The 101524-nt window shown below is 26.2% G+C and overlaps 8 protein-coding genes across 16 annotated transcripts; 6 read left to right on the plus strand and 2 right to left on the minus strand.

Annotated features, from left to right (window-relative positions):
* The first annotated feature begins 924 nt into the window (after nucleotides 1-924).
* On the plus strand, nucleotides 925-13254 carry LOC132932264 (neprilysin-1-like). Of its 8 annotated transcripts, none has more exons than XM_060998542.1 (18): nucleotides 925-1107; nucleotides 6048-6123; nucleotides 6693-6799; nucleotides 8145-8207; nucleotides 8299-8460; nucleotides 8876-8959; nucleotides 9045-9282; nucleotides 9354-9612; nucleotides 9685-9801; nucleotides 10142-10286; nucleotides 10453-10667; nucleotides 10727-10903; nucleotides 10965-11074; nucleotides 11135-11193; nucleotides 11267-11315; nucleotides 11370-11568; nucleotides 12276-12440; nucleotides 12563-13254. In XM_060998542.1, the coding sequence occupies exons 1-18, from the start codon at nucleotides 1104-1106 to the stop codon at nucleotides 12737-12739; spliced, it is 2406 nt and encodes an 801-aa protein (XP_060854525.1). In that variant the 5' UTR covers nucleotides 925-1103; the 3' UTR covers nucleotides 12740-13254. The 8 variants fall into 8 exon arrangements, with proteins under 8 accessions (XP_060854525.1, XP_060854527.1, XP_060854530.1 ...); XM_060998544.1 differs by having other exon boundaries at nucleotides 6764-6799; XM_060998546.1 differs by lacking the exon at nucleotides 925-1107 and adding an exon at nucleotides 1273-1382 and having other exon boundaries at nucleotides 6764-6799.
* Nucleotides 13255-19662: 6408 nt separating this feature from the next.
* LOC132917755 (uncharacterized) lies at nucleotides 19663-24005 on the plus strand. The gene is made up of 5 exons (XM_060978639.1): nucleotides 19663-19966; nucleotides 21589-21760; nucleotides 21880-21971; nucleotides 22054-22215; nucleotides 23208-24005. Exons 1-5 carry the CDS (start codon nucleotides 19898-19900, stop codon nucleotides 23448-23450), a joined length of 738 nt encoding a protein of 245 aa, XP_060834622.1. The 5' UTR covers nucleotides 19663-19897; the 3' UTR covers nucleotides 23451-24005.
* Nucleotides 24006-25743: 1738 nt separating this feature from the next.
* Nucleotides 25744-30815, plus strand: LOC132917727 (uncharacterized). Its single transcript, XM_060978607.1, has 5 exons — nucleotides 25744-26073; nucleotides 26766-26966; nucleotides 27954-28046; nucleotides 29663-29788; nucleotides 30052-30815. The coding sequence occupies exons 1-5, from the start codon at nucleotides 26005-26007 to the stop codon at nucleotides 30298-30300; spliced, it is 738 nt and encodes a 245-aa protein (XP_060834590.1). The 5' UTR covers nucleotides 25744-26004; the 3' UTR covers nucleotides 30301-30815.
* A 1940-nt stretch (nucleotides 30816-32755) lies between these two features.
* LOC132917814 (uncharacterized) lies at nucleotides 32756-38410 on the plus strand. 2 transcript variants are annotated; one of them, XM_060978745.1, is made up of 6 exons: nucleotides 32756-32931; nucleotides 33593-33707; nucleotides 35056-35147; nucleotides 36482-36632; nucleotides 37382-37569; nucleotides 37998-38410. In XM_060978745.1, exons 1-5 carry the CDS (start codon nucleotides 32866-32868, stop codon nucleotides 37528-37530), a joined length of 573 nt encoding a protein of 190 aa, XP_060834728.1. In that variant the 5' UTR covers nucleotides 32756-32865; the 3' UTR covers nucleotides 37531-37569; nucleotides 37998-38410. The 2 variants fall into 2 exon arrangements, with proteins under 2 accessions (XP_060834728.1, XP_060834727.1); XM_060978744.1 differs by having other exon boundaries at nucleotides 37382-38410.
* A 1435-nt stretch (nucleotides 38411-39845) lies between these two features.
* LOC132917971 (mitotic spindle assembly checkpoint protein MAD2A) lies at nucleotides 39846-41850 on the minus strand. Its single transcript, XM_060978996.1, has 3 exons — nucleotides 41356-41850; nucleotides 41116-41262; nucleotides 39846-40460 (listed from the first exon to the last, which is right to left on the minus strand). The coding sequence occupies exons 1-3, from the start codon at nucleotides 41426-41428 to the stop codon at nucleotides 40066-40068; spliced, it is 615 nt and encodes a 204-aa protein (XP_060834979.1). The 5' UTR covers nucleotides 41429-41850; the 3' UTR covers nucleotides 39846-40065.
* Nucleotides 41851-50414: 8564 nt separating this feature from the next.
* Nucleotides 50415-55693, plus strand: LOC132921275 (T-box transcription factor T-like). The gene is made up of 5 exons (XM_060984209.1): nucleotides 50415-50721; nucleotides 52478-52742; nucleotides 53302-53433; nucleotides 53982-54102; nucleotides 54189-55693. The coding sequence occupies exons 1-5, from the start codon at nucleotides 50570-50572 to the stop codon at nucleotides 54422-54424; spliced, it is 906 nt and encodes a 301-aa protein (XP_060840192.1). The 5' UTR covers nucleotides 50415-50569; the 3' UTR covers nucleotides 54425-55693.
* Nucleotides 55694-55970: 277 nt separating this feature from the next.
* LOC132921259 (CLK4-associating serine/arginine rich protein-like) lies at nucleotides 55971-64448 on the minus strand. Its single transcript, XM_060984183.1, has 16 exons — nucleotides 64063-64448; nucleotides 63906-64003; nucleotides 63650-63822; nucleotides 63352-63579; nucleotides 63104-63279; nucleotides 62838-62911; nucleotides 62606-62767; nucleotides 62317-62457; nucleotides 61388-61435; nucleotides 61223-61321; nucleotides 61125-61161; nucleotides 60866-60941; nucleotides 60615-60720; nucleotides 60442-60549; nucleotides 59829-60365; nucleotides 55971-56187 (listed from the first exon to the last, which is right to left on the minus strand). The coding sequence occupies exons 1-16, from the start codon at nucleotides 64159-64161 to the stop codon at nucleotides 56166-56168; spliced, it is 2184 nt and encodes a 727-aa protein (XP_060840166.1). The 5' UTR covers nucleotides 64162-64448; the 3' UTR covers nucleotides 55971-56165.
* Nucleotides 64449-64841: 393 nt separating this feature from the next.
* Nucleotides 64842-72199, plus strand: LOC132921264 (origin recognition complex subunit 3). Its single transcript, XM_060984196.1, has 15 exons — nucleotides 64842-65238; nucleotides 66134-66283; nucleotides 66358-66466; nucleotides 66535-66707; nucleotides 66780-66955; nucleotides 67262-67421; nucleotides 67849-67962; nucleotides 68029-68193; nucleotides 68277-68393; nucleotides 68465-68584; nucleotides 68659-68841; nucleotides 68905-69147; nucleotides 69210-69332; nucleotides 69721-69791; nucleotides 71992-72199. The coding sequence occupies exons 1-15, from the start codon at nucleotides 65212-65214 to the stop codon at nucleotides 72095-72097; spliced, it is 2037 nt and encodes a 678-aa protein (XP_060840179.1). The 5' UTR covers nucleotides 64842-65211; the 3' UTR covers nucleotides 72098-72199.
* The last annotated feature ends 29325 nt before the right edge of the window (nucleotides 72200-101524 follow it).

The raw sequence follows: 101524 nt of genomic DNA on the forward strand, positions 1-101524 counted from the left end.
ACAATTATAAAATACGTATCCCTAAAATTTATATAGTTCAGTGATACATTATTTTATATGAAAACCCGATTCTGCAGAGCTACATACTGCCGATACTACAAAATATATAGGTACCTTTAAAGTTTTTTATTTTACTATTGATTTCTCCATAAAAAATTGTGTTTAAAATGTTTTAAAGATTTTATGGTTAGGTAATTATGAACTGCTTAAACTAATTGTTCTATCCTCAGCTATAAAAATTTAACATTTTATAATTATTTTTTTTATTTTCCCGATTGTTTAGAAAAGTACTAAGAATTTATACCCCAAAGTACTCGCTCGATCAAATTTACTACCACTTTAATGTTGAAAATTGAAGCATTTTTACTACCCCGAGTTAATAAATACAAAAATGAAAAAGCACACTTGATCGTAATGAAATCAATATAATGTAAGAATGTAAAATACGTTGTATAATGCATACACGGTATTACTTCACAAAATGGATTATAAATTTATTGGTCGTAACAATACAGTATAATATAATAATATAATAGGTAAACTGTAAATATATAATAACCGTTTGATTATTATCGGTAGATGAACCAACGCATATTATGTGCATATATGACGCGTCTACCGCATTGTAATGGCACGCCCAAACCGAGACGTAGTGCAAGCATAAAAAACCAATTTCGCGCTCACCTACATGTACGGACAAGACTTTATATATTATTATTTTTACTATTATTATTATATGTTTCTGCCAGAATCAGCAGACCATGGGACAAATAAAAGACTGAACCTCATGTTATGTTCTCCTCTCATCCCACCGCGTATAGCGCCTGGCCGCGCCACATGTTTGTTGGCAGAACTGTCAACATGAAAGCAAAACATAAATCCATATGAAGCCGGCGTAAAAAAAGACCGCAACATGTATGTATGGTTGGGCGTTTCAGTTAGACGAAGGCCGACAAATAGTCAGCACGCGATCGCGACGACCTGTGCCGGCTAGCTGTACCGTAATCTGTATACATCGACGCGCGACGGTTCTACACAATAATATCGTATTCATGCACACGAAGGGGAGGGTCGTGCAGAAGGACAAATATAATTAAACCAAAATGAGTAAGTGCATTGTGTATATCCGTAATATGAAATAAAAAAAAAAATACATAATTAAAAAATATAATTAGATTCAACTAGTGGTCGGGTTTTTATACCGAATTGTGTTCATCGATAGGTACCTATTTATATTTTATCCTGCAGTATCCTCTGGACTACTTCGTGTACACCAGTGACTTTAATAGGTTAAAAATATATTTTTTTATAACACACAACTGATAATAAATCGTTAACAAATACAATTAAATATTATTTTAGGTATCTATACTAGAAATTAGGTAAGTCAAACTTTTAATAAATATACTGAATACAAGAAGTTTTTAACAAGCTATAAATATTTGGGAATCCCAAAAAATGTAACAAGTAAATACAACAAACAAATAATAAATAAATTGTATTTTATTCATTTACTAGCAAAAAAAAAAATAATAATATAATAGTAAGAAATAATTTCATAACAAGTATGTTGCAATGAAAATATTATTAGTGATATCAATGGTTTTTTTTTCGAAAAATATCATTGTAATTAACTACAAATTCCATAAACCTTCAACAATTTAAAAACACGCATATACATAATTCATTTTTATTAAATAAATGTTTGTAATTTAAATATTAGTATGAATTCAATAAAAATTGTACATTCAATTATCACAACTTCGTCTGTTGTATAATAATTCATTAAAATGTTAAAAGTTGATATATTAATAACAGTGCTTAGCTAATATTTGAAACTTAATAATATCAAACCAAAAATAAAATTTAAATGACTACCGAAAGTTTAATTTTAATTAAATGTCTTAAAATACTAAATATCGCAATGACTAATGAGTACTCTTGTCTCTCTCAACAATATATGATTAAATTACTATTAAGATTAAGTATAGAGTGCGTAATATCTATAACTTATGTATACTGCAGGCACCTATTATAATGCGTCAATTTATGATCACTTCATAATGTATACAACATATACAGTACAATTATAAATACGTTTAAAATGCAAAATACTGTTGCTGCGCACAGAGCAATTATAAGCTGCAGTTACCAATTAAAAGTTATTTTTATCAAAACTAGCCGATATAAATTATTAAATAATATTAAATTTATGAACATAGAACAACATAAAAATAATTAATAGAATGGAATACTAAAATTACAAATTAAATAAGTATAGCTCAAACGCTAAAACGCCAATATTCAAATTTTAGTAGCAAAAAATATCATAATTATATATTATTAATTTCGAAAAACAAACATACCTACTTGAAATTCCATATAAACTTAAAAAAAAATCAATACATAAGTAAATGATCGATACAATTGCTCATAATATTATATTTTAGGTTTCATTTTTCAAACACGGAAAGACTAAATTGAATTTGTTTCAGATCTTTTTGAGAAAACTTTTTGACATTCAAAAAATTATCTATGTTATCTATAATTTTTATAATTGTCATCTTTAATATATTTTGAATCTATAAATACTGTATATTTATAATATAGTTTTAAAAAACACTATTTTTATCGTTATTATTCCAATCTTATTATTATATAATCTATAACTTAAAACGTATTATAGCCTATAGGTCATATACTTATGAATTTATTATAACCAGTATTATCCCTTATTTATATAAAATAAGATTTAAGTATATATTTATTTATCTAAAATTATTATCTAGGTAATTTTTTGTGATAAGATTTACAATTTATTTTTATAAAAAAAAAATGTTTAATGAGGAGTTATTAATGTTTCTAAGGTAGTGCCTATACTAATAGTCTATTTGATTTTTTTTTCATGATCTCTTGTATTTATTTATTACGTGTGTTTTAATATTTGTATTTCGTAGTATACGTCCATTCTCTGTAAATACCAATGAATAATCGTATTTTAAATACGCTTATTTTCAAGTATAAAAAGGTAAGCAAATAGAAACGGTTCTGTTGTACCATAGGTACTATAAATGTCATTATGATGGACGTGTTAAATTTGAATTTTAAGATACATTATCATTGTATACAAAAAACAATTCTGAGCGGAAACAGTCTATCAGATTTATCTATATAATATTTCATGTTATATTTTTCGATATTACAATTAAATAAAAGAATTTATATTAATATTATTAATACAAGTAGGTTAAATAATTTTTTCCAAAAACATTGCACTTGTGAAGATATTATCGAATGAATAAAATATAATAATATAATATGAAAAGTCATATGCTCCAACGAATAATATTTTTGAACTATAAAAAAATAATAAATATCGTTATTCATACTTAAAATCTATAATTTCGTCCAAATTTAAACTTAAAATGTTTATAAAAAAAATTATTCTTAATATATTTTTTTTTATACATTTTTGATATTTTTTATCACGTTTATGGCCACGGCATATTTTGAAAAGTAATTTAATTGGTAAATAAAAAACTTATGATATAACTAAAACACTAAACAAGTGAAAAATTGTAAATATCTATAAATAGCTCAAAAAGACACATATCGTTCTAAAATCAATACATTTATCGCTCCACTTAAAATCTAAAATATAAATTATAGCTATTTCAATAAAAATGATATTTTATAAAAAGCAAATTTTAAATTATCCGTTTTTATTTAAATACGTTTGTTTATCTACGTATATTATCTAGATAAATATTTTAAGTGTTATGTATTATTACCTTATCTAAATTACCTAATCGGGTTATCTTTGTCTAACACAGGACTTATATAAACTTATATAATATATAGCACTATGTATTGTGATGAGATTTGCAAAACGAAATTGTTTTCAATTTAATTTTGGTATAGCTTAATATAGTTAATAGTTATTAAAACTTAGAATTTTAATAAAATATAACCAATGCGTAGAAAATAAATTTATTACCGAGTTATAGTCTTATAAATATATGCTGTAGTAGTACATTTAAGTTGATTTAAAAAAACAGTCTATAATTTTGCAATAGTTTAAACTGTTGTTTTCTAAGGAGATTATGCTATGCACTGATTTTCATCACCAAATGGGGGGGGGGGTTATTATCTCTCATCAACAACATACTTTGATCGAATTTAAACCGATGATGGTGATGTGCGTCAATTGCAGTTATCTGTAGAATTCCACTTGTCCAATTTCCCCCACCTAACCACACAATTTAAAATTTATAATATTATACATCTATTTCCTGCGCTGAGGTAGGTGAAATAAGACGAGTTCCCGGATACCAGTATCTGGATCCTGTCCGTCATTTTACACGATACGTTAGATATTATATTATAGCATGCTCTATGTAATATGTATATGTAACATAACACCAATAAACAGAACGCAGCTATAAACATTATGCAGAGGTCATCAACTCAAAAATGTAAACAGACTATAAATAATATATTATATACTAATGTCTAATGTAGGTACTCTACTTAATCAAAATGTATTGAATATAAATACATCAATGCATGCCACCTTTAAGATATGTGATATTATAGAAAAACACAATATATTATATTATTCATTGGAAATAATTAATTAATAACAATATTATATTTATACTTTATAGAATTATCTATAAAACCACAATAACAATACATTCATAAATAATAATGCATTAACTACTATTTTTTTTTTCATCAAAAAACATAGAATATACGATTAGACTAAAAAAAAACATTTATATTGCTTAACAAATCACAATTTAAACCGAATCCTTTCAATCTATACTAATATAATCAATAGTAGATTTAACGGATGATCTTCCCTCGTAAGAATTAGTTAATTAATTTTAATTTTTAAATTATAAAAATTTAAAAATCATAATTTAAAAAAATTATTAAAAATAAATATTATAAAAAATTTAAAATATTAACAAATATAAAATGAATGTAGATAAGTACACTTAGATAGTATTCAGCAAGATAATAAAAACAGTTGTTTTTGCATATTTTATAATGCCATGGTACTAAATTCACCCTCTCTAATGCCCTTGGTGTTATATCAAATCACTACTGTTAATCATTTTTATTTTGGAAATTTCATCGTTCTAACAAGTATTCAAATTTTTATGATACAAATCGATAAAATATGTTAAGTTTTAATCATCAACATCTAGCATTAATTAAACAAAATAACATTTTTTAAATCAAAGTGTTTTATGAAGTACACGAATATTAAAGTCAAATAAAACATTATAAAAATAATCAATTTACGAAAAAAAACCACGTATTTTATAAAAAATATTTTTCATTATTTATTGAATATACTTACTATTGTTTTTTTCAAGTAAAATTTATCTTAAAAATGAACTATTTAATGGTTATAACTAGCTAGATTGCATGTTTCACACATTAGTTACAGTATTTTGTGTTAAATCTTATTTAATTTTTAAATAAATTATCTTATACATTGCAATATAACGGTACATTTAGAAGATATTTAAATAATAACTTGTATACGTCTTTCATAATATATTTCTTACATTTTAATAAATAAGTGATTTGTATGCTAAAATATTATAGTGTTTATATTAAAAGTCCGTGCTATGTAGGTATATTTTTATTATCACGACTTGCATGATACTCTTATTATTTGATTTGTGACTGTGTACCGGTGTAGCCGTGTAGGTAAGTAATGTATTGCAAATATTTGTAAACTTCCCGATGTAATAATCTTAGGTATTATTAGGTACTATTTCAAGGTTACTCGAATGAAATAGTGTTTTCATCAATAAAAATAAATAGGTAAGACAATCGTCATTTACAGTTCTGTCGCGAAGGTTCAGTTCGGTCAAAATTAGGTACCTAGATATAAATATTTTTTTTCTTGAAATTAAAAATATTTAAAGAAATAACTATATTTTATTCTGAAACGATAACTAAAAATTATTTGAAAAACAATTTTTGGTGTAAACAATTAATCAAAGTTTATTTTTTAAATTCAACAGGTGACGACGAAGATTTACCGACAAGTAAACTAAAAAACGATGGACTTAGAGATCCCGAATCGGGCTATCCGAAATCGTAAGTGAACAATATTTAATTATTTTAGGTGTATCAATTATGGAATATAATTATGAAACGTTATTAAATGGATAACTAATAATATAAATTGAATCATCACAAAAAATAAAATAAAAATATTCTTTCCGAAGTTTCAAATATTTTTTACTAAATTCTATATTTCTATAATTAGACATTATTTTTTATCTTAGACCAATCCAATGAATCAATTATCTAATATGTCTATTAAATTAATATTGAATAGGTACGTTATTGGTTTTAAATTATTATATAAAGATTTCAGACAATGAATCGGAACAATAATCCAAGTATTCCAATGTAAAATGTTTCTTTATTCTTAAAGGGAATAACAACTCTTTATTGTTTCAAGATCAATGAATCGTAACTCACAATAGAATAAATAGTATAGGACATAAATATAACCTTGAAATGACATTACGTTGATATTTGTGTCAAGGTAACGTAAAAACCATCCTTGTACCCTCAAAAATATAGAAAAAAAATAGAAACAATTTATTTGAATAAGGGTTAGGGTATTTTATCTCAAATTAATCTGATACGCAAAACAGGTTCAAAAACAAAATGGAAAGCCGAAGAACCTTCTACATAGTTTTAACATTACTAATATTCATATTTGCAGTGCTCATAATAGCTGTTTTCGGATTATCATTTGCCTGTAAGTATTGAATTATTTATAAATAATGTAGCTAAAGAATATATACAAATACGTAGTTTTAAAATGACTGATTGACGTGCTTAGAGAGCCAAGACTGAAGTACTATTAATCTATGAACAAATTATGACACATATAAATTATGTTTAATGTATTCGGAATTTTTTTATTTTTCATTCTTTTAATCATAATATAAGTACATAATAAACATTTTTAAATACAGGTTAATAAGACAATAAGCTAAATGTATGAGTTAGAGATAATGAGTAATTAAATTAAATCAAAAAAGTAAAATACATTTATACATACGTAGAAAGGAAAATATAATAATAAGAAAATAAAAAAAAAAGAGAAGAAAAAACATATAGTTAATTATTTTGATATAAAGTAAAAAATTATATAATTTAAAAAACATTTAAAATATTCTGATTCTAAGAATAAATGATTATAAATAATATTTTAAGCTTTACTTTGATTAAAATGTATTTTTTTTAATTTTGCAAAAATTTAAAATACGTAGATCCTAAATAATCAACGAAAGCTGACCTCAGGATTTAAAAGCATACTTTATAGGAATGTCGTAAACTCTATTTAATCTTTTTTTTTTCAAATGATTTGCTATTATACTTTATATAACGTTTAAAGACAGATATATAAGAGCAATTTTTTTGATAAATATTTTACTGGTAATTCACTCAAATCCCGGCAATTTTTCTTTGTTGATCCTTTTAAGTTACATTTATTTAGACCGATTCGAACTATATTATGTTGTTTCATTTGAAGCGTTTTTGAGATATTTTTACTTATGCCCCTCCCCCCCCACACACACACACTAATGATTCATATTTATAGATTGACCGATATGGTACAAAATATATTATGCGTATTGTGTGTTTAAATAATACATTTTTAAGTTAAGTAAATTTATTATGAGGTATTAAAAGTAACTTCCTTATCAAACTAAGAGATTTGATAAATTCATGATTAATATTATTAAATAATTTCGGAATAAAAATAAAAATATATAAATATTTTTTTTTTGTTACGTAATGTATTTTTAACATTTTTTCTTTAATATATTAAACATAATATTGTGTAGTCATAAATTGTATCAACTGAAAAACTATAAATTACATTGTTGCTATACATGATAATCATAAAAAATGATGTTTAATTAGATATTCAAAAATTGATTTAAAATACAAAATTATCAATTCCCCAAAGAATAATTCTATTTATATTCATTTTTTTCGGTCCCTCTTTAAAGTAAACTTAGAATCCACGTCTTATAAATTGTATAATGAGTTTATATTAATAATGTAAAAACTTCACGTTGTTTTTTTGTTAGACCTAACGAAGACAGAAGATCAAAACAAAAGAATATGCACAACAGAAGACTGCTTAAGATCTGGTTAGTTTATATTATAACAAGTATATATAGTGGACGAATTTATACAGATCCGTAATATCTAACAAAATATGTTCTATCTGTTATAATATAGCTACATCATTAGTTGAGTCAATGAATAAATCTGTAGATCCATGTGAAGACTTTTATCAATTTGCCTGTGGAAACTTCGCCAAATCGCATAAAATACCAAAAACAGCTGTTTCAAATGATCGGTTTGCTGAAGTACACGCTGTAATGTTAGTACTTATAAGAGGTATGAGATTCGTCCCGTGCATTACATGTTTGCTTTTTTTTTCTTTATTGTAATAAATGATTATCTAGAAATAGTAGATAGTTCTGTGATATTGAAATAATGTTATATTAGTTTAAAACGTATTCGATTCTGGTATGTTCTATGAATGTTATTTTTATGTCGGTAAGATATTGCAGAATGACTCATTTATTACGTTTATATGAAGTACAAAAATGACGGACATTAACAAGAATATTTACATTGCTGTAACGTAAATCCGATCTAGCTCGTAACGTTACAATATTTTTAATTACATCGCATAGACAATAAAATTATTACAAACTATTGAACAGTGGGACTAGATTAGTTAACTAAGGTATACACCACTGGGGCTCATTGCACTACCTACTTTTAATGTTATGAATTTTGTTTCTAGATTTTATGGAAAAAGAAGATAATGACGATGATCCGTATTCTGTATCACAGTCCCGACTTTTGTATCGTTCTTGCATGGCAACAGGTGTGTTAGTTTATTATACGGTAATAACAAATACTATTTTATGAAATAGGTGACACTTTTAATTAAATATTACTTTTACGTTTAGATGAAATGAACGCAGTTGGTATCAAACAATTGATTCAAATTTTAGAAAAAATTGGATTGCCGTACATGGGGCATTCTACTAGAATGAAATCTTCAAGTTTATCGTCAATTTTAGCAAAATTAAAAAAACAAATTAACTTAGACTTTTTATTTGTAACAACTGTCGAGGCAGATACAAAAAATCGGACAATTAATCGAATTAGTTTGGGTAAACCAAGAGATATAAATATATTTCCAGTGTAAGAATTTAAATTGCTCATTATACTATACTTTTAATAATACTAACATTAATATGTTTCATATTTTCTAGTCACAAAATAACGAATAATATTAAAAAAATGAGTTCAAGAAAAATGCGTGAAACATTAGCATCTGAAGAAGAAGTAGGCAACACAAATGATAGTGAAGAATATTCAGATGAAATTGATTACATAAAATCATATGCAAAATATTTTAAAAGCGTTTGGATGGAAATTTATAAATCGAAATCCAATAATTTTAATCCTAATTTACACAATTTTGGAATTAAAGTATCACAAATATTAAATTTCATTAATGAACATTCAAAAGTAATTACCTAACACATTTACCATTATATTTCATTTTGTATTTTAACCATATGAAAAAATAATTAATTATAGATAAAAGATAAAATATATGACGGAGATGAAGAACTACCATCACTCATGACTGTTGAGGAATTACAAAATTTTACTGATGATATCACACATAATTTCACTAAAACAAACGAGCAAATTGTAAGTTATTTATTATTATATTATTACCAAACAACTCCATATATACCTATATTATAAAGCTACCTACACATTTTCTGTATCAGCCAATATTACAGTTATTGTTATGCATTTCAAAGAAAAAAAAATATTTTTTTTCTACATAAATACATATATACTGATAGGTGACGTCTATAAAATAAATTCATTTATCATTTACACAACACATAGGTATTACAAATATTGTAGAACTTCTATTTACCGATCAAATTGAACACGACATATTATAATTAATGTTGGTACCTACCTTTAAATTATGATTATTTTGAATAAATAATAATAACATACATTTTAAACTATATAGATTGATTGGAAGCAATTCTTTACAATTCTATTTATGGATGTGGAAAATTTAACACTGGATTTCGAAACTGACTTGATTCAAATATCTAATATTGAATATTTTAAAGCTCTATTCGAATTAATTAGTAATCATAAAAACCATGCTAGTAAGTATAAACAATTGATTAATATTATTAGTTTTTACGCATTTAACTATATACAATAATATACAGTGCTAACATTTTTTATGGTTAAATATCGTGAGCTTTAAGATGCCAATTACTATAACATAAATGTTTTTAATTGTATATTTTTATATATACGTAATTTTAGTCATAAATATATGGTGGGAAGTAGTTGTTACTCTTTTGCCATATACTACAAATGAGATGCGATTTATACAAGATAGATACTACTATGAAACAACCGGGTTAGAAAATAATCCTTCGAGATCAATTTATTGTGCAAATGCTGTAAACTCAATGATGGGATTGGCTGTTTCGCGTTTATTAGTAGATATGGAATCAATATATAATAACACCAGAATGGTATTAAACTTGAAAATATTAAAATCTTACATATAAAAATGATAGTGGTATATTTTTAGGCGGCTGAAATGATTGAAAATATTCATTGGGCATTTGAAAAAATAGTCAAAGAGTTAAATTGGATGGACGACACGACCAAAAAAAGAACACTTTACAAGGCAGAGCAGATGAGAACATTTATTGGCTTTCCTGATTTCATAGATATTCCACAACAACTTGATGACTATTATTATGATGTACTTATTTCATACAGTATTTACTATATTATTTGAATGATTATTTTGAATATTTGTTTAGTTTGAAATAATAGAAAATGACTATTTTGGGAACGTCATACGTTATGTTCAACGAGAATTAAACGAGTCTTTGGTAGGACTTAGACAATTAAACGATTACACTATAAACTCGTGAGTAAATACTAAAAGTATTTAATAAAATATATAACAATAAAATCAATATATTTTTAGTTGGGCATCAGATCCTTTAGAAGTAAATGCATACAATTGGATCCAAGCAAATGCAATAAGTAACTAACACAATTTTAAAATTTTTACTATTTTAAACTTAATGATTATGTAAAACAAAAAATTGTGTTCCAGCTGTTCCAGCCGGTATATTACAATTTCCTTTCTTTGGACATGATTTGCAGTATGTTAAATTTTAATTATACTAGGAAAAATGTACTAATTATATTAATTTTAGGATGCTCAACTATGGTTTTCTTGGCTCAATACTGGGACATGAATTAACACATGGTTTTGACAATACTGGCCGAAAATTTGATCACGATGGAAATCAAAATATGTGGTGGACTAATCAAACTATCGCTGAGTATGAAAAACGTTCTGATTGTTTCATTCATCATTATGAATCTTATTTAGTACCTGAAATCGGCGAAAAGGTATGTTTTCATTATTTTATCATTAGGCTGCTAAGTTAAAATTAGTTATTTAATTATATTTTTTTGTATACAGTCTTACATACAGTTATTTTTTTAAATAAATATACTTTTTAATAAATCGTTAAATACATATACCTACTAAAATCGATTTTTAATACGAAATGACAATATCCTGTAACTAATTTTTCTGATGCAAAAATTTAAAACTAGCAGTACCTATTGACTTATGTCTAATACTTTGACTTAGTACAATTATACAGTGACTTGTTCGTTTAAAATATATTATTCAAAAATTATAAGTGATACTACTTCCTATTAGTATAATATATATCTATAACCTAAAGGTAATATTATAGATAGTTATAACTCCAACAGTCTAACCATTAAATACATATTATAAATTTATAAATGTCGTATGCATAGTATAATAATGAGTTATGATATCAATTTCGAATCGTTCCCATCTGCCTTTTATGTAAGCACAAAAACTGTAAAATCGATTCAATCAACGCTAAAACTAAATAATATAATAATATTATTATTATTTTAAAATTATAAATTATTAACTATATAAAATTATAAACAATAATTAAAAAATTAAGTAAACGTAATTTTAAAATCTTAAGGTCTCTTTAAGTCAATTAAACATAAAAATAATTGGATATAATATTTTATATAACTATACTAACAACTAAATTAAATTTTAGATAAGTGGTAAATTAACATTGGATGAAAATATTGCTGATAATGGTGGATTGAGAGAAGCACTATTGGCTTATAGAAAATTTGTAAATGATAACGGCGAAGAACCTAAACTACCTGGATTTGAACAGTACAGTAATGAACAAATGTATTACTTAGCTTTTGCAAATGTAAGTAAATAAGTACATATTTATAAAACTTTTAAAAATATAGTTTCTGATTACTTTATTGTAATACGTAGTTATCCATCATGATGTAATTCATCAGCTAATTATATAACATTATTTATTAGAATTGGTGTGAAGCAACAACGCGTGAATCATTATCAAACAGTATATTAGATGAGCACAGTCCAAATAGTATACGAGTAACTGCAGGACTAACCAATTCAGATGAATTTAGTGAAGTATGGAAATGTGAAAAAGGTTCAAGAATGAATCCAAAAACTGAAAAATGTAAAATATGGTAATTGTTAAAAACATTCAATTGTCTTTATTTATTATTTTACTATAAACATTAATGTCTTAATAAAAATTAATTACCTATATATTATTATTATATAAATATAAGCTTTAATGCCATTAGGACACTGTTGTTACCAAATAATGTGATTTGTATGAAAGTATTTTGTTAAGTCATTATATTTTAAATATTTTTTTATTAATTGCTTAGCTTTAAAAGATACTTATGATTATCTACTTACTAATCTTTATTATGAATGCATATTGTGATAACTGATAACTAACAGAGATTTTAAAAACCAGATATTTTGTCATAATTGTTGTTTCAAATATATTTTAAGAATACAATTCTAACCGTGTTCAAAACATGACAAAATAAATTTAACATATTATCGAAAATTGTTTGCTTTTTATTATAGGATTATTCTATATTTCTATATAATATATATGGACAATTATACTTAAAATATATTGTTATACATTACTTATAAATAAAAAATTGTTTTTTAAACAAATACTTTAATACTTATACCTTTATATTTTTAAATGGACTATGTAAACCTATTCAAAGTACTATAATTAATAAGTTTTAATTTATCCTTACAATTTTTAGCTGCAATAATAGCTAACTGTCCACATTAATAAGTATAATCAAGTCACTCAAATTGAAGCTATGAGGTAATTAAATGCAACACATAAACATATTTCATTTATAAAAAGGTAGAAAAGTTATATTCATTATTTATCAATTGTATTGTTGTGATCATATTCATTGCGTTGTAATACGAATATTCTAGTCAAAGTAATCAGATATAATAATTGGTAAGAAATATAAATTGTGTGATTATCAACTCATACCATGTTCCATGTTTATCGTCATGGTCGTCTATAGTTAATAGTAATCAAATCTAATATTAGAATTTACACAATAATAGGTACTATATACTGTTCTCCATTCGCTTAGCCAAGAGATGTTTTGACTACAGTTGAATCACCTCCATCAGCCATCTTTAAGGTAAAAATATATGTACTATATATGCTTCAGATTTCTACAAAACCTAATATTGTCATAAGGTTCAGGAATTCTATTTCATATTTAATAATATTATTATAACGATTTATGACTATAATGGAGATGTTTAAAGTTCTCCACATGTTATATTTAATTATAAAATCAAAACAACCCTCTAAAAAGAATTCTGGCTACGCACCTGCTGATCGTTGTCATGGACTGTGGCCGTCAAATTTGGATATTATGATTCAGAAAGTTGAGTATTAACAATTTGTTTAATAGAAATTCCAAACTTTGGTATTTAATAAGTTTGGGGTACGCGTGGGAATGAACTGTATGTTTAGGTGCATCCTTGTTAAACTAAGCTAGGAAATTACAAAGTACGAATAGTACAGAAGATAATATATAACTGATATTAATAAAAAAATATACCTGAAATGACAATAATATACTTATTATTTTTTATTGAGTTATTATTGAAACCAAATTTTATAACTATAACTTAAAAAAAATAAACAGTTTTTTTATAACGAGCATGAGGTAACAACAAAAAGTTGTTAGCGATAAACACGATAAATGTAGTTAAAAAAAAATAAGTTACAATATATAAGTTTGTGTTTTAAATTCGAATAAATGCCATATTTTCCTGAATTCTAACGTGTGTATGAGAAATAAAAGGCACTAGTAATTTATATCATCAAAATACTTAACCAAACCAACCGGTTTTCTATAGTTCAGAATAAATTATTAACGTAATATCGACATCCACGCGTGACGACACGACGCGCGACGACTACGACAATGACGAGGTTACAAATTCACTCGGGAAAAAATACATAATATTATTAGTATTATACTCGTATAATACTTGATGGAACATTTAGAACCTGATTTGGTGAGTGGTATCTACATTATACGCTTTCGAATTATTCACTTATAGTATTAAAATATTAATTCTTGTACTTACGTGTGTAGTGTGTACCCATTATAAATTACACTTAACTAGGTAATGTTATTCATGACGAGTCTGAGTGTTACCAGAATAATTGTATATTTTTATAATATATTTGAATATGTATTATCCATATCATAATCTACTACATATTGCTAACTGCTGCACAATTTAACTGCGTATTATTTCCCTACTAAAACCAAAAAAAAAAAGCAGTGAATAGTTAGTAAAATTTATAAATTTAAACAATTTTTGATTAATTTTTGTGAGCTTTTCAATGTAATAAATCTATTGGTTATAAAACATCATAGCTTTCCAAATATAATAAGAAGGTAATTTTGTAATTAAATTTTAAAAAAAGTAGACAAATGAATACCACTCTTCTCCATGATAGGTATAGATAGAGTATAGACTTGAGCGAAGACAGTCTATAACCTATATAGCCAAATATTTCATGAAATATTTAGTGATATTTTTATTAAAGTAATTAATTTTATATTTAGTACCACTATACCAGTTACCTATATTAATTTTTGCAAACAACATCGTATTTAAAAATATCGTTGTGTGTATAAAAATATAAATACCACGACTAATGTTTTAGAACTATTATAGAATAATGAATGTCGTTATTCATAGTTCAAATACGTAATTTTATTCAAATTTGAACTTATAAAGTCTATAAAAACATAACGCAAATTTATTTTTTATTTCAGTATGAACTATTTATAAAAAAATTTTTATTAAATTTTCAAGACTTATTAGCTATAAAAATTGTATATTTTATACATTTTTAACTGTTAAACAATTTGCAAATTGTTTGTGATTTTAGCGAAGTTTGTCAAAATTTGAACTTCAAATGCCTATAAAAATTAATTTTGCCTAAGTATTTAAAATACTTGTTATATTTGTAATATTTGTATACACATCTATAAGAATACTTATGTAGAATCTTATATTAAATTTTCAAGCATTTCGACTGAGTGAAAAAAATTTTATCTGCATGTATAAAAATGATCATAAAAACGTTTGGTGAAAATTTCAAATTTCTATGGCTATTAATTTTTTAATTGAAACAAAATATAAAAAATTGTTCTTTTACGAGTAAATGTCGTAAAAATGTACCCTCATTAAAAATCAATTTGATATTCCAGTAGAAATTTTAACAAAAATTGAAATACTTCTAAAAACCGTTTATTAAATTTTTAAATTTCAGATTTAAAAAGAAAAACTTTACTTCTATGAATTTTTAACTACAAAATAATTTTAAGATGTTCTAGATCTTACAAAATTCTAAATACATTTACATTTTTATTAATTTTCAATTTATATAATTGTAATTTGTACTTTAATTGGTAATTGAATACATTATGAGAAACCTTCTATTAAATTTTCGAGTATTTTTACAAGCAACTGAACAAGTAATTTTATAGGTATATAAAAAAAATAAAAATGAAAAAATAAAAATTTCAAATATCTATAAATCTATTAATATAACTAAAAAAAAGTTAAAATATTTAGTAAAAACTTCAAGTATTTACGGTTACTCGTTGTCCAGTTACACAAAAAAACACAATTGATTTTCTTTAAAACTCTATTTACCTAAAGATGCCTTGTTTTCAATATTTTAATATTTTTTTCCTGTTATTTCAAAAAATAATTAAGAATTTTTAATTCTGACTTCTTCAAATTATAAACCAATTTCCAATTTTTTATTCAAAACCACCTTCAAAGTTGAAAACCGAAATATTTATATTGCCCAAAAAAATGATGTCAGACAAAAACAGCACATCGTTGTAAAATCAATATAATATTCATCGCTTCGCATGAATGGTCATGGCCTTAGGTATCTGTGTATTTATTGATAAATAATTAACAAGACTAATATAAATTTGTTCTATGCTATTTGACTTTAAAGTAATTTCTTACCAATGATCGATTAGCGTTACACAAGGTGATTATTAATTGCTTAAAATTATGATAAACGGTTGATATAATAATATAATATTATCGTACTTTTACTAAGTACAAAATTAGAACGGCGCACTGTGTATGCAACATAAGATGTTTCTTTTTAATCTTATAGCAATGATAGTACAACTTATATAATGATAAACATTGTATTACATTTTCAAGTCTCACTTAATCTGCCTTAAAAATTAAAATTAAAAATCGAACAAGTTTAAAACAACAAAATAATCTTTTTACGTCTTTGTAAATGTGAAGATAATTTGCAACAAGGAATTATCTAAAAATATTAAAAATCAGAGCTGAGATTTTGATTTGAAATTTTGGTAGTTCCTTAATTAGGAAATATGTATTAGATGATGCTAATCTTTTTAATATAATTTTTGATAAGCTAGTACTATATTTTACTTATTCATAATTTTAACGTATTTTTCACTTATTGAAGCATTATTTAAAAATATACGTTAAAATAATTTATTTATTTTTTAGATTCTAAGAAATGTGTTTTAAGCAAATTTAAAGTAAATTATACATTTTTTTCAAGGTTTTGAAATCTTTACCCGATTAGTAGTAACTATAAGAAAATAAATCCAAAAATCATAAAAATTGATTGCAATAATATGTTTTGTATGCTTTAACTTATGTCTACGTGTCAATTTTCAATTTGCGTGCTGAATATAATATTACGGATGAATAATTACAATTTCGCATCAAGCGCAATTTTACAACATTAGATTAGTCAAAATATTTTAAGTTAAATTTTTATTAAGTAATTTTAATATTTTAATGTATTTATTAATTATTTAATAATTTTAATTTACGTTTTATATAAATAACTGTAGTAACAGACGATAGGCATACATAAAAATTCAGCATTTTGTGAAATTGAATTAAAATAATTGTAGGTACAATAGTATGGTTATTATAAAAGAACTTTGCTACGTTGGTTAAAAAAAGCTTAGATTCAATATCCAAGACAACGTTATAGATATATACGCATACTTATACTCATATAGAACGAAATACGATCTCGGAAATCATCATATTAAGACATGCGTCGATTACTCTATCAAGTCAAATTACGCAGAATGTCGTATAATTATTTATTGAGTTATTTTTTTAAATATTGAAATTAATTATGGCTGAGCTAATATTATCGAATAAAAATAAATTAAGTATGTCTTGAATGTTACATAAATACAATTATTCAACAAAATTTCAAATTATAAATTTGTTAAAGTCGTACAAAACTATTTTATTTAATTGCGAGGCAATTTAAACTAGTATGGATTATTTAAATAATTTAATACTATTTTTGATGTACGATTTGAGTTAATTTAATATTACTTAGCTAATCACCTATTTATATAATATAGATTTATGCATACTATACATTTATAATACTATAGTACTGAGTGAGGTTCAGTATATTCCTAAGCGAAACCCAGTTAAATAAATAAATGTAATTTACTGCAACAACGTAATTTTGAGATGTACTACAAAACTCATACCATCATACTAAAATACTGTTTACTACATTTTTCTCTTGGGAAATGTGGATATTTTTTACCTAGCCAATTTATAACTTGGGCTCTATTTTAATATTTTCGCATGTTAACTCATTTAAAAAATAATATATTGTAAAAAAACTTATATACAAAGACATGTAATATGGTACCATTTTGACTACTGATTTTGATTATGGTTTAATTAATTATATTAAAGCTGCCGACACAAAATTGGTTCTGCTGAACGCAAATTTAGTATGATATACGTTTGCTCAATCATAATAAAATAAAATATTTCTGTACATTATTCAACTTTATTATTATCTACACTTTAGATTTATTTCATACACTATTTAGTATTTATTATACCTATTTTATAATTTGAATAATTATTTTAAATTTAAGTCAAAGTCAGAGAACATTATTATTTTAGTAACATTGTATATGGCATACATAATTTTCAATTTACATATCGATAACTTATTACAATACTTTGAAAAAAAAATAGCTGATTCAATAATTACAATATAGATCAAAGTAAATTAAACTATGACTAATATTATGATATATTAAACTAATATTAAACTAACAATTAGGTACACTCGTACAACAATTTATTAGAAAAATGTTTAGAATTAAGACTTACTCCTTTTTATAATAACGTAAAAACTCGAAATACAATAATAATGTATAAATCAATAAAATATCAAATTATTTAAAATATTGTGTTATAATAATATATAATATGTCTTTTATACTTTTATAACTATTCTAACTGGAATATTAAAATTTCTTTTTTTTGTCATTATTTGGAGTGCCAATGTTAAAATTTCATTAATTTATAAATAAAGGCAAAGAATTATATTTATTTAATGATGCTCAACCACAGTTATTTTGGATCTATCCAAGGAAATGGTTTTAACAATAAAGGCTTGACTTTTTTATGTTATTAGATCTGCAATCTGTATATTAATATGAAAAACTAATCGAATATTATATTCAACACTATGAAATTTTAGTGGAACATAGTGTTTATCATTATTAGTGCTTTGCTATTTTTAGATATCATACATTATCGGATTGCGATCATTAAATTATATTTTAAACCATAACAAGTTTAACAAATTAATATAATTTTTATTATTAATATTTTTTTTATGATTTGTAATATTTTATGTTATGATAATTGATAATTGAATAATTTATTCAAAATATTTAAATCTATAATAATTATATATTTGCCAAATCAAACAAAAAGCATTTCCTTTGATAACCCAAATGATGTACAAGTACCGTGCACTTTGTACACCATTGAAAAGTAAAACTCAATGAAACAGGACGTTTAGATCATATAAACTAACATTACCACCACTTATCATCTTTTGTATTTATAACTGTGCAATACTTTATCAGCTCTATTAAAATGTTATATATATATATATATATATATATAATATATATTTATAATATTTTTATCATAAACAAGTTTGCAGTACGACAGTACACAGCTACAAATGTTCTCTCAGTTATTTTTTTCATCATTAATAAATTAGTCGTTTTTCAATCGTGTTGGCGTGTGTACAAATAATAACTATATTTAACTTTTAAATTACCTATATAATAAATCTATATGTCTATAACATAATAATTATCTTAATAAATTATTAACTTCATCAATTATTTGTAATTAATAAACATTTTAAGTTGCATTTTTTTTTTATATATTATGTTAAAGACTTGCTTCGGATGTTGTCCACTAAAACACGGCGTCAGTACGATCGCCCTTATAAACATAGTAAGAACTTTGAATTATTGACTTAAATTTATAAACAATTTGTTTTACCAACTGCAAAATGTGAATATGAATTTTAATGTTGTAAATTCTATTCTATTAACTATTATTATACAAGTATAAAAATTGTTATTTTAATCACATATCATATTTAACATTTTACATATTATATTTTTATAGTTTTTATATTTTTGTTTATTATGTTATATTTCTATTGATAGCATAGAACAGTTCGTGGTTATATAATTAATAGTATCAATATTATATTATGATTAGTTAAAATAAAAAATAAAAATATTTTTATATTATTTTGATAAGGAAATTTGAAATTAAAATTTACCTAACATAACCTAGACCGGAATCAATGCAAAATAATAGTTACAATTTTGTATAATATATTATTAGTTATTACTGATATTTGTCCAGGATAAATCATTTGTATAGTTCTATCTTACACATAATAATATACCTATAAATTTAACTGCTATCTGCATTTACAAGTTTACGACACAATAAAAAAAAAATCTTGAACTTTGTACCTACATCTTGCTTATCCATATCTAATATAAACAATCCTGAAAATCTTCCACATTTTAATACACATATTGTTGTGCATCATATTATTGTTCATGTTTATGTTTAGAGATAAGAAATAAATAACAAAATAAAATTAAACAAATCTTTATTCATTGTTAACAATGTTATCATTTATACGGATGCCTAAATATCTATATCGGTATTTTATATAAATTGACACGTTACATTTAAATATTAGATCAACAGAGAATGATTTAATTTATCTATACTAAAATATACATTTGTTTTATATAGTATGTATGCGTATTGTATATAGCTTTTTCAAAATGTTATAATGTACCAACATGAAGTATGTAAGTTATGCTTATTACTAATTATGTTATAACTATGCATATTATTTACAATATTCAAAATCAATTAGCAATAGATTCAAATGATTATTTAATAAAAAAAAAAAAATCTTTAACTTTTCATTATTAAAATTATTGCCATATGAGTATTTAAACCAAATATCAATTAAAATATAATATTTTTTGTCATAAGGCCTAGGAAATAGATTTCAATGGGCTAAACAACTGAAAAACTAAGGAAATCGTCAACCTTCTACATATTTTGAATTTACTCCGTTATTGAAAACTAATTAAATTAGAAATTCAAATTTCTATAAAAATAAAATAAATAATAATAATTATAAACAAATAATGCCTAAAAAATTTCACATATAAATACTTTGTGAAAATTTAAAATTATTATGGTTATTATTTTATAAATTACAGTACAGAAACTAATATAATTATGTATAAAACTAGAGTTTCGTCAATATTCCAATTTTGGTTTTTCCTAATTATTTAAAGTAAAGAGTACTGGAAACTTATAATTTTTGACCTCTCAAAGTATCTACTAATTAAATCTAATTATCTATCAAAAACATTAGTCTATTCGAAATTAAAATATTTTTTGCTGCTCCAAAACGTGACGATAGATGTACAACTAAAAAATTATACCCCCGCGTAAATTGAAAAGTTACAGCTTTCGTTAAGTATACTAAATATTATTAGTATATTATTTTAGACTTTTCACTTTTATAGCTTTGGAATATTACGGAAGTGTTTAAACATATTAATCATCGCAGTGAACAATATGAACGATATGATTGGGTTTATAATTCAAATAACAATTCTTCAGTTTCTTCTGATGACAATAGCACTACAGAAGAACCAGATTACTGGTCAGATTTGGAAAGAATACCTGTCATGAGCGGTAAGTGTTTAGAACCTAACCAATAACATATTTCAAAATGTATTTCATACATTGTAATCATTGTGTATACTTAATAAAATTGTCATATCGATTAACTATGAACTTGAATTGGTCAACAGGGATATATATGGACTATATATTTATAATTTCAATCGGTTGGGTCGTTTTGGAATTCATTTCAAACTGCTGTCTCAAGCAATCCACCTTCAAAGTAATATATATTATACTATTATAGTACTTATAATAAATATTGAAACGTGTGCTCGTAATAATTTTGTGTCTATACATTGTAGCGTGCTCCTCAAAAAATCTACGCCTGGCTAGTGGTTTATTACGCAAATTTATTGTTTATGATATTGCATTCGGCCCATTACATAATATTGATGATACGATATCCAATTCTGATGTATACATTATTAACACTGCCGCACCAACATTTTAGTCATATTTTTCTGGTATGTATAATATAATAATTGGTCGTAACAATTAAGACTTCATTAATAACAATATAACTAATATCATAATAATATTATACTGGACAGTATTAAAATTAAAAACAATTAATACGTACCTATAGTATTGTAATGTGCCTATCATATTTGTTTTTATTTCCTAAGTTATTAAACGATATTGTAATTCATTTTCCCCCTGAAATATCTAAAAAAAAAAGATTGAACATTTTCAACAATAATGTACAATATTTATTTGTGAGTTTTTTAAAACTATTATTAAATAATAGCAATGTTGCTCTAGAAAAACATTTCAATTGTCATTGATTACTATTAGCAAAAATATATATAATATATATATTATTAAAAGAACTCCTATGTGTTGAAAATATGATTATAATTAAAAAAGCAATTAAATACATATCATATGGTATAAACATAAATTACCTTCTAATATGTATTATAATATATATAATATTGTATATGTTTAAATTAATTAAAAAATAGATAAGTTAATTTTAAATACTCTCTATACCTATATGTTTTGTAATATTTGACCAGAGGCTAAAAAATGTATCGCTGTATTCCTGTAATTATATCGATAACAACTAACGCACGAGAGATATGAATACAATATAAATACAATAAATTTAATGTCATAATAATATTTTAATATTTTCTGACATAACGAAATAAGCTAAAAAGTACAAATCTATAAATAATTGAAAAAAATAAGTATTTATGTTTATATATTCCTTTTACACGAATCTTTACACAATTATAAAGATTTAATTCACTAATTTCTTACACATTTTTAGACCAATTAATTAATTTTAAGTTGTTATTGTTATTGTTGTTTTTTTTGTGGGAGGATGGGGGTATTTTTTAATTTTTCGATACAACAACGATAAATGATTTGTTATAGTATAAAATTTATATCCATTTTATTAATTTTAACGAAATTTTAACATGGTTTTGTGTTATAATTATTGTTTTAGAAATTGATTTACATATTTATTATAAGCCTTGAGATCACTATAATCCACTCGTACTATATTTTTGAAGAAAAAAATATGCTTAATGACATCGTACAACTCAAATGGAAATACGTATCACGCGGACAAGTGGTGTCCAGAGGTGTCGATTATTCTTCATCATCAACTTTCAATGCAACAACATCAGGTCAAACCCAAGAAGGCTCTAGAATTCCACCGTACATAACCAACGTTATACAGAATTAATTGATAATGATATTTTAAATAATATATTTAAAATAGTTTTCCATACCCAATAGATAAAATTGACAAAAATGCATAGCATGGTGCACTTTAAAAATATTTATTTTTTATGGATTTTAAAAATTTGTCAATTTAATTTTTCTAAATCAAACATCACATTTAAAACTTTTGATTTATATTATTCCTAAACTAAATACAATTATAGTATGATAACTAGGTATTTAATTATAATAAATTAAGTATTCGAGTCCATCCAACTATTTAACATAACCTAAAATCCTTATTCTTTGTTGTAAATTTAATGAATTATGCATTATTATTAAAATATTTATAATTATTTAAAAAATAATTCAAAATCATCTTACTTAATGATACGTAGATACCTATTTGATTTTGACAACTGTCACCTAGTCAATATTGTGATAGTCACGTTGTTTGTACTTGCATGCATTATAATTAATTAAAATAAGTACCTATAATTTTATTAATATAATATAAATACCTAAATATTATAGGTACTATCAATATCAATATCTTATTAAATTATATTGTAACTATTATTGTTTTATTTTTATTTCAACGTTAAATCTTATAAAATAAGTAAAACCGAAATTGATTGGTAATATTATTAATAATTAATTAAAAATTAAAATATTATATTCTCTTGAAAAATATAGTCACATCAATTTTTTATGTCAATAAAAACAGAAAAATATTCACATAGTATTTTCTTAAATATAAGATATTATAATAATCATAATATATAAGTGTATTTTTATCATATTAGCAGGTGTATCACGTGCGAAATTTACCGCTTATAAATCCACATAGTGAAAAGAGTTTAAACTTTTTAAATGAATTCAATATAGGTTATTTTCTAAATGTGTGCGTGTGGTCGTGGAAATGTGTGCATAGTATGTGATCATATGAATCATAAATGATAAGTGTGTATGACTGACGACTGTGTACAAAAAAAAATTTTAAAAGATTAATTAACCTAAATATTAATTAGTCATAACATTTTATTAAAAACGATTTTCCTACATTTTTAAATTTATTTTATTATTTTAATATTATTATCATTTTAAAATTCTTAGTGTACAAAATTTAAAAAAATAATTTTTAATGGTTTAGGAGTGACAAAATTACTTTTAAGTAAACTTCATAACGAATTCAAATATATTTTCAAAAATTTTGTCTTGTGTTATTAAAAGGGTCTTACAGAATAATACAGTTGAGATAAGATAAGTCTATTTTGAAATTAAATACAGTTGAGACAAAATTCCCTTATTACACATAAAAATAAAATATGGGCTCAAGCACAAACTATTTAAATTGTAATATATAATATATTAAACATATCAGGTGATAAAATATTTTATCCATAAAATAACGCATACCCTAAGTTTGAACCTCATTAGCTAGATTAAGTAGTGGTTTTTTTCTTTGTACTCGTAATATTTCATATTATCAGTTAGTTGTAAAGTATTATGTTATATCCGAAAATTGTCTGCAATGAATTAAACATTCTTTTCTTTAAAAATATGTATTTATATGTACCTACTAAAAATGTAAAAAGTTAGATATGTTTGTTACTTGTTAAGAGTAAAAATTCCTCAATGTCTAAAAAAATCAAAATAATTTATAGAAAAAAAAATGAGAATATTTACGCAAAACTGATTTTGTTTTTCAAAAATAAATAACTGAAAAGACTTTGAAATAATTTTCAAAATATTTTACTTTGTTTTGATATATTTATTTCAAATGTTTGGCTTTTTAAAGTTTTATTTTAAATTTTTACGATAGTATTTTTGTTAGCAAGTAAAAAAACTTAATGTTTTGATACAAGGGTCTATATAATTATTTATGACAGTAGTTAAAAAATTACAAAGATACATAAAATTACTGTTTATTATTACCGCGAAAAAGTATAATTTATTTTTAGTTAATATCATCTAATGCATATTTTAACCTTAGCACCTTAATCTTGAAAATATAATACAGCATGTTTCCTCATAAGTTTTTTTTTTACTGGAATTTAAAAAAAAAATAGTTTAATGTAAAGTTCTTTCGCCGTACATAAAATTAGATACACAATACAGATGCGTTACCATTTATCATTTTACCGATGATAAATAATAATTAATATTAACTATATATTAATATTATAGTTATAGTAGGTACAATCTCAATTTTTTATCTACATTATTGATAACCAGACTAAGGTACAAAATGCATGTTTGTATTATATAGGTAGATTTAACAAATGAACCTTTTATTTATTTTGGAAACATTAGTCTAACATAACTATAAATTAAATTAGTATCTAGTAGTCAGTTGATAGGTACCCATAGTTTGTTAAATTATCATCATAAGTATAAAATAAAAAAAAATAATGTTTCTTTCGGTTTTATAACTATTGTTGATTTATATAGTGAAGAGTGAACGATTACATTTAAAAATATAATTAATTCATAGTATAATATGGTTTTAAACTGTAAATTAATACTTTCACTTCATTTTTAAAACTTTTAATAACATATACACGGTAATAATCATGCCAAACTCGTGTTTTGGGTGCTGTTCTATTCGTCACGGCGTTAGTTGTATTTACATTTTTAACATAGTAAGTAATATAGTACGCGTAGTAATATAATAATTAACTAATATTAATAATATACGCATACCTATAATACATGTACTATAGTACATATTATACTACATGATTATTTACCATTTATTTCCCTTACTCGTTTAAACCTTATTTAGTAATCATGATATATTATAATTATTATTAATACATTATATGAAACCAGTTCATTAGGTGTAAGTGTAAATTCGTAATACTTTATAGTTGATACACATCAATTTCAATAATTCCTTTAATAGTTGTAAAAAACGTATAGCTTTTGAATATTATATACGAATATGTGTAATGTATTTATTTTAAAAACATAGTTATTTTATTAAAATTTAAACCTAATTCGAAATTTACAACCCGTTTAAAACCATTTTTTTCTATTTTATTGATAAACATAGAAAACAATATAATAATAATTTCACGGAATAAGAAATTAATTTTTAACATATATTAATGCAAGAAAATATAGTAATTGTACCTATATTGAGTTTCGTAAAAACTAATCCGAAACCATTTATCTATCTGAAAGTAATATTTCTCTGCACTAATTTATTTCGTAGATGTTTTAAGTTGAATGATAACTACCAATTCGAAGTTAGAAGAGTTAAAACACTTGATAGTTTTACTTATACTTAAATATATATATTTAAATATTATATTGTTTGTTATTTATTTAGTTTTGGATCACATTAGTAATAATGAACGATTTCCTATACCGTTTATCAAATTATTTTCAACCACATGAGCATAACAGTTTTGAAAATACTACATCCCAAACATTAATTCCCGATCTTTATCCTGATGAAGATAGACTAGTAAACTTCAATTCCACGGACAAAGACTTTTACCAGTCAAAACAAATTAGGCTGGACCTGAGTGTTAAGTATTTATTTATTTTATTAATAATTGATAGCGTACAAATAATATAACTAGGTATTAACTACTGTATTTGAAAATTTAATAAAAACACCATCTTGTTTTATATTATTGTTTCATACTAAAATAAATTATAAGCGGGACTGTGAATTCAATGGTTTTATGAATTGATGAATTTTATAAAGAATTCAAAATAAGAGACATAATAAATATGATTCACGATAAATTCTATGTTGAATGTATTAAGCGTCAGTGTATATAATTTGTTTTATGTTGTTATGTTATAATTTTATTGATTGCATATTTAGGAAAATTAAGAATTTGAGAGAAATTGAAATATTATAAGACCTTTATTTTATACATTTTAATCCATATTTGTTACAAATAGAACAATAAGTGAAAGTGATGATCAATTATATGGCTTGAATATTGGATTTAAGAAGCCTTCCGTCGAAGGCGCATGGACTTAAAAAACCAAAATGTAGATATTTTAAAAACTAAAATATTAAAATCATCTTGCATGAATAAAAAATACTTTCAATCTAGTGTATTATCTATTTACTTTTTTTCATTTAAAAATATAAATATGTACAATTTCAATATTTCATGCATCATATTTATTAATTTCTATGATATATATTTATATAATATGTAATAATTATAAATATTTTGTATTAGCTTTTCTTGCAAATTTTCACATAATTTAAAATTGATGGTAAACATTCTATATTTTTTAATACATTAATTTATAGCCCAAATAATAATTATTAAGTCTAGCTTTTCCGTCCGATTATGATACAGTATTCAACAAATAAATTTATCGATACACTAACCGAGCCACCGAGGAATAGCGGTCAATTGAAATATTATAGCTAAAAGTTGATACAAGATTGCAACTAGATATTAATCTAAATTGTTTACTGATAACGTGTACAATGTATAGTATATAATGTATTAGTCATATTAATTAATTTTATTAAATAATTATAGAAATGTTCATGGATTGCGTATTTATAATAAAATTGGGATGGAGTGTGATGGAATTCTATTTAAACATTAGCCTCAAAGAATCAACTTACTCAGTAAGTACCTATATGTATAATACCTATCTTTATAATTTTGTACATCGCGCAAATCATAATAATTGAGATATATTAAAATAATCATAGAACATTATAGTATCTACATAATAATTAATTATATCAATATATAATAATTTGTTAATTCTGTCTTTTTGGCAATTAAAAAAATATATATAAGTATAACAAAATAAGTATACAGTATTTGTAGAAATCAATTAAAATATTTAAAAAACAAAATATAATTTCTTCAATAATTCTTCATATTATCATAATTAATTTCTGAATAAAACATATGAGAATATAAACTATTTAGGTATTAGCATTTTTTTAAAAAAATATCGATAGAATCAGTGGCGTAATTTGGAATTGGTTCTGGGGTGGGATTAGGATATAAGTTTATACTATCGTTCTAGTGTGGCTATGCCCCCCCCCCCAATTGAATATTAAATCTCATAGATCACAATATTATATTAATTCATTATTATAAATTAATTAAAGGAGGTAAATGGTATAATAATGGTTTTCAAAGACAATAAAGTAACAATTAAATTAAGCTAAATATATTTTTCATAAATTATAATATTATTTCAATGTTTCACGTTTTTGTGATATATTTCATGCTTTTAACACTAATCTAGAGTCGTAAATCGTAGATTTATCAGTGTTGTATTTTAACTATGAGTTGTACAATTCTCTTGTCATATATTGTAATTGATGTGCTAGGTATCGTAGTTTTATATTAGTAAAATCAAAAAAAAATCTCAACTATGATATTATATTAAGAGAACGCCATACCCGAATGTGTTGTCTCTGTCTTACTAACGTACATCATAACAAATTTTCGTTCAGTAGAATGCATTTTGTGACGTTACAAATTAAATATTAGAGTAAATTTACCTATAATAAAATTGAAAGGTAATATTATCTAGACAATGACATATGATTTTATTGATATTATCATTTTAAAGTGAATTATGAACATTTTAAAGTTGTAATATTTTACATAGCTATAACTCACTTTAAAATGATAATATCATTAAAAGCATATGTCATTGTCTAGATAATATTCTTACCTTTAAATTTTTTAATAGGTAAATTTACTCTAATATTAAAGCTAACGTCGTCACAAGATGTATTCTACTGAACGAAAATTTGTTATGATGTACGTTAGTAAGACAGAAACAACACATGCGGGTATGGTATGGCATCCATGAATTCTTATTTCTTATCTTAAAATCTTTTAAAACTTAGTGATTACGGGAATTTAATTATGGATATTCTAAAAAAAAGGGGTCTGGGGGGGGGATATATCCCCATATCCCCCCCATAATTACGCCACTGCGATAGAATAATAGACGAAATGTTCCAAAAATTGCATATAAACCAGACTTTTAACAAAATACTAATGAAACTTAATATTAGTAATATTGTCCTTTAATTTTCAACAACATATTTAATATAGTGAGTTGTCCCTTTTGCGGCATCCTCAGTTTAAATAAAATATAAAAATGATATAGTTATTAGACTTAAAGTTATAATCCTTGTTGATTATTTGATATTATACAATTTTATTTTCAATTAAAAATAATAGAAATTCTTTAAATTGTTTTTCATAGGTATCTCCAGAAAGGATTTATGCTTGGCTAGTGATTTATTATTTTAACTTAGTCTCAGGAACAATTCTTCAACTCTACCTGATCTTCTATCAGTTGTTTGATGACGAACTATTAGACTATTCTTTGGTTTGTACAATTTATTATCATTATTTAAATATGTATGTATTTTCAGTAAAAAAAAAAATTGTTACTATAAATACATCCATATTATATTTAAAAGTATTTCCTTATTAATGCACAAATCGGTATACATTATAATAATGTAAAAAATATGTAATAATATATAATTTTTAATAAATGTTTATAATTTATTAACTATATTCTATTTTACATGTACTTTACTTCTATAAATTATTAAATACATACCTCTACTTCCTTTTGCATTTCAGGGTTTCGTCGAAATAATAATTCTTGTGGTCGAAATCTACATTGTGCAATCGTATTACAAACAACAGAAGTTAGCTGCTGTTAACGATTTTGTTCAATTAAAATGGAAATATTTACCAAACTCCAAGATGCAGTCAGACCAAAATAAATCTGAAGTGATAATAATATCGGAAAATCCGCTTGATCAAACACAAGATCAATCCAATTACATCCCAATATTTGTAAAAGAATTGCGCAACGCAAATTCTTAAAATAATTACATACCTAGTAAAATTTGGTGTCATTTCGTTATAGAGACAGTTTACGATGTAGAACACAATAAAGCGTCCTCCATACTCTCTATATTATATAGGGTAGTATTAATTATTTAATTAAATCCGTAAATTGGGTTCGTATAAAGAAAAGTTTATTTGTGTACATAATAATTATTATTTATAAATAAACTGAAATCACTAAAATGTGCCTTTTTAACAAAAAATTATATTATGATAAAATCAATAATTTTTTAATTATTAATACGAAAATAATATTATATTAAATAAATCTACTAATACCTATGTACACGTGAAAAATCTTAATGATTTCTAATTGTATAACTAATACTCAGAATTGTAAAACACTATAGAGGAGCCTAGTCATCTCAATAAATTACACCTACGTGCGATTATCAACAAAATGTCAAAACCTACTCGTATATTAAACAATTAAGTGATTCAATTCGAACAGTTTTAAAATAAAATTACACTTTGTATCTGAACTATAATAATATTATGTTTACTAGTTTTCGTTCATGCAAACCATTGTCTAGAAGTATTAATTTAATTTAATTTAATGACACAACCGAATTACGGACAATTAGTGCATTTTCAAGTTTAGAAAAAAATAAACATATTTAACACAATATCACGTCATAACTAGTATGAGACTAGTAGTACTACTATAGTAGTAGAAACACTATAATAACAAAAAATATATCATAACACTTTTTCAATAAATACCTAGTACAATTTTAATAATATAAAAATATTTACGAGGGTATACGAAAATAAATGAGGGGTTAGAATTTCCTACAGACATATAACGGCGAAGTGGCATATTATTTAAAATATAATTTTTTGAGAAGATGGTAAGCAACAAAGGAACTATATACTCGTACATATTGCATAATTTAAACACTTGTCGATAAAAATAGAAAGGAATTTTAAAAGAGATTTTTCAAAATAGGTATAAGAAATCAAAAAGTTATGATTATCTGATATTGAGTTATTGCGGTTTTACAATAATTATTTTAAATAGTCATTTGGGTTAAAATGATATTGTTATAAATTATAAAAACAAAAAAATTAAATCGATGCAAATGAAATTTTTAAGCAGTAAAAAATATGTTAAATTTCAATATTATAATAAACCTACCTTTATAAATCTTTGAAAACGTTTGACCTATGTCCTATTAGATATTTTATTCAATTTTAAGTATAAAAATAATCTTATCAGTTTTTACTTAAAACGATGAGTTTTAAATCATGACGTGTATTGTGTATACGTATATGTAAATATAATCACCAATTAACATTGTATACTTATATTATAACACAAACACATTTGGATGTAAACTTAAGTTAAGTTATATACCATATGCTTACATATAATTATAATTAAGAGAACAGTACATCTGAATGTGTTGTCTCCTCTTACAAACATAGAACATGGCAAATTTGCGTTCAGTAGAATCACTTTGTTGGTTTAGAACCAATTGTGTGCTATTAGCTTTAATATTATTTTATTTTATTTAAATTGGCCTATTATCAAAGTTAACAACAGCAATATCAAAGCTAACAAGTTAGCACAATTGATTGTACTGAACGCAATTTGCTATGTTACATGTTTGTAAGACGGAGACACGCGTGTGTATAGCATACTCTTAATGTCTTTAGTATGTTAAATAGGTACTTGGCACTGTTATATTACTATATGAATAGTCTATAAAATGTGTGAATTACCATTAGTTATTTAAAATATATATATATATATATATATGTTACCTATGTAAGTACCAAACTAAACAATTTATATTATTTGATTGATTAATTTAAAACCGTTTTTGTTAACTATAACTGTAATATAGGTGATAAACTAATAACATTTACAACAAATATCAATACAAAAATAAAATTATAATGTGTATTTATTGAAACTACGGTATATTTTATTTTAATAATTATACCTACTCAAGTACTGAACATGAAAGACTCATATATTACAAAAATATATTACAATTTGTTTGCGAATTAAAATTTATATTTTATATTATATATATTAATATATTCTACATATTTTTATAATATATAATATAATAAGTAATTACTCATATCGTACACAAAATACCTAATTACTAATTGATGTCTATCGGATGGTTATTTACACATGTTTATATTTAGGTAAACAATATATTATTATTTAGATATATTTTATGTTATTAAATTGAGGTAGGTATATTATGTTATATTTGTTGCATATTTGATATAAGTAAAATGTGTTATTGTTTAGAGTCTCGTTATTATCTTATATAAACACGAAATATTTATTTATATTAAACAACAAAACGGATATTTTTATGTTTTGTATAGACGTATCAAGTTTTTATTTTCTATTCGACCCGATAAAACGCAAAGGTCAACTTATCAATCGTTTCCTTCCTGATAATTTCGAACTAACACTGTTTAGTTGTGTTTCTATACTCATCCAGTTTGAACAAATATTTTATAGAAAATAATTAATTTTTTAAACTCACGTTTGTGAATTATTTATAATAAAATATGCTTTCGTCGTGCTTTGGATTGCCTTTGCGAACAGGAACAAATATTATCGCGATTATTAATTTGGTAAGTTAAATTAATATTGCTGTTTTTATTTTACTATCTAAATAAATTCCTTTCAGTTATATATACATTTTACACATTAGTATACATTTTTACAGGGTGATAGAATATCTTACAATATTGTCAGCCTAAAGAAACTTATTTTTTCATTCAATCACATATGAAATAATGAACTATGACTTTGACCCAACAATGGGAAACGAAATTAAAACTAATCTTATAAAATATTTTACTTACCGTACCCACTCAACAAGAGTCTCGTACACGAGTATATTATAATTTTAATATTTTTCTATAATTAAATAAAAATAACGCATTCGGCTAAATTATAAATTCTGATACCTTTGACTAGTGTAAATTAATCAAGATTGAAACTACATCAAATGTGTGTACTTAAATTACTATATTTACTAAGTAATAATACGAATAGACAATTTATATTATGCAATAATGTTTGCCTAACCTACGTGTGACGTACACACTAGCGACTAGATAATACCTAGCGAATCACTTGTCCACCCAAAACTTGGGATATTGTCTTAAATAATTATTTTCAGTAGACTTTCAAACTGAATATTTTAGTTGTATTCCTACTACCTATTTAAAATTAAATAGTTATGACATGGACATGTAAATTTATTAAATATAATTTTTTTTATTTTAGATCGCATCGATTTGTTATATTTGTTATTACATTTGGGACTATACTTTTAGTCACTCAACGGTAAGCAAAAGTTTGGAATTCAATGAAATTGATCAGTTATTTGAAGCTACAGACAGTAAATAAATTAACTTATTAATTATTAGTTATAACTAATTCTTATATACATATATTAACACAGGCATATGCTGCAAGGTGGAAATTGTCCTCCATGGACTTTTTTTAATAAATGTTTTCACTGTTTAGTTTATCAGATCTATGACAATATATAAAAAATAATAGGTAGTAAAATATCACCTATTACATTTTTTTTTAATTTAGTATCTAATTCAATAGTCAATATATATATTATTTTCTTCAAAAGTATAAAATTAGGTGAAACGATTACAAACGACAGTGAAAACTGATAACATTCCTTTGACAACATGTTCTCGTATAGGCAAATAATAAGCAATCCAAGTGTATTTCAAATTATTATAGTTAATTTCTACTAACTTATTAATATGTTCACAACCCTCTTAAAAAATTTTCCGATGCCATTGCATGCATATTACTTCAATATTTTTCATTCATTTGTTATCAAAACAGTATATAATATTTTTATGAATATAGTATAATTGACATATTATACCTTGTTTTAATACACACATTGTATTACGCATATATCATAAAATTTATTAAATACATTAATAATCAATTTATTTAGTATTTTATATTAATTAAACCTGCTGTATTATTATATTTATTTTCAAAATAAAAAAATGTAGGCATCATAGGACATAAAAATGATAAACATAATAAGATATTTAGAAAAATATAAAATGATTTATACGAGAATGTAATACATAATTTATGTGGATAGTTCAACTCCTATACCCAACCACCCACAGAGAAATTTTATATTAAAATATTACTTATTTATACGTATTCCAGCTATTTATTTCTAATTTGTATTTTGTTAGAATATATAAAACCCTCATTCTTTTTCTGTCTACCTACATGAAAAGTCTATACAGAATATAGTTAAAACTTAAAACGTTTGGCGTTTAGAAATATATTTTAAAATAATATTTTAAGACGTTTGATATTGTATAATGTTTATAAATTTAATTTTTAAAACTAATTGTATTTCAGTTTTAAAATATATTTGATTAATAATTAATATTAATTTAAATTATAATATAGCAATTACACAAATTAACCTAAAATTCTCAAGTGATCAATTATTAAGAGATATAATAAAACAACTTTTTTTTTTAATTTAACTTTATTGTTGAAAAAGTGATCAGACAAAAAAATAGAAAAAAAATTAGAAAAATTATGAATTTAGTAACCTAATAATATTTCTATCACAGCTATTACTTTTTATATCCCATATACCATAATCGTTATTGTAACTGCTTATATCTACTAAAATATTTTAATTTTTAACATACCTAATACAATATGAATTTATCTGTTTTTAGAAATGGTTTTGAATTACATCACATTAGTTTTTATGCTCGTTGGATTTTCTTCACTGTTCGCAAGTTTTGGCTTGAAACAAGCAACATTGAATGTACGCTAAAAGTTCGACATATTAAGTATACATATACCTATCTGTATAATAAACGTGCATGAGCTCATTGACCATTGGCAACAAAAGTAGCTTTTTAAGACCCTATATATCAGCCGTCATCCTAGACCAAGTTAAAGACTAAGTGTTGAATATTAGATAATATATTTAATTAAATAATAATAATGCGTCTAATTTTAAATTATAATACAATTACAAAATTGAGGAATAAAATTTGTTGAGATAATATGTAATATTACACGACAATTCATATACGAGTACTTGCGTAATTTTCGTTACCAATAAGTACATTTAGGTACGTATGTATGTACCCTGGCCTAAATAAACCGAAACAACATTTTTGCCACATTTAAATATTAATTTTAGTATTCTTCGCCTTAACAGAAAACAAAATAGCATATATGTATAACCTGTGCCATACTTTCAATTTTGATAGTTGAAAATTTACCTGGCATCAGTTATATAGGTATATGCGCAGATTAAAACATACCATTTTATTTAGTTTTATGTGACGCTAATTACAATAACCTTAAAAATGATGCAAATTACCAAAATACATTTTTAGATTTTTTGGCTTTTAAAATTTTTGATTTCAAATTGGTGTAACATTTGTGTTACACATCGTAAATATCTATTGATTAAAAAAAAGTAAAAAATTGATTTTATTCAGATTAAAACGTTGTTAAAATTTGAAACTCTTTCTTTTATTCTTTACAATGTACATCATGCATATTAATTATTAGGAAAACGCCTATATATTTTATTTGTATGCATATAAATTCTATAATAATATATTATATTATTCCTCAATTACAAATTGTATATCTGTCAATCTGTGTAGGATACATTATACCAGGGATGGCCAACTTCAATCGATTGTGATCGACCTACGAGATTTTCATGTTCGCGATCGACCAAAAAAAAAAAAAAAGAGGTTGTCAATATAGCTGTGTATAACATCGTTTTTAATAGTTATTTATTACTTTTTTTCTAAATATAATTTTTTTATTCGTGGGATATACAAATATGTAAATATGTATATAGGTACAAATTTAAAAAATATTTTAATTGTTTTCTGAAAAAATTCAAAAATTTAAGAAAATGCGAAAAGGTGTCGCAAATTCATCTCGCGATCGACTGGTTGGCCACCCCTGCATTATACAACCGATTATAATATATATTAATAATTATACCTATTTATTAAGAATTTTCAATTAATCGAAAAAGGTACACAATTATATGATATTATAGATAATAAGATAATAGAAATTAAGTACAAATTACAATATTCAAGTTTATTTATTATTGTTTTTTAGAATGCTACACACAAGATTTATCTGTGGCTTTTGATTGGTTATGTCCAACTTGGTACAGTTTTCACCATTGAAATTGTTGTACTTATGAAACATTCAAATTTCGTCAAACATCATATATTTGGATTGATCGTATACTTTGCGCTTTTGGACGGTAAAAATATATTTTTTATTTGTACAACTCCAACATTTGATATAAGTCTTAAGCTGATAAAAATACTATAAGTAATAAGTACTACCTATACCAGTTATGCGTTGTACCAGAGATTTTCAAACTTTCAATGGTTTACACTTACACATTTTTAAATTTTGATGACCCATAACATAGGTACTATAGTACCTGTCAATGATATATTATAGAATTTGAATTTTATACACTTATTGCAGTGATCTACTCAATACCTAATAATATACAACAGAGCAATATTCATTTTTAATCTACACGGATAATAATCAATTATAAAACTAAATTCTAACATCGGTGTAGGTATATTATAATTGCATAGAAAATAGTAAATACAATAACATATATCATATATAGTACAAATATTGTAGGTATTAAATATTTTATATTATAAAAAATATATAAATATTTCAAAACTTAACGCAACCCACCAAAAATATTATTGTGATTTGTGAGCTTTAAAACCTTTGCTTATTTATACTATACTCACCAGTGGTTTCCTTATTATAGGTTAAGTAGACTGTAAACTTCCTCCAACTAATACTAATCTTTAGTAAACAAAAAAACCGTGTAATTTTTTTTTTTGTACAATTCTACCTTGATAGAAATATCTGTGTAAAACGAATATTACCCACTGATTTCATAACGATGAAAATGTCATGACAAATTAGACTAATTTGTCATGGAAAATGTAACGATATGATTTATTTTATTTTTAGCTATTTTAGTATACCAGCTGTTAGTAGTACAGTCATTCTATAAAGAAGAGAAATTAATTGAAGAGACCAATTACTCTAGACTGCGTTCGGACTTAACATCACAAATTGAAGAACAAGATGAAGAAGAGTTTCAAAATGTAGATCTTTAATATATCTTTAATCTTTGTATTATTCTTGTTTATTTTTACGTAAGTATACCTATCTAGTATGTACATTTATAATGGGCACATTATGTTATTATTATTAAATTGATGTTTTTGTAAAATATTTAATTGACTAATAAGGTATAGTCTACATACTAAGCTTTTAAATGTTGTTATATGTAAACAAATCATTTTTAACTTCTTCTAAAACCAATATAAGTAATACAAGATTTTACTGCTAAGCGTAGATGATGAGCAAATCCAATTTGATTCAATTTTAACTTTAGAAATTATGTTAATACATCACATGTATATAATAGTATTTAGTTGATACAGCCAATACACGCATAGTTATGTTAATTTCAATTTTAACCCTTCATTAAAAAAAAAAAACTATATTTTTTAAAGCTATACATAATTATAAGTTATAACCATTTAAAAATGAAATAATTTGTAAAACTATATGTTTGTAGGTAATTATTATACATTAAATTACATATTATGTAAAAAAAAACTCCATGGACGTACTCACAGGATGGAAGGTTAATCCTCCTCCATAGAAAATTCCTGAGAACGCCCCTGAACAACTCCCATTTTTATAATTTCAATGTATTACAAAAAGATTTTGTGTATGAAAAATTTAAAATTTTGTTTGTAATCAATAATTTACGAACTCGTTACTATTTTAATCAAAACTTAAAATTTAATTACCCTGTTCTTGTATCTATTAGTAATCCATTTATTTAATTAATTATGTTATTAATTAGTTTAATTCTTTATTTATTTTATTGTATCTTGTGACTTGTTTTATTACATTCATCAAATATTTATGTAAACTAACCAAAATTATATCGTATATGCAATAAAAAAACAACATTATTAAGAATTTATCATTTAATAACTTTTCATGATACTACAAATATTATTTCATTTTTTGAAATATAAGTATTAAACAAATTGTAGAAAGGGATAATAAAGCCTTGGGATATATATCGGTTTTATATTTTATTATTGTTTGACTTTAAAAATAAAAAATAAAAATACTATACTGTCTATACTGTGTTTGGAGACAATAATATTTAAACAAACTAATATGCCATATAGTCAAAAACATTATTCCCTATAATAATTTTATAATTGGGTGTTTTTACTCAAAGATCTGACAAAAACACTAAAAAAAAATATTTTGCATGAAATGTTTTTTCAAAAAAAAAAAAACCACACATTAAGCAGATGTGTGTGACCTCTTATTTATTAATATTTATACCTTCATACCTATCTACTTCGTTTATCATATTAATTAATATACATTTTCATAACATACTGTGTATAGGACATAGGTACTATACTACCATTGGTTATAAATATAATATATAATCAATTTATATGTATTTTTAATCAATGGTCATACATGTGTAAGACAGAGACAACATATGCGGATACTACATACTCTTAAGTATATAATTTTTCAGTGGTGTATACACTAAACACAGAGGGGGATGTCCTTTTTTTTTTCACTAAAAGTATATAATTACTAAAAATATCTAAAAATGAGTAAAATTAAAAAAAATGTATTATAATATTTAACATTTTTTAAAAAATCCAAGAAACTAGATTTTTCTATGATAAAAATAAATCTTTGTTGAGCAACATATTGGAATGTATTGATAAATAAGAGTTAAGTCTGAAATTACATAGTTTAGATTACTATGTTTAATATAATACTTTTATCATTTATTCATTAAATGTCATTTAATAATGTAGTGATAGTAAAAAACATACCTATTTAATTAATGATGTACATGACTTATTATAAGATTAGCTCGATTAGGAGCGTATTGCTTTAATTTTTTTTTTAAATATTTTTAATATACTTAATTTATGGTTTACTTAATCATAACGATTAAATTTTCAATTTTAATCATTAGCACTTGTAAAAACAATATACATTTCTTTGTAAATTAATATGGTTCAATATAGAAAATCCACATTAAATTTATTACATCATGTAACAAAAATATTATTATACATATAAATAATTGTATAATATAAAAATTAAATTTTTGTTGTAATTATACCATTATAGAATTATAAACACATACTATTAAATAAAAATATTACAAACAAATGTATATTTCCTTATCTTATAAATATATTATATAATAATATATCTCTATTATATTTTTACTATTAATGTAAACTACTTTAAAGTAAAAATATAATAACAAAATAATATTAAAAATAAAATACAAATTGATTATCTAATACTATAGGATAGAGTAAGGAGATACTTAAACCAAAGTAAAAAATAATTTACAATATTGTGATTATAAAAAATAGTTTAATGGGATAAACAAAAACAATTATTATTTAACTTATGATTAGCTAAAGTAGTAGTTTATAAAAAAATATTAGCTTCTTAAATATAAAAATCATTTATCACTGAACTTGAAATTTGTAGTATAAACAATACAATTAATTTATACAAAAATTAGCATAAAAACTTAATTAATTTGATCAATTTATTGACAGACATTCATTTTAAAAGTCTGCTTTATAACTCACAACAGTATCCATTCTATGCAATGAAGTTGAAAATGATCTCAACTGTAACTCTTGAGAATTAGCAATATAACTAGGAGCAGTTTCAGCCCATTCTTGTGGTACATCTACATCAGGTTTAGTGTATATTTGCAAGTCAAAGGCACATGGACAGTCAAGTAAAGGTAAAAAACTAACAGTAGAACAAATTTGCCTTAATACATCTCTAATTTCTTTTTGGATTATTGATAACTCCTTATTTCCAACAGAGTCTGGATTGGAATCGCCAGATCCTTCATACTGCAATTTGAAATCCCAACGTTCCATTACTTCTTTGGTGTTAACATTGGATATAACCATTGACATTTTTTGAATTTTTTGTTCTAATAGCCAATCTAAAAAAAAACTTAATATTAATTTTTAACTCATAAATACAAATTGTTAAGAATGAAAAAATAATCTTGAATAGAATTCATTTAAGTACAAGTTATATTATTTTTTGATTATTAACTATTATTTAACTTTATTTTATCAATTTGTATTTTACCTGGGTATAGTTTGTAAATATTTTTGTTATTTTTAATTTGCATATCTATATAACTTTTAACTACTACAACCCAATTTATTTGAAATACAATTCTAATCTCAAGAAATAGTATATAATATTATATACTAGGTACAAAATGTTTGATTTAATTGTTTATATAAAAAACAAAATATTTAACTTTTTGAAGAATTAATAATTTTCCCTAAAAGGTAACCCACAATATCTAACTTGATTCAAATGGAAGGATTATGGAAATCCATTACCCAAAGTGTCACTTTAAATTAGATGAATGTTTGAGGTACATATAATATATCTAATAACATTTATATTGTTATTATCAAATTACCAAGTGATTTGTTTATTAAATATATTCAAGTATTCTATTTTATGAGTTGGTAAGATAGATACTACACGTCATATGTACTATAAAGCTAAAATAAATTATTTTTGTAAAAATAATCAATATTTTCAACCACAAACCGCTATATTAATTAAACACATACCTTTCATTTGGTTGAGAACAGGTTGTAGGAACTGTTGAATTTTATTGTCGGTTGACACAAGAATTGATAGACCAAAATGTTCTTCGGTTTTGAATGATTCCGGTGGGTAAATACCCCGTTGAAAAAGAATACTGTTAATTCCAAAATCTAGAATGAAAGGTTAATGAAATCATAATGCTATATTATATATCAAGTAGAAAATCTTAATAGTAATAATAATTATTATTATATTATGCTTACTTAAATAGTCCATAACCAATTTCGCAGACCCTTTGAGAGTGATGGCGTTTTGACTCTGTTGTTTGGTAGCCATTGTTTAATGTTTTTAATGGTAATATAGATAGAAACAAATAAATTACAAGTAGTACATTCAGTTTTAATGGAATAGAGCTTAAAAGTGAAACTGTGAAAGTGAAATTAAAAACATGCGTAATATTTACGAATTGAAATCATAAAATAATAATAATATATTGAAAACACAAAATTAACGGAAAATCCTGAGATTCGATTTGTGTTCTGTTAATTGTTGTAATCTATCAGTTTTTTTAGGTTAAATTGATAACGATTTTTGGCGGCAAAATTATTTTTATTTTTAACCATGGTTGCAGTGTTGAATATATTTTATGGACCATGATTGTAACTTAAAGTATTAGAAGTAGATACTAGATAGTTCACGCCTTCACTGCACTAAGTACATATTTAGTTCAGTGGTTTTATTACTCATATGTGTGTATTAAAACTCGGATATTGTTATTGATTATTTTCTTAATGTATTTGTCCACAATAACTGTTCATATTGTTATTTTTTTATTGTGTATTATATTATATTACCTTTACCTTAGTATGAGTAGTATGATTAATACTGTAAAATATATATTATTTTATAATATATACCTAATTTATACCAAGAATTAAATATTAATGCTCATACATGATCCATATAACTTAAATAAGTACATAATAAGACCGTCACTTAAAATATTACTTAAGTAGGTATTCTATGTTACAGTATAAATGCAGTTTAGATACGAGATGGCGTATTCGGTGCAAAATATCGCGAGTTAGTAGTCGCCTCTGCACATTCTCGCGACCTGATACTCTCCTTAGATTTCCTCTCGTCAGCCGCGTCCGGTGACCGCCGCAGTCGGAATCACACGCGCCGCCGAATCCCGAAACCACGAGTTTCCGCGAGTCCGGCGCCGCTGACGTCTGCGTTCCTAACTCCTCTGCATATAAACTCACCCCACGAACTGAGTCGCCGTCGCCGCCATAACGAGTCGTCATCATCACCGCTGCCGTCATCGGTACCGTCTGGGCGGAATCGTTGCCCGCGTCGGTACCATCACTAGCCACCGCGTCGCCGTCGTCCGTCGTTCCGAACGTCCGGGTGCCCGCACAACCGTCAGAGGGTCAACCGCATTACGGCGACCGCGAACCCGTCGCGCCCGCAGGTGACCGCGGAGAATGTGCTCGGGCGACATACCGCCAGCACCGTCAGTGCACTTTCTCGTACCCTCCCCCCCCAATCATCGTCGCCGTCATCCTGCGACCGATGTATCCGGCCTAGGGGGCCAGTTTTCCGGGACGCTATCTACACCGGATGCAGCACGCTCCCAACACAAAGCGCTTCACGCTCAGCCACGCCGTGGCAAAACGGCGCATTCATCCAGGCGAAGCCAGCCCACGATCTCGTCATAACTATTTCTGACTTCCGGTCCTTTGGCCGGCTCCGATATCACGTAGCGGTCCTCCGCGAGGTTCCCGTCGTCTGACGGCCAGTTTTCGTCGACTGCGGCAGGCGTTCCTAGTGTACAGGAGTTATCGATGACGTCCTGCTGCAGCGCGACGTCGGGTGGCGCGTCGCCGCCAGCCGGCGGTCCACACACCGACGACAACAAAATATGTTCGACGATATCGCAAATCAATGAGTCAGCGTACTCGTCGGCAGAATCCGGCAGATTCTTCAGCAGACTCGTTAGTGGACTTATCAACTTCAATCATGATATTTTCGATTTCTGTGATCTGGTCTTCATTCTTGGATGGTTTGAACTGTTTGAAGCTCCTGAAACGCGTAGTCCAAGAACGCGTTGATATCGGTGAATTAAGAAGCCATTTTTTAACGAGGAAATGTGAAGATGTGTATACACGTCTTGGGAGTATAATTGACAAATAAACTTGTTTAGAATATCGTCGGTCACCGCCGTGGCAAAATCGCCCTGACGACCATTTTGAATATCAGACAAAAGTTCGGAGATCTCATAGTTTTTCTGAGCGACTCTTGATTGTGGTCTGTACAAAGTATAAATAATGTATTTACTATTTTCAATGGTTATTCAAATTAAATTATTATTTCGATTATGTCTTATGTATTTTAATGTAAATATAATTTAGCACATTCACGGGAACTAATAATGTATTTGACACTTTATAATTATTTTTTATGTATGCCTATAATCAATTCGACTATGTATGTATTTAATTATCTACGTTGCATTTGTAATGTATTTTAGTCATTTTTCTATGTATAATATATAATATATCCAGGGCCGCATTTAGGGGGGGGCACTGACTACAACTGCCCCGGGCGCCAGTATGTTGGTGGCGCCAAAATTTTCTGGTCAGAAATTTGTTCATTTGTAAAAATTAAAACTTTTACAATTGAAATTATTTTAATAACAGTATTATATAATATATAATATTTATAATGTTAATTGTTAGTGTATTATGGTGTTTGAAGTTTAAACAACTAATGTATTTGTATCAATATAGCTATCAACGATCGAGAGTTATTAATATCCCAAATTTGTTGTGATTATGTCAATAGACTTGGGTTATTTATAATAATACAGCATATTTTGTTATCGCACGGGGCGTGCCCTTTTCTTGCAAAAATACAATTATTATTAATTACTTATTTGTCAACGAACTCGGCGTTTCTAGTCACAGACTAGTGAGTAGTGACTACAGTGGTTAGTACTGGTAGTAGGTACTTATGAGTGATATTAATGCGACTACTATTTAATTTACTATTCGCCATACGGTGCTGTTAAGTATTTATAAATATAAATTATTAAAAATTTGTAAAAATCAATCTTACATTATTCATTTTGCTAATTATTTAAAAACTCTTAATTTCAAACTTCAAATAATGTAATGATACAAATAACTGCATGCTAATAGCTTACATTGATTTTTTTTTTTATATAATATATTGCTTACAGCTTTATTTGTATAATCAAAAATTTGATTTTAATGAATGATAATAGTCATTATTACTCATTATAAATTGAGGTTCTTAAGTTAAATGTATGATTTATATTTATACACAATGACAGTATAATCAAGATTCAAAGTAAGAGTGTGTAGGCTGGTTGTGAGACTTCTACAAATAGGCTAAAATGTATAAAGAATGTCGTGCGCCCTATCTTTTAAGACAGTAATAAATTTCAATATTTTTACAATCTTCTGATGTGGTAGATAAATTTGGACTACTCAATAATTTGGCAGCCCTATTTTAAAGCTGAATTGGCGCCCCTGATAATAAGCAGGGTTTAAGTTACATACATTCAAATGAATTCAATGTATCAGCAGAAGGAGAGGGGATCTGCAATTATTCAACAATATATTTAAAAAAAGTACTCATTCTTTTTTTTTGCTCAACATCTTAAAGGTTAGTTAAGATCTATTTCTCGTGGGTAGGCCCCTTAAGGGGGCGCCAATTTTTTTTTTGCACCGGGGCACAAAATGTCTAAATGCGACACTGAATATGTCATGTTACAACGTGTGATAGACTTATTATATTTATATTTATTTTATAAAAATAATTGTACAACCCTATACCAATTAAAACTCTGTGTAAACTATTAAGTATAACAATTTTTATTAATTAAGAAAAATATTAATTTATTGAATAATAGGTAAATTCTTTTTTTCAATCTAAAAGATAGGTACATAAAATCGAATTTAGAAATTAATATTATTTTATATTTTTATGTTATATTTATTTTTTTACTTTTTATTGCTTCATAACTGGTTCAGGTTTGGTTTGTTCATTAAACATTCCAGTAATTGTTTTTGATTCTTGGGCGACTTGCTGTAGTTTTATTTTTATTTGCACGATGATTTTTAGCCGCACCACCCATTTATTTTATTTTAAGAAATATTTTGTCTATATCAAAAGAATAATGAAAACACGCGTCACGAAAAAAAATTAATATAATATGTAGAATAAGCGGTTACCTGCTGAAACTGAACTAAATTAACAAAATAATAGTTTATTGTGAATTGTGATATACGACTGCCGCAAGTTAACTGAAATCTGAGAACTGAGATCAAGGATAAATAAGAGTGTCAATCGATTATTGATTTTAGAATTTTAGAATTTGTAGATTTTAAAAATAAAACTATACGGGATTATGATATTAATTATTATTATTGTTGTGCGTACAACAATATTGTGTTCCTACTTCTTTTTTCTTCACAAACACACACACACGCTCACACAAAACATGCATGCACGTACCGCATACATCTAAATATAAATTTATTCCAACTATCAATTAATTAAAAATGTATCATTGTGACAATAATTTTTTAGTACCTAGTTAGACTGTAAAATATTTTCTGAAAATATTATAAAAATAATCATGTTTTTTCATTAATAAAATATAATAATAGTTAAATCGCAAAAACCGGACAACGGCCAATTGGGCTGCTTTTAAAATCAGACAGGAGCAAATGCCCACCTTGCCACTCCCCTCAAATGGCGCCACTGTGTTGTTTGTTCGAACTTCATATTAATTCAATTATTATAATTTATAATGTTTTATGATTTTATTATATATATCGTACATATTTTTCAGTGGGGGGGGCTGGCGAGGGACTGAACTGTTTTCTGGGGGGGGCTAGAGCCCCACCTCGCCACCCGCTGGGCGCTGTGCCTGTTTAAAGGGTTCATTTATACTATATTTAGTTTGATATATCATATATGTTTCTATTTGAATTTCTTTTAACTTTTCTATGAACATGAAAATATTTGGATGAGTTGTATAAAAACTAGAATTAAAGTGAAATGCTTGAGTCCCATACTTCAGGTGGATACCGAGCTTCAAGTTGTCGGGCAGAGTTTACAAAAAAAAAGTCATCTGGGCGTAGTTTACGTATGTCAAATCAACGTTAGGTTTATCCTGTAAACATTTTCTTCTGTATAGGTACTTTGATTTTTTTTAGTATACTATTATTATAGCACTTCAAAATGTATCATTTTTATTTGTGAATTATTAGCCATTTTTTATTAATTATTAATTATATTTGATGTAGACAATCTTTTAGCTACCTATTATATTTATAATTACAATTTATTATATTTATGAAAAAAAAATGTACATATTTTATTTGAAAAAAAAATTTCATATTAAATAATAAATACAGTAAAACCTCGATAAAACAGAATCACTTAGGAGTTAGGACCGTGCAATTTTTCCGTGTTAACAGGATTTCCGTTTTGACTGGGTTCAAAAAAATGAAATTTGAAAAAAAGTATCAAAGAAATTTTCCGTATTACCAGGGTTTCTACTGACTACTTTACCGAAGTTTCGTCTTATCGAGGTTTTACTGTAATATTATTAAATAGGTAGTTCACTTCAAAAAAAAAAAACAAATAAGGGGAAGATGTCCGCATCAAAAATGTCGGAAATGTCCTATCACACCTAACCTAACAGTCGGCGGGAAAATCCATTTGGCATTTACCATATCAAAGACTCGTAAGTCGTAAGTCATAACTGATCAAAATTGTCTATAAGTTTAATTGTATAATACTAATTCTGTAAGCCAGCTTGACATTGACATACCAATAATTTAACAATTATGAAGTCAAAAATATATATACATAATACATATACATAAAATGTATAAATTAATAATACTATAAAAAAAATAATATTACTGTAATACTAAAAGTTGTTAATCTTTAGGAAAAAATGGCAAAGAACCAGGCTTCCTCCATCAGCTATATTTCTGCCAAATATACCTATAAAAGTATAGAAAAAAAAATATTACCTACTTTTTAAGAATAGTCAATATAGATAAAGAAAAAGTTGTTGAAAATGATTAAGTTCAACAGGATTCCAGGATATATTATATATCTGGACTATATACTGAATTAATTTCCGGTACGCTGTGGCCTGCAAAGTCTTAATATTATATTAGGCTTGGTTTTGTGTACACACGTACGTATACTGTATATTGTGCTTACCTTTCCAGCTATACCTACTATATTTACCAATATATATACCTACTGATTGCACTATTGCAGTGCTAGTTATATATATAGGTACCTACTGTAATAATACTACACTAAATGTGTGTAATCGTGTTCTGTATATATAATATATTGATGGACGGTGGTAGTAGCCGCATCGTATACGGTTTTAAGTCGTGTTTTCGTGTGGCAATGTTTATGGTTTTATGGTCGCGTGTGTATATATCGAACCCGCAGCGCGTTTATGAATCATTTCGTATTTTCGTGTACACAGAGATGCACCTGCCGACAAAAGGAACTAACGTCTCGTACTCTCGTGTAATTATTTTATACGTCTTAGTCCGTGGTCGGGGACGTCTGTATACATACAATAATATCATACAATAACATAATCCCGAACATAAAGGATAAACGATTGGACCACACGTGGGGTATGTGCGTACGGCGTACACGTACAACTCGCATATATTATGTGTGTATATAAGCACCTCACTAAAAGGTTGATACAACGGACTGCGGAAACTGCTATATGCGATCCAGTCATCCAAATTATTGTTATGGCAGCTTTATTGTGGTTATTGTACGGGTTGCGGAGGGGGCGAAAATATCCTGCAACGTAGTTCCTATAAAGACACGGGCGACGGGCTTCAAAGATTTGAGGAGACGGTGAAAAACGATGTATATTATACTGCGTGTACCTATATATTATTATGTATGAGTTGAAAGTTCCTATGAATAGAATTTATCGCCAAGGTGAGTTGTGAAAGGCTATTTTGTTTATCTTATGCAGTTACGCCTTCTCTATGTTTACAAAATAATTAAAAAATGTTTCACTTTATTCAACTTATAAACTTATTCATACTAAATGTATTCACAACTCACTCACTACCAAATCAATATATAATACAAGAAAATAATATATTAATATGTAAACAGGCATATTATACGAAATACGATTTATCGTAGTATTAGGGCAGAAATTCATTTTTGCAAATTTACTTATTCGGTTCTTATACATATACTCTAAAAATTAAATAATGATATAATATAATTTGTTATCTAACTAGATAATAAATATTAATGAGTAATAATATGCAGTATAAGTATAATCGTTTATTGTGGATAAGGTGACCCTATAGGAAATATTATATTCTACTAACATTACAGCAATATAATATAATAATATCTGTGCGAATACCTAACAGTAGATTAGTGGTCGATTATTGAAGTAGGTAGTCATTTATTCTCCGGTTTGAACGGGTCATTATGAATATATTATAAATTAAAATATTTTATTGTATGTAATATGTGTTTAGAAACAAAAATTTAATGTAAAAACAAACATAATAAAATTAAAACACTGTAATATAATAGTAAATAGTATTACAAGGTCCATTACCTACATAAAATGACATAACAAAATAATTGATTTTATAATATAAATATACTACAATACGAAAAATATGCGTCTATTCGTTTTAATAACATAACTTTCTAAGAATGCATTGCAATTTACGACTGATTCCCAGAAAAGATTGGAATAATGTTTAATTTTATGTACACGGTATTGAAAATATTTCTTTTGGTATATAATATAGATTAGGTACCTATATATATCAATAAATTTAATATTTATTAAATTTCACTTTTATCAGTTATGGAATTTTGTGACTTGAATTATAATTATTGATGAATTATAAAGAAAAACAATAATATGTATATACAATATACGTATAGCATAATATCATCACCTATGTTTATCAATAGACAATAGACATACATCACACATACTTAAGTACAATTTATATATGGCCAAGTAGTATGTGCAATATCAATCATTCCATATTATAGAGACAAGATTAATATGTGTTTACATATTTTTACTCAGACTATGGTAGTTTTTTATGTATATGGCTTGATTGTTTGAGTTATCTTTTTTCAACGTTTCATTTTGCAACTTATCTATATGTATGAAATTTTATGTTGCTTAAAAATGCATACTTATATAATGTTAATGAATATCTCTTTTAATCGGACAATAAAAACTAATAAAAGACAGTACAAGTATAATACTAAAATTTTAGTGATCGTATTGTTAGTAAAATAGTAACCATATCAGTATTAATTTAGTATGTACATTTTGTATACCACACTCATTGATCAAATAATTCACAAAATTGAATATAGAATTGTAGGCACTTATATAAAACACATTAAATATTATTAGTTTATTTCTTTTAGATATAACACTATGTCACTATAGTTTTAATTTATAATTTCAAGAGATTCTAAAGTGAACGTATAGAACGTTGGTCTTTTAGAACACAATACAAATTGTATTAAATTTGTTATTTACGTCATTCTTGTTATAAAACACAAATCATAATATATAATAATATAATTATTTTATTATTTTTGAAAATTGTTTTGTTTTATATTAATTATTATAAATGGATGAAAAATTATTATAACTTTTTTTTTTAGGTAAATACTATTAAAAATATTAATAATAACATTATTTAGAATATACAAATCTTGCCTCGAGTCATCAGTATGATTGCATTTTCAATTTTGTAGTAATTTATACCTATAGATTTAAAAATATTACAGAAATCTATATATTTAATTAAAAATATATTTTGAACGGAAAATCATACATACCTATAATTTATACTTTATAGGTAGCTCGTGGATATCAAGATACCTTGGTGTTAATAATAATCGCGTAATGTTATTAAAGTGCAGATAATTTGTATTTAAAAAAAATATATTATAGCATCAGTGTTAATTTAAGTATCACGATTCTTAGCAATGTTTAAGGTGTAAATTGATCACAATTCACAGACCCAAAGGATATATTATACTTGAGCGGTACCCATTGATGAAGAATAATAATATATCTCTTTTCACACAACAATAAAACGCACGCGTTTACAACAAACAATTGGTATAATGTACTATAATGGGTGCAATAAAATAAAAGAAGTCTCCACCTACTGACCACCAAGTCATTTCTGTCGGTGGGACCGTTCGAAAATTTCTAAAATTTTACCTGCCCAGTCACTGGGCACTCAGGTGTGAACGAGACAACACTAATGTGAGAAACAAAAATGTGCGTTACTTGTTAATTGTGTTTTCGTGTATTGAATAATTCTTGGTCCAATTGTGTTTGTATCAAGAAAACAAAAACAAAAAATGAATATTAATTCGAGAGAAATGACTACTGCCGAATTACAGAACTTGACTTGGGGCAAAAGGCATCAAGTGCGATCAAGATTGTTGGATGCTCAACTTTGGTCCGAATTTTTAGCCATCAATAATGAAATGATTGTCACAAAAACAGGGAGGTGAGTTCGTATAATATCTATTAATAAATTATTTACAAATATTTAAAAAAAATAAAAAAAAAGACATTACTTAACTTTAAACTATAGTGTCTTGTTTATTATAATTGTATGATGTGTAGTGTATACGCGTGCACTCTTACGTGAAATCTTACGATATTTATATGGATTTTTATTCCTATTATAATATTTATAACAAATTAAAGAAAAACAAATTTATAAATCTTGGTACACAAAAAAATGTTGAGAACAGAAGTGAATTTAGAACAATACTAATGTAGAGGGATTTAATCAAAATTAAAAAAATTAATTTAATAATCGTTTTTTTGTTAGACATGCAAATACATTAATTTATATTTTTCATTTAAATCCAATACAGCTAACAGCTATGTCAGAATAGTTATTTTTTTAAAGTAAATATTAAATATTCCGGATTTTCTATTTATAGATGTAATAATATTAGTATTATGCTGTAAATTGTCGTTTATGTAGGAATACTATACTTGAATATAGTTAAATGGAAAATCAATCAATTAGGTATATCGTTAAATAATGTTGGTATACTTAAATAGGTTGACAACACTATGTAAGTACCTATCTTTTTAACTGTAATATCATATAATTATAATATATTATATTATATATTATATATTATAAATATATAATAATGATATATCATACATTATATGATATTACCTACTATATTAGTATCAATTTTTTTTAAATATTATTAATACACAATGACATTAATATAAAATATCTTATTTAGAAGCTTATATTTTTTTAATATCCATAAGTATAATTTCACAGATACAAATAATAGTACAAATCTCAAAGGTGCTATGCGAGCTTTATACATCTCCAAATAAAAATTAGCACCAACAACAATATTGTTGTTATCCTATTATTTGACTTATCTAGATATAGTTTTTTTATGTAATATGAAAATCAAGTAGGTACGATGGGGATAACGCAAAACAGATTTACAATTTTTGTTGGGATCCATATATTTACATGTGACACGATAGACGATAGTAGTATAGTACGATACAAATATATTTTTCTTGTACTAAGACACTCATAACTCATAAGGGCACAAGAGTATAAGACTCTAAGATTGTGTAACTATTGGCAGTGGTGTAGTATGAAACTTGGTGGCCCTAAGATAATAGAGTATATTAGAGATGGGGCCCTTCTTAAACACAGAAATTAAATTATTAGATATTGATGCTAAAAAGAGTCTGATACTAAAATTTTTTTTAAATATTTTAAATCAAATTATACTCAATATAATAGTTTAAAAAAAATGTTTAGTATTTTTTTTTTAATATAAGGATTAAAGCATTAAAAGGTCTTGTGTTCCCCAACTTGTATAGGTACATGCCTTGGAGACCTCAGCATAAATACGCCACTGTTTATTGGTGATTTTTTACTTATGCCAATCATGTATTCGTGTATAACCATTATGAGTAATATCTAACTAATGAGTACCTTTACTGGACAGATTACTAAGTAGTAGGTACCACTGTACCAGCTTATATAATATATATAAAATCAAAATCACATTGCAACTCAGTACTCACAAGTCACAATAATATATAATACTATATTTATTCATTATTTAAAATAAATGGAATGTAGAATTTATATACGAAAGAACGAAAATTTTTTTTCTATTATTATTATTATTACTTTTGAATTGAATTGTAACCAAAAAAATAAATATATTCACTATAATTTACAACTGTATATCTTATAGGAGAATGTTCCCGGTGATTAAAACGCAAGTTACCGGGTTGTGTCCGGGAGATATGTACACTGTATTTTTAGAGTTTGTACAAGTGGTTGGACAACGATGGAAGTACATAAACAGCGAGTGGTCGCCGACTACCACGTCGGACCCGGCTACAAAGAATCCGTTTTATAAACACCCGGAGTCACCAAATTTTGGCAAACATTGGATGGATCAACCGATTTCATTTGCTAAAATTAAACTTACCAACAGACCGGATAACCCGGGACAGGTATACCGCTATCTATACTTAATATTTAATATTATAAAATATAAAACCGAAAGTCCTCTAGGTAGTTTGTAATTATTATTTAATTATTTACCCTTCAACGTGTAATATATACCTAGTAACTAGTAAGAAACACTCGGGTAGTCGTGTATTTGAATACCTATTTCAGGTTAGTTGTAAATGATTTTTTTCTTCATTTTTGGACATTTATCATATTAAAAGTTTTTGTATAGTAAAAATAATGCGAAGGAAATGTTTTTATTTTCTAATTCTGACTATTAGTCACGTGAATCTGGAAGACAAGAACGGTTTTACTGTTAAAGAAAAAATGATATTTGGTACATTTTTACATCATATTATTAAACGAACATTATGTAACCTACCTATATAGTATATAGGCTTATTAATTATTACTTAATTATGTATAAGTACATAAAGTGATAAAGAACATTGCATAAAAAACACGATTTTTTATTTGGAAGGGTAAATTAAAGAATTATAGCCTTAATGAAATCGATCGACTACTTATTTCTTGATATGTATAATGTATTGTATTTTATAGACTCACTTAAATTCATTACATCAATATGAGACTAAACTTCATATAGTCAAAGTTGGAGATCCGGATGATGTTCAAATTTTTGCAATGCCTCAAACCAGATTTATGGCAGTCACAGCATATCAAAACGAAGAGGTAGGTAACAGCAAAAAATTAAAACTTATCATATAAGTAACTTGAGTACCTATTTGACAATTAAATAAACCTATCAATTATCAACACTTGGTACCTAAAAGTCCATTAGTCATTTAAAAGGAATGTTACATATTGTACAAAACAGTTATAAATATACCGGCTTACTAACAATTAATACTTACATAGTAATCATAGTATATTACAACAAGTAAGTACCCCATTAGGAGGTCTCTACTCAGTCTACTCTATCTATTATTTTAATTTCATTAATTTACCTTATTGTTCAGCTTATTTTGTTAAATATATATTATATAGGTTATAGGTATAGGTATTTTATTATTGTAATAGTCATTCATACTAATAGAGGTTTATGATTTTCTACTTCTACATCCATTCTATTGGATTCGATTGATCTAGTGATACATCAGGTTAGGTTAGGTACACATTAGTGTAGTTGGTTTAATTGAATATAATATACCTATTACAATTGCTAGAAATATTATGTTGGAAATTATTTGAACCATTATACATTAAAGTAATTTCTTTAGGTGACCAAACTTAAAATCAAATATAATCCGTTTGCGAAGGCGTTTAAAGACACTAAAGTCAAAGCTGAGGAAAAGGATAGAAGAGAACATCAAGATGTTTATCAGCCAGCACTTGGATACGGTATAATACACTATCATAAACCCTAGTCTAATACTCTCATACAAAAATAATATTTAATATAATATTGTTTTGTTTTTTTAATGTAGAAAGTAGTTTGAATTTTTCTCACCACGAGAATTATAATACAACAACATCCGATGATTGGTTATCTCAGTACGGAGGTCAAAGAGAACCAATCAATCGATGTCAATGTACAGCTTGTTATTTTGTTAAGCCACAAGTCAATCATAAAAAGTGTGTCCCTATTTATAGTTCTGGCCAGGACGACGAACACACTGCATATCAGCAAGCATCTTACAGTTGGACACAATTAGGAGGATAACGTATAACATATAACATATTATTAATATATTTTCACAGCCTGATATGTTGACTGTTTTAATTTAATTATTATTTGATTTGGGTTGTATTTTGTACAAATTATATTATTATTAATTGTTGAAGTTGATGTATATGTATAATACATAATATAAGAGTTGAGGTGAAAAAAATATCTACTCATGTTTGTCAATCATTAATTTTAAATTTTAAACGATATTTTGTCTCAATGTGCATCAACAAAATCAATTTTCGTTTTTATTTTTAAAACTAAATAATTACTAACAAGTATATTTTTTCCTTGATAGAACTCTTGAGCTACCTAATTTAATGAAAAATAACAATTTATTTTTAATATGAATAGTTTAATAAAGTTTAATAATTATTAATCTCTATGATGTCTTCAACATTAATATATTTTCTCAAATATTTACACTCAACATATAATAAAAAAAATAGGAGCATCATAATCCAGTTAATATATTTCTAGTATATTGTTTAGATAGTATTTCTCCATACTGTTATTTATATATATATATTTATTTTTATAATTTAATGAATAATAATATTAAACATTGATAAAATATTAATGTGTAAATGTAATTATTAAAAAAATATACTCTACTGTAAAAATGTTTGTAAATGTTCATTGTATATTTAGGATTGTGACTATGCGTTGATAATTTTGTTTTGGAGCAGCTGCTCTGCTGAAATTGTAAGAGCGGGTGGTAAATAATTAGTTGTTTACTATTTTGCTAAGACTAGAGATCAGAGATATAGTATTACCATTGATCGCATAGAATAGACTAATCTATAATCAATGGTATTACAATATCTAATATTGTGATATTATAATAATAGCATAATTAAATTTATTTAAAAGTTTAACGAAGGAAGAAATTTTATCATAATTTATATTAGTATAAATATAATTACCATAACACATGTACAGATACAATGTACCCCTATGTATAAACATATTATAACATTTGTTGTTATTTTAACAACTTTCATGTGTAACACATATCATACAATTTGTTTTGAGTTTAAAATTTATTTTAATAGGCCTAATAAAAGGAGATAACTTTGTGGGAAGCAGCGAGTTAAAATAAAATCACTGAACTACAGGGATTTCAAAAATGTAATTTAAAAATCAAATATAAGACTGATAAGTATGTTTGTTATGTTTAATAATAAATATGTATTAAAAATGCAATAATTAGCCATGTGATAATATTTGAATGATGATTAATTTAGTTGTTTAAATGGTTTGCCCATCCATAATCACACTGACAAAGAACATCACCATCATTGACAATGCTAAGACAATATATATTATTTAATTTCTTCATTTATGGACTTATGATGTGATATTAAACAAGCAATTATTTCATTATTGCTTGGTCACTCTTAACAACGACTCATCAGTTATCATCATCAATGGTTATAACTTGTATCAAATTACATGTATCGACAATAATATATTAATGGTATACCTTTTCTTTGTTTGTATTAAGCTAATAACGTTAGAGGTTGATATTTTTATACAATTTAAAAAGAATAAACTCAAAAAGTTTATTTAAAAAGTTAAAATAATAAAATCAATGGTACAAATTAAGTCATAGTTAGATTAAGAATTGATATTCTTGCTTAACAAAATATTTAAAATTAATATTTTACAAGAATTTTAATATTATTGATTACTTTTAATCCCGATAAATAAACCTTAAATTCACTTCCAGCACTCAATCATAATCTACAAGTGGCCTGAAAAAAAAAAAAAAATTAATACATATATCTTAATAATTTACAAATTAAGAATAAAGCGTTAAATTTATTGACGAATGAGTTAAATACATTAGTAATTCAGTTTATAAAAATAATAGAATAATAACCACTAATCCATTTACTTTTTAATCAACAGAAAAATTAAGAATTTTTTTTAAATATTTAGAAAATAATAGATATACATCTTAACACAGAAGCAGATCAAAATAAAACACTGATAATTACCGACCTATTACAATTTAAAATTAATTCACGCAATTATTTTAAAAACTAGTTATGAAGAAATTAAAACCAGATTCAAAACTAATTATAGTTATAAACTAATATCGCAAATCAACAGTCAACAATCTTTTTCAAATTCACCAATTCCATTAATAAAGCATTTATTGAAAATAAAAAAGTAAACTTAACATACACAAATCTGAGCAAAACATATGACCGAGTTAATTACAACATAATTATCCAAAAAATTAAAACTATAGGTCTCAATAAAAATATACTTAATTTGTTCAAATTCATTTTAAGCGACAGAGTAAATTAATACGCTTTCTAAACCTACTCATCCAACTTCAAGATATTTGCAAGATGGAGTTTTATTATCAGGTATATTAGCTTTTTATCTAAATGATTTTTGTACCTGAGAACTGTAACATGTAATTTATGCAGATGAAATACAATTAGTTATGTACTAATGAGGATTGCAATAATTTATATAATATTAATTGTTTCCCCAATCGATACACAATTAATGACGTGAATGTAAATCCAACAAATATCATATTAAAAAAAAAGAAAAGAAATATATCGTAAAACAAAACAATACATTTATTTCAATAGCGATGTGAATGGTAAACTAATAATGGACCCAAATTCAATAAAAATCTTGTAGTCATTCTAAATAGCAAACTATATTTAAAGATACATTTAGGTTATATAATAAACCAATCTAAACAAATGTCAAGATTTGTAAAAAGACATATAAAGAATAAATTTAACCGCAGTTAAGATATATATTATAACATTGTTAATATTTTCACAATTACAATATGGTATACGTGGAATCCAGCAATAATGCAGACATTCAAAAGATTGAAAAAGTGCAAGATAATATTGTAAATTGATGAGCTATAAGCAAATTGATACAGACGAAAGTTTTCAGAATAACACACATTAATAATGTTAATAATTAATATACTCGAAAAACAAAAGAACCTTAATTGATCTTTTATTTTTTTCGAAACTTTTAAATGAATTGATTCATGCCCCCAACAGTATTGTAGAGTTTAAAATTTGTGTGTCCACAAGTACCACACAAACAGGGCTGGATTGGTCTGGTAAGCTACCGAGGAAAGCTCGGTGGGCCACTCAAAATCTGGGCTGCTGGTTTTGAGGGTTTGATCATATTAATTTTTTTGTCCGTGATAAATTAGTACAAACATTGAAGCAAATATAATTGATTTGAATTATTTAAATTTTAAAACTTGGTAGGCCCATATCTCGCCATTCCAGCGATGCACACAAATATAAAATATCAATATTTTATACACATCTCAAAGAAATTATAAATTGAATACCAAATGAAGTGAATAAACAGCCTACAAAAATTAATGTCTAATATCTTTCATTAAATCAATTAAAAAGTAATATCCAATAGATCATATAATCATTTGTTTTTAGGGCTCAGAAGTTAAAGGAGCTAAAAATGGCAAAATATGCACAAATAAATATAAAATATGCATTAAAAATGTACTAAGTATAAAATAAAAAATATCACATATTATATTTGAAAGTTATAAAATATTACTACTTAATACTCTGAATTTTTTTGTTTTACACTAAATTGATTTATATAAAAGATAATATGATATTGCTAGTGCAATAAAGATTAATACACTCGTGTTCTTTTTAAATAACTAGTTGATAGAGATAACAAAAATAAATAACTTTGTAAAATAACTGAAAATAAAATAATAAAATCATATATATTAAAAGAAAATAGAGACTTTTTAGATAAAATATTAAAATACGAATACAATTATATAAATTTGAGAAAAATGCCTTTTTAATTTTTGTTTTTAAACTCTTCATTATAAAAATAGATTTCTAGCTTGACTTACAATAAATTGAAAACATACAGTAAAATTTGTTACTTTAACAACTTTTGAGCCCTACTTATACCTTGTTTTTACTTATATTTGTAACTTATTATTTCATTATTATAATATTTTCTTTTCTTTCTTGTTTATTCACCTATAAAAGTATCTAATTTTTACTTTATAATTTATATTATGTGTTGTATTTAGTTATATTTACTAAAAAGTGTTTATCTAATGATTTATAATTTATATAAATAAATAATGATTATTACTGACTTATTTTATACAAAACTAATAACCTAAAACAAAAATAGTAAAATAATATTATACTGAATTATTATACTAAGATCATTATCCTGGTTAATTGTGTCTTTTTTTTGTGTGTACATGTATCCAATAAATGATGACGCAAATAAAAACAATAAAATGCTTTGATATTAAAATAGGGGGTGGTGTTTCTGATAGATAATTGGATCTGGTTTGTACTTTGGAGAGGTCAAAATAAAAATTCCCTGTACTTTTTTTTTATAATCAGAAAAGAACAAAAAAAAAAAAATTAAGAAAAAACAGGAATTTTTACGTAAATCAAATTTTTAACAAAATCAATTGTTTTTTTGGTGTAACGTGAGAATGAATAACCATAGATACATGAATACTCCACCAAATATTTATATTTTTATTTGTGATAAAATTTTCAATTGTTTTCTTCTATAAATGGTGATTAAAAAAATACTATAAATAAAAACTATTTAGTTAGAATTTTGACAAGATTTATAAAAAATTCAAAATTTAAATTTTTTTATAAGGTTCTTTATAAGTTTTTTTAACCTAAGTACATAAAAAAAATTCTACCAGAAAGCCAAATCAACTTTTTCTTCACCTGTTATATAATTATCTCTCCTCAAACAATTTTTGATATTTTGTTGTACAGTAAAATCCCGTTACAACGAACTCCAGGGGACCGAATTTTTTCTCGTTATAACGGAAATTTCGTTGTAACGAAAATTCAAATAAGCTCTTTATAAGCCCTGCTTTTCGGCAGGGGACTTCTATGACTTTTGTTATAACGGGATAATGATTTGATTGAACTAACGATTTTAAAATGATAAGTAGATATAATATAATAAAATGTAATATCTTCGGAAAAAATTGTATCAACCTACTGTATATTAAAATATAAAATAAATGACTTTAATAGCTATATTAAAAAACATCATGAAATATACTTAGTGTGTAGACCGATAGATCATTGAATTCAAATTTAACACACAAAAAAATAATAATAGTGGTCTATTCGACACCTAATGTACAGTAGAGTAGTACCCACTATTTTCTTTTAATGACAACTAATATTTTTTAATTTCATAATCTTATAACTGGAATGTACAAGAGACAAATATTTAACTTATTATTTTTATAGTTAATTTATATATATACATATTTAATTAGTTTGTTTTCTTTACATTAAACATTTTTTTTAATGCAATTGTAAAAATTATTGACTTAAGTTTAAACAATACTCACTTTAAATTGGGTTGTACTTTAGTACTTGACACATATCGTTTTGGACTTGCTTCATATGTTATTTTGACAACTGGGCGATCTACATTTTCTCTTTTACTACGATCAGGAAATTCCCTTTGCTTAATTTCCTTCCTAACTGGACTTTCCCTATACTGTTTAAATTCTTTCTTAGTGGGACTCTCCCTTTGTTTTATTTCCTTTCTAATTGGACTGTCTCTTCTGTCTACTCTTCTATCTCTCCTTTCAGGGCTACGACGGTAACGATAATCATCTCTACGATCATAATCCCGTCTATCATCTCTTCTATATCTATCTCGTTCTTCACTCCGTCTAGACCTTCTTTTATCATCACTTCTAGATCGACGACGTCGATCACCACTTTTAGACCTTCGTCGATCGCCACTTTTAGACCTTCGTCGATCGCCACTTTTAGACCTTCGTCGATCGCCACTTTTAGACCTTCGACGAACACCACTTCTTGATCTAGACCTACGTCCACCACTCCTTGATCTAGATCTACGTCTACGACTTCGATACCTAAAAATGAATATAAATAAGAATATTACAATTAACAGAAACAATTTATTTTTATGAATATTTAGTTGTATTATACCTGGAATAGTTTGAACTTGAACTTGAGCTACTAGAACTACTAGATTTTGAACGCGATTTAGATCGTGATGATGAAGAACTATTCTCTGGATGACGTAACTGCCGTCTCCTAAAACAAATAAATAATAATAAAAAAAAAATTAATAATTATATAAATAATAGTATAATACATACTTTCTTCTCATTTTTAATGACAATTCTTTAATTTCTTCTTCTCGTTCCATTTGTTCTCTTTCCATTTTAAGTTCTCGTTCTCTTTGAGCTTTTTTATCGGCTTTATCTAAAAACCAATTAGATATTTAATATATTGAACAATAAATAAAATAACTATATTTTTTAACATATAAAAAGAAAATTTATATAATAAAATGTTGATTTAAAAAACTTCTTCACTAAAAAAGTAAACTATTAGTAATATTACTGACATTGTTTGTTAAGCAAAACTTTCATTTTTCGTTTCATTAATTCTTGTGGAGTTGGTTTGCTGTCACTTGAGCCTTGCTGTAAACATATTATGTTACAATTACATCTAAATCTATAAACTATAATCAATATAATATTAAAGAGATTATTTATTATTATAAATTTTCATTTGTTTTAAAATTCATAATCCCCTAGAATTCTGATTTATTTTTATTCGCAACATGCTAATGTACTCTTGCGATATATTAACAAATTACTGACTTTTTTGCTGGAAGAAGAAAGACTGAGATCTGGTAATCTGAAATAAATACGTTTTTCAATAAAAAAAAATAGTATTCATAAAGATTAAAGCAGCTTACGGAGGTTTAATGTTATTTGTATTTTTATTTTTATCTTTGTCATCATCATCTGAAATACTTAATTCTGATGATGAGTCATTTCCTCTACGACCATAATATCTAAAAAAAAAAAGACAATATTTCACAATTTCACAAAATATTGGTTCTATGAAGATTTATTATTACCGTTGAACAGGCGGTGGTTTTTGAACAACTGGTAACTGTACATTGTTCCTATTCATTTAAGAATATAAAATTATAAAATTAAATATATTTAAAATTTTAATTAAACTTATATTAAGGAACATTGAAAATTGATTATTAGTTTATAACTTTACTCTGTTTAGTTTAAGAGTACATATGTTACTAGCATGACTGCTTTATGTTGCAAGACTCTCCTGATTGATCATTCGGTAACAATCAGGTAAGAATAGGTGGGGAGATGAACAGAAACAACGAGTTTTTGTCCACCGTCCAGTGTACTCTTAAACTGAATAGAATGATTTGTAATGATATAATAAAATAATACTTTGAGTCAATAATTTATATATTGTTAAAGCACAGAACAATATAGAAGCGACACTCAACCACTTGATCGGTTTACTGTATCCTTACGATATGAACTCTTGGACTCTTAAAGTTAAAACCGTATCTGTAATCTGATATTGGTAATGTGTATCCCTATTTGTTATGATATTATAAAAATGGAAACAAATTATTTATTATGTTTATTATTATTATACTACTATTTATTATGTATTTTAATAAATATTAGTAAAATGAATAAGTGCTACTGTAATATTGTTATTTGACACTGGTTTATTGTTAAATAAATAAATTAAAAAATTATAACAAAATATATTTTTCTCTGTGATAATATTTATTAAGTGATAACGTATGTCACCCCGCTGGAGACCGTGTTCAAGGCCAGAGACACCCGATTTGGCCAATGTCAGACAGTATCTATAGCCTGGTTAAAGGTAATTAAAGTAAAAATTGTTTTGACTGTAAAGATTTAATTATTATATCATCACTAACTAATTAACAGTAAAATCTATTTATGAGTTAATTTACAATATAATATATCTAATTATTAATAAACAATAATTTCAAACCTGATAGGTGACACCGATTTGTTTCGACTTCGTGATCTATACCGACGATTATGACCCTTAGATAATGATCTAGATTTTCGACGAGGAGATCTTGAACGTGAACACCGTTTTTTTCTTGAATGATTTTTTGAAGATTTTGATCTAAAATCACAAAATTTGAAATTATAAAAAAATAATTAAAATAATTGATCTAATTTGTTTGCTTGAACAAACATTGGATACATTTTTAATTTTAGTATACTATAACATAAATATAAATAAAATAAAATAATTATAATTAAGTAATTACTTTGTGCCTGTTTTCGATTTGTCATTTGTCGTAGGTTCTTCATCGCCAAAACTAGTTATATAAGTTACTTGGCCTGAGTTTTCAGGAGTGGGTGAACGAGAAGTCATCATTGATGATAGTTGATCAAAATCAGTATAGCTAGGACTTTTTCTTGTAGCATAACTAAAAAATGTATTAATATAATTTATAACTGGATTATAATAGAATAAATTCAATTTTTAAAAGTAAATACCTGAGTGGACTTAATGCTTTGCCTTCTAATGCTTTTAATCGAAAAGCTCTACGTTCTCTTCTAGATCTTCTGCCCTAAATACAAAATTTAAAATTTTATTGATAGATACAAATTCACTGTTAATTTTTACTTAATTCAATGAATTAAATAAAATTATAGGAAAAAACCTATATATATATATATATATATATGCATGAAAAATAATACCTAAGTTTAATTAATAGTTTATTAGAATAATGATTATTAATTTGAATAAGAAAACTTACAGCAAACATAGCTTTTTCTTCTTCAGCTAAACGAGCTAATTGAATATTTTCAGCCTCTTCCAAATCATTATTAAGAAAACTGTAAAAATCATTAGTAGTCATGCCAAAACCATGTGCAGTAGAGTTCAACTCATTTGCTTGGTCAGTACCAATTTTGCTAACATCAATTGATAAATCTTTGAAAAAAAAAACAGAACTTTTAAGTTACAATTTATACTCAATTTTAGTTTTTGATCATTAATGCTCACCAAAATCAACTTCACTCTCTTCGTCAGATTCATCAGAACCCTCAGTTTTAGGCTTTATATCTAAATATTTTCTGGAATCATCAGTTTGAATTGTGTCTTCATCGCTATACTTGTATGGAATAGCAGCATTAGCGGTAGACTTTTTTTTAGCATCATCTGCATCTGATTTAGTTACAGGGCCAAATTTTTCTTCCAGATAAAGTTGGTGTAAAAATTTACTTTCAGAAACTAAAATTTTTAATATATTTAATTTTAATTAAATAAAAATAGATGATAGATGACTAAAAAAGAATCTTACTTGTTAAAAAGTCATTTTGAACAAGAATACGATAACGTTCATAGTTTAAATGACGTTCTTCATATGACATTTGCTCATCTTCATCGTCATTCTTAGGTTCTCTAATAAAATCTAGATGAGCTCGTGCATCAAACCGGTCAATCATTATTTCTTCATTCCCTTGCCAGGGCATCCTAATTTGAGACAAACACAATCAATCCAATTATAAAAAGAACAAAAAAAAATAAAAATTAGAAAAACTTGCTTAAATGCTTACATAGTAGCAGGGCTATTGGCAGCTATTGCAATGCTTGGATCGATATGTATTTTACATTGGCGACCGTGCAATTGTAAAAATTGTGTAGGATCAGCTTTCTGAAAATTAATAAGATATAATTTTATTGTTGTTGGTATGATTTAAAAAAAGCACTCACAATTTTTTCATAATAATCCTTTCGACGCTGAGCTCGCCTTTGATAGTCAACCAATAGGCCACGAATTTTTTTCTCTTGTTTTCTTGCTTCGTGCCACATGATATTTTTAAAGAGTTAAAATGCCAAACAACTATATAGAACGAAAAATACTAGAATCATCTGTGTGCGCTTGACAGTTAACTATACTAGTCATAACGTAGTACGTACAGAACGCGTATAAAAATTAAATGTTAACAGTTATTAGGCAATGAATAATGAAGTAGAGACAGAAATTAATATACTAATATGCGGATACGAAATAGTAAAGTTAGATGAATCTTTCGTTGAATTTCGTACGACCACTGCCACTACTAAAGTAATAACTACTAATACAGTAATACTACTATGGTCTAAGACTATTTTATAGTGATAAGAAACATTGTGTACTCGGTTGCATCCACAGATATATCAGGCGCCAGTCATTTATAGTATAATCTAATCACAAGATAGCGCTATGATATTCACCAGATAAACAAAAATTAAAAAAATGTTTGAATATTTTTTAATCATGAATTAAGATCTTATGATCTAAAGAGTGCAAAGGCCTTTGGACGAATATTGTATAGTAATTACTAATTAGTAAAATAGTAATGAACACGAATACACGATGAAGAATGAAGTTGTACGTCGAGATAATTATTATTATTATAATGAGTCAGAATAATATATTTATTATTGTGGGTGGTTAATTATTTTTACTTTGTTATCTACTTAACAATATTTTACTTGGTATATGGTAGTCATATTATCAAATGCATTTCCCGCGGATTTTCGCCCAGCAGCTATCACCTCAATGCCAAATATTTTTTTGTTATTACTTAATATTTCCAATTTTGTATTTTTGTTTTGTATTACGCTACTTGATACTGAGTTGATAGTCAATAGGCACTCAAATACTTGATTATATAATAGTTGGATACTATTACTTGGTTAATCGATTGTCGGTACTTCCATGTTTTCACTTCGTATATTCTTTAGTACTTTTATCTCAGGTTAGACTTACACTGTTTTCATTTCACTTGATTATTGAATACTCGATAGCAGCAATCACTATTTACTACAGTAGTTACAACTACAGTCTGTGGTCTGGAGACAGCATTTGCAGTCACTATGGATTCAACGTTTTCTGTGTCTAAGGTAAGTTTTTAAATTTACTTTTGTATATATAAATAAAAGGTTTAGCTAATGTTGAATGTATTCTTCTCTCACATTTTTAATTAAATAATCTTGTAGCATATATTCATATTGTACCTTAGGGCATAGATTTAATATTTTTTTTATAAAAATTTATATATAATAAACTTGAATATAAAACTGAGTCTGGTACCTAAGTCCTAAAATAATATTACTATTGATTTGTATTTAATCAGTTTTAGTTTATTATTTTAAATCATAGTATGATGTTATTTGTTTAAACACTAAATATATAGGCTATACAAACTCATCAGGTGCAGTTCATTATAATCTCCTTACTCACCCAACTCAACGTCGATTAAAACCAGATCGTCCCCATGATCATCTATGCTAAGCCACCCTCACAACATTTAAATCTTCATATTAGACAAGTTCTTCTCCCAAAGCACTCTTACACGTTAATTACTCTGTTATACTTATAGTTATTAAATTATTGTAAATATTAGTATATTATTACATTTTTTACTTCTGTAATTTATCCCACTTCTTAAGTAAAAATATTTATAATCCTCACGTTAATCTGTTTAAACTATTGTAAATTGTCTAAATATCCATAGATATAGATAGCCTATGGCTAGGAATGTCTTATTTGTATTAAAAAAAAAAAAAATAAATAAGCTATAAGTTTATAATTCAATTCAAGAAAAGGCATAATTGCAAATAGTAACTTGAAGACTTTGTATTTGTTATTGTTTCAAATTTATTAAACTTCAAAACAATTAGTATGTTAATAATTAGATTATATTTATCTTATAGTACCTATTGCCTATATTAAATATTAAAATATCAATTGTTAACTTAATATAAGTTTTAAATAATTTTGATTGTTACTTTTTAGGGATGTTTTGTGTTTAAAAAACCAAACAAGGAAAAGAACAATAAAAGAAAAAGTAAAAGTATAAAACAACTGACAACCAATCAACCAGAAACTGAATTATGGCATACTACATACATTGATATTTGGAATAATGTTAAATCTAAAATTGATGTAGTTATAGTTTAATTAATTAACACATATTGTTTACAAATGAAACATTAATATATATTACTAAAATGTTTTAGGATTTAAATGGATCAATATACTCTAAGTTTATTTCAGACACAGTAGATTTTATGACAACAACAAACATTACTACAAATCAAAGTATTCCAACAGCATGTTTACTTACAGGTTGAGTTTTAAAAATTAAATTAGGTATAAATATGTTTTTATATAGTAGTATATTTTTATTTAAATAGGAGTCAATTTACCAGATCACGAATCACTATTTGGATTACTAGCAACCAATTTAGAACAATCTCAGCCGCCTGTTATTGTTGCAACATTATTTTCTGAGCACTTTTCTAGTGTTAAAAATGCAGTTATAAGTATGGTGTCACAATTATTAAATACAAATGATGATGAATCCGATGTATACCTCTATTTATTTTTTAATATATTATGCTTTTTTTATAAAATATTAATTAAATAAATTGAATTTTAGTCTGATGAAGAAATGGACGAAAGCTTAAATAGTGTGGTTAAACGATCTGAATGTACTATATCTACTTTAATTGAATGGTATAGTCAGCAACCTAATGGAACTCGTATTGCAGTTCTTGTAAAAGATTATGAAATGTGTCAACAAACAGTCTTGCAAAATTTCATCTTACTTTTAAGGTTTTTGTGAAATTATCCACTTATAATATTTTTGTTTACCCATAGATTAAATAATATTATAAATACTCAGAGTCAAATTAATAATTTATGGCTCATTATTTTAACTGGGATTTGATTCTCTAGTGGCATATTGTGGAAAGAGACTAGAAGATATTTACTTCCCCTTTCCAGACATCATGCATCACTAATGAGTCAAATTCATCTTATAATAATAAGTGATAAATAATTGCATGGGTGTTGTGGAAATATAGTGTTATTTAATCTAGGCTTATATACTATTGTAAACATTTTTTTTTTTTTTTGTAGTTGTTACATTAAAGAAATCCCAATTGTAATGGCTATTGGTATTGCTACTTCTATATCAAACTTACACAATTCTCTTCCTCATCATGTGGTCACCAAACTTAAAGTGAAAATGTTTCTTAGTGAAGCATCTATTGTATTTTTAAACAATATTATGGATCAGGTATGACTAGGGTTTCAATAAATTATAGCATGATTAATTTTTATTATTAATTATATATAAGTATAATCTAGATTTGTATGCTTTTACCATGGGCGTAACTAGTCTTATAAGTTAGGATGGGCTAGATTCTTAAAAATGTTTTATAGCAAATTTACATTTTTTTAGTTTATTATTTATTGTTTCTATTGGTGTTTACAACTGACATGAATGATAATTCGTTTATATAAAATATTATTTTTTTTTATATTATAGGCAAAAAAAAAATGTAATACTAATATTTTTGTAAACACATACATTTACAAAAAAATTCTGGGGGGCTACCCAATATAAAGCCCACCCAAGCCCCCCCTCTTAGTTACACCTATGGCTTTAACATATTTCATATGTTTAATGACTGAATATTTTTTTTTAAATAATTTTTATTTAGGTATTTTTAAAGCCAGACTGTTCATTCTATTTGGGTGGACGTATTTTGGAATATGTGACTGAAGTATTTTTATACTATAATTTCTCTATTAAACAGTTTATAGAAAGTCTTAAGGTAATATGAATAACTCAACTCAAATAACTTGAAAATTTACAATTTTACTTACAATAATTCTTACAGTTTTGCCTCATAGAACATTTTTACTGTAAGCCTCTTAATTGCATATGTATTGCTCATGAATCAGCACAAGAAGCTCTATTCGATTCTTTAGATAAAAACGCACTAGAAGAAATCATAAAGCTGCGTTCAGTCGATTATAAATTAAAAATTGACAGCAATTTTAAAGTATAATGTTATGATCTTAAATAATAAATTATTCAAAACTACAATTAATTATACTACAAATTTATTTTCAATGACAATTCCAGGAAACTTTTCTTCAATTAATTAGAGAATTAAAAGCTTGTATCAATGATTTTCATATTGGATTAAGAGTATTACATATTTTAGTGGCAGATTTACCACATTCACCATTAGGCACTCAAGTATACAAATTTACATTTATTTATAACAATTTTTGTTATTTCTATAATGTACATAAATGTTAAATTTTTAGCTCAGAGAAATGTATTGTACTGCAATGAAAAAACACATAATTGACAATACATCTTACAAAACATGTCTACAATTATTAAAATTTTTGTCCAAAGATGATATACTTGCAAAATTTGACAAGGTAATTAACTTTTTATTATTATTGTTTATATTTGATATAATATTTATAAATTTTACTTCCTCTATATTATTTAGATAATTCATGTTTTCAAGAATGTAAAAAATAATCAACGAGCCACAATTTCTTTAAAATTAGTTCAAAGTTATGTAAAACGTTTAAAAGAGTCTCATTTAAATAATTTAGTTGTTGAAAACCATAAACCTAAAGATAAACCCAAAGAAAATTTACAAGCTACATCAAGATCACAGTTTAAAAAAGTATAATTTAACATAGTTAAAAATTAATATTGTTTTATTATTATTTTATTTTTTTTTTATTAGATACTTAAGGACAATGTTAAACATGAAGATAGCCGGCCAATGACTGAATTTGAAAAAGCACGTTCAGAAAGTTTGGATCATTTTACGGATATAATATTACGTCAATTCCTTGTACCTCCAACAACCATGCCTTTACATGAATTGTTGATATTTGATGATTTACCATCAATTAAACGTAAAATTGTTGGAGAAGACAGAGCTGCTCAATATACAGCATTTGTTAACCCTCAACACTATTTATGCGTAAGAAATCTTAATATATAATTTATTTGTGTATACTCAACAAATAAATATTATGTCGACAGTGTGATTGCTGTGAATTGGAATTTACAGAACAAATATTTAAAACTATGCCAGATATATCTATTGTGTACAAATTACATTTAGAGTCAAGGTTTGACCAGATTAACATTTATGATTGGTTACAGGTAACTTAAACTTAAATTATGTAATTTAATAATTAAGTCAATTTTAAATTATTTTTCATTACATTATTTCAACTACACATTAGTTAAAACTTTTGAAACTCTAAAGTATTAATAATTGCTTAATATACCCTATTTTAATTGTATTAAAACATTTTTATTATTTTATTCTATTTTGATTTTGTTTTTTAAAAAGTTTAATTTTATTATTACTACTTATAAATTAATTTTTATTATTTCATTATTTGCTGTAATGTTAATTTGTCTTTAAGCCATTTTAAATAAATAAATAATATAACTATTAAATAGGTTTCAGTGTATTAGTAGTAGGTTATATATTATAACTTTTCAATTATTATTTCTAAAAATATCTGTTTTTATTTTTTTTTAGAAATTTATTTCAATTGTTGGTCCAGGACAAAATGACAATGATAATGATGACGATATAGATCCAGTATTACAGTATCCTTTTAATACATTTTTTAATAATTCTCTGTATACTAGGTTATAGTTAAATCACTTATAATGAATGGTTAAAATTGTTATAACTATTCAAGTTTATTTATAGGCTATACTCTTACATAAATTACGTTTATTTTTTGTTCCTGCTATTTCATATTTTAGATTCTAAATGGAGCAAGAAAGTATTGATTTTATAATGATGTTTGTTTTTTCTTTCTTGTGTATGTGTACACAAGATAAAGTGCTTTAATTTTCAACTTTGAGGGTGGTTTTAATAGCAAATTGGATCTAATTTGTACTTTGGAGAGGTATAATTATTAACAGTTTTCAAAATAATCAAAAGAAATTTAGGAAACTAAAAAACCAGTTATGAAACAAATCTATTTTTTTTTTATTTAACTTAAAAATGAATAACCTTACATACTTAACATTTTCATAAAATGTTAGTATTTTCTATACATATTATAATTTTCAAAATATTTTAACATTTTTATGAGCTTTTTATAGACATTTAAAATAATTTCTATGAATGTCAATAAAAAATTTAATTAGAGGTTCTTCATAAGTTGTTTATTTACCAATTAAAAAATATTGAACTCTTATATAAACAATATTTTTTTATAAGTATTTAAAGTTATAATTTTGAAAAAATTTCAAAAATATACAAATTATTTTGAAATTCATTTAAATTTTCTCTTTATAACCAAGATTTCAAACTCTAATACAAAGCTTCTTATTAGTTTTTCTACTTAGGTATTATGAATTTAACTATATGCAATGATATTTTCAAAATGTATAGATAAATTTTAAGAATATTATCTATATATACTATGGGTCCATTCATACTGTGTTGCAGTATGGTGTTGTCAGTGGCAGATCTAGTATATTTTTTTATGGGGAGTGCTAAGTTTAAAGTCTCATATTCTGTATACTCAATTCTGAAGGGAAGACCTTTTTTTAATTCTTAAAAGTTATGTGCTTTAGTGTGCATTGTTTTTTTTGGTACCAATTTCAATTGGAAATGTGCTCAGCCTATTGAAAATTACATGTTGTGTAGAGTATTAGTTTTCTAGGAAGCAACATCCCAAGAGTAGCCAGCACACTAGCACCCCCCCTCCCTCTGGATCCGTGCTAGGTGGTATTGACTCAAACATTAATAACAATATTATAATATGGTATAAATATATATTATCATAATAATTAATTACTAATAATATAATTAATGTCATGTTTTCAGCAAATATTAAATTAACCTACTATAATATTAATTGTAAAATAAGTTACTTTAATAGTTATATCAAAACATGTATTATGACATATACTTAGTGATACAAGCTGACCATCTCTGCTCAGAATCTTTTTCTTATACAATAAGATATTATTAAATTCAAATTTAACACATCCATTACAGCAATTCTCTCTACACCTAATGTACAGCAGAGCAGTACTTGCCCATATTATTTTGAAGTTTAAGATATATTATTTATATTTTTTTTTATTATTTTTCTTTTATACTGTATCATATTAAGAAAAATAAATGATTAGAACTTCTTTATTTTTGTAGTTCACCAATTGAGTAATAGGTTAATTATAGTATTATTAGTTTGGAACCGGGACTTGTTTGTTTTTAATAGGAAGTATTATAAAATAAATACTTGTTAATTTTATAAAAATTACTAAAGTCATTATTCTTATTATTTTTATTTATTTGTGTATTGTATTTACACTATTTCTTACTAAGTCTTTGAGTTCACTGTATCGGAATCTTATGTGTTATCAGTTTATACATAGTTAATATGTATATATTCATGGTTTTTCTGTGATTCTTTGTATATCTTTCATTTTAATGTATCTAAGTATCTTGTGTATCATAATTTTATAATAGACTTCTTAAAGATCAGTTTGCTTAAGGTAGCTAAAAATTTATATTTGCATAGTTTTAAAGCAGTCACATTTAATATTTAAAAAAATTCAATGACTTCTTTTTACTTTCATGACAAATATTTTCAATTCTATATTATTATTTATGTTTTAAGTTCAACTTTTATAATTATAATATAATATCTTTATCTTTTATTAATTAAGTTTTCAAACAAGTATGCATTGTTTTTTAAATTAATATATTATAAATCTCTAGGTTGATAAATATTTCATAATACTTTAGAAAATAATAATTTTCCTTAAGCATTTTATGTATTAGATCTCGATTTGTGCGAGCTTTAAATGAATTGCAGCATTTGGGGTACATACGACCGTCGAAGTACAAAGCAGATCATGTGCAGCGCCTTACATGTGGATCTTGCTAATGAGTAATGATTAATATTAATTATTTATTTATCACTGGATTTTAATTCCTACTTATTTTTCTCACTTTTTACCCAAAGAAATAAAAATAATTATTTTCCTTATTCGCATTTAATATTATTTTTTTTTTTAATTTGTAGTAGGTACTTATCTAATAAATATTATTTATATTCAATACAAAAAAGTCAACATTGCTATTATGTTCAGAATGAGGACGCGTAAGCGGCCCTATGGAGTCTAATAATTAACCACAAGTTCCCCGATATAATCGTTTTGTTAATTATAAATTCGGCACAGATTCAGGTCATTTCCTAGTCTTATACATATACATAGTATTATACACGTATTATAGACACATATTATGAATATGTGTTTTATTGAAAGGAAGAGACAATGAGACTGTGTCATAAGTGTTGGTAATGGTACCTATGTTCTATTTTATATTTAAGAATATTGCAGCAGACACCACAAGTACCTGTAGGCTGTTCGAAATACTGCTATAAAATGAGAGTAATCTTCCGTGTTATATTAATTGTCCCCGGCCAAAACTAGGCTGTTTAAAAATCAAATTCGCGAGTTTATTCCGTTACCGTAGCCAGATTGTCGGATCCCGGAATTTTATTTATAGGCAATTTTACAAGTATACTTTATTAATATGGTATAAATTTGCACACGTATAGTTGAGAGTGCTGCAACTAAGATTTCGTCTCTTTCCTCGCAGACACAGATAGAATATGGGGTTCTAAAATTAGTGGTTTGGAATTTGAGGGAGTGAATTCTAACATAGATATAACTCATGTATAGACATTCACATTCGTAATAGGTACCTACCTAGTAATAAACACCCAAAATAAATTTCCTCTTCGTGTAAAGCATGAAATTCAAAAGTTTTCATTATTATATATTGTCAATAATCACAAAAATTATTTAAATGACATTTTCACGTGATCAGATATTTTCAAATCAAAGCATTATTGCTTCTTCGTCGGTGAGATTCTGGACACGCCAAAGCATACGCTAAGGAGGCCAATAAAAGAGGCATTGACCCTGTGGTTTTTGCTGCACTGCTTATTTATTAGGTATGAGGTATCACCTATATAAACATAGACTACAGAGTAATCCTTTTTAATATATAAGAGTATAAGACATATTATAAGCTTAGATTTTTTTAAAAAACCTTGATAATTAAATACAAGATCCTTAATAAGTTGTTCTTATAGTAGTTATAATAATCTAAAAATATCGAAAGTACAGGAACAAAATTTGTATTGAATAATTTTAATAGCTATATAGTTTGAAAATTAAACAAGATTCTTGACTATAATAATTCTTAGAGCAATTTAAAAATTTCAAAACTAAGGACTCGAAACTTTTCCACCATTTAGGTACCTAGTATAGGCACACATACGCAAATTATTATTTTCTAATAGTACACACAAATACACAATGCAATTTTAAAAATACTTATTTATTAATGTTAAGCTATTTATGAATACCATATCCTATTTATTTTATAAGGTTTATCGGCTATACAAATATTATATGAAATAATAGTTATTTATATTAATAAAAGGCAATGTTTGTGTGTGTAAGCGAGTTAGTGTTACTGAGGCTCACATAGGGATTTGTTAGCTCATGAAAAATGAATATTTGTTTGAATAGGGTTGCAGATAATAAAATAGTTACTATAATTGGATATCATTTTAAACTTGAATGTGTTAAAAATGTGTATAGTCTAAATTTATCAGAGTTTATGACAAAGTAAATCTATTGGTATTATTTAATTTGTCACGGGCAATGCAATGCAGCCACGCAGGATCAATAATAATTAATACCTCATATATTTACTATATAAAATCAAAAGCCCAAAACGGATAACCCTGATGGGCCTGATGCAAATTCACAGTTTTCGTTTGATTTTCATAAAAATGTCAATAGATTCAAGCAAGGTTATGAAAGTTTTTATCAATGATTTTATTATATTTTGTATAAAATATTATAGTTTATTATAAAATCAATGGTATGTCGTCGAACCGGTAGGGTTGGGAGAAGCACTCATTCCTAAGTGGAGTTTTTCGTTTGCAGCTGCAGATATAAAATATATTATATATTTGTATATGATGTAAACACTAAAACTCAATGGAAGGTTTAACTTGGACTTTGTAAATCTATATATTATACAGACCAGTGTTGTTTATTTTCATGGCTATTATATAGATATACTATATACTGTATAATAGGTACATTACATACATATTCAAAATTACTGGCAACAGTTCAAAATAAAGATAAAAGTAAAAACCTTGAAATTGAATTAGATACTTACACTTAAACAATAATCGCGAGCTGTAAGCTAAAAATATTTAAATAATATTATTGATAAGTGTTAACAATGAAAATTCATTTAAAAATGTAAATCACGGAAAAAAATCGGTGGCAGTTTCATCATAAAATTAAAGATAAGTATTCAATGTGTAGGTGCTTGTTATATATTACGTACATAGACAAAGAATTAGAAAAAAAATACCTTTTACATTTTGCCAATACATCGAAGCTGTTAAAATTAAAAAAAAATACCTATATTTTTATATTATTATTATGAATTTATAGTATGTACATTGTACATATATAATTTATCATATTACATTCTGACATAGAAGTTATTATAATGAACAAAACGACCATAATATAATATACCTTTCGTGTAATCATCTTTTTATATTATTTTAAAATCGTTATATCTATAATTACCTATAGCGTATTACACGATGATTTTACGTAGGTTTTTTGTATTTAATTGAACGATGAAGCTTGTATATAATAAATATAGTTATGGCATCTTTCAGAAAAACACTCGAACAGGAGAAAAAGTCTGGTTATTTCCGTGTTTTCTAAAAACTAACTGACCGATAACGGAAAATATCATAGTTATTACGGCTACCCGTTCTTTGATATACCGTATACGATGTGAACCGTCTTTGAAAACTAATACCTCAAGTCGTGTTCACAGCTATGTCGTCTGTCGTGTTGTGTGACTTTTATCCGTTATCGTATTCTGATTGGCCATTGTATAATTAATAATTATCGTATCATTTACTAATTAAAATCTATCAAAATATGTTTAGAGTTGAGCTGAACTCAACTTTTGAAAACGATACGACAGACGATCACGACATCGGGCATAGCTATGAACCCTATGGCTTTAAAGTATGAAAACGGTAGCTGTCGACCAAATTGTTCGCGCCGTCCGATTCTTGATGAAATAGTTTTTTACGTCGCCATTCTTGAGTGCATAAAGTGTTGTGCAGTACGACGACAGCCCGGCGAAACGAGTCTTGTAATCAGTTTACATACATATTATATTTGTGAGCCTCGTTAATTCTAGTCATACCGTCAGCTATCATCCCACAGTCAACGCATATGTGGACATTGTGGAGGAATTAGGGGGTCTTTGCCCCCCCCTTAAAAAAAAATCGAAGGTAATATGTTATATTTGTGTATATAAAAAAGGGTTGCGGGGGCAAAGTCCTCGCAAGTCACTTTACATTGAATTATTATAGCCCCATTAAAAATGCAATCAAAATTTGATTATCAAATGTCCACCTATATGAGTCAACAGTTTTCCAAAATTATAAACCAAGGGATGTACGTCAAGATAAGACGTTTAATATCAGTTATCAATGTATATTTTTCACAGCTCATAAGCTCCTTGCAAGTACTATCTTGAAAAAATTTACGACCATTATTTAGAATTTATATTTTTGCACTTCTTAGTGAAGTGTGTACATAGATTTGTATAAAACTATAATCCAGTTCAAATAAAACCTATATTGAAAGTCTTATTGTAGTCGATAAGTTAGTAAATATGTATATTTAAAAAAATAATAATAATTTCTAGATTTAAAAAAATTAAATATGACTGATAATTTCAAAATTTATATTTTTAATTAATGGATGACTTGATGTTAAGTTTTTAGTGATAAAAAATGATACCCGATATATTATACAGACATTAGTGCCTAATGTAGTATTATAGTATTACAACAATGTAACAAGCGACATTGTAATGTGGACCGTTATTATAGCGCGTATTGCGAATAATTGTCGTTTTCGAAATACATACCACGTCGTGTATAATAAACGGCTCGCCTATTTACTTATTAACATTTGCCATTTGACCCGATACATATTATTATTATTATTATTACGATTTTGCCGACATATACACTTGGCCCATTTATTTTGACCGAAATTCGAGCTCGCGTGTAATTTACTACCGCACAGTGACGTTGTTTTTGTGACAGCGGTGTCATAATTATATTACCTCGACTTTTCGCGTAACTGTTGTATCTCCTGCTACGGTTACTATATGTGGCTATAAAATATGTGTGTGTTTAATGATGATAATTTATGTTTTTACGGTAACCTTAATATTCTATGACGAGCCGCCATCGTAAACCACGGGTCTCTAGCACACAGTATTGTGCATGTAATATAATAACTAATTTATACACTTATATTATATAATTACTATTTATTATGTTCTAATACGGCTGTATACTGGGTTATATAGTTGTATTGTTTAGTTGTGTCTACCAAAAAAAAAAAAAAAAAATCATCGAGTGAGTACCCATATGAGTATATTGCCATTGCGTATATATTAATACGCCTATTATGATGTTAAATTAAGTTTATGATAAGGTATTACTGTAATAACGTTATCAAGTAAATATTCTGTTCCAAAATGATCAAAATAAGTAAAAGCTTTTTCGTCATTTTCATTTATACAAAGTATAAAACAGCAAAATTTTTAACATATAACGATAAGTTTATTATGTAGGTAAAGTTAAACTGAAATATCTATTCAAATTTTTTACTTTTTACTACGTTTATTGGTAAAAATGTCTATATGGTAAGCTGGTACATGAAAAATAAAAAATGTAAAACACTAAAACAATATAACTCAAAATTCTTGTTACCTACACCCTACGTCCCTTCACCAATGGTTCTCAGACTGTGCTCAGCAGGGCCTCTGCGAAAGTAATCTAGGGGCTTCGTGGACACATTTTAATTAAATAAAAATAAAATAATATATTTTAGTGTATAGTGTTTATTGAATTAATAATATCAATTAACTCGCATATTTTGTTTCGTAGTGAAAAACAAACGATATCATAATAGATACAAATTCATCCAAAAATAATTTTTTTTTAAACGATTCATACACAGATCGAGTTTCAATGAAAGAACTTAACGATACAAATTACATTGAGTAACTTCATCTCCGTTTAAGTAGGTACAATATATTCTAATTTATTAATATAAAATATAAACTAATTAGTAATTAGTAATAAACTATAAACAAATGGTATAAGTTATGAAAAGCTACGCATACCCAAGCTTTCCAATACTGCATCTGTGGTCGTGTAGCTGGATGATTTTTCGATCAAAAGAACTGACATTTGTAAATATACAAACATAATAATTATTATTATAGAATTATGTAGGACAAAAGCAGTTTATTTAACATCGATATTTAAAAAAAAAGCGTTGATTCGGACCTATACCAATTTTATATAGGTATACCTACCTACTATACCTGTAATAATAACACAATACACGCATGAAATATGATCAATCGCAAAGAATCGTGTTTATATTATAATATTCTCTCGCATAAATCTGAATAGTAATCAACCACAGCGCGTAACGATATACTGACTATGTAATACATCGGACGGAACGCGAGACGACATAATACTACACATTTTCCATTCGCATCGATAACATTAACATAATTCTCATAAACTCATAATAATAATATTTATTTACAACCGGATGGTTCCTGATGTACAGAGTGCCGCGCGAATTGCCGCGGTCAATGGCCGCAAAAGCTCTATACAGGTTTGCCGTGGCCCGTGACGCCCGGATCCAAGAAACCGTTTTTGTAGGTATATTATATTATAACATACATAACTCATAACTCATAAGTCATTAACTCGCACGCGGAATTGAATAATTTTAATCTTTTTATCCTACCGTTTAAGGGGAAAAGTTGGTTTCAATCATCGCCAATCTCCGCCCATAATACAATTGTCCATTGCGAAAAAATCCAAAAATGACTATCATCATCGTCATTATCATCCTCGTTGATGAGCGTGGTACGGTCTGCGCAAGATCAACGACCCGTAGGTACATGTATAGACAGAATAGATACGTTTATAGAATAGTTTTCGCTTGGGGGGAAAAAAATCGTATATTTATAAATAAAAATATAGTCGTACCTACGCAAGACGTCTGCAATAAGATTCAAAATACAGTCTGTAAATCATACGTATTTTATGTCATAATTATACAATAATTGCATTAATTTCGTCATTTTATGATATATTTAGCAACAAAAACCTTATAGTTGTTCTGGTTATTATGATTATGAAAAAAAATCAGAATAGTTCAAATGGAATATTATTTAACTGTTTAAGTTTAAGATACTTATAACTTATAAGACACTCTTAACATTTTATATTACCAATATTTATTTTGCTTTAGTAGTTTTTAGTTTATACCATTAGATTTGTGAGGTAATCTATATTATCATTTATCACTTTACTCCTCTTATATTAACTTATAATAATACATAATATATACAGAGTGTATCACAATTATCTAACATATGAAAATGTAATTTTAATGTCAAATTGTGATATCTCCACAATACACCGTGCATGTATAAAAAAGGATTGTTTAATATTAAATATTTAAAAAAAGTAAATTTTACTGCTCTATATTATGATATAAAAAATGTATAGGTTGCTAATTGCTACATAAGAAATGAATAACAGTTGAGGGTCTATTATAATATTTTTTGTTAGTCCCTACTCCTTATTTTCTCCTATAAGTATACCTAAATATTTACGCACCGGTAAACGTGTAAATATATTTTAATTAGATGCAATAAATTATTATTAATTATCATATTTTTTAAATTTAAAGTATTAAATACTTTCAGTTTCTAATAAATAAATATAGGTAATCAATTTTCATTAAATTTGGGCGTTAGTCTTAATATCAGTCTATAGTTCAGTAATTGACAATTGTATTGTTAAAGATCATTATTATATATATGGTTAAAAATAATTTCATAATAATTCCCTGTTTTATAGTTTGTTGCATTGGCTATTTTTATTGTACCGTTTTTAATGAAATATATTTCACTGTCTTATACTTTATACAATTATAAAACCATTCTATTTTCGAAAAATGTAGGTATATTATTTTCGACATTAATTCTATAATTTTATTTAGTAAATATTTGCTTATTAAATTTAGGTTTTACCTCAATAATGTTGTACAGTCAAAATATTAAAATGTTTAACCCGTTCATTATAATCAATTTAATTCATATTAATAAGTAATAACCAACAATATAATATGATAAAATAATAATAATAAAATGACATAAATTAAAAAATGACACATAATTCAAACATGTTTGCAAAAATGCATAGCAACCCGATTGAAAATTTTGATATACACGAAGAATAGGTGCACAAATTATACACCAAGTGTCCAAGTGTTTTTTACTGTTTTCAGAATAAATAATGACATATGCTAAATTTAGAGTTGTCACCTTCACGGCTCCAAGAGCCTACTAAAAACAAACAGATAACAGTTTCAAATTAATTATAAATATATTATAAATTAATATATTTTATATTTAGGCGGGTTATTGTAATTATAAAAAAAAAAATAGTTTCCGATAAAATGTATTTTGAGTTTGCTGTAAGTATTTCTCAATCAGTTGAAAATATTATTTTTTACTATACATGCGTATTTGGTAGGTATACTTATTACCTATAAATCATTATTATATACATGACGTATGATTAAATACGTAAAACACATTTACATGATTCATTTAAGAACTGCCGTGTCTAACGGCAAACAGCAGGTTAATGTCACAGACGTTGTGTACAAATTAAAATCCGGTAGCAGGTACCTATAAGTACCTAATGCTTTTGTGAATTAAGTGCTGTGCCGTGCCGCCTGCGGTGCATCCGAGTTGGGTCCCGAATACTAGGGGCTAATCGCAGGTAGTGTACTAGTTAGGTCCCAGATTTTTATAGGTACTATACTAGTTGGGTCCCAAATTATTATAGGTATTCCACTAGTTCCTGAATATTTTTTGGTAAGTACTACACTATACTAACATTTTCATTCCCATTTTAACAGACTGTCTATGAGCTATTTAGACCACAGGTATGGTTAAAAATGTTTTTTACAGTTTTTTTTTAAAATATTAAAAATGCTAAAAACCAAGTATATAAATACATATTATTTAATTTAAATAAATCCATATAATAGGTTTATGAAGAATTGTATAATTTATATAATAGTATTTGATAGTTAGTAAAAATATTGTACAATAATATTAATAGAATTTTATTAAATTTAAAAGTAAATGAAAAGTACTTATACATATATAATATGACTATTATGGGATATTCGTAATAAAAAAAGACGTAAGTGGTTTTCTCTCATGGATTTTTCGAGCATTCGTGTAATAATATCAGTATTATCGGTAATATCTGATAATTTTTGACATATCTTATAATAAACTATCTGGAACAGCGATAAATGCCGGTTAAACCTCGACGAGTTATCTATCGATATAGCTACATGTTGGTAGTAAGTGTTCTGCATTCTAACCACTAGCACTATGGAAGATTCTAACGTTATGTTCAGTGAAAAGGGCAAAAAAATATATATTATAGAAGGATATAAATTTTCATTTCACAAACTTCTGAAAAATGATATTGAACGATGGAGATGTATTCATAGATCATGTAAGTCATTTTTTAAATACAACGAAAATCAATTTATTGATCAAAATTTGACACATAATCATAATTGTGATTCCGAAAAAATATTAAATAGGCAGATATTAAATAATAATTTAAAGAGAAAAGCTCAAAATGATATATGTGAGAAACCTTCTAAATCATTATTAATATTTTTTAACTTACACCTATATGGCTATATTTATATTATATAATATGTATTTTTATACTAATTAGTTTTTAACCTTTTCAATATATAAGTGATTTATTTTTTTATAAAATTCTAATTACTTATATTTTAATAGAAAAGAAACAAAACTAAAAAAAAAACTGTAAAAAACATTTTTAACCATACCTGTGGTCTAAATAGATCATAGACAGTCCTAAGTCTGTTAAAATGGGAAGGAAAATGTTAGTATAGTACTATAGTGTAGTACTTACCAAAAAATATTCAAGAACTAGTATTGTAGCTAAAATAATTCAGGACCCAACTAGTGTAGCAACTATAAAAATCCGGGACCGAACTAGTATAGTACCTACAAAAATCCGGGACCCAACTAGTGTAGTACCTAAAATAATTCGGGACCCAACTAGTGTAGTAATTATAAATTTGGGACCCAACTCGGATGCAGCCGCCGCCTGTGCATATATAATATTATAACACAAGCGATTTACGAAGTATTCGAATATTTCTACGTTCACTGCCCATTCTCACATACTTGTATATCGAATTATGTATAAGTAGGTACATAATTATTTATCATATACCTACCATCAGGTGACGACAAAATCGTTACCTACTATAATAATCCAAAATTCGGCAATATGTATCTATAATAATGGTCCTGCGACCATTGCAGTCGTATTAACATAATTGCAGGCACTTTAATAATTTTCGAAGGTATTATAACTTACGAGTTAAAGTACTATACTTTATTTGTGTGCTCGCTATATAATAACTAATACGACGTGGTAATGTTAATATAATATAGTTTGTTTTTTTATTTTAAATAGGTATATCACGCGAGATAGTTCAATATAAAATTAAATTATCTTAAGTGTAATATATAACTCATGTATCGATGTATGAAACTGTTAAGTTAGCTGGTTAACTATCTTTAATAATTTTTTATTTCGTTTATTTGTTATAAAAGTAAAATTCTCGATTCTCCCGACAAAGGTATTGAGGTCAATAACCCCGGGATTCCGATTGGCAACTCTATACAACAAACAACAGTGTTTGAATAGTTTATGCGTTGTTTCTTGAAAAGTCGTTTTTCCATTAAAATAACCTAACCGCTTTATTATTTACCATTTGCGGATAATACGAAAACGGAGTTGGTAATCATAAACAGTGTGCCAAAATATGAAATGGTTAAATGAAAAAATAAATATACCTACATAAACAAGTTTTTATTCATTTAATTCGTATACCACATTTAAGTTTATTGCTAAAATACCGATATTACCAGCGTTACTTAAATAAATTATTTTTTTAAAAAATTTGATGAATTTATTAGAATCGTTCTTGACACCATGCAATGCGATACAAAACTGTTTCTAATGGCATGCTGTGTGTATAATATATACTAATATTAAAATATAATTTATATAATAGATATAAATATTATTAGCAAACGGAGACATAATCTATGAGAGGAAAGTGAGTATTTTTCTACCCAGTCCATTTTTATGATAATTGTTCCAAGCGGGACACTTCTGAAAAATATTAAAGAATACAAATTGTATTTGAATTTATTGATATGTATTATTTTATTCAGTTCTCAAGTTTTAGTCAGCTTTTTCGAAAAATATACATATAAATATTTAAATTTAACTTATTTTGTGATTACCAAACACAGAATTTCAGATATGTTTAGTAATATTCTATTTTATTCAACTAGAAAACGGGTTTGATAATACTCAATACAATAACAATTAATATGCATTATGCAAATAAATATTTTAAAGTATTTTACATTAAAAAGATTTTAATGATTTTATATTTGACATATTTAATTCAAAAATGCTCCATAGTCAAAGCCAGGGTCTTTATTGGCCAACGTATCAAATGGTGCAAAAGATAATTACATAATCATATTTACTTAAAACCTGAGACAGTTAAAATCGTACTATTATATAAATGTTGTATTCGCCGCAGTTGAGCCACTTATACTTGTTGTTTACACTGGGTACAGGACAAGTAAAAATGCTTCGCTATGTTTTTAATTTGCACAAATATAGATTCAATCATCACAAAAATATTTGCATTATTTATGTTTGCTAATATGTATTGAATTATATAACTGTATGTTTATTTGTATTTTTCGTGTAAATTATTGGAAATTAAATGAAAGACAAATTATTTTATGTTAGGTTGTAAAAGTATTTTCATTATAATGAAATGTCGGTCTTGTATTTGATATTAAATAATTAATAATTATATTATACTATATGTGTCTATGCGTAAAAATCGTATACCTATAGAACTATAGTTATATAAGTAGGTATTTATATTATTATGTCTGTGTAGTAATCAAAATCGAATTATCTAATTGTGTTATTAAATTGTCAATAGAGCCATTATAGTATTAAAGGCGAAATACTAATTGTAAAAACCTTAACTACTATAATTTGACCCACATTTATTTTCATAATAGATACATACATCTTGTTTATCACTTTGAGTTTAAAACGGTATTATATTATTACTATCGGAAATAATCTGTAGTCACCACGAAGACATACAATCGGTTTGTAACGATAATCTAACGGACGCGTCCTAATTAAACCGTTAAATTGTGTCTATACTTTCCAGAAGTGTTGGATACAGATTTTTTCTGAATCTGGCATCCACCGTGTTCTCCGCAGTAACTAGTGAAGTGATGACTAACTACCTTATTTTATACACATATATCACGTACATTGCTTATATAATTTGTTTATTTACTTATGCAATTTACACCCATCAAAAATGTTGCGCATAAATAAATAGAATTTTTTTTATTATATATGTAAATTATTTTTATACCCCTTGCTTGTATATATATATATATTATTTATTTAATATTTATATAATATAGATATACGTCAATTTTTTTATATTTATGTATCGCAAGGATGTGCAACTCGAAAATAAAAAGCAAAAAAAAAAAGGTTTTGCATTATCAGTCATAATTTATTAAATAGCATTAAATAATATATCTTGAGTCTTTTCGGATAATTCATATCTAGGTTTTACGATAAACGATAAATATCATATCAATTTTATAAATACAATAAAATAAAATTTAATAAAGTAATTTGAACATGTAACAGGGCCAGTTAAAAAAGGTTCACGGGCCGCAAGTTTCCCATCGCTGCTGTATATAATATAATTGTATATGATGTAAATTATTACGTTATGATTATATACTTTGTAGTTTCGACGATTTGTGAAATAAAATGTTTATAACATCAAATAAAAATCAAGAGTACACACATACGCTTATTTATTAAAGGATGTAGTGGGTATATGCAGTCAATACCTATATATTTTAATGAATAGTATGAAATATGAAATTTCTATACTATTGTAATCTTGAGTGATGAGTGAAGTTCTATTTATAATCATTTTTATAGGTAGGTAATATGATACATGTAGGTACCAATAAATATAGTATAATATTATAATACTAAAATCATTACAATGTAATTTGTAATATACTAATAGTGTGTAACCTAATCATAATGAATAGCGAGAATGTAGTGTTCTTTCTTAGATATAGTTATAGTATTATGGCTATCACAGTTTCACCGAATTATTTTATATTTTTAAATTTAGTATAGAACGTCGTTTAAAATATTATTAACATATCTTACTCATTGTGAGCAAGTCACTATTTATTTGACCATTCAAGTATACAAGCGACAATCATTTTTTTCAGATAAATAAAAAGACCGAATATAATACACAATATACAGGGTAATTAACGCAAGATATTCATTATTTCAGAAAACATTAAAATTTTTGAAAATATTATTTTTATTTAATTTTTAGTCAGTATTAAAGAATATCTTTGGAAAAAGTATTATTTTTACTATATGTATTAATACCATTTAAACTATAGATAAGCGCATTAGTGAACCATCATCTTACAGAGGTACTCTACCTCTAAACCACTTAGTTCATCTAAACTTTAAATACTTATAAGAATTCATAAGCTACTCGTCCAAACGTTGAGTTAAATTTTTATATATTAAAATACTCTAAAATATTACGCTTTGGAAAAATGAATTAAAAATGTATGAAAATAATGATAAAAATAGTGAAAAAATACTTTTTTAGAAAAAAATGACTTAAAATAATGTAAAAAAAAATATTAATATTTTTTGAAACAATGATGAGTGTTTCATGTTAAATGGATGATCCGCTATATTTATATATGTATTTGAATATGCAATACGCCAATACCTATGATTTATATTGTATATCCACTTATGTAATAAAATATCGATTGCCCGGAGGAGTTTGGGGTTGAAAGAGTTTGCCCTAGATTTGAAATTTACTACTAACGTTCACTTATATATTGTATCATATAACCATGGATAGAGTTGCAATATGTGTGCCAAATTTCGAATAAAATTTCTACGCGCGTATAAAGTGCGTTTAAACGAATAGGAAATTGAGCGCGCGCACAAAATTCAACGAATATATTATTATTTATTGTATACAGTGTTCGAAATTAAATTTAAAAAAAAAAATTGAAAAATATGTGCGTTTCTAAAATCGTGTTTTACAGGCCACACTAATGAAAAAATTGTTCGATTTATGAAATTTTACCGGTAAATATAGATTTGTTTAGGTATCACAAGTCTACAATATTGAGTGAAATACATTCGATTATAATCTCAATAACGTACTACCAGAAATTTTTCATAAGGGAACTCAGGAGTCAGGACCTGATTAGCTCTGTTTTGTTTGTATCAAAATCTTCTCTTTGTGGTGGTATACTTTTAAAAGGGATTTCGATCCGCTGTGCAGGGTGTTATCAAAGAAGTTTTCGATATGTTTATATCAATATGACAATATCATTCGAATTAATTGTATTGTATATGTGATAAGACTAATAATATTTATGACTTTATGAATTAAAAGAATAAGTCAATTTTAAATTATCTGAAATTATGTCTCGTGTATGAATTTATATGTAATATGTATCATAAACATATTATAGAATATATTATAATAATAAGTATGTTTTTTTTGCAAACACCAAATAGCCCGTTATATTTAACTACAATAATTCATAAAAAAAACCATTCAGGTGCAAATTTTGAAAATAATTTAAATGTTGTTTAATATGTTGTTTATACTTTATCATCTTATACAACATAATAACTACTATAGAGCATCATTTTTTGTTGTTACAACTATGAAATAATACGTTTGGGTTTGAACCGGAATTTTCAACTATTTTTGATATGCCTAGAACTGTCTTTGGTAAATTATGATTATATTAAAATATATTATAGGTACTACAGATACAGAAATCTGCTACATATCGGGATAGACTGCAGTCTATATTAATATATTATAAATATATATTTTTTTATTAAACATATTATATAGTTGGCGCTGATCCAAACGTCATTTTTTCTACGTGCATTATACATTAGTTGTTAGTACTAATATGTACTATTCTTAAGTAATTTGACAAATCGTCATCACATAATACCTAATAATTGAAACGTTTATCGATATTTATTTTCTTGTAAATAACTTCATCTGTATCGACTGTATCCAAGCGTACAACAATCTTTTATTAAATTGTTGTCTTGAAGTCGTATAATATATATAAATGCATTAACAGTTGTTATCTTAAACCTTGAATTTATTTTGTCGATTATTACAATATTAAAATATTATAACATTATAATACTCTTATTATTTTACTAGTGTTATAAAAAATAATAAACGATATTGTCAAACAATAATAATTCATAAAAAATTTTTATTCATTAGCTTTTGTACAATATATATAACATACATACACTTTATTACTTTAAGTACCTACCTACCTATTACATAATATAATAATACTACAATACAGTTATTTACATTACATTATCAAACATCAGTTTCAGGTTAATTCGATATTGATGTGACCATTTAGATATTTTTTGGTACTATACATAATTAAGTATATTATTATCATTTGATAGTTTAAAAATAAAACTAAAAAAAAAAAATTTTTTATTCAATTAATTAACAAAAAATTGTCTGATTAAACGCTAAAGATCCTAAGTAAAACGTATCTTGGATACAATTTCTTGATATTCAAAAATGAAAGGTTACCTAAGTGTCTAAATAAAATATATTTTAAGAACTGCGTTTAGATATTTTCTAACAATAGATAAGTAAATTATTGATAGTTGTTCAGCCTAAGTATAGTCTTAGTAAGTTATGTACGGTAAAGGAAGAAGGAAGTATAGGCTGATAGGTATATTTCAATAATGTGATTTATATATTTATATTTTGTGCCTTGCCATGTTCAAGTTTCTAGCCTACTGTAGAGATACGACATTTTTAATACATTCTTGCTAATAATACAACCTGTATAATATTATTATGTACCTACAGGACGATTGTTGCTTTTATTTTAAATACTCTGTTGATCTTTACTCTAAACATGCGCGTTAAATACACACATAAAAGCATTATTTAATTTGCAGTTTGCATTAATAACTGGAGATTTTTGTGTTTTAAATATAAAAATTACTGTTTACATCTATCGTTGTTGGTAGTGTATTTTTGCATTGCATAACAATTGGTGGCATAGAACGAAACAACGATACTATTTAGCATTTAGGTCAAATTTAATTATTAAAACTGAAAACTTGCGCGTACGTAGTCGAGTTTGTTTTGCCTCGTATCATAATTTAGGTCAATTGTTCTTAATAAAATATACGATTATGTTTGTTTTAATCGCACGCCGGTATAACAGGTACTTCTAAAATACAGTATGAACTTTACAATTTTCGTAAAAAAAAATTATTATATTTCACACTCAATAGCCTTGTGGAAAAATAAATAACATAATATACTTATATACAAATTACATAAATTATTATTGATTAAAAATGTATTTTCTAAAGGTTTATACCTTTGGTATTCGCATTGTTATATCAAATTATATTTCCACCTAACAAAAACCAATTGTTGATTTTTGTTAATAAATAAAACACATTTTCATTAGAGCTCAACAATTAAATGGTATTGTTCCTCTTAAATGGTGATAGGGGGTTGTAAAGACATAATAGATAATTTCATATTTTGTGTCCAGATCAGGTTCTATATAGGACCACACACTGTTGTAACAAGATGGATTATCTCATCAGAGCAGTGCCGTTGAGATTTGGCGCACAGGGCAAAATTAAAAATACGAGTATTCGCCCCCTATTTTATTTATCATATATATTATATATTATAAAAACAATTTTGGCGCCCTTTTAAACCATGCGCCTGAGGCGTATTCCCCCAAGGCCCCCCAAGCGCGGCTCTGTATCTCATCGTTCCATATAATCGCATCTTGTATTTTGTTCACGTCCATGTATGAGTAGCGATGATTATAGTTAATTTTTTAGATTATTGCAGTACCTATACTATACATGTATATATAATATATATACTATTGTTACTATTTATATATAGAGTAGTATGGAATTAAATACAGTTAGTTATTACAATACTTTATTGTTCTCTAAAGCAAAAGACATATATATATATATATATTATACTTAGATACTTAACATTATACAGTTATTAACTCGACTAAGCCGGCTAGAAATAACCACACCGAGCAGAGTGAAGAGTGCAGTACTTCGGGGTTTCAAGACCGCGGTCGCGCGCGTTGCGCGTATAATATGCCTATACCTACCTAATAAGTGTGTAGGTATACCTACATAATATACTATGTACGTATTGCGTCGTGAGAGTGGTATTACGAAACGTAATCACACGAGAAGCTCACTAGCGCACGTCAGACGAGTTGTGTATCATGACTACACAACACTTCACTGGCTAAAAGCTGTAACTGTATATTGACGTACGTACATATAATAATAATAATACCATACCGATATTCCATAATATTCCATAATAATAATAAAACTAAGATATATTGATACATATATACACAGCCACACGGGTACCAGCTGCGTTGTATTATTATACTTGGGCCGTGCACGCGCGTGCACTGCGATACACAGTCCTCGTGTTTTCGCAAAGTGTGGCGTTCGTTTACAAAAAAGTCTTTTCAGAGTTTTCTTCCATTAACTCCGTATGCACACACGTGTAATAATATTATTGTGATATATAAAATATATAGGTGGGTACATCGATTGCACATCATCGGATGTATATATATATATATTAGAGAAAATAGTCACATAATACTATACACATTATACAATATACGAGTAAATACGCTATTTATAGGTAATTTAATGTAGGTATAGGAGCCAGGGCGTATGGAAAGGAAGAATGTGGGGGCCTGGATCCCCATGGCCTTTTTTCATATAGTTATCAAACGTACTTGTTTGTAATTTTACTAAATATGTTTGATAGGTATAGTAACTACTTTTGCTGAACCATACCATTGAATAACATATACATAATACAATCTTATTAAGAATGAATAGAATGATACAACCGATTTAAATGCTCATATATTTTTATTTTTTACTCTTTTAGGTTTAGAGTAGAATATGCTATGATATATTGAATAAAAGAATATAATATTTAAAATGTATTCAACGGTACTACTTATAAATGTTCTATGTGGCTTCCCTTTTTTATTTTTATTTATTTTTTTTAATAGCTTTCAATATCTAAATGGATACAGTCCAGCAAGAGTCCAGCAAATTCGAAAATCCTTAATATATTAATAACAACAAGTCTAGAAGAGGAATTTAAAACAAATTGAGAGCCCATTGAGATAATATTGTTACTATATAAGCAATAAAATATTAATAAACGGGAGTTGGAGAGCGATGGGCAGTTAGCAAAAATATGAGTGAAGTCACAGATAGCTTCTTCGACATGGCGAGTACAAAGAGGAGAGTAATTTAAGGAAAAGTAACTAAAAGGCGCAAGAAGGAAGTAAATATTGTATCCTAATCTGAGTCTCAAAAAACGAACGATATGAGATTAAAATAGGGCTGGGCTATTTGTAAAACCACGGATGTGATAGGATTACAGCTAGGAGTAATAGATCTATATCAAGTAGCAAAGTCGGGTGCAACCGATGACCACATATCTTGCCAAGCACGTTTGTAATTTATTTTGAGCATATTTAATAGGTCTAAAGCGGGAGTTGTCTAATAGGTGGTTTTTTTTTATATATTTGGTGGAAATTGTGGCTTCCTTTAGTCAAAGCAACAACATCTAGTCAGAACGCAAATTCATTTCATGCATATCCATTGTAATTGACTCTGTTAATGTCTATTAGCTCCTTTGTGGTTAATGATAATGGTGGAGTCTATGTACACAGTATTTTTGACATATCTCCAAAAAAGTTGTAACATTGTGTAAGATCAGGTGACAGCTAGTTGTAAACTCCGTAATAATCTAATATATTATATGAGAATAATGAGATCATATAATATTATCTACAATCATGATGTAAACTGCTGTAAACTGTAAATAAAGGTGTATCACTTTTAAATTTCTGCAGTATACAGTATCTACAGCACTACCAAGCATACTTGTAGATAAACAATTGGTAAATAATACTAAAAGTTTAAAGATATTTATTATTTATCGATTTAGTTTTAGATTCTGAGCGGAGCGATAAATGAATTGATTTTACCATAATATGTTTAATTTTTTTCGTGTATGAGTACCTACACAATAATATGTTGATAAAATGCTTCGATTTTTAAAAATAGGGATTGTTATGAATATCAATTTGAATCTAGTTTAGTAGTTTGTACTTTAGAAAGGTCAAATTTAAAATTCCCAATTCTTATTTTTATGATTAGGAAAAACAAATAACAAATTAGAAAAACCGGAATTTCAAATCCAAATTTTGACATAGCTTTTTTGATATAACTCTAAAATTAATACTGTAAGAATTTGAATTTTTTACAAAATGTTAATATTATTGTTTTCTATTTACTATAAATTTTTCAAAACATTTATAGCCAGTTAATTTTGAAAATTAGTAAATTATTTTGCAGTTAGAAATTCATAAAAACTTTTGTTTTTATAGGTACATATGATTTAAAAATTTAAATTAGTTTTTTTTAACTTGTATATGAAAAAAATTCTACTGGAAAGCCTAATCAATTTTTTATAAGCATATCAACTTTAAATGTTTACGACATTCAATATTCATCTGTAAAATAATAATTATTGTTTAAAAAAAAATTACAAAAGATACTTGAAATTTCCACCAAATGTTTGTATTATCATTTTTATTTTACGATAAAATTTTAATCATTTTTAACTTTCTTTGAGTTATTTATATTAGGTATAAGAAATTTTCAAATTTTATTTCTTTATTAATATCGATAAAAACTAATCGCTGGGTCAAAAGTCTTGAAAATTTAATACAAGATCCTACAAATGTTCTATAAAAAAATTATATTATCCTACTATAGAACTTTAAAAAAAATAATAAATTACTTTAATAACTAAATCAAAAAACATATTAAATAATATACTAAGTGATATAGGCTGACAGATCGTCTCTGCTCAGAATCTTTTTTTTATACAATAATTATATTAACATTAAATTCAAATTGCAACGATCTTGTTTTAATGACATTGTTTAGAAACATCCCTATTACTTTTGAGGAGGTAATAAACGAGTTAGTTAAAAAAAAAAAGGAAATCTAATTTAATAATTTAATAATAGAATATAAAAATGTTGAAATAAGGTGTATTATATATTATTTCATATATTATATTCACTATTCAGGTTATAGGTAGTTGATAATTTATTTATTTTTAAACTTAATAAAAAAAAAAACTTAACAATGTGTAGGTATTTTATGTAATTGTAAGACGTAGATATAAACAACCGTTAGGTAATTTGAATTTGGAGGTGGGCAGGTGTGGAAATCCATATCGTCATAAACGCATAGGAGTGAAATGTCTGGAGGAAGAAGAAATGCCCAAATTTAGTATCCTTTTTTTTATATATAATAAGTGATAGATTAGGTTATTTTTTGGAACTAATCTAGTCTCCCCTTCTTTCCGTATTATAGAAATTATATGTATACGTCACTGTGTAGGTAACTATAGTAACTACCTAGCTCATATATTCTACGTTGATGTAAATTTAACATTGTATTTATATTTTTTATTGGGTCGTCATCGTGAAAAACCGTCATTCGAAATCGGGTCAAATGTGTTTACTTGATGGTACTTTTATTATTATTATTATTATTATTGTTGTTGTTGTAGTTCCCGATTTACAGCTACAGTACCGTATAAACAAGTCGATGAAAATGAACGGTATATAACTGTTTTTGTGTTTTATAAGTAGATCGTGGCGTTATTTTTATTATTAGGTATTATTTTTTTTTTTTTAATTGACCATAATATGCAGTTCAAAATCACGACCGCGACGCTACGTGAACATTCTCAACAGTGGAGGGGTGCGAGGGGAAGTCTAAAAAATAACGTTTTTTATTGGATATTTTTATTTTACTTCGTCGGTTCAATCACTATCGTTGGACGAATTCGTATTACCGATAAACCGGAACACTTTGTTTCATTGTACCTACTGGTGCTTTTCGCTACCGTACTCATCGTTCTCATCATAAACCCCACAACAATATATTATAGTATTTTATTTGGTCGTAAACACCATAATGTTATTAGATAAAAATATAATTATATAGATATCTATAATGTTCAGCTCTAGTTTTACAATGTGAGTACGCAACTTAGACTAATTAAAAATTTAAACAAACAAAATAATGGTGATGGCCGCTGTTGTAAAATACACAATTTCTTTAAACTATTTACGTATTAAATTTTTTTTTACGTTAAGAAAATTGAATTTTTAGTACACGTATACACGCAAGTCTTGATGTAATTGATGAATTTTAATTTTTAATCATACGCATAGCAGAAAATCGATCAGTCGGAAACTAAACGTGTACCGAACATAATATTAAATCCGTAAACTTAATTTTATTTTATTTAATAGTTAATACAGATTTAGATTGTATACCTATTTTTATTTATTGAACATTAAATATAAATACGTGTGCTCCTAGACATATTTTTCTTAACATGTATACTTAGAACGTATGCGGTAGTGAAACCACTTAAATAATAAAATACGCATTACCATGAAACCAAAACGAACTACCGTTATGGTGATTATACGGAGCGTTCGGTAAAAAGGGAACTCGAGAGAAAAAAAAATGAAAATAGTTTCGTTTGTATTTTTACTATTCAGATATACATGTTATTACACGCTCGTTGTACATAGTACGGTATCGCATAAATTATACACGAAATTCCGTTATTGGTGTTTATGTTTGTTTATTGATTTCATAACGATTTATTATAATAAGTATTTTATTAAAAGACGTAGTACGTAGATACAAATATGCGGTGCCATATTATAATAATATAATATTACCGACAGTGTCCTAAAATATTTTGTTAATTTAAAATTCAAATTTTTGATCAACAACGTAATGAGAGAGAATTTAGGCGTATATATAAATGTGTGATATTAATATATTATTAAAATATAGACATATTACAAAAAGTATATTATTGTATATTATATATAATATTTGAATACCAATAATATTATTTAATTAGTTAATTGTTGCATAACAGGTACTACAATACAATATGAACGTTATATTATAGGTAGGTACACATTATTAGTTAAATATTTTTAACCTAGCTTATATATTTTTACTATAAATTATCTAAATTCCTATTTTTTCGGTTTTATTGGGCCATGTCATGCACAAATTATAATTAAAAATAATTATATTTATTTGAATATATTTTATTTTGAATACGTTTTTTAAATTTTTATAATAATTATACTAAATACTGTAATTTGTTTAATCAAGAGTCAAATATTATACTAAATATTAATTATATATTTTTATTATTAGCTTGTATAATTATACATATACCACAATGGTTTTTTAACTGTGCTCTACGAAACAATAAAGCTCTGCGAGGGTAATCTATTTTAATCTATTATATAATTTGAATTAAATTAAAACAAAATAATATTTAGTTTATAGTGTTTATTAAATTAATAATAATATTAATAAACTCAGGTTTCGAAGTAAAAATCGATATTATACGATAGATACGAGATAATTTGTATATATATTTTTTTAATAATTTAATAAAATATTTTGTTTTATACACATTATAAAGTAACGACTTAAAAACTAAATTATTCATGTGTTATGTATATTTTAAATGCTTCGCAGAATTTTTTTTGACAGCATAAAGGCTCCACAAACAAAAATTGTTGAGAACCGTTGATATTATAATAATTATATTACAAATACATTAGTTTAAAATTTAAAATTTGGTAATACAAAAATAAGTAGTTACATCTAGAAATATATTATAATATTTAATAATTTAAAAATAATAATAACGCCATTGAACTTTCATTGATTAGTTAAAGATCTTAAATTTAAAGAATTTATAATAGAACCAATATAAATAGATGTATATAAACTTAAACGTAATATGATATATATACTACGCAAAAAGTAAATTTGAAATCTTTCCAACTGCATAGGTGTGAACTTGCACTCTTTTATATAAAACTGATCCAGACTCTAGAATTAGCCTTATCAATGATCAAAAAGGAGTTTTTGAGTTTTTAGACATTGATATAATATTAAAGTAAAATCTAAACAATTTTTTCACATCAAATATAATATTCATATAGCTTTATAGATTACTTTTAAATAGTATGTAATTATTTAAAGGAAAAATCTTTAGTTGAAATTTTCAATTTTGAAAATCTTTATGAACACCACAGCAAGTTATTTAAATTTCCATAGGTATCTAGTACTATTTATCAACAAAAAATAAACTATACAGTATTTAAATAGTCTATATAAAATATTAAAGATAAAAATAATAAATTTATTTTTATTTCGTCATAATTATACGAAAAGCGTAGACATCCTGATTAATATAATATTTCATTATTTTGTGTGCTTTACATATTATAGTGGAATTAGCGGATCAAGTATTATAAACATACAACAATTTTAATTTAATTTCTATTATTATCAAACCTGTTTGTACATCATCCTAATCGTGTGATTCTTATACATTAACATTTATCATATTAAATTGAGGATCTATAATAAACGTATAATTTTATATTGTATAAAATATTTAATTTAATATACAATTGTCCTAAATTTGTTTTCATTTTACTGAATAATTCAAATAATTGTACAAATATAATGTATCAACGATTAAAATAAATATCATATTTTGTATTCATAACTTGTTTATTATATTTTCATATATAGGTATGTAATATTATAATTTTGCAATTAACACTTATTAGTATATTCGTATGCCCACCGTGTAAGACATTGTTTATATAAGATAAAATAGATACTTTAATATTATGATTTTATCTACGTTAGTGATTTATTTATCTACAATGTGACTATATAATAATGATTTATTAATAGTTAACTTATTGTGTATCATTTGTATTATGTTTTCATTATTTATATAATCATATATTTACATCTTTAAATAAATGATTAAAGGAACAAACTATATATAGTATATAAGCGTGGCGTCACTTTCGAATACATTTTATGTAACGCAATTATTCTATGTATAATAAAATAAATAAATAATTCTAAAATATATATATTAACAACACATATAATACATAATTCATTTTGTATGAAACACAAACCATAAAGCGTTAATAAAATAAAGGTCCCAAAGTTTCTAAATTTTGAATAAAAATTCTATTTTTATTTGACATGAAATTACTATATTTTTTTTGTACCTAATTTAAATATGCGTATACTTATTTTATTTTAGTGTTTGAGCATTATTACTGTATTAGTCATAGTCCATTAGGTATATTGTTTAGGTTGCGGTGGTGATTGAGTTGACATCTTTGAGTGCTAAACTATTATGTTATATATTCATCATGTGTTCCACGAAGGTTAGAGTGGTTAGATAATAATGAAAATATATGGCCTAAGATTGACCCTCATAGAAGTCCTTGTATTATAAGACCTCACATAACAATCGAATAACTGTTTTCGGGTATCCTTCACTCTTCGGTACATAATGCTTTCACATTTTTGAAGATTTACTTGTGAGAAAAAGAAACTGTATATGTTGGTTTAAATACATATTACGCACTATATTTTCTTTAACACATTCTTTTAAATATTTAATACCATTTAAACCAAACATCAGAATATTTTCTGTGTATATTTTCTATAGGTTTAATAAATTATTTTGTTGAACAATGTATTAGTATAAGACGCGTATTTATTGCGTATATACTGCCATACTGGTATACAATATAGCTATATACCTACTTATTTTTTAAGTTAATTCTTAAATAATTTGAATAAAAATAAATTTTATTCATTCGTATTGCTATGCGAGCTTTATTTTTGGGATAAATTTGTACTGTAGTTCGAAAAAGAACAATGCTTTTTGTTTCAACTAAATTAAAAATTAAAAAGTAGGAAACTATATTTTTTTTAATTTATAGTAGTTAAATTTAAGTTAAATTTATATAATATAATAAATTTTCGTTACCATTAGATACACAATTTGAATCATAATATTGTAAACATGCATTGTACACATAAGTATATTATACTTATTATAATATGCATAGACAAAATATTCACCATGAAAATTGTTATTCATTAATTTATATACAAGTGTGATACTTTTCAGACATAAAAAAATAAATCACTAGCTATCATACACGTTACACCTACATTATTACGATGCATGCTGTATTTGGATATAATGTTACGTATTACATATAATATGTTATCTCATAATTTGTGATAATAATATACAGACATTATAGTGACACCGATAGTACAAAAAAACTCAACAAACAAAGTTTGTCTCGTAAATTCACATGAGATGAATTTTAAATGGAGTTAATTCCATAAAAGATATTTATACTTTTAACATTTTTCTCAATCGACGATATTATTACATCTGCGGATCTGTGAAAACAAACTACGGTTCCTGCACGTTACTCGAACATTTTTAACGTCATAACGATGTGTATCGCGTATGTGTTATTTGTTAAGCTCGTTGTAACATCACTTAGATTATTTTACCATTTATTTTAGTATTTTCTGCTAAATAAATTACAGTAGAAAGAAAAGGGATTCTCATTTGAATAATAAGAGTTTGTGTCTCCAAACGGCACATCCTACAGGTACGGCAGAAAAAATTACAAGGATTTTAACAAAGTTTTTTTTTTTTAAGAAAGTACCTGCCTATATTTAAAAGTTACTAAAACCAGATTTATAATACCTGCAATATTGAAAAAAAGGAGGAAGCATACTTTTTGGATAACTCTGTACTCTATACAAATCACTGCTCATGGTGGTAGCCATAACCCGAGTATATATTAAATAATTTAATAATACGATATAAATACAATCTAGGGTATATATTATTAAAATTGCACTCAAAACCACTCGTAACCCTATGTAATAATTAATACACGATTGATGCGTGGCGGGAGTCCGTGCTTACAATTTCTAATAATTCGCAGTGCACACTAAAGTCGGGTGTGATGCGAAATGTACGATTAATTTTAAATACAATTTTGATTTTACTACGGTTTGTTTCAGTAAACACACTGCAGCTGTTGTCGAATAGGTGCTCTAATTTATTCGGTATAAACACTATAGGTACGTAATATGCTCCTGCCGAGAATGGCGACCTGCAAAGGGTATATGTGCTTCAATCATGTTCAGACATGAATAGGTACCAACCCCTTTCCTGTATACCCATCATCACGTCTAAGTATTCGGACACTTCGAATACGGTTTGTTACCGCGACCAAACATATGTTTTTGCGGGGTTATTGTGGTATACAACAACGGCGACTTGAACGTCGAACGAAATATCATTACAATAATATTGGAACGAAAGTCTTCTTCGTCGTCAGCACGGTGTTAATAATACTATTGTAATGTTATATTATATAGACTCGTAGGCGTCGCGGCCATCTCTGCAGCGCCGCTGCAGTATACCATTCTTGTCCACCGCTGCCGCCGACTATAATGTATCAACTATATAATGTAATACTCTCCTCTTCACTAACGGGCCGCGGGCTAGAATCTAACGGGAACTGTCGTCGTCGTCGTCGTCGTGATCGTGGCCGCCCGCCGCCCGCCACCCACCGACGCAGCCGCCGCAGCCGCTGCCACATAATAACGGTAATCCGGTCCGACCCACTCTCATAACGGGGCTTCTCGGCGGCCGCGGCGTACGGTAAATCTGGAACTGCCGCTCAATCCTTCCCGCCGCCGTCACCGGTTGCACTTGACCCGCTAAATAATATTATTATCTTCATCATTATTATCATTATAAGTATTGTGAGTGCGTGCGCGCGTTACCCCCCAAATGCGCAGCACATCATCGCGTTGCCGCCTAGAGGCGTATACGCCTCTCACTCGGCGGCGGAGGGCGCGTTCACTCTCCCACGACGCGCTCGCCTTCTCCCGAAAATAAAAATAAAAACGATTGTACGCACTACTATAATAAAACCGATATGACGGTGTGAGAGTTCACGCGCGCGCACGCGCAGTGCACCGCGGCCCGCGCCGTTATAGCTGTATTTTCGTGTAAACACTTTTTTTTTCGTATGGTATATACCTACACTATTATGGTATATATTAAAATGTGTACGGCGCGTAGGCACACAGCACCTGCGTAGGTATGTTTATCCCGTCGAATCGGATGGTTTTTGTTTTCAGCCGAATTCGGCGTACGGTTTTTCCGCGAGTCGCCCGCGAAACGAGATTTTTTCGCCAAAAAGTGGTCCACTCCGCCGCCGCGCCGCGAAATCGGCACAGGTGTTCCGCGTCGATGTATATATATATATATATATATAATATACAAAGCCGCGCTCGGAGGCTATACGCGCATCGCTATTGTAGTCATTATAATATGCGTCCTACTATGCGTAGTTGTGCGCGTACCTACTATTACGATATATTGTTGCTGTTGTTGTTGTTGTTGTTGTTGTTGTTGTCGTCGTCGTCGTCGTCGTCGTCGTTATCGTTGTCACGAGGAGGCGTTTTATCTCGCGCCGACTACCGTTACACGACCGTGTGAATAACGATAACGCGACGGTCCGCGACGGGCTGACGCTGTTTGAACGGTTTTTACGTGTATGACACATGCATAGAACCACCACCGCTCGTGTACCGATAAACTTTCGGCAGTTAATTTAATCTGAGTTAGATTATCTATAACATTATCGCAATTAATATAACTATAAATTTCAAAACTTGCAGACCGCTGCAGTCATCGAGCCGTTGGCAAAAATATTTTATAAATAAAACACAATTTTTGAATGTATAACTTGAATTTTTAAAATTGAAAAGATCCTATAAAGATACAAGTTAAATAGTATTTTATTACACGACGCAAGATACTTTTAAATTATGTGTATATTAGAATAAGAATAGGTGTATGATGGTACTTAAAATACTGCCTATAGCTCTGATTACACGTATAGTATAATATTGGAACAAACGTACTACAGGTGGTGTTTCGTTTTTTATCGATTTAAACGGGCTTTTTCTACTTTTTCTGGGTCATATCTACTGCGGGTCATTTTACAATCATTTTACGATTTATTATATTTTTGGCTTTTCTGATAAACAACTTATAATTAGTTACTAATATTTTTTTTCTTACAGACCTTGAAAGCCTTTAAACACTTAGACCAGATCTCTCTCACTTTCCCGATCATTTACATCTTCAATTTTCGTTGTTCCCAAGCTTTTCAAATATTTTTTTTCACTCTACACCAAGCTATATCACCGACGAAACCTGTTTGGAAACCAACCCCCCTGGGTTGCTTGGGTTTATCAATTAATGTCTTGTGCGTATTAATTTATTCTTTACCCAGCTTAAATGGCCAGCCCTCTCTAGTTTTAGCTTTTAGATATTTTTGTATATTTAGTCTATTAAAACTTCTTTCAATGTCTTAACTTTTCATAATTTTCTAACCTGGGGATTAGTGTGTATTTTCATTTATATTCCTTAAGATTTTTCCTTCAAGACCTCAACTATTGAGAGTTTAAGTTCATCGTCTTTTGTTGTTGCCCATTTTTCACAGGCATACATAACAATAATAACAATATGGCGTATATTATAGACATTAGGGCATTTATAGGCTATTTAATATAAAGCTTCGTTTTAGTTTCTTTTTATATTAATTTTGATAACAGTATATGCTATATATACTTCTCAATGCGTGATATCCTTTATTTTCCGAAACAAGTCACAGCCTCAATTCATTATGCATATTATTTTTTTTATTTACTAATACATTATCATCAAATTATATACCTTATGTACAAGGGCTTTATATAATAAAAATTTGGTGATTAATATTAGTATTTATATATATACTGTGTAAGTGTGGCGCAAGCTACGAACGTCAATTATTATTGGTATACGTAAACTAGTTAAACTTAAATGACTTAATTTATAATCGAAAATTAATACGATTTAATGATAAAAACAATAATATTTAATATGGGTGCAGTAATATGCGTCAATGGACGAACGAAAAACCTATTCGATTCAATCAGTTAATTTGATCACGAAACGTATTTTGTAATGGAAGAACACAATCGGTGGTATAAGAAAAAATGGTTATTCTGAAGATATTAAAAAATAAACATCGAACATATAATATTATATTAACATTAGATGTTAAGCTGCGTGTATATGGTTATTACTTATTAGTTATAACTTATAACCTTATAACTAACACTTAGATTTTGAAAAACATGGCAATACCAAAAGTTTTTTTTTTAGTGGAAAAATGAATTTTGTAACTTTGCCTAAATCTTTAAAAAAGGAAAATATCTATATTCTATATGTCAAATAAAATATTATAAAACTATAAAAGGTTACAGCATTTAATAAGTGCCTAATAAAATATAAAATATGCATAAAAATATAATTATCAAAATTAAGAAACATGAATTTTTCTTTGAAACTCACGAGATATGCAAAAATATGCATTTTAAATTGTTGTTATTAATCTCATCATTATTTAGAATGAGCTTCTAGTTTGGTTTGCTGTAAATCAAGTGCATATAGAAAATATGCAAATTCCTACGATATCCCCGAGCACTACTTGTTATAAATTATATGCTATATGCATGTTATGATATGACGGTGATTTTTAACGAAAACTGTTGGCGAAATATTATGTAAAAGTTCAGTGGCTTATATATGATAATAGTTTAATGGTATAATAAATAATAATGATATTATGTTGTACAACAATATGGGATATAGCGCGTGCG

Source organism: Rhopalosiphum padi, chromosome 1, assembly GCF_020882245.1.
Source record: "Rhopalosiphum padi isolate XX-2018 chromosome 1, ASM2088224v1, whole genome shotgun sequence".
Classification (NCBI taxonomy): domain Eukaryota; kingdom Metazoa; phylum Arthropoda; class Insecta; order Hemiptera; family Aphididae; genus Rhopalosiphum; species Rhopalosiphum padi.

Coding starts and splice junctions, on each gene's coding strand:
- LOC132932264 (XM_060998542.1), top strand. Junction 6,124..6,692: donor GAATCGGGCTATCCGAAATC/GTAAGTGAACAA, acceptor TACGCAAAACAG/GTTCAAAAACAAAATGGAAA. Junction 8,208..8,298: donor AGAAGACTGCTTAAGATCTG/GTTAGTTTATAT, acceptor GTTATAATATAG/CTACATCATTAGTTGAGTCA.
- LOC132921264 (XM_060984196.1), top strand. CDS start 65,212: ATGGATTCAACGTTTTCTGTGTCTAAG. Junction 66,708..66,779: donor CAAATGATGATGAATCCGAT/GTATACCTCTAT, acceptor ATTGAATTTTAG/TCTGATGAAGAAATGGACGA. Junction 66,956..67,261: donor AATTTCATCTTACTTTTAAG/GTTTTTGTGAAA, acceptor TTTTTTTTGTAG/TTGTTACATTAAAGAAATCC.
- LOC132917971 (XM_060978996.1), bottom strand. CDS start 41,428: ATGGCTACCAAACAACAGAGTCAAAACGCCATCACTCTCAAAGGGTCT. Junction 41,263..41,355: donor ATTGGTTATGGACTATTTAA/GTAAGCATAATA, acceptor CTTTCATTCTAG/ATTTTGGAATTAACAGTATT. Junction 40,461..41,115: donor TGTTCTCAACCAAATGAAAG/GTATGTGTTTAA, acceptor GTTTTTTTTTAG/ATTGGCTATTAGAACAAAAA.
- LOC132917727 (XM_060978607.1), top strand. CDS start 26,005: ATGCCAAACTCGTGTTTTGGGTGCTGTTCTATTCGTCACGGCGTTAGT. Junction 26,074..26,765: donor GTATTTACATTTTTAACATA/GTAAGTAATATA, acceptor TTATTTATTTAG/TTTTGGATCACATTAGTAAT. Junction 28,047..29,662: donor TCAAAGAATCAACTTACTCA/GTAAGTACCTAT, acceptor TGTTTTTCATAG/GTATCTCCAGAAAGGATTTA.
- LOC132921275 (XM_060984209.1), top strand. CDS start 50,570: ATGAATATTAATTCGAGAGAAATGACTACTGCCGAATTACAGAACTTG. Junction 50,722..52,477: donor ATTGTCACAAAAACAGGGAG/GTGAGTTCGTAT, acceptor TATATCTTATAG/GAGAATGTTCCCGGTGATTA. Junction 54,103..54,188: donor TCAGCCAGCACTTGGATACG/GTATAATACACT, acceptor TTTTTAATGTAG/AAAGTAGTTTGAATTTTTCT.
- LOC132917755 (XM_060978639.1), top strand. CDS start 19,898: ATGTTAAAGACTTGCTTCGGATGTTGTCCACTAAAACACGGCGTCAGT. Junction 21,761..21,879: donor AAGAATACCTGTCATGAGCG/GTAAGTGTTTAG, acceptor ATTGGTCAACAG/GGATATATATGGACTATATA. Junction 21,972..22,053: donor TCAAGCAATCCACCTTCAAA/GTAATATATATT, acceptor TATACATTGTAG/CGTGCTCCTCAAAAAATCTA.
- LOC132917814 (XM_060978744.1), top strand. CDS start 32,866: ATGCTTTCGTCGTGCTTTGGATTGCCTTTGCGAACAGGAACAAATATT. Junction 32,932..33,592: donor TTATCGCGATTATTAATTTG/GTAAGTTAAATT, acceptor TTTTTATTTTAG/ATCGCATCGATTTGTTATAT. Junction 36,633..37,381: donor ATACTTTGCGCTTTTGGACG/GTAAAAATATAT, acceptor TTTTATTTTTAG/CTATTTTAGTATACCAGCTG.
- LOC132921259 (XM_060984183.1), bottom strand. CDS start 64,161: ATGTGGCACGAAGCAAGAAAACAAGAGAAAAAAATTCGTGGCCTATTG. Junction 62,768..62,837: donor AAAGCATTAAGTCCACTCAG/GTATTTACTTTT, acceptor TACATTTTTTAG/TTATGCTACAAGAAAAAGTC. Junction 61,162..61,222: donor ACAAATAACATTAAACCTCC/GTAAGCTGCTTT, acceptor TATTTATTTCAG/ATTACCAGATCTCAGTCTTT.